General features: G+C 41.4%; 3 protein-coding genes across 3 annotated transcripts in view; 1 reads left to right on the forward strand and 2 right to left on the reverse strand.

Annotated features, from left to right (window-relative positions):
* The window catches only part of LOC133441584 (calsyntenin-2-like), a 422,755-nt gene extending 404,156 nt beyond the window's left edge, over positions 1-18,599 (forward strand). Inside the window, exons 15-17 of the mRNA XM_061719022.1 lie at positions 817-940; positions 8,562-8,746; positions 14,352-18,599. Of these exons, the coding sequence (XP_061575006.1) occupies positions 817-940; positions 8,562-8,746; positions 14,352-14,579 (537 nt within the window). The 3' untranslated portion in view covers positions 14,580-18,599. The remainder of the gene's footprint in view (positions 1-816; positions 941-8,561; positions 8,747-14,351) is intronic.
* A 22,028-nt stretch (positions 18,600-40,627) lies between these two features.
* spsb4a (splA/ryanodine receptor domain and SOCS box containing 4a) lies at positions 40,628-92,880 on the reverse strand. The gene is made up of 3 exons (XM_061720253.1): positions 92,662-92,880; positions 65,603-66,484; positions 40,628-41,817 (listed from the first exon to the last, which is right to left on the reverse strand). The coding sequence occupies exons 2-3, from the start codon at positions 66,303-66,305 to the stop codon at positions 41,690-41,692; spliced, it is 831 nt and encodes a 276-aa protein (XP_061576237.1). The 5' UTR covers positions 66,306-66,484; positions 92,662-92,880; the 3' UTR covers positions 40,628-41,689.
* Positions 92,881-103,963: 11,083 nt separating this feature from the next.
* On the reverse strand, positions 103,964-129,499 carry LOC133441585 (solute carrier family 25 member 36-A). The gene is made up of 7 exons (XM_061719023.1): positions 129,122-129,499; positions 125,172-125,336; positions 123,118-123,195; positions 112,369-112,469; positions 110,658-110,724; positions 107,094-107,383; positions 103,964-106,649 (listed from the first exon to the last, which is right to left on the reverse strand). Exons 1-7 carry the CDS (start codon positions 129,160-129,162, stop codon positions 106,456-106,458), a joined length of 936 nt encoding a protein of 311 aa, XP_061575007.1. The 5' UTR covers positions 129,163-129,499; the 3' UTR covers positions 103,964-106,455.
* Between the last annotated feature and the right edge of the window lie 14,680 nt (positions 129,500-144,179).

The following is a 144,179-nucleotide window of genomic DNA, read 5'->3' on the forward strand; positions in this document are numbered from 1 at the left end:
TTGTTATTTTTTGAGGCTTTATGAGGGATTAGACACAGTCAGACCAAAAATCATATCGTTAAATTAACTCTGGCAAAAATAATTGCTGATGACAATAAGATCATAATTTGAATATCTGGATCAGACTTATTCATGTTAATGCAATTTTACATAGTATGTAGCTTTTATTCAGCTTACATATAGAAGACGACAAATGCTGACCATCAACTCCATCACTGGTTTTCAAGTTTATAAATGTAAATGCATAATGAAATGTATAGCTACATTTCCATTACCCTTGAAATTGAAATTACAAATAGAAAATATGCCAAATAGAAACAAATCAATTTCCCAAGAGCTCCCATATATAGCGAAGAAGTTTTTCCACCGTCTTTAGGTGGTATTTCTGTCAATTTGAAAAAGCAATATTTCAGAGATTTTTTTTCTGTTGGAACAGGCTCCCTTGGGTCTGAAGCAGCAGGTGCAGCAGGAGGCGCTAACTCGCATAACTCATCAAAAGTTGTGCAATCATCTTAAAGTTTTGAATCCACTACGCCCCTGAGAAATCACAGACAATGACCTGATGAAAAATCTCTCAGGCGTGGTCAGCTCTTCATATAAGGGACTTGTCTTGAGACAATTTGTTGCAGCCGTCCACGTCTCTGGTCTCTCAGAAAGGGCGCCTACTACAATAAATATCACTTCTTCAGAAAGATTTGAGAAATTAGCTTTCTAAAACAATCAAACATGGTCCACTGGGGCATTGAAAACGTAATCTTTTTTAAGGATACTAAGATAAATCCAGGTTGAATTTGTCCTCCTCTGTCCTCAACACAGGTGAGCGTCCTGCACACTTCAGAGGCACGAGAACACGTCAGTCACATGGTCGCCCCACCTCAGTACATGCAGATTGTGCACCACCCATCTATGATCAACGACCTTTACCCCAACCATGTCTCAGGTAAGGAAGCCCAGTTTGGATGGTTCACTATTTCACCATGTGGAAACAGAAGAAAGAGGGAATTATTTGTATTATTTGTATCTAAGGTGAATACATAACCTCAATAATGCCTTATATTATTCAACTATTATGAATATTATAAAATGAAAATGTAAATAAAATAGGTTGTAGTGCAATGGGGGAGATTACTGAAATGCAGCAGTACATAAAAAGGTTTTCAACCTTAACTTCAAGCAACTGAGAGTTTCAGCAGCACTGATGCATTCTGGGATTTCATTTCCACAGGTGAGGAGCATAAAAGCTGAACGTTGCCTCATCATCTTTGGCTCTAACTCTAGGTGCATAAAGTAGGTTTGTCCCTGACGACCTGAGGGTTCTGGTTGGTTCATCATGTACCAGGAGATCTGAGATGTATTTTGGTCCGAGACCATTCAGAGATTTATAAACCAACAGCAGGATTTTAACATCTATTCTGTGACAGACAGAAAATCAGTGTAAAGATGTAAGAACTGGAGTTATATGGTCCAGTCCCTTGGTCTTAGTGAGGACTTGGGCAGCAGCGTTCTGAACTAACTGCAGGTGCTTGATGGATTTTGTTAGAGAGACCTGTGAAAACAGCATTACTGAAGTTCAGTCTACTGAAGATAAAAGTATGGTCAAGTTTTTCCTCCTGAGACATCAGTCCTTTAATCCTTGATATGGTCTTGTGATGGATCAAGCAGTGAAGGACATTCAAGCACAGGTTAAAAGTCCAGAAAGGTTGTTTTTTTTTACTCAACCCAGGAGCATCACAGAAAGTAACCAATGATCAACAAGAAAATGGGCCGATTAAAGAGGTCAAAGTAACAGAAAATATTAAAAAAAGAGAAAAATCTAACTGGTTTTCAGCTGGTTCGCAAGTTGAATGAGTCGTGAACCAGCACCAGTACTGGAACCGGTTTGGTGGAAAAAGGGTATTAGTGTCAGGAAGTTATAAATCTGTTGAAAAACAGCTTTATCTTTGATTTTACTAAGAAAGGGGAGGTTTGATACGGGCCTACATGTGTTCATAAGAGACCTGTCTAGCAGATGCAATGTCTAGCAGATTTGAGGACATACAATGTGCAAAAACCCTGTTGGCAGAGTATCAAGGCAGCAAGTGGTTGATTTCAGGTGATGTGTGATGCCATCCAGGTCATCCATGGTTTCTCTCAGTGGACACAGAGGCAGCACATAGCCTGCGTCTAGCATACGAGCACTGATTGTCTGATTTTCTGAATTTGGTCAGTAAAAAAAGAGGCAAACTCATTGCTCATTCTCATTGCACGGTTGGATATAAGTTCAGGGTCTACCTACTGTACCCAGGGGATATTATATCTGCTCGGTCGCTTTTTATAAATGTCATAATGAACCTGTAATTTAGTTTCCCGCCACCTGTGTTCAGCTTTTCAGCTCTTTTTCAGCTCTATTCCATGCAGAATTTCTCCATGGAGGGTTCTTTTGAGCAGTGATTATTTTACCTTGGTGGGAGCAGTGGTATCTATAATACTAATAATCTTACCACAGAATTTATTCAAAAATGTGTTAACTGAAGGTGGGTGGAGGAGGGGGGAGAAGGAAACATTTCTGGGGTATTTTCACCTATGTTCTGTTTCTTGACGATCTCTGTCTGGTAGCTTCTGTTGAGAAGCTTCTATCTTCTGCTATGAAAGCAGACATTATGGCAATTTGCCTTGCTGGAGCACACAGGTGTATGTGACAACAATGACAAAGAGGGGAGCCACCAGCAATGTTGTTACAGAAGCAATTATTGCAGCCCATTAATCTGGAAAAGGTTATAAAACCATTTTAAAACAATTTGCAAGAACCATATTCTAGACGGTATGGGCCTTGGTTAGCGTTTTAAAGTTAATGACAGTACAATTAGAAAAACAAGTGTGGGCTGTATGGAGAGGCTGCCAGGGGGAGCTTTCTTCTCCACAAAGGCAGAGAAAACTGTGCTGCTTGAAAATCTGCATATGTATAGAAGAAGACTTCTGGACCATTTGACAGACAAGACCAACATGGAGATGCATTGGTCACAATGCAGAGCCGCATCTGCTGAAAATGACAGAACACATCAACACAAAATCCTCTCACTAACTATCAAGCACGGTAGTGGTTAGATTATGATTTGGTGTGTTTTGCGGCCGCAGGACCAGGATGACGAGTAAGAATCTACAAATCACAGTGAGCTTCATAATATACGGTAGATCGAAAGTTCAAATTACAAGTTCATGTGTAACTGAGTTCATATTCGTTTGAGGTAAATAAACATGAGTTTAATATTTATTTTTAAAAAAAGAAAGAAAAATCTACACTAATAAAGGTTGAAATGTTGAAAATCAGACTCAAGAGCCAATGTTTTGGGAAAAAAAATGTCAGATTTCCATCCCCGGGTAAACATGGTAAGATCCACTCGTGCTATGAAACACTCCTGCTGGAACACTTCTTTTCCTCTGCCCTCCATGCATAAGATGGATGTGAAGTAAAGAGCTCATGGTAAAGAGGAGAGTCCACGGGTATTTATATACCACATGAGATTTAATTATTCATCAGACTTTAATGGATTCTATTTAGAGTCTACGAGAGTTGGGTAGGCAGTGCAGCGAGGGATGAAGGATGGGGTGTGTGTGGAAAGGAGGTCAGAAGATCATAGTGGGTGGGTGGATACCACAAAGCAAAATATGACCCAAAAAAATCTAAACAACATTTTAAGTTGTACTGTGAGCTGTGATTTGGGTTTTCCATGTGGCAATGTTTCAGAAGTTACATTGTATGTAGAATATAAACGAAGGCAAACATGGGCGTCAGATACAAACATTTTCAGTTACTCGGAGGGCCACATGAGGCTTCACTCGGAGGAAGATCAAAGCCTGTGGATTTAGTGTGAAAATGTACAAACTAGACTGAAGCAAATTATCATTTGAAGATTCCTCTATAAGCCTCAGCCTTACACGCACGCACGCACGCACACACACACACACACACACACACACTCGTATAGGGACACACATCAGGAAGGAGTCATGAAAAAGAGGGCAGACAGAGAAGTCATTCTATTTCTGTCAGAGATCAGAGCAGACAAAATAAGCACTTTAGTTCAAGAGACTTCCCTCTGTGTGGTTAAGTTACACAAACAATATCACATCACTATATTAGATACAGCAGGAAGACTAAATCATTCAGCAATCTTGGCTATCTGTCTGTGGTGGAGGTGCGGCAGGACAGAACAAGCCAACCTTCCAGTTGTGACATATACCACACCTTATATCTTACTTACGCGTTAACGTGAAAGTACATCAAATTGTAATATGACTGAGGGCCATCATACCTCTGAGCTGTTTAATAAATGTATACATTTTTCAAAGAAAATGTCATTTAGTAACATCTTTGTTAATGATATCTGTTGAAATTCTGTCCGCTACTCATTATTCTGCCATTATGTAGAGTCTCTCTCTGTGATCAGCATGCTCGCGCTCCTTTTGTGAATTATTCCAAATAGAGAAGCTATTAGGCCTCAAACATGCACTTCTTCCATACAGCCCTGGGTGTGAATCCAAAATAGAAGGTTGTGGAACCAAATTCAGCAAAAAATTGAAATATTATGCAAAGTAATCACTTTTTATCTTTGCAAAAGTTCCCATCAGAGGTAATTTACCGAAAATGAATCCATAGCTTAAAGGGGTTATGTACAACCCAGGAAAACCAGGGGGAATTACGCCTCAGCCGGAGCAACTCACACCAAAACAAGCTATTCAGAAAGCTCACAGATCTTCTTACTGCGAGGGAAACAGGCCAGAATGGATGAACATCCATCTCTTTATGGGAAACTTGAATTGAATTATGTGGTTTATTCATGTAGGAAAAAAATAGCTTCATAACTCAGACAATCACATTAACATGCAACCATTGTCATCTGAGCTTTCAAAGGAACTCCACTGCACGCAGATGGAGAGAGGCTGCGCAAACATCCATGTACCTTTATTGCTTTATAGGTCAATGCCTGATTTCTGTTGTATCAAGGATTAAAATGTTTAAATAAATGAATGAATCCAGGGATTAGCATTTAGTCTGTGATCAAGGAAAAGTCACTCTGATGCAAGACAGATGCATGACAACCAAACACTCAGGCTCCACTGCTCAGTCTCCCAACCCCAGCAGGGACACATAACTATGACCTGCAAGTGAAGAGCTGTTCCTGCTCAATCCTTTGGTGTTGTACTTTGGTGAGTTTATTGAGCAGCAGAAAGTCAAGAGACTGCAATTTCTTTTATTTTGCACTGCTAGGTTTAATGTGCGACTCTGAGGATGTGTTGGCATCAGCTCGTCCTTTATCTTGCGTTTCATGTCTGCCTGGATTGGCTTGTACCTGCTGGCCATGCGGGTATTCGTCACACCATGAAGTGATTCAATTTCATTTCAGTGAACCAGCTCCGTTTTATTCCAAAAATGTAAATAGATCCAGAATATATCGCAGCCAACACAACTCAAATATAACAAATAAATAAATATAGTTAAGACAGAGGAATTCTTACTTTGAGTTACATCACCCGTCCTGAACTGCAGGTACTAATTGATGCAGTTTTGCAGAGGAATATCTGTGTTTATTACTGCCGAATGTGAGCTTTCAGCTGCGGTGGTTGCTGAGAACTGTTCTTGTGATGTTCTCTATATTTGCAGTCGGAGACAGACTTGGATGTCAGGCCAGTTGAACTGTGTCTATGAGGCTGCGTTGTTTTAAAGTAACAGCAATTTATTTTTATTTTAAAATGTCAGTTTCAAATGATTTAACGAAATATCTAATAACCTTTAGGAAGTGCCATCTAGCACATGTGGCTACCCGGCCCTGGTATCAGCAGAACCCACTCAAAGTAGCGTTTGACTCCCACCCTGCTCAGTTCTTCTCCCAACTGCTTATGGCTTTATGTCGCTATGTGACCCATCGATAAAGACAGGTATAAAACTAGCTTGCAGAGATCCAGTGGACACCATGGCAGAGGCAATTAACAGACTCAAAAAACATGACAGAGAAAAACAAGAGCGTAACTGAGCAAGAGACCAAACAAGAGTAAATCTTGGACTGTGTTGAAACAGCAACTTAACTTCCACACCTATGGTGGGAGCCTCCACAGTGAGAATTGTGTACGTTCTTTTACACTTTAAGCTGTGCAGAAAGAAGTCTGACATTGTTTTTTATGAATGTAAGACTGGACCCTCTGTGTTGATGGTACCTGTACATGTATGGAGACAGGGATTCACCCACATGGTTGTGCACATTTCACTGATATCATCCTGTATGGCCTTTATCTTGTTTGGCACTTAAACCTAATATCAAGCACCCCCCAAAAAAAAAAAAAAAAAAAAAAAAACTGAAACAAGAACTCATCTGACCACAGAACAAATGTCCACTGTTTATTTGTCCATCTGGGATGTGCTTGTGTCTCTGAGGTCTCTGCGCGGGCGGGAGCTCCTGAGGCTCCTGTCATGAATGTTACAGCTTAGGCTGCATTTCTGGATGCAACATTGAACTGTGTTGCGTGACAATGGTCTGTCAAGGTCCATGTGGCTTTATTTAGCACAGGAGCACGATGGTTTCTGAGCACACAAAGATCGCACTGCATCAGCAGTACTTCTTCAGATCATTATTTCCAACTATTCAAAGTGAAATAACAAGTTCAAGTTCTTGTTCCATTATAAAAAAAAATCTCTGTTTCATTTGAAATGGGCTCGTGTATTATATTATAACGTTTCATAAATCACATTCTCAATTCACAAAGACTTTGAACTCAAATGGTCCTTCAGTTCTGGATATTTTCATTATACAGAATCACTTTATCTGTCTTTTTCCTCCGTGTTCACGACCCAGCTGCTGTTTCAGCGTAAAGTCTGCTCATCGTTTCCCTCTCACAGCCCTCAGACACTACTGGAGTTGAGGTTGATGAGAGCAGTCAGGGTAAACCAGAGCAGTAAAGCTACATATTAAACTGTGATGGGAGATAACAGGTGCTAAATAGCAACAACGAGCGGAGAGGGACTGCCAGTTGGATTGTGCCTTATTGAATAATCAGTACATTCATTTTGCTCATCATTTAAGCCACAATTAACAGACAACAGAAATAATACTTGTGCTGCTTAGTTTCTAATTGGATATCTTGAAAGAAGGCCTGCTGACTATTGACTATTGACTATTGACGGAGAGACTAATGCACGCCTTCATAACTAGCAGGATAGACTACTGTAATGCTCTTCTTACTGGTCTACCCAAGAATACCATCAATCAGCTGCAACTGGTTCAAAAGCTGCAGCGCGAGTTCTGACTCAGACCAGAAGGAGATTCACACATTAGACCCATTTTAAGATCCTTACACTGGCTACCTGTTAGTTTTCGTGTTGATTTTAAAGTTCTTTTATTAGGTTATAAAGCGCTACATGGTTCTTCCTTTTTAGCCGTTCCACAGAGTAGAACTAAAACATTTGGTGATGCTGCTTTTAGCCACGATGCTCCAAAACTGTGGAACAGCCGGAGGATCTGAGAGGAGCTGGAAATGTGGACACTTTTAAACGTAGACTAAAAACTCATCTCTTTGGTCTGGCTTTTATGTAGCATCAAATTTTATAGTTTTATTCTGTTTAACACTTTTTAGAGGTATTTGTTTTATTTATTTATCTATTTCTTGTAATGTTTTTATTATTGTTATATTTTATTGTTGTGGACTGATTTTTTTAGCCTTAATTCTTGAACTTTTATCATTATTTCATTTTAATTAACTATATTGTATGTCAGTGTGCATTGGTCTCCCAGTTTTTATTTTATTTTTATTTTTATTATGCTTGTTTTTAAGTCAAAATGTTTGTATTTCATGTACTTGGATGGAAGGTGCTATATAAATAAAATTTGATTAATGGATGGATGGATTGGTTGGTTGGTTGGTTGGTTGGTTGGTTGATTGATTGATTGATTGATTGATTGATTGATTGATTGAAAGTCAGGCTTAAATCGGTTCATCTGTACGAGTTTGCTATTGATGCACATGGCTTTTTGAAACAAAATACTAAAAGTGCTCTTAAGCAGCATCAAAGCTATATAAAGCAGCACAAAACACAGGGAAAAGATGGAAAATATGACATTTTCCCAGTTTTGTCCTCTTTCTTTTTAATGATACGACCCCGGAGTTATTCCAGGCAGGTCTTCTCTGCCGTGCGTGGGCCTGCTCCATCACCCTCTCAATGGTTCCGTCCAATTACTCCATTTGCTCTTTGACCTATTCAAGGAGCAAGAAGTATGCATTCTTGGATGGCTTCGGATGTCTGATTTCAAGGGGTGGGGGTTAGTCCTACACCCCCGTATTTATGTGTAAGCCTGATAAACTGCTTGAATAGAGCCTAAACGCCAAAGCCAAATATGTGTTACAATTAAAGTGTTTCAAACTTACTGCATGAATTGTCTGACTGAACTGTGGTTCAGGATACCTCAAGCTCAGGGTCTGCTGTCTTATTATGCATTTAAGTGACCCTTATAAGAGGCGCAGGGGCGGTGGAAGAGCAACACAGCTGCAGTCCTGGTCCCTCACCAGTCTGTCTTCTCTCACCTTGCTTCCAGGTGTACCGAGCGCTGCCACGGTGGTCATTGTGATGTGCATCGCCGCCCTGGTGGTGGTGGTAGTGCTGGGCATATACCGCATCCATGTGACCCACCAGCAGGAGGGGAAGCTGGAGGAATCCACTAAAGAAGCAGATGGGAGCTGGGACGCCTCAGCTCTGACAATCACGGTCAACCCGATGGAGGTGAGGAAATGAGGAGGGAAGTCGGGAAGGAATTAGGAGGTATATGCCAGAACCCAGATGTTCTGTGAATTTGTCATTACTTAAAGGGGACCTATTATGAAAAACACATTTTCTCTTGCTTTAACATGTATAAAGTGGTCTCCCCTCAGCCTGCCAACTCAGAGAAGGAGGAAAGCAACCAAATTCTGCAGTGTCTGTACAGCCGCCCGGATGAGCCGTCCAGTGTGATGTGGCTTCTACAGCTGTTCAGATTCTGCTCCTGTCGTTACGTAACGACAGGAGCGATGCGTGAAACCACGCCCACAACTAACTCCGCCGGCCGGAGCTTCCGCCATTTTTTCTTAGCGGTGTATCGCGTCATTCAGGCAGCCAATCAGCACAGTACCTCATTATCATAGCTGCCCGCCCACTCAGAATCCCGCATAGATAATGAGGTTAGAGAATGAGAAGATAAAGACATGGCTCAGAGGCTGAATTTCTAATTTATTTAGCAAAAACAATCAAAAGCTTATTTTTAAGAGATTCAAGGCCTGTTTAAAATAGGTATTAGATGCCATAATAGGTCCCCTTTAAGACTATCTCCACCTTAATGGTACAGAATATAGTTGTGTGAACAAGAAGAATACACTCTTTCACATTTGCGGTTTTACTTTAGACATAATGTAAAAGTCTTTAAGTGACTGAATACAACCACAAATGAATAGCAACACATTCACACCAAGGGATTATTTATTTAACAAGTGGAACCACCTTTAGTAACTTCTGTGCTTTATGACATTTTTAGTCTCTGAAATTGCTGCCCAGATTTTATTTTTTATTTTTTTTTTACATTTTAGTTCATTGAAGTTTTCACATTTATGTACTGTTCCTGAAGTCTCACCATATTATTTTGGTCTGAACCTTGATTAAAGGTATCTTTAAATTAACTCACCTATTGAAACAAGATACTTAAGTGCTCTTAAAGAAGTCATTGGATGCAAAATTAACTTTTGTATAATGAACATGTGTGTTCACATGCATCCTTTAATGATAAAATCCATCAAGAGTTTTTTTTTTCTTCAAAATTTTTATTTGAAAATGTCCTTTCTGAAATCAGGCTGTTTTGAGATTCCTGTCAAAATGACATAGTTCTGCCAAAGCCCCTCCCATGAGAGTTGATTGACGAGGACGTCCACCATTGATCGATGCCGGTTCCAGAGCAGAATGTCTCACAAGCGATCAAGGTCTTCTGTTTTTATATGTTACGATGAACCCGACAGTCATTAACGGGAAATGCACCAAAACGGGTTCATTTATGAGGAGCTGATTCTGACAGTAAAAGAGCTAGTGACTTTTCATTAAGACCATAAAGAATCTCACAAATTTATGGTAAATTGGTATCCATTGACCCCTTTAAGCAGCGTTGCCACTTTTTCAGCAGTAAAAAGTAAAGAAAAGTGTTCTTGGTCAATTCCATCACTTCAGGGTGCCCAGGTCCCTGCCTGCGAAAAAAGAACATGGTTCCAGAAATATTGTTGTTTATTCGAATGCAGCTTTGCAAACCAGAGCTGAGTTCTTTTTAAAGACAAGCGGCTTTGCCGTGGCAACCATGACAATGGTTGCCAATGTCTGCTTTTGTCATGGCAACCTTGTTCAGTCTTTCTCCTGTTGTACTGATATAGACTTTCATTTCGAACACTCTGGCCAAGGCCTGTAGAGTCAGTGATGTAGCTCTGGGTGATCTTTGCTCAATCAGACCCTGGGATGAACTTCCTGGAACATTAATTTATGGAAGATGAGATGCATTGATTGTTTTCCACTAGTTATCTTTCTCCTTTTAGAACGATGACTACATTTTTTAGGAAATGACCGCATAATTCCTCCCATATTGATGGTCAGCAGTAGTTCCATCTCAGATTATTACTGATGCCTATCCTCATTGGCATTGTTTTAACACACACCCTGATTCTTTTTGACCAACAAATTGCAAAAGCCTCTGATTTCATGGAAGCGCCCTCACTTGCTGATGATCTGATAATCAAGTGTATTTGAATATCAGATCCGGGCTGCCATTTAAACTCCTGTTTAAAGCAATAAGAGTTTACTTTATATGGATTAATTTAGTTAATAAATGCTGACACGGTGCAATATGTCAGTCGTTGCTGTTCATTTGATTTTGATGCCTGGTAAGGACTAAATTACGTTTTTATTATCATGTTGCATGTGTTGTTAGGATTGGATGTGGTATAAATGCTAATTCAGGCAAAACCACCTGCCATGGCGAAAAGTGTGGGAAACAAGACTGCTTATGTGGCCATGTTTGAGATAGTTTTTTTAACAGCTTAGTTAGAATTAATAAGGCTCTTTCTTTTTCTTTTCACATTACAAGTGTGGAATTTGTGCCATCCGTGTTTTGCACTAATTTAACGCCTGAAAATGTTCATTTGGATTTGAGGAATTGCTTTTTCTAAGTGAGAATGAGAAACTGAACCTTCGCTTGTCTTCCTGCTCTCGGCAAAGCGGGCGCTTTTCTTCTCTCGCTCCCTCCATATCTGCCCTGCTGCCTTGTCATTCTATTGGAGCCTCTCTTTTCATATCCTCCGAAAATTTCTAAAATCATGGAATTGGGTAACTGGTCTCTCAACGCAATTCACCAAATGTTCTCGTCAAGAAGACAGAGCAGAGGGTGAGACCTCTTGTGGGACGTTTGCTGCTGGATACACGATGGACTCCTGGAAGAAGTGGAGGATTGCGCGTCTGTCCATACTGTCGGTCGAGGATGTTGAAAATACCTACATAATTGGATTTCTGATGACAGAATTTCTGCTTTTTGGAGCTGGCGGTTACCTGACATATTGACAAATTCGGGAAACTTAGACAGCCAACCTGGCCCTTTCAGAGCTGCATGATGTGAATGAAGGGATCAGGTGTGCGACCAACACTCAAACGTTGGGCGAGCAAAATCGCAAACTGGATGCGATTCTTGAACAGAATCCCAGGCTAGTTTTGGACTTCATTGGCAGGAAGGAAAAGACCTTGGAGAAGTTGGCAGAAATTGACCACAAATTCAGCTGTTTTGAAATCGCCATGGACATGAACCAGAGACCAGACAGAAAATGACTGGAGTCAGCCTGACCCAAATACAATTGACCTTTTGTCAGCCTTGTGATTGGTCCCTGACCGACTAATCAGAAAAATCATTCTCCGTTGATTCATCCGGGTCAGAATATCCGGTTGGACAAAACAGCCGTCTCTCTCGTTCACATCAATGGAAAAAGCGTACTTTTGACTTGCCTTGTATTGAAATTTAAATCACGGGATTATTTTTTTAAAACTTTGCATTAGTAAAAGCAACACTTGGGAACACACTGCACACAGTGTAATGTGGTTTCAGCATACTTTTTATCCCCAAACTGGCAGAAATCTGATCCGTGCTGCCAAAACAAAGTCGACTCAGCAGTAGGCTACAACCCGTAGCTACGTTTATTTATTTATCTTAAAATGGTTAAGCGGTTGTAAAAGTGACACCTGCCACCCAGAGAGAATCACAGGAATGTCAGCATTTCATCCCTTTTCCAAAACCAAGGGTAAATTATGAAAAATGTCTGCTTTGGATCAAGTTATATTCCACCGTAAAACTCAGTTTTTTAAACTCACTACATGGTACCAGAAGTGTTACTTTTTATTTATATCTAGTTGCTGTTGATTTTCTTTGGTACATTAATTAGAAATAAAGTAATGTAAAACCCCATTTTAACAATGGAAGTGGACGAGAGAGAAGACGGGTTTGTCCGACCTAGCAACGGGGGCGGGGCTTGACAAAGAGTCAATTGTTGATTCTCCAATCTGACCTTGGCAGAGCGGCTTGGCAGGCCGCTCTAGTCACAATCTCCCTGGATGAATGAAAACAAGACGCTCTGCCCCTGCTAGCCCTCCCCTTCCCCTCATGACACCTGTATCAGAACTAAACCCAACCAGCTGATAACATCAAGGACAATGGCTGAGGAGTAGATCTGCGGCGTAGTTCACAGACTTACTTACTCACACAAACACGCACCTACACACATGCACATAAGGATGAATGCACTTCCCTCATTATTCAACGCCGTCCCTGGCTCTCCCCGTACCAGCCCTTCTAACGCCGCCACCAGGCTGGAGAGCCGCACCATGAAGGCTGCAGTGCTCACTTGGATGTGTGTATATACAGGACTGTCTCAGAAAATTAGAATATTGTGATTTTCTGTAATGCAATTACAAAAACAAAAATGTCATACATTCTGGATTCATTACAAATCAACTGAAATAGTGCAAGCCTTTTATCATTTTAATATTGCTGATCATGGCTTACAGCTTAAGAAAACTCAAATATCCTATCTAAAAAAATTAGAATATTCTGGGAATCTTAATCTCAAACTGTAAACCATAATCAGCAATATTAAAATAATAAAAGGCTTGCAATATTTCAGTTGATTTGTAATGAATTCAGAATGTATGACATTTTTGTTTTTTTAATTGCATTACAGAAAATAAAGAACTTTATCACAATATTCTAATTTTCTGAGACAGTCCTGTATACTACCTATGTTCCTAAACAAAGAATGCTGGAAAGAAGGAGATTTGCATCATTAATCAGAAGACTAAAAGAAGAAAAAAAAATAGATAAGCAATTTCTTTTGATCTGGCCATCAGCTCAAATATCCCATCAAAAAAAAAATGTTAAAACTGGCATTTGGAATTGATGTCCACAAAAACAGGGAAATAATGTCCGTCATCCATCTTCACCAAGCATGTGTAAGTCCCAAGGTCTGAGTCTTCTTTTCAAGCCTTTGAACTTGCTTCCTGTTTGCACACTGCATTGTTGTGACATATGCAAGCATGCCAGACAAGTTTGGCAGACCTTTTCAGGGCTGTGAAAGAAGCACTTCTGCACTCCGGATGTAAAGCTGAATCCCTTTTCTGGTGGTAACTTGTAGAGGACACTTCATAGTGCTCCTGGAACAGCGACCCCTGGCTCCAAGAAGAGAACCCCCTTCTTCAATCAGCACTTAACTTGGACCACGTCCTCACCAATCTACACCACTTAAAGGGGACCTATTATGAAAAAAACACATTTTTTCTTGCTTTAACATATATAAAGTGGTCTCCCCTCAGCCTGCCAACTCAGAGAAGGAGGAAAGCAACCAAATTCTGCAGTGTCTGTACAGCCGCCCGGATGAGCCGTCCAGTGTGATGTGGCTTCTACGAGCCGTTCAGATTCTGTAACGACAATGCGATTTACAGAGGTTGGCCTCCAATGCGTGAAAGCACGCCCACAACTAACTCCACCGGCCGGAGCTTCCTCCATTTTTTCGTAGCGGAGTATCGTGTCGTTCAGGCAGCCAATCAGCACAGTGCCTCATCATCATAGCCCCGCCCACTCAGAATCCAGCATAGAGAAGGAGGTTAGAGAATGGGAAGATAAAGACATGGCTCAGAGGCTGAATTTCTAATTTATTTAGCAAAAACCATCAAAAGCTTGTTTTTAAGACATTCAAGGCCTGTTTAAAATAGGTATTAGATGCCATAATAGGTTCCCTTTAATAAATATGCACGTTTTTGACTCACATATATATTTATTTTACCACAGAACCTGGAGGAGCCCCAGCATGGAGAAGAGGAGGCCAGTGAGGAGGAGGAGGATGAGGATGATGATGAAGAGGAGGATGAGGATGATGATGAAGAGGATGAGGAGGATGACATCACCAGTGCTGAGTCAGATGACAGCGAGGAAGAAGTGGATGTTCAGCTACCAGCAAGGATGCAGCGCTCAAGCAAGAAGGGCCAGAGCTGGGACAAAACAACAATACGTTATTAAAACACACACACACACACACACACACACACACTACTACCCCGACTCTCTCTCTCTCCTTCTCTCTCTCTCTCACTCGCTCACTCACTGACTCACTCACTCCTCTCTCTCTTTCACTCTCTCTCTCTCTCTGTCTCTCGCTCACTCTCTCACCCACACACACACACACACACACACACACACACACGTACATTCTGCAAAACATCCTTACTGAATCCTTAAATCAGATGGTTAAAACAGAACAAAAGACTTTTTGATGTTGATGCTCTAAATGTAAGGTAATGTTGTCCCCTACTGGAAGATTCCACTATAACATCAACACATACAGGAGTGGTTTCATCGTAGCTTTGTCAGAAAGCTTCTTGTTTTATACAGATGAGAAAAATAATGCCACTAACACGGCTCGCCAATCGTCACTCTTGAAGGAGCAGTTTTCCAAATTGACGTCATGCCCTTAGAGACGTTATATCTCTCCCTCACTTCAGTTCACACTGTTACTACAGTGAAATCAACTTCTGTGAAACCCGTTCTGTCCGTCCTGCACCATACATTCAAGTTAATGTGTGTAACTTCACAGTGAGATTTCTGATGTCCCACATCAAAAATGCAAACAACCTTTATTTAAGAGAAATACGTTACAAAAGTAAAGAAAATGAGACTATTTTTGGTTTGTATACTTATTATTTATCTGTCTTTATCTAGCCAATGTGGCAAAGCCAGGTGATTTTACAGAAAAAAAGCATATTTTCAATGATACTCATAAAGAAACAAACAAAAAAAAGGTGAAGCGGTGTGCTGTTGCAGGCGTTATGTTTAAGTAGCCGCAGGGTCTGTGTCTCCTTGTACATTTTTATACGCAACCTTCGTGTAAATATTGAGTATAATATGTGCCCCTAATCGCCCCCCAAACATCCTTCCCCATGATGTCTACCCAGAAACCTTCCTCTCCACCTGTACACAACACACATTCCCTCTACATGTGTATGTGTGCATCGTGAACCCTTAGCCTGCAGGTGTCCCTCTCCAAAACAGCACCCTCGAGTCACGTGTGTGTGTTTCTAGCTCAGCGTTCACATCATTCCGGCTGACCGGGCTTCGTCTGGGTGGGTGTGCCACTGTCTCCACAGCAACTGGGTCAAATAAGGTGTTTTCGTAGAGGAAAAGTGGGTGATACTAGGCCAAATCAAAAAGAAAACAGCATGCTTGTTACTATTGGTGCTCATATGTTACATGAAGAGGTCTAAACTCCTCGCTCCTGCATGAGTTGTGAGACGGTCAAAAAAATCCCAATATCCGATAAAATCAACAGGCCAGATCCAACACTGATGTTTTAAAATGGGGAGAACTTTACGAAAGAAAATGAAATATTACAAACCGCCACGGAGTCCAGAGCAGGTTGGGTTCAGGACTTTTGCCACTGAATGAACCATTTACTTTGGCTGAAAAGCCTCACGTGAAGAGAGAGATAAGACCCGAGGTTTCTTTGCTCTGGTCTTCCTGAAGCAGAGAGAACTACAAGCTCGATGAAGCGCTTCAGGTTAGGTTCCACTTCTGGGTTTGGGCTGAGATTGTGCAACCCCAGTGACAGCTGGGATCTGTGCTGTGGAGCAGCAGCGGAGCTTCAGCTTCAGGTTCAATTCTCCGTTCTAGGTGTCACAAGGAAGTTCACTTGTTACTGCAACACCTTAACATAATACCTGCGCAGGAAATATAACCTGCAGAGTAGGTTATGTTGAAGATGTACAAGAACCTCCCCCTGACCTATCAGATCTCAAAGAAAAATTAAAAAAATAAGAGACACTGAAGCATTAACAGTCAAGGAATCCCTTCTCTCATCTCTCTCTGTCAAAGTCAGAAAATATCTGAACCATTTGACTTTTTCTGAGAAGCATTTTCATGACAAATATCTCGACTGAAGGAAATTAAGCATAACACACACTGATTACTTTGAAGTTTATTTCTTTTTTTACTTAAATAACTGGAATTAATAGCAAATTTTCTTTTTAGTGTTAATTAATTAAAATTATCATTAAACTATGAAAGATCTCCTCGCCGTTTTCTTAATGAGCATATGAGCTTGCAGCATATTGTACTCATCAAGCTGCATTAACTTACGTCTGCAGTCATATCCCCAATGATCAAGATTAATTTTTAGTTTAAATAAATCAATTTGCAACAAAAAATATTTTTTTATGGAGTTAAGCTTGGGTAACAGAAAATCCACTCACATCTGTATAAAACTGCCTCTGACTGCACTGAATGTTTGTTTGATTTAATGTAAAACATTTACAACAGCCATTATTGCACTGAAAGAATAAAACTGAAACCTATTGGGAGGAAAAACACCTGCACAACATACATTTAATAAAACACACACTCATAAATTGTCAGTTCCATTTATGCTTTGATAAAGTGACACATCTACCAGTAGCACATACTGTACACACGGTTGGCGTGAGTGACCATTTTTTGTCAGGTTTCTTCCCTGATTTGGCTGCAGCATTTGTGTTGCTGTTAACATGAATTGTACCATAACCAACAATAATATTTTGTACTTTAAGTTATAAAGTAATCACTCCAGAGCCATGATTGTAATTGGTCATCGACGCCAACGCTGTCCTTGTATGGATTAATATGAATGTGCACAGATCCAGAACCGAAAAAACCTAGGTTGATTTAACAAGTTGATAACCAGCTTCATGCCATCTTAGCGCAATCGTGATCAAGAGTTAAGTCAAAAGAAACCCTGGCTGAGTTGAACCTGCTTGGTCATCTAGTACTCTGGTGATCCTGTGCAAACTCGGGACACCCCAGTACAAAATCTGTAGGTTTCTTCATTTCTATGAGGAGTTGAAGCATGTTTGAACTCATTGTGGTTTTACAACTTAGGACTTGAATGTTGTGGCTCAGTCTTGCCTTCTACATGGGCCTTAATTCCAGCTGCTGATAATCATTTTCAACTAAAAAAAAAAGACAGAAAAAGAAATGTTCATGTCCTCCGTGATGGCACGAGTCTTTGATAACTAGCTGATCATGGAATTAATATCTGAATGACCAAACATGTTTTATCAAAACTGGAGGACATAGAGACAGGGTTTAGATGAGAATCTGTGTTGGACGCTGGACAAATTCCACTGTTGTTCTGTATTTGTTTAAAGTCTGTGTGTACGGTCAATTTCTGCAAATGCTTTGGCCATATAAACTGTATATAGTATATTGTTCCCAAAAAATAACTATTAAAGCAGATTTGAGGCGTTTTCTTGGCCTTGTTTGACCTTATTACTTACCAATGACCATCATAATTTTACCAAATATTTGAGCTAAATCGATTAATGAAAATGTACCAGTAACAGAAGCCCAGCGGATGATTCAGGCCGACTGTCATGGAAGACTTTGTGGGGGCGGGAACACTTTCATTAGCCCACAAGCTGTGAAGTTACCTCCTGTAACTGTAAGAGAAGAAGACACAGCATGACATTGTCACATTTCACATAATTAGAAAAATCTGTCAAAAATGTTTTCCCACCGAGGTGAAAGGGCATTAGTCTCTAACCATGACCCTCAGCCAAGAATCCACAAATGCTGAAGTGTTATTTTGAGGAAGCAGTTGTATGTACATATGTACTGTCTGACAAATAAATAAAAAAGTAAATGGCCTGTAACGTGGCGAGCCGCTGACAGCTGTTCTGTGGGTTTGGCTGGGAGAATGAAGTGTACGTGCATACTGTAGCTCTGTCATATGTTCATGTAAAGATCTCATGTGTTAAGACGTTTGCTCATCTGCTGTGGCACCCGGTCTTGTGACATCACCTCCCTCCCTGCACCCATCGTTTGAAATCTTTGGTGGACTTTTCATCAGCCCGAGCCCTAATGTTGTCCTGATGCTTGTTTTAGAAGAGGGTGATGAAATTAACATCTGAACCTTGTATAATGTGCAAAAGAATTTCTATTATTTATTTTTATTTTATTTATTTTTTTCCTTTTTCTGGACTCTTTGGTCTGTTTTTCTTTGGAATGGTCACTACAGCACTTTCTGTAAATTGGCCAATAAAAACTTGTTTTGGAAACGAACTGTGAGGTTGTTTTTGTGTGATGGTGTGAGATTGAATGCGCTTCTACCTGGTGTTTTTGCTCATTTAATTTTAAGACGTTTCATCTTATTACAAAATGATTTACTCCACTCAGCAAATGATAAATGTTTGCAATCTGATTTGAATTATGCTATGTTAACATTTCCACCCTGATCGGAAATATAGCTAAAACCAGTTGAGTTGAGTATATGTTGTCGAAGGCTTACACGCATACTTTGAAAGTACAACAAAAATAGAAAAGCGTTTTATAATTTGAGTCCTATTTATCTACCTCACTGAAAGAATTTCTCTGAAAGCATCCTATCAATTAAATGTTCTTATCCATTGTCTTATTAACTTTTGTTCTCCCATAACGGACATTTTTCAAATGATCAGGCATCTGGGCAGCTGTTGTGGAACACTGAAGAAGCTATGTTGCTGCTTTCTTTTTCTTTTGATACAAGGATAAATCTGTGTTTAATGTCAGTGCTTTCTAACCAGAGCTTTTATCATGCTCCAGCTAAAAGGAGCCTGAGGAAAATGGGCCTGCACTGTTGTTGACGTAATTGCTGTACAATGAGCAGTTAGTATAATAGGAACAGGTGCTCTCCGTGGTGCTGAAATCCTGCTCTGCACAGATGGCTCAGCCTTTTCTCCAAATGGAAAAATTTCACTACGGCTATTTGTTTTGTCTCCTTCTTTTGGTAAGAGTCTTAGGGTTGTTACACCTACCTTGGGCACATTTTGTTGCTGAGAAAAAAACAATACCAAGTAGTCTGAAGTGCCATCTGTTTAAGGGACAAAGTGCTGGCCTGTGATTATGAGAGGAACAACATAAGAGTTTTCTACTTATAACTAACAGTTTAGGGTTTTTTGCCTGTTTAACACAACCACAACTTCTAACTCAAAGGTTTATCTTGCTTTCCTGTTTAACTTGAAGAAATTCCAGAGACATAAACGTTCTGCCACATTATAGGAATTATCATCTGAAGTGATGAAGTAGTGATGAAGTCATACAAAGTTCTCAAAAGAGAAAACAAGTGTGAGGATAAAGCTGTGTACATGTGATGAATGTTGGGTGAAAAGGCTAATTATTGCACTAGAGTCTTATGTAGCCACTACAAAGGAAATCAACATTCTAATGCAGCCAGTATTGAATAGGAGCCATGTTTTCTTTTCTTTTCTTTTCTGGTTCCTAACATCCATCCACAAAGTCCTTTCAAACTTATCACCAGGTATCGACAGCATCTTTTTCTTTCAGCATCTTGTTGAAGGAGAAAAGCATGAATTGTTTAATAAATGTGAGGATGGCTGGGAGACAAGTATGTTTTATTCCTGCTGATAAATGCTGGAAAGTCCTGTTTTACAGTGTAAAGTTCTTTACTGTAATTCGTGATTGTAGGTGTCATTATTGTGGTTTCATCATATCATTTTTAATTAACAAATGACAACATTTACATGCAGTGAAACTGTGCTTAAAGTGTTTTTTTTTTCTTTTTCTCGTTTGTAATAAGGTAACTGATTTTGAAGCAAATCAAATGCTTATTCTGAAGGGCTCCACCAATTATCCCCTTCTTTTGGTAATTTTGACCATCTCTGTCAGACCAGTTAGTTCAGGTGTAACCCTGCCTCTCGTCTGTGATGAGCTGGGATCGGCTCCAGCAGACCCCCGGGGAAACGGTAAAGCAGGTATAGAAAAATGGATGGATGGATGGATCTCTTTTTTTCAAACTTTTTTTTTTGTTGAGTTTCAGGAGGCTATGATTGATGGAATGTCTTCATCTAGTGGAGAAAAAATGTACTGCAAGTTACAAAGCATCACTTTCAAGGCTCTGGTAGGTTTTACATTTTTGGCAGTTCTGACTGATGCTTTTAAGACTTTACTTGCAGGGTACTAAAGTATTGATGATCTAAATTTTTCATTTTGTCCTTGAGCCAATCAGAATTCCCCATGTTTTTTTAGGAGTGGGTAAAACCTTTTCCCCACCCCACCACCCAACACCCAAGAGGTCTTGAACCCTCCAGTGAAATGGTCACCTTTCGTCTTTCACCAGAGTTGTTAACACAGCAGATGTGGGCAGATGATGAAGCTAATGCTGTTTGCATGGTGGTCGTCAAATTCAAAGCTGCAAAGTCAGAGATATCCTGCATGTGGGGGTTGATGCACAAGTATAAATAATTAAATTGGACTTGCATTAAACAGAAACAGACTACCCTTATTCCAACATGGATTATTCATTGTGTCTCTTTACAGGCCAAACTATTAAGAATGCATGAAGGTTAAAACTAAAAGGAAAACATGGTTAAAACATAGCACAGCCATGTAAATTAATCCGTGGATCAAACAGAGGAAGAGCAGAGCTGCTTTCCTCCAGCAAAACCGCGATATTTCAAAATAATTGCACACAGTGGTGGATGATGTACAAAAAGTTTGAGAAGTCCAACCAAAGAGCCGTCACACAGTGTGAGGCTAATGCAGAATAGCTTCTTTTTTTTTTTTACCTTGTCTGCACACATATTAATGGTTGATACCATGCCGGTGAAAACCTAAGGCATGTGCATTATTACTATATTTAATATATATATATATATACGCATACATACGCATACACATACATACACATACAAACCCAGTGAGTTGTTTTTTGTTTTTTTTTTCGGGGGGGGCGTTATCCACTGCTAACCCAGGAAGCAAGAGCACACGGAGGCAACACGTCGAGCACTGGAAATCTGCAACAAAAACCACAAACGAAACACAAAACAGACACGGAGCCGACCAAAACACGAGCAGCAATCAACCCAAATCTGGAGATCTGATCACAGTCTAAGCTAAGCTACCGCGATTAACTAACCCCAAAACTACAGAGCAAGCATGCAGGTGAACAAGCATGTGTATATGTCTATGTGTGTGTGTGTGCGTGTATGTATATGATTGTGTGTGTGTGTGTGTGTGTGTGTGTGTGTGTGTGTGTGTGGCTATGTGTGTGTGTGTGTGTGCATGTATGAATATATGTATATGTTTGTGTGTGCGTGAGTGTGTGTGTGTGTGTGTGTGTGTGTGTATATGTCTATGTGGCTATGTGTACGTATGTGTGTGGGTATGAGTTTGCGTGTGTGTGTGTGTGTGTGTGTGTGTGTGTGTGTGTGTGTGTAATAATCCTATCAACACTCCACCTGAAGTGTATCTATAGTGGGGGGGGGGGGGCCACCCCGCCACCCGCGAGACCAGAGGCCGACAAGGAAGAACCCGGAACCCAGGCCACCGGCCACCCCACAGAGGGCAAGAAGAGGGCGGGAGGAAATCCACTGCCGGCGAGGCCCGCCCCCCCCCCCCGGCCGGCGGCCGAGGGGGCCCGCGGGCGGGAGAGACAGAGCCGCCCCGGCCGCCGACGCGGGCAGGTGCACCCGCCCCCACGAAAGCGGCCCTCCAGGACCAGAGGGGCGCCCTGCCGCAGAGGCAGCGGGGGGGACCGGAGACGGGCCCGGAGAGAGGGAACCCCCCAACAGGGTGACACCCGCGTGGGCCCGACAACAGAGGGCTCCAGACCCAGGCATCCCATTCATTCATCCATTCATCTATCCGGTATCTATAATAATGATATAATATACTAACAACGATAATGATGATAACAATAATAATGATAATAATAATAATAATAATAATAATAATAATATTAATAACCATCTTTGTATAGTAATAATATCAATAAATTATTAAGTTTTGTTGTCCTGCCAATGGAGGCCCAAATCCTCCATGGCAGGACCCTTCCACACCGCATTCTCACCGTCAAGGACGCACATTAACGCACCGTTTCCCCCTCCCCGGGGGGGTCCAGGCACCCCAGGCTGCGCGGTGAGCCCTGCCAGGCCCGGGCGTCGCGACCCACCTATCCCAGGCCGGCGAGGGAACGCGGGTGATGTGGGCCCCCCTCCCGGCCCTGATGTTGAGTGCATGTAATTAATGCAATAAAAACAGGGAGGGGGAGGTCAGAGTATCATACTGACAATGACCCCCCCCCCCCCCCCTCCTTCAGAACTAAGTATCCTTGTTAAATGTATTTATTAAATGTTGAATGTGCAGTGTCTACAGTGTTATTAAAACGCGTGGCCCGGCACTCCCCGCGGGACAATGTCCCCCACGCCCCGGACCCCCCACCCCTTCGCCTATGTGCATATGAGTCATGTAAGGGGGGGAAGGAGGGGGAGCGGAGGCCCGAAGCCCGGAGGCAGGACCAGCAGAGCCGGCCCTGGAAGGAAGCCCACGCTCCCCCACCGGCCATCCGAGTTGATGGGGGGCCGGCCCTCCGAGCCGGGCCAGGGCCCCACCGTACCTCCACGGGCGCCCCCAGCGCCGTCGGAGCCCCCAGGCGGAGGGGGAAATGGTCCAACATCCCTCCATTCAAACTGACGACATAAGACATAGACACCTGGGAATGGTGCCACCCCGCCGCCCGTGCACCCCCCGGCCAGGGGAGGCCCGATCCCCGGACTCAGGCCCCACCCCCCCAAAGGTCACGGAGTCCCCACAGACGCAGACAGCAGCAATGCCCCCCCATCGCAGACAGCCACCCCCCACCCAGATTGGGCCGGGTCCTTCGAGCGGGACCCCCATGCCCACAGCCCAGCCCCCCCCCCAGGAAAACCGGAGACGCCCTAGCCACAGTGTGTATGTTTTGTACGTATTCCATTTACTGATTCCAAAGCCAACTCTAGAAATCCCAACCATAAGTTTTCTGCCAATATTTTTACACCCTTACAAGTCTATTCCTAAATGGCTTCTTTGCATTCCTTGGAATCACCTGCCACCTGGCTTAAAGTCAAAAGAACCAACCTTAACTCTTAGATCAGCTGCAGCTGACTGTTTTAATGTGCATGCATGTCAATTGCAAGCACAAACATGTGTCCTTGGCCACATTCAAATACACCATCGGGTTACCCAGCAGTTGCTTAATAGTTGATCATCACCCCCATTTTTGTTCAAGTTTTCTCTTTTGCTAATTTGCAATCATGGGCTGAGAAATATAACGCCACAAATGTTATTCCATACACATCTACCTCCATTTCCGCATTCACAGGAGAACCACTGACCTCCGTCCTGCCTCTTGGCTCAAGGTGTGTATAAAGTAACAGATCATGGTTATTTGCTGAGTTTGTGAAATATTGTCAGAAAGTATTCCTCCATTTTCTCTGAATCATTTGCACATTTTTGTTTTTTGTCCAGTTGTGAAAATGTTTCCTGAACTGAAAGTCTGAGAAACCATTTACTGGATTGTTAAGCACCACACCCAACGTTCCCAGCTTCATTAAGGTCTTCCACTTAATATCGTCTTTAGAAGTCATCATGTAGTCATAGCGAGCAGATTCTTACGGACACAGAGCGAGTTGTAACAGGTCTTGCTGCTGTTAAATTCCTTTTCTTTTATAAAGAAGATTAAGTCAACATGGATAGAAGAACTGAAGTTCACAGTTCAGCGTTGTTCTTGGAGCTTCTTTAGACCGAAAGGAGGGATATTTCAGAAGCTCAAGGGCTCGAGGGTAATCCCAACTAACAACATGGAGGATCGTTGTTGATATACGCACCATGACAACCACTGAGGTCACACACCACCCTGTGAGGTGTAGCACTCATGAAAACTGGTGAGTTGTCATTAGTTTCTGAGAATCTTGAAGGAATTGGCTCCAAACACAATATCCAAGTGCAATCCAACATCCTCAGGCCCAACCTGAGGACAGAACACCCGAACCCAAACTGAGCAACGCTGTATGTAGAAGTCAGTGCAGCTGCTTTATTAGGGTAACTAAGCAACCAGTCCACTGATGCATGACAAGGAGAGCCAGTTCTTCGGGTCAAGTCTCAGTGATCCATCTCAGTGATAAGGGGCGCTCTCTTGAGGGCATTAATGTTCACAATCTGGATGAAGAAAACAAAAGGTTTGAGAGATGAGTGAACACAGCCACGGATGTTAGACAGAATCAACCCACTCTGAACAGGAGATCAATCAATCAATCAATCAATCAATCTTTATTTCTAAAGCCCTTTACAACACACATGGTGACCAAAGTGCTTTCCATTAAAATCCACATTAAAACAAAACAATTTAAAAACAACATAATAAAACCATTAAAATTAAATTTAGAATATATCACATCAATACTATGTATTAAAAGCCAGTCTAAATAACCAGGTTTTCAGTCTGGATTTAAAAACTCCAAAGTCAGTGATGGTGCGCATTTCTGGGGGCACCTTATTCCAGAGCCTGGGTCCAGCAACGGAGAAGGCCCGATCACCCCAGAGTTTAGTCCTGGTCCTGGGGACTTCCAACAGGAGCTGATTTGAGGGCCGTAGGCCTCTAGTGGAGTTATGAACTCGCACTTGTTCACATAAATAAACAGGGGCAAGCCTATTGAGGGCTTTAAAAACAAAGATTAACATTTTAAAATCAATTCTAAAAGAAACAGGAAGCCAGTGAAGAGCAAATAAAACCGGAGTGATGTGTTCGCGACGTCGAGTATTAGTTAAAAAACGTGCAGCGGCATTCTGAACAAGCTGAAGACGGCTAAGAGAAGACTTGGAGACACCAACATACAAAGCATTGCAATAGTCAATTCTTGAGCTTATAAAAGCATGAATGGTTTTTTCCAAGTCTGCACGATTTAAGAATGGCTTTACTTTTGTTAAAACCCGTAACAGATAAAAATTGGTCCTGACCACGCTGTCAATTTGCTTGTCAAATTTTAAGCTGCTATCAAAAATAACTCCAAGATTCCTCACAGATGTTTTTACTTTAAAAGATAGATCACCAGAGTGTGGTGAATCACCAAAGAAAATACATTCTGTTTTACCTTCATTTAAGTGCAGAAAATTTCGCCCCAACCACATTTTAATTTCTGCAGGAGAGGGGGCCTCAGTGGTCGCACATTCAACAGTTACAATGAAAGTTTCATTCACACTTGGAATTTCAACCGCTCAGGAACTGATGCCCCATCAACGATTCATAAATCTGAAGCGCCAACCAGTCAGGCCGGACCTGAAACATCTTCATAAATACATCATAGTCCCTCCTTCAAGTCTGTTGTGATCTCCATCAACAGCTGCTGAATGCTGCACAACACAAAACTCACCTGCTTGTCAAAATCCAAATTACCATGGCAACTCAGCAAACCGAATCTGCTAATGAAGACGGCATCTGCCGCCTCCTCTTTATCCGAAAGTGCTGAATAGTCCTTTTGTGAACACATACACATCAACTTCTTCTTTAAATCTTTAAAAAAAACTCTCCAACCGACAGGGATTACACATGGTTTGTTCCGTCCAACAGTTCCAGGCCCTCACACTCCAGTGGCCGGCACCAGCACACCATTTCACAGTCAAGTACACTCTAATCCACTTTGCTCTAATTATGAGACCACCAGAAGAGTACTGTCTGGAAAATGAGTTGTGCCTCTCAGAAACAAGGATAATCACATAAAGTAGCTCAACCCAGCAGGCTTACATGAATTAAAGGGGAATTCAACATTTTTATTATGGTTTAGGGTCCGGTCATCTCCATGAGAAATACTACTTATCCTGCAAGGGCTTTGTCCTTTTCTTGGAGCTGTCATTTTACAGCAGCATCTACTACATGTGACATGCGAGTCCTGTTTGCTTTTGTGTTTGGAGCCCAGGTGTCTTTCTCCATATAAAATATTCACGTTTAATTGCAGCAAACATAGTTCAGGCGTGACTTATAATGGCTGTGTTCACTTAGGTGACATCCTGCTGTTGGGCATGCTGATTAACCGTTACAGTTTATTGGGATGTTTAATGGTAACTGAGCCATCATTAATGTTGCCGACTCCAGCTGAGGCTTTTCATGCCGTGATAAAACGTTTGCTGCGATAAAAGTCTGCTCCAGCTGAGTGTCGTGTCTCTTTTATACATCACAAAGGCAGAAGGGACTCCTGTAAAGGAGGCCATTTTTCTTACAACGCCCCCGTAGAGAGCGGTAACTGTCCTCTCTCCACCTCTTAGATTAAGCTGAAACGTTTCCTTTTTGAAACAAAGGGAAGCTTATGGTTAGGGATGGCTCAGGTCTCCCGAACATCCCTTTGGTTGTGCTGCTATGGGCCCGAACTGCTGGGGAACTTCCTTGATGAGCGGAGCGCTTTCCTCTCTCTCCTCTCCTTTATTATGTACTGTATATTTCTGTATATTTCTATTCCAATTACCATCCTGTTTCTCTTGTGTCTCACAAGCATACAGCCCTGGACTAATCCCTCTGTCTTAGTTGGTCTTACTTACTTGTCATTTCAGATCGCTAACAGGTCACGGCAGGGACACGGCCTTCATGAATCTGGCTCTGCAGGACGTTTTTTCCTGTCCTCACCAGAGGTGGACAGAGTACTCGACCCCAGTACTTGAGTAAGAGTACAAATACTACTGGTCAAAATTTACTCCGTTACAAGTAAAAGTAGCTCAGTCAAAATATTACTCGAGTAAGAGTAGAAAAGTACTTGCTTTTAAAGGTACTTAAGTATCCAAAAGTAAATGCTTTTAAATTTACTTTAAGTAAAAGTAAGAGTAAGAGTAAGAGTAAATTTCTTCAGTAAATTACTATATTTGTTCTAAATTAATTTAAGGATCTTTTAACTCTTGTTTCTGAGAATTAACTCTTTGAAACCAGCTGCACTGATGTGCTGCTTTTAGAACCACAATGTTATATAAAACCTGCAGAAACACCAAAAACAAATCAAATGAATGGGATCATAAGAGGACAGCAGATGATGCAGAGTTTATTAACAATCATGAACTTAAACTAAATGAACCTGCACCATCCAACTAAGTCTGGATCCCCCTCAAAGACCACTACTTTACAAAAAACTACATCTCTGCTTTCAATAACTCAATGTTGAAGTCACTTAACTTTACAGGAAGGACATGTACCAGTACAATATAGCAATATAGAGCGTAACAAACTGTCTCCCCATGTCTGTCTGAGAGCGTGCACTGTGATAGGTCTCCTCCTTTGACAAAAACAGCTTGTGTCCAATAGGATTTTAGGGAAGAAGAAAAAAGAGCAGACCTGAAAGTAACGAGTACTTTTCAGCCTTCCTAGAAATGTACTCGAGTAAAAGTAAAAATATTTGTCTTGGAAATGTATTCAAGTAAGAGTAATAAGTACCAAAGAAATCTAATACTCAAGTAAAGTACAAATCCTCTGGATATGTACTTAAGTACAGTACTCAAGTAAATTTACTCCGTTACTGTCCACCACTGGTCCTCACCTTGTGCATGCTCAACACAACCATGACCCCGTGCTCTTTCCTCCACCCCAGGTTCCAATCTGATGTGAAGAAGGCCCTAGAGTTGACTCCGCTCTGTAAATCTGTGAATCTAGTTGTGAAGACTTTGTTGAAAAAATGCTTTTGTTGTGAATATTTGGGGTATTTTGATGAAAGCATGTTATAGACATGTCATATCTCTGTAGATTGTGTTAACATTTGAAAAAAGCATTTTCAATATATGATATCTCGTTCAAAAGCCAGGCTTTGAGACTGAGTGAGATTAACTGATAATAACCTCATTATTAAAACAGTCAAATTATGTCTAATATGACTAATTATGTCTTGCCGCTTTTAATGTTGATGTAAAGCACTTTGAATTACCTTGTGTTGAATTGTGCTATATAAATAAACTTGCCTTGCCTTGCCTTGCCAAATAATGTTACCTTTATTTGTAGAAAAAATCTTTTTTCTTTCAATCCCCATCTTTATACCTGCAAAAACCCCATTTAAAAGCAGCTCCTTTCATTGACAATAAATCTTTCAGTCCTACGAATACTGTTCGATGACGCCCGTCCATGTAGTAGTGAAAGCAGACGGCCAACAGGCGGCAGCAGCGGTGCAGGAAATAGAAATCCATGACACCCTTTCTCATTCTCAAGTCAACGCCACGTGTGGTATTTGTTTTTTATAGACCACTGTTTTTTCTTTTTTAAATTGTTGCTATTCTATCTATTGTTAGTGAGTAGGTCATCATTTTGTAGATGGCTCATATACAGAGCCGTGATAAAGGTGGTCACAACCGCATTTGGCAAAAATGTCAAGTTTCACCATCCAACAGAATCCAGAGAGCAGGTTTCGTTTTTCTGGGACTTTTCACACTATAAAAAGAAAGAAAAAACGAGAGAGCGAGAACACATCACGTTCAGGATGAGGCTTTGAAGGTCACAAGCCCAGATCCCTGCCTGCTATTGGCTGCTCTCATATTTACATAAGGGGCAGCAGGCACGATGCTGAGGAAATAGAACAGGCCAGTGGGCACAGATGACTTTGTAAAGTGAACTCTGACGTCGTAGAGCGAGCGCACGGACGTGGAGGATTTAAATAAAAACCTCTGGCACGCTGTCAAAGACAACAGCGGCTGCCGCGTTTGCTCTGAAGGAACGACCATGGAGGTCGTCTTCGGGACCAAATGTTTTCACGAATCCACCTGTACACACACACGTGAAGCCACTGAATTTAAATACACAAACATGACCACTTTGCTTTATTGCCTCCAGGCCGTGGCCAGTAATTAACCCGAGCATGTGTGAGTGAGCGCTTGCAGATACCTTATCACTAATTTTAGATGTACTCTTTCAGTAAGGTGGTTTGATTTTGCCTAATAGGCATCGGGTGACATTTGGAAAGGTTGAGATAGCAGGCAGGAGGTCCAGCTGGAACCCAGAGAACAAATTAACAAGCTCCAACCATGAGAACTTTGCACTAGCTTGTTTCACTCTCCTCCACTTCAACACACACACTCTTTGAAGTCACACAGATGAACAAAACAGATGCGCGGAAGGAAAGAGGGATGATGTTAAGCAAAGACAGGATAAAAAGAGATGGTAAACAGGTTGATGAACCGGCACCGTGCTTATGTTGCAGAGCTCTCCTGCTGTGACAAAAGTGTGTCATTCATCCGCTCACGTAAGTAAAGACTTCAAATCTCAGATCCAGACCAGTGCTGCTGAAATGAGAAATTCAGACTGTTTGCGTGTGTTCATTAATCTGCTGATGAAAAAACATGAAGAGCCCCTAAGTTTTTGTCCTGATACCCTCACCTCATCGGATGTCACTGAAAAAAAAATAAAGGTCAAAATAGCTAGTCTTTCTTCACTTGCTCCATCATCCCCTTCCTTCATTTTTCTTTTCACCTCACAGGTTCCTGTCCATTATTAATCCTCTCTGTCTCCTCGTGGTGTCCTCTGGTTATCAGCTCGGTGTTCCAGCTGGAGGAACACGCTCCAGGAAGCTTGTGAAGAGGGTACGGAGCTCTGAGAGCTGACGCTACCGTCACTGAGGCTGAGCCGCTGCACGCACTCCACTTCCAGCTGAAGCAAACACACTGAAGCTATTACACATGGAAAAAATCCACCATAATTCATTCTCAAGCATATGTTTTCATAAGTATCTTCCTTGAGAAGAAGCCATTTTACAGTGTGATGTTTTTTGTCATACCAGTGTATCAGTGAGATGTGTAGACTGACCTGAAGAGATCTGTTTACACCACACACCCTGCAAATATGTCTGAGCTGAGGCAGTTCTGGGAAAGGGAATGGGCAAAATTCCTCCTAAGCATTGTGCAGGTGTGATCCAGAGCTGCCGAAAGCACTTCCTGGAAGGCATTGGAGGCTTGACCAGCTATCAGCTGCAATCGTTTATTTACTTTTTGAATTATTGTAACTGTCAAAAGATCAGGCGTGCAATTTGATTAGCTTCTGCCTCTTTATATACACAAACAAAGCACACCAGTGGATCAGAATAGATCTAGAGTAAATTTGACTGTGCATGATGTCACCTCAAAGGGATGTTCAAAGGAAATGAGAAGTGAGACAGTAATGCTGAAACCACGTATATGTAAGCTTCTTTAACAACCAGCAGTGAGCGGACAAGGCTTTCAATCCGTCAGGCTAATTTATCGGAGCATCTCCACTGCTGCTCCGAAGGTGAAGTAAAAGATTCAGATTCCAGTTTAGTAGCAAACGATGCCACCTGTTTCAAGGTGAATGAGAAAACAAGGCGTCGGTGCCAGAACTGTGCTGTCGACGTTTCAGATCCTTTCACTCGCCACATTGAGTGGAGACACGTGGAATTACAGTGGAAGTCACAACGTCAATCGGTCCTCCGATAAGGTTGGCCAGAACCTGTGCTACCACTTGAAAAGTTAAACTATACACAAAGACTATGCTAACAAAGCAAAGAAACTCATCCATATTTCAGTTTTATGCTACATGAAGTCATCCCTCTTATGTTGAGAGATACGTGTAACCACTGATGCCAGTGAGGGATACATGTGAATCAGTCAAACCCAATATTCCTTGGGTTGCTTGTTGTCACGAGAAGTTCAACAGAGGCCACACCCAACGCTCAATCTCATGCTCCATAGAGAAGTCAACATCCATCAGTCTCAACTATTACAGAGCATGTGGGCACCAACGAACCAAAACTGCAGGACAAAGAATAAGAAAGCTCAAGGAAGCATGTTCCTGGGCAATATTGTGAGGTTACCAAGTGTCTACTCCCCCACTTTTTTGATGAGGTTAAGCTTAGCAGAAATCAGCAGAATATGACAGCTCCACATCTTTTGTAATAAAAGAAATCTTTTCAGATGGGCTCACTTCTGCCCGGGCCATGCAGCCTCAGGCCTCGTGTCCATGGCAGCGCTCACTGCATTCCTGCAAAGCCACAGCCTCATGGCATCCCAAATGTCCCAGTCATCATTCCACACCTTCGCCCATGCTACTTCCTGCCATTGAACACCTTCCTAAACTGAGACGTGGCTATCTAAAAGAAATGTTTTAAAGGCTTAAGCACAGTATACTTGTAGGTCATCTCAATATACACAAAGATAAGAGCCACACCTCCGTCTTGAAGCACTTCATCCAGTTCCATACATCTATTTTTTTTACCTTCAAAGAAAATGTCAGTGGACCCAGTTAGAAAAAAGGTCACACACACTTTTCCAAAGGTCTTGAAGGTATAGTTACAAATGTTGTAGATGTTGCCAACTTTAATCTCTGCTGCATATTTTCTGAAGCAATCTGTTACCGTCATAAGAAATACCAAATGATCCCAAGTGCATATGAGAATTATAAATTAAATACTAATTTTAATCGCAAAATAGATATAGAAATTAAAGTAGAAATAGATCAGGTAATGATTGAAAGAGTATATGAAGTTAAGTTTCTGGGTGTATTAATTGATTACAGACTTTGCTGGAAATCCCATACTAAATATGTGTGTTCCAAACTAGCAAGGACAATAGGGATACTGGGTAAAGCCAGACATATACTGGATAAGAAGCCATTTGCACACTCTGTACTATGCACTTATTGAACCTTATTTATCATATTGTGTAGAAGTGTGGGGTAATAATTATAAAAGCACTTTAAAAAAGATTTGCACTTTACAAAAACGAGCAGTGAGGTTAATAAACGGAGCGGGATACCTAGATCATACGAATAATTTGTTTTTAAATTCTTATTTGCAGATTTGTTTCCAGATTTGGTGAAATTCAAAACGGCACAGACCATGTTTAAAGCCTGGAATAATAGTTTACCTGGAAACATCCAAACGTTATTTAGGAAAACAGATAGTATTCATGATTTACGGAATAAACACACTTTTAAACAGACAATGGCTCATACTACATTGAAAAAGATGTGCATTTCAGTGTATGGTATAACACTCTGGAACAATCTTGATGAAAGTGTGAAGGTCTGCAAGAACATCAGGCTATTCAAATGCTGCTATAAGCAGATTCTCATACTGAACTACCAACAGTGGATGTTATAATGACCATGATTTTTTATTTTATTATTTTTTCATTGTCTTTTTTTCTTCTGTGCTTGATGCTTTTCTTTCTTTTTTAGCTACTTTTATTATGGTGATTGTTTTTGTTTTTTTTCATTGACTTTTTTTTCTTCTCTACTGTGCTTGATGCCTTTCGTTTTAGCTACTTTTATTATTGACTCACTTGTCTTTTAATTACTTTTATATTGACATACTTTTATATGTCAAGAAGAAGGGTATATACTGTATATATGTATTATTGTTATTATTATTATTATTATTATTGTTATTGCTACTATTATTCTTTTATATATCGGATATTCTTATATTGCAAGAAGGGGCCGGACTAGATTAGCATTTGCTTCTTCCTGTCCCTTCTTGAACAAAACTGGTTGTGCTTTATTATTGTTGTTGATGTATGGTGTGTTTTTTTTTATTGTTTTGTTCAAGATGAATAAAGATCAAATCAAATCATCAAATCAAATCATAGCCTTTTTTCAAAGGCTGACAGAATTTTATGAAGTCTTGAAAAAATGTCTGTGACATTTGAGATCCAACACAAGCAGCCGGGTTTAGGGGGTGGAGTCAGACACCTCCCTCATCCACAGTGTGCCTCCTATACATCAGCGTTGCATCATTTTACCACCCAATAAAACAGAATGTGAGGTTGTGGAGATAAAGACCTTGCCAATCTGACCAGATGTGTGTTTTTCCTAACATGACCCCTTTAAGATCTCCTAATTAATAGCACTCCATTGCTACAACAAAATAATTCTACCAGGCTTTTTCTCTTATAATTAGTATATCATCATAATTTTATCATTTTTAATTCTCATTTTAAAAATATGAAGATAATATATCTTGTATTAGACGTATCTTAACTTCCTGTAGTGACCCATCCAGCACTATCTATCCTTCACAGCAACATAGCACCTCAAGCTCAGTGTTCACATTCCCAGCTGTAAAACTTCCACATCTGGAAGGCAATATTCCTCCCCTGAAGCCCTCCAACACACTCTGGGTTTCATCTCTTTACAACTTACTCACACACTAACAGCTACTGTCCTCTGTAGACCTTTTTATCTGCGTAATTGTCCAAACAATCACTATGACAACTTCAACTCCCTCAAAATTCAGCAGCACAACTTTTAGATGAAAATAATTTGATCATGTAACTGCAGGATTAAAGTAAGTTCACTGACTTTCACTTCAGCACAAAAATAACCCTTAAAGTCCTTCTGCTGCCCTATAAAACGCACATTTGTTTGGCCCCGCAGCACTTCTCCTCACCGGCTATGACCCTTACAGGTCATCAGGTGCAGGCCTTTCAGCTCCTCCCAGACTTCAGTCCGAGTCTGCTGACAGGACTTTCAGTCATCCAGGTCCCACTCTCTGGAACAAGCTGTCTGCTGACCCGAGGTCCATTCTAGCTTTGCCTGCGTTCAAAATCAAGCTTAATACATTTCTTGTGTATAAGTATGTGAAGAGTGGGATTCTCCAGTTTATTCTACTGGTTATTACTGCTGTAAGGTACATTATGAACATAGGGTTTGTGCATTAGTGTCACACATAATATCTAACTTAAAGTGATTAGTGTGTGAGGATAAGTGTATCTTTGTCTGTGTATCACATGGAGCTTCCACTCACAAGCAGCATGGCTAAACCTGCTCATCTGGGTGCAGTGCAGGATTCTAAACCTGCCTTCATGGGAATGTTGGCTCTTGCAACTTTGGAAAAGGTTTTTGCAGGCCAGCCGCACCCTCCAGCACTCAGATAACACAACAAAGTCTGCTGGAACCTCATCCAAGATACTTCCTACAACCCCCAGGTCCATTGCTAACATCCAGGACCATTGCTAACATCCAGTTCTAATGCTAACATCCAGGTCTAATACTAACATCCAGGTCTAATACTAACATCCAGGTCTAATACTAACATCCAGGTCTAATGCTAACATCCAGGTCTAATGCTAACATCCAGGTCTAATGCTAACATCCAGGTCTAATGCTAACATCCAGGTCTAATGCTAACATCCAGGTCTAATGCTAACATTCAGGTCTATTGCTAACATCCAGGTTTAATGCTAACATCCAGGTATATTGCTAACATTCAGGTCTAATGCTAACATCCAGGTCTAATGCTAACATCCAGGTCCATTGCTAACACCCAGGTCTAATGCTAACATCCAGGTCTATTGCTAACATCCAGGTCCATTGCTAACACCCAGGTCTATTGCTAACATCCAGGTCTATTGCTAACATCCAGGTCCATTGCTAACATCCAGGTCTATTGCTAACATCCAGGTCCATTGCTAACACCCAGGTCTATTGCTAACATCCAGGTCTATTGCTAACATCCAGGTCCATTGCTAACATCCAGGTCTATTGCTAACATCCAGGTCCATTGCTAACATCTAGGTCTATTGCTAACATCCAGGTTTAATGCTAACATCCAGGTTTAATGCTAACATCCAGGTCTATTGCTAACATCTAGGTCTATTGCTAACATCCAGGTTTAATGCTAACATCCAGGTTTAATGCTAACATCCAGGTCTATTGCTAACATCCAGGTTTAATTCTAACATCCAGGTCTATTGCTAACATCCAGGTTTAATTCTAACATCCAGGTATATTGCTAACATCCAGGTCTAATGCTAACATCCAGGTCTAATGCTAACAACCAGGTCTATTGCTAACATCCAGGTCTATTGCTAACATCCAGGTCTATTGCTAACACCCAGGTCTATTGCTAACATCCAGGTCTAATGCTAACATCCAGGTCTATTGCTAACACCCAGGTCTATTGCTAACATCCAGGTCTAATGCTAACATCCAGGTCTATTGCTAACAACCAGGTCTATTGCTAACATCCAGGTCTATTGCTAACACCCAGGTCTAATGCTAACATCCAGGTCTATTGCTAACATCCAGGTCTATTGCTAACATCCAGGTCTAATGCTAACATCCAGGTCTATTGCTAACATCCAGGTCTATTGCTAACCCCCAGGTCTATTGCTAACATCCAGGTCTAATGCTAACATCCAGGTCTAATGCTAACATCCAGGTCTAATGCTAACATCCAGGTCTAATGCTAACATCCAGGTCCATTGCTAACCCCCAGGTCCATTGCTAACATCCAGGTCTATTGCTATTGCTAACACCCAGGTCCATTGCTAACATCCAGGTCTATTGCTATTGCTAACACCCAGGTCCATTGCTAACATCCAGGTCTATTGCTAACACCCAGGTCTAATGCTAACATCCAGGTCTAATGCTAACATCCAGGTCCATTGCTAACATCCAGGTCTATTGCTAACATCCAGGTCTATTGCTAACATCCAGGTCTATTGCTAACATCCAGGTCTAATGCTAACATCCACGTCTAATGCTAATATCCAGGTCTAATGCTAACATCCAGGTCTAATGCTAACATCCAGGTCTATTGCTAACATCCAGGTCTATTGCTAACATTCAGGTCTAATGCTAACATCCAGGTCTATTGCTAACATCCAGGTCTAATGCTAACATCCAGGTCTATTGCTAACATCCAGGTCTATTGCTAATAACCAGGTCTAATGCTAACATCCAAGTCTAATGCTAACATCCAGGTATATTGCTAACATCTAGGTCTAATGCTAACATCCAGGTCTAATGCTAACATCCAAGTCTAATGCTAATATCCAGGTCTAATGCTAACATACAGGTCCATTGCTAACAACCAGGTCTAATGCTAACATCCAGGTCTATTGCTAACAACCAGGTCTATTGCTAACATCCAGGTCTAATGCTAACATCCAGGTCCATTGCTAACAACCAGGTCTATTGCTAACATCCAGGTCCATTGCTAACATCCAGGTCCATTGCTAACATCCAGGTCCATTGCTAACATCCAGGTCTATTGCTAACACCCAGGTCTATTGCTAACATCCAGGTCTATTGCTAACATCCAGGTCTAATGCTAACATCCAGGTCCATTGCTAACAACCAGGTCTATTGCTAACATCCAGGTCCATTGCTAACATCCAGGTCCATTGCTAACATCCAGGTCCATTGCTAACATCCAGGTCTATTGCTAACATCCAGGTCTATTGCTAACACCCAGGTCTATTGCTAACATCCAGGTCTATTGCTAACATCCAGGTCTATTGCTAACATCCAGGTCTATTGCTAACATCCAGGTCCATTGCTAACATCCAGGTCTATTGCTAACATCCAGGTCTAATGCTAACACCCAGGTCTAATGCTAACATCCAGGTATAATGCTAACATCCAGGTCCATTGCTAACATCCAGGTGCCAGACACATGTTCTTTCTCCAGACCATCTGGACTGTTAGGAGAGCACAGAGGACCTGTTGGCGGTGACCTGGGTAGTCATGAGGAATTTAAATGTACTTCATTTGAAATAACAGCCCAAACGTGGTAGTTTTTTATTTGCTTGTTTTTGTCCCTTTTAAAACAAACATTAACAGCTGTACCTGGATGTCACTTCAAAAACGTTCATAAAATGATTGCTGGAGTGCACGTCTCTCACAACGTAACTGGGATAGCCTATGTCTTGTATCAATTCACTGCAGCTCCTTTGAATCATTTCAAAGGAGCTGCAGTGACTTGGATATTAAATGTTTAACAGCTTGTTGTTGTTTTCAGTACAGTTCAGAAAATATGAACTATTCATTTAATACTGTATATTTATACTGTACCCTGATAGTTTTCTTTAGTTGATTTTTAAATCTAAACTTTACAAGGGGGCATGGTGTAAGATGTAAAGAAACGCTTCAACTCTGTATCATAGCGATTTTGCTCACAAAGCAGGGCAGAGTACAGATGAACTTCATGACCCTCGAGTCCCTTGAAGGAAAATGCTGGATTTGTTTTACAACACAACCCCTAATTTCCCTTGTAATGGAGTGTAAAATAATGTCATGCACACAGCGTAGCAAAGATAAAGCACATTCAGCTCCAACAAATAGGCGCAGACCATTTTATAAGTGTCACACAACACTGTTTAAGGCCTTATGAGTTGACATGTTTTCCTTCTCTGGGCTCAGTTGTGCCGTTCCTTCCCGTGCGTGCAGTGTTTGTGCCAGGAATAACGTTACGCAGCGATTACAGAAGAAAAGTCAGTCTGATACTCATCAGGCCTGACCTTTTATTCCAGCGATTGTTGCCTCAGAGGAACAGCTTGCACTCATTTTGACATGCTGGAGCTGAATGTTTTGCCAGTGGGTGTGGCATTTCAATCCGAGGACCACATCATCACCTCCACACAGCCTGATGCAGGTCTTTCTGTCCCCGTTACAGGACGGTCCTTCAGGTAAAGCTGCTTTGCTGTCAGATCCTTTCTCCCGTCTGTACTGACAGGAGCAGGATCCATTGTCTCAGTTGTCCAGAAGTAGTATGAAAGTTTCACAAACTCAATTACAAAACTGATACAAAACACTGTTTCTGTGGAATGATGCATGGTACTTCAACTATGTGACATCCACTCACGTAGAATTTTGAATTCCAGTAATAACCCATCTTCCAGCTGCATTTTTCCTTGAATATGACTTCCAGTAGAGCTTCCTTTCTGTAAAGTTGTCAGGCACTTTTAACAATCTGAGCATGTCAGAGCGTTAACTCAGCGTTAAACCAGGACTAATTCACTTCTGATACCACATTGCAGTCGTGCAACAGTCACCTGTCATGGTGTTCTTGCTCAATATAAAAAAACTGCTCATGTTACAATCTGATGTTCTGCTGACGCCCCCCTTAACACAACCATCTCAATTTATCCATTTTATCAATTTATTCTGTCCTTCTGTTAGAGTCTTTGCTTCAGGGTAGCATTTTATCATCAGTTACAGTAGTTCATGCAAATGTTTTTCTTTCCATATCCATCAAAGCGATCTTCTCCCAGTCTATATACCTACCCAGACGCTCAGAACCTCTTCATCCATCCGCCTCACCGTCCCTTCTGCTGCCCTTACTACCGCAGGGGCCAGGGCATTCAGTGGCTCTGGCCCCAATGATGAAAATATCCCCCCCTCGATCTTTGCAACATTGATTCAATTACTCACTTTAAATCTCAACTCCAAACTCATCCGGCCAGGCTTTCCTACTCTCTCCTAGTGGGCGAGCCTGAACAGATGTCTGATCACATGAGATACAACTATTGTCCACACTTAAATCCATGATGAACATATTCAACAAATTATATATATATATATATATATATCTTTATTTTGTCTTTCTGATTCTGACAAGAGGAACTTTAACTTGTTTAAAAGTACAATGCAAAAATAAAGTTCATATAATTTTGCATGCATTTTGAAGTAAATGAGTAAAGTACTCCAGCTGTATGTTGCATAGCAACACCGCCTCAACATGAGAACTGATGGGCTCAGAACTCAAGCTGGCTGGGAGAAAACCAAGAGTATAAAACCATCATCAAAGAAGAAAGTGGCTGCATCAGGACTTTTTTTTCTTAATGTTTATCAATATCGTATTTTTCAAATGACACTTTTCTTGCTTGAATCAATCACAATGATCAGGACTGCATCTCCAGCCCCTGGGATGGGTTTGTGGGGGTGGGGCGGTGGCATGGAAGTCCATCCATTTCTGACATTTTTTTACGACACTATAAAATAATCATTTTTAAGTATATCCTTAATTTTCTGACAATGACCCTTTATATACCAGCTCCTCCTCACTAATGGCCACAGACGTAAGCCTAATTTAATTATATTCAGTTATTTTCTTTTAAATGCAAGTGAGCAGGGAGCGTGTTTGTAGCTTTGATGTTGCTGCTAAATATGCATTGAAGACTGACCGACCAATCCTTATCTATGACTCCCACACATCCACAAGTAGGTCAAAAAAGTCACCATTTTCGTCCTCTGAAGATATCTCCATGTGTGGCCTGAAGAAATAGAAAATGTAAGCTTAGACATGACTTGCCAAGCAGGAGCAGACAGAGCTTTTTCCTCCATAAATTATGGATTCCTGTTGAAACAGGCCTCCAACCAAGTCTGTCCATCTCCATATATCCATATGCAGGGCATGGATGCACGCATGGGGGGGTGACGACAAAGAAGCAAGATGGCTTCACTCTATAACAGAGGCTTCTCATAGCCTAAAATCACCTGGAGTTAAAGCAGGTGGGACTAAGGATAAACCTGCGTGATGGAGTGGGTTTATTAGCCAAGAAAACTGAGCAGACCTGCAGAATGTCAGCAAAGCAAATACATATGGATCTGAAAAGTCACGATTAAACTAGTTTTCATCTCCAACCTTTGGGTTTGTTCAGTAAGGGCTCAAAGGTCAATCCGTGCATTATTAAATGGATCTATATGTCGAGGTTGATGCTCTGCATTTGGGAATCAGCTGAAAACTCCAGCTTCAAACACTTCTTTTTTTTTTCTCAGCAGCAAAATCCAGCTCTCATTTTATTCTTGAGCTTTGATGTTAAAGTGTTAAACTAGATTCTGAGTCATGCATTATTCAAGTCTGTCTCAACGTATTTTAACATCTCAAGCATTAAATGCACACATCAGCTGTCTGGCATTAGTGGCTTTTATCTGCCCTGTGGACGCAGCTAAGAGCAGAGGGAGAGCGGGCTCTAAGGGCCTTCATGGTGCAGTACCACCAACAGAATGGCTCTTCTGCTGGAACTGCCAGGCAGAGCAAACTTTGATCGCACGATGAGCTTTTTCCTGGTGTTTAAAGCCGGTTCTGGATGTGGAATCTGGTTTGGCGCAAGATCTGGACTCATCTGGAAAGAAAGAGAAAACAAAAAGCAAGATGGCTCTGCCAGCTGCAGCACGAACCTCACGTATCGGCAGTTGGCGACAGTTAACGCGCCCACCATTTTCTGAGCCAGTCTAGCTCAACTGATGCAAGCCAGCAACATCCCTTAAAGTCGCATGTTTGTGCAATTAATAAGCCAACGAAGAAATAAAAATAAAAAACTAAAAACTACATTGAAGCAAAGGACATGAAGATGTAAAGCACACATGGAAGCGCTCCAGCTGGTCAGCACCTCAGACTAACCACTGCTCTGGTGCAGAAACCATTAGCATCTTAAACCCATTTACAAACGCTGCTCAGATCTTCCCAGGTGAACAAGGAAGTACAGCAGCTGCTCTGGAGCTGATCTTGGGGGGAAAAAACAAAACACACACGGGCTGTTTTAGACAAGTTTATTCTTATTCACATTAAAAAGATTTTCATGGCAACACAAGATACGTCTCCAACAGACGACTCCAAAAAAAATAGACGAGGATAAAAGATTTAAAAAGTAAATCAGGAATAAAAAATACATATAAAAGCAGCTTGTTAAACTTTGGGGGAGGAAGGAGGCGTCCTCTGATGTGGTGGAAGTGTGTGTTTTTTGAGTGTGTGTGTTGCAGGGCAGGCACATTAGCAGTCGGAGACAGCTTCACCTCCAGATGTGTCCGCGAGGAGCCAGCGAGCCGCAGGAAAGCAGCGTGATCCTACCGGCTCACCAGCCTGATGATGGTTTCATTCAAACTGAATGAGAGAGGAATCGATACAAACACAGAAGCTTGTAGGAGATCTGATTTCAGACATTAACAGCAGACCAAGATCTGGTTTTCTAACTCGTCACCGAGTCGTGGACCTGCAACAGTATTTGTTTTCTTTCCTTGTTTAAACCATCTACGCGGTGCAGTGTGTTCACACCTACAGAAAAAGGTGCTTCCTCTCCATCTCTCTCCCGCCGCTGGGCTTACAGGGACTGCTGCGTGTCCACAGAGCCTGCTGTGTTGGTGGGAATACAAATATAAATACCAACATGGTTCAGAGGAGGCTTCCGAAGAAGTGCACGACAGATGACTGTAAACTTGCCCGAGGACACCAGCGTGTAAGGCCTTCCAACAGAGGACATGTGCTTCCACTCAGAAAAGGTTTGAAAAGCAGTTTCCAGTTAATCTCATCTCACACACACTTCAGTTTACACATCACTTCTAATCATTTCTAAGAAAAGCTCAGCAAAAATCATCATTTAAAAAAAAAAAAAAAGAAAAAAAGAAGCTGAAAACCATAAAAACTTCCAAACAAAGAAAAACCCCAAAAGATGTAAACAACCCTCTTTGCGGCGCCTACATAAGCAGCCGTTGGTAGTCAGAGTCACCCGCCACATCGGCAGATGTCTGGTGGGCACGGTCAAGTTCAGCTGGGAGGCAACAAACGTGTGTCAGCGTCGTCCGTCCGGGTCGGTGTGTGCCGTCACTGGTACTGGAGGTAGTTCTTCAGAGTCTGCGGCAGCGGGAGTGTGTTGATGTGGTGGATGCGCTCCCTGCCCAGAGCCAGTCGAGCTACCCGCCTGCACAGATCCATGAGGGGGAGCGGCTCCGCTGTGAGAGAACACAGGAGACACACGGTTACGGTCCGGACAGGTACAAACGGGCAGTGGTGGACAGTAATGGAGTAAATTTACTTGAGTACTGTACTTAAGTACATATCCAGAGGATTTGTACTTTACTTGAGTATTAGATTTCTTTGGTACTTATTACTCTTACTTGAATACATTTCCAAGACAAATATTTTTACTTTTACTCGAGTAAATTTCTAGGAAGGCTGAAAAGTACTGGTTACTTTCAGGTCTGCTCTTTTTTCTAAAATCCTATTGGACACAAGCTGTTTTTGTCAAAGGAGGAGACCTATCACAGTGCACGCTCTCCACTGGGATGTACGTAAAGCGGAAATACGTCAAGCCTCCTCAAAACGATACCGCCAAAGTAGCCTGCGTTTGTCAAGACAGGCGCACAGACGAACAAGACAGACATGGGGAGACAGTTTGTTATGCTCTATATTGCTATATTGTACTGGTACATGTCCTTCCTGTAAAGTTAAGTGACTTCAACATTGAGTTATTGAAAGCAGAGATGTAGTTTTTTGTAAAGCAGTGGTCTTTGAGGGGGATCCAGACTTAGTTGGATGGTGCAGGTTCATTTGGTTTCAGTTCATGATTGTTAATAAACTCTGCATCATCTGCTGTCCTCTTATGATCCCATTCATTTGATTTGTTTTTGGTGTTTCTGCAAGTTTTATATAACATTGTGGTTCTAAAAGCAGCACATCAGTGCAGCTGGTTTCAAAGAGTTAATTCTCAGAAACAAGAGTTAAAAGATCCTTAAATTAATTTAGAACAAATATAGTAATTTACGGATGTGGAAAATAAGAAATTTACTCTTACTCTTACTTTTACTAGTAAATTTAAAAGCATTTACTTTTGGATACTTAAGTACCTTTAAAAGCAAGTACTTTTCTACTCTTACTCGAGTAATATTTTGACTGAGCTACTTTTACTTGTAATGGAGTAAATTTTGACCAGTAGTATTTGTACTCTTACTCAAGTACTGGGGTCGAGTACTTTGTCCACCTCTGCAAACGGGGCACCAGGTTGATCGCAGCCTAAATGGAGCGTTTACAATACCTCACCTATTCACACACACACTCAGGGTGACCTCTAATTTCCATCGTTCAGACACCACCATCCATTTACACAAAGAGCGGCGTAATTGGTACCCTCTGAGGGCTGAGTTGAAGGTGTTATTATAGCTCTTCCTCACAGGGTTTAAAATGGAGCTGGAAGTGGAAGCCTTAATAACCTGACTTAGCAGGAGGGAGGGAACCCGCTGATACGGTCTCATCACAGCAACACCTGCCTGCACAAGTAGCGCTTTATGGGATGTTAATGAGTATCTGCTGAATATGCAGTCAACCGGCCGTTCTGAACATTGAAGTTCATGAGGCCACTTCAGTCATTCAAATAAACAACTGCAAAAGGGAAGATTGTTTGATACAAGTATTCACATAACAACAACGTAGGGCTGGGCGATATATCGAGATTTTAATATATATCGATATATTTTCAAACGCGATATGGTACGAGACAATATCGTTTATATCGATTTTTATTTGATTTTGATATAGCTTATTTTGTGACAAATTGACTTGAATGTTTTATTTGAGATTTGCACAAATGTTTTGTTATTTGCACAACTGTCAACCTCAGTGGAAAAGTCTGCCTGTTACTGTCTACATTGTATTAATTGTACAGTGTATTTTAATTTAATTGTTATGCAGGAAAGGGATATTTGTTTTATTTTATTCAAGAAGCATTTTTATTCTATATATGCAGGCAGTTTATTTTTATTTCATTTGTTTTATACATTTTGATATTGTGCAGACGTCTGTTAATAAAGGTACCTGTGTGACATTTGGCACGAGGCTTTGTATTAAAACTGACTGTTTTTTTAAGGGTTTGCCTCAGAAAAAAAATGAAGCTAACAGAGATGCTATGCTATAATGCTTTGGGGGAAACCCCAATTATGGCACAGAAAAAATAGAGATATATATCGAGTATCGCCATTCAGCTAGAAAATATCGAGATATGACTTTTGGTCCATATCGCCCAGCCCTACAACAACGCATTTGTCACAAAGATCTAATAAAGCATCTGTTTTATGTAGATTAGACGCTTTGGTTTGCTTGTCTGCAGAAACAAAAGTGTCTGGGACTTCCTTTGCACGATTCCAGATGGCCTGGCCACACACACACACGCCTTAATTGCGTTACACACCACATTTGGGATCACGCATTTTGGTGTGTTTGGATTTTTCCAGGTGAAAAGGAAGCAGAGGCAAAAAAGCTAAAGATTTACAACATCATCAACTGATTTGTATGACAGACTTGTGAACCCCCACTTAAGTTACAACATCTGATTAGGGCTATGACGATTAGTCCATGTTCTCAACAAAAATCCACAATAAAAATTGTCGACAAAAAAAATAAAAAAATCAAAACATCAAGGCATCGTCTTCCTTTCCACACATCCGCACATGGCCAATAGAGTACAGCGCAGGGTAAACGATATGGCGGCAGCAGATGCAAAGTTCATTGAAACATATAGTGTCCATCTTCCTGGTCTTTTATTTTTAATTAGCACATCAAAATGAGAGCAATTTAATAATGATTAAAGTCATAATCCAATTAGTCGACTAATTGATTCAAATGTCGATGACTAACCGACTGTGAAAATAGTCGTTAGTGGCAGCCCTCCATCTGACGCCCCAGTTCACCTCCTCCCAATCCTTTCTATCCTTTTATCCCATCTACATCAGCAGCGTGCTTGTTGTCAGGACACGTGCTCACGGACGGGAATGTTGATCTTAAACATGATCCAATAACGCTCTGCAGAACAAATCACTGTTGAAACTGAGCAGCAATATTTACAAGATCCACACGTGTGACTCGTAGAACATGCCAACTTCCCTCCCACCAGTTTAAAAGGCGAGTGATGTCTGGATGTCAGGGGGCTCTTAACTGCTGCCTCTTTACGGACGTCAAGCTGCTCCACCTGGAGCAGCGACCGATGGAGCACAACTCCTGCTGCTCCGAGTCCACTCACACGCCTCCAGCACAAGGAGTCGCTCAAAAACACACTACTGACACGAACTGGGGAGAAAACTTTCCTTGTTTATGTGAGCCACCAGGGACTAGTTGACTTTTATAGACATAAAAAAAAAAGAAAAAAAAAAGGCACCATTAGCCTTGAAGCTATAATTTATTGACAGCACAAACACGGGGCTAAAGCCCTAAAATCATAAATAAATCAAAGCATCAAGGTCAAAAAAGTGGGAAAGACATGGTGTAGGAGGTTTGAGAAAAGAAAAGAAAAAGAAAAAAAAGACAAAATAATGGGTACACGGATGCACGCAACACTGGAACAAACAAGCCTCTTCGCTGACTCCACAGTCTATTTAAAAAGCTCCGTATTACCAGAAACAGTCGGCGTAAGACGAACTGAATGGAGCGCGTGACATCAACTCTGTACACTGTTCCTGGAAACAGGCTGGGCCCGACAAAAGACCTCCGGGATTCCTCCCAATATAAACCGCTGTCCTTATATGACCACTGGACGGCAATCCCGGCAAGAGGGAAACAGGAACTGGTCTGAAGACGGGACCGACGGAGATTAGAGTCAAATTACTTACAACATGACTGCAGAGGTGCTTTGGTTATTCAAAAAGAAAAGTCTTCTGAAGTTAAATTTGATCGCATGTTTGACTCTGTTATGTCCTCTGCACACCACCACACCATCTGAATTTCACAGGGAATCTTTTTAATAACCGACTCAGCCTTCGCTGGAGACGATGGCACCTTCCAAAACTTTAGACAGAACGAGAAGGTTGGACCAAATTGGACACAATTGCCGCTTTTGCACTAGGACTTACTTGGCCCGACTCGGCTCGGCGCGGCTTTACACGGTTCCACCGTGTGTTTTCGCACTGCCAGGGGAGAAGCGGGCAGCTTTGGGTGAAGCTGCTGTGACGTACTCGATTGCGCAACACCTTTGTTCACGTCAGCGCTGATCAGAAATCAGCTGGAGCCGGAGCGGCTGAGAGTAAAACAGCCCGTCTACATCGCTTTTTTAATTTTTTCTCGACAGTCACCAGGTTTATGAACATCTGCACCTCAGAGTTGGATCACCAAACAGACGTTTTGTGCTTTATAATAAAATCGCCGCGAGCCGCGGGTCGCCTCCATGGATGTATTATAAAACCGCCTCGCTCTGACTCCCGCTTCCTGATTCAAACGTCTGACGGCCCCGCCCCCCGACCAATCAGAGGCGCGGAGGGTGGTGACGTCCCCGCCCCCCGACCAATCAGTGGCGAGGAGGGTGGTGACCTCAGAAATAGTCCCTTCTCAGCCCGCTAATGCCGCTTTTGCACTAGGACTTACTTGGCCCGACTCGGCTCGGCGCGGCTTTACACGGTTCCACTGTGTGTTTTCGCACTGCCAGGGGAGAAGCGGGCAGGTTTGGGTGAAGCTGCTGTGACATACTCGATTGCGCAACACCTTTGTTCATGTCAGCGCGGATGAGAAATCAGCTGGAGCCGGGAGCGGCTGAGAGTAAAACAGCCCGTCTACATCGCTTTTTTAATTTTTTCTCGACAGCCACCAGGTTTATGAACATCTGCACCTCAGAGTTGGATCACCAAACAGACATTTTGTGCTTTACAATAAAATCGCCGCGAGCCGCGGGTCGCCTCGCTCTGACTCCCGCTTCCTGATTCAAACGTCTGACGGCCCCGCCCCCGACCAATCAGTGGCGAGGAGGGTGGTGACGTCCCCGCCCCCCGACCAATCAGTGGCGAGGAGGTGGTGACGTCAGAAATAGTCCCTTCTCAGCCCGCAAAGAACCTGGCTGAAATGGTTACAGAAAAAAAGTACCGACTTGGAGCGGCTCTACACGTCTCAGCCCTAATGCGAAAGCGCAAAACGGGTAGAACCGAGCTGAGGTGGTACCAGTGCAAAAGCGGCATTTTAAACCTGGCTGAAATGGTTACAGAAAAAAGTACCGACTTGGAGCGGCTCTACACGTCTCAGCCCTAGTGCGAAAGCGCAAAACGGGGCCATAGCGGGTAGAACCGGGGAGAAGTGAGACTAATGCAAAAGCGCCAAATGTTAAGCCTGAGTCTTTGGTAAAGGACTGACGGAGGCATTTTCTCAAGAGGCTGGGACATTTCCATGGCTTGTTAGATGGACCACTGAAAGCAGTATTAAAGCGAAATTAAGAAATCCATAATCAGAGTGCAGAAATCTGTGCATTTAATGAAAAGTCTGTTTGAATACACCCAGGGGACATGTGGCACAGCGTCTATTTCCTAATAGCTACAACAACACGCCCAAACAAGACAAGCCGAGTGAGCTGAATACAGATGCAGAACGGTGATGTGCGTTATGAGGCTCTGGAGGAACACTTGACAGAACGATCACATCACTTCAACATCTTATTACTCTCCGTCTGCAAAGGCAAGCTCACCGGATTACAAAGTAAGACTTGCACAACCCGGCAGATGGATGACATCCCACTTCAGTCCTCACCCTGGAACAGGCTCGCCTGTGCTCTAAAGCTACACACAGTGCATGTGGCGCTGCTGCAGAATTAAGGTGCTTTGTTGGGCCTAACAGCCCCCATCAATCAGTTCACCATCACCCAAACAGCAAAGACATAAAAGACAGTTGCTACAGGAACGAGAGCCTCACACAACCAGCGACAGCACTGTCCTGTGAGTGTACGGCCACAGCAGCGCACGTCATCCGGGGGGGCTGCTGCCTTACATTAAGAATCAACTTTATTCGCCAGGTTTGTGAAAACGAACGACGAATTTGTTTCTCAAGGTTCAAAAAAAGAAAAAAAAAATACATAAAAAGTCACAGGAATCAAAAAATGTGGATACTATACGAGACAGAACCGATATTTACCACCATGAAAAGATGGTGGTGAAGAGATCACAGTCTGATACTACTGAAAGTTCAGCACAGTGACGTCACGTTGTCACTCCACTGACACACTCCTCACAGCTCCGATGTTTAAAAAACTAAAACATAAAAAACTAAACATGAATTGTACAGAAATATTCTACCTTTTGCTTTACTTTCATAAAGACTTTTTTACTGGAGTTTTATTTTAACCAACAATTTCCTTCTCCAGCATTCCCATCAATCGGGTTACTGAATGTACCAGTAACCTGAAGAAAATGAGATATAAATATCGATATGGGAGTAAAAACCTGCAACTTGCAAGTAAAGCTGCCACAGAAAATACACGCGTCACTCTGGAGCACCGTCCGGAGGGAAGCAATGACTCCAGAGACTGAAACCCAGCTAATCAGGGCTGACACAAGCTGGTCTCCATGGTAAAGGTTGCCTATGGCGACAGATAGTCCTGTCAGACATGGTTGATGAGCACCGACCTGAGGTACACGGTGTCTGTACATACTCCGTCAACTGGTATAATTGACCAACAGCACTTGTGAGTGGTCTTTGATGTGGTTAAAAAAAAAAAAAAAAAAAAAAGAGTTCAGTCGTGCGGAAATGTGAGCGTAAGCATTGAACATGGAGTATGTACACCCCCACATGGAAATCTGACAGTTTGACACGTCTCTGCCGTCTTAACGTCTGCCATTAGCGATCATCTACATTATCAGTACATTTAAAAAGTATCCTCTTTAGGCCATTAGATGTGTACCGTGCTGGTGACCCCGAGCCCCCACTCCTTTTTAGAGCAGCCTGCATGTCTTTCTTCACATATGAGGACCCATAGATTTAGAATAGATACTTGCCAGTTTCTCAGCTGAATGGTGGAACTCCTTGACCTTCATCTTTCCCCTTTTTCAAGTTCATCATGCTGCTGTGAATATGTGCCCTTCACCCCTCTTCACAAGGCGTCACAGTTTTTGAACTAGCGAAAGACGAGTTTGTGTGAATTATTGCATTACGAAAGAGGAGATGGAGTGTGGGAAAGTTTGCTTAAAGAAGAGTGAACGCCTGATGCGCCGGCGGCCCGGAGGGCTGCAGGCCGGCTGGAAAGCGCACACGCCAACCTAACACTTCATTGAGAACGGAGTTGAGGACGGGTATATGAGGCCTGAGATGGCAGCGAGTCAGCTAGTCTGCCTTCACTCTGGTGAGACGGCCTGTGCTTCAACGTTCACACCTACAGCTCCATGGATGTGTGGGTTTGCAAGCACCGAACAGACATTAGCTAAATATAAGAGACAATACAACCCAGTTCTGTCCAAATTAGAGCCGAAGGGGGAGGCAGGTCCATCTATTGTATACGCTCCAATTTACTATTTTCTTTCTGCTGTCATCCTCGGCTATGAGAGGCACTGAGGTAACATCCATGTACAGGCTCCTGGTTTTGCTTATCTTATATATTAGCATAAGACTTTGGCAGCTGTCTGACCCACATGTAACAACTACAGGGGTGTGTGTGCGTTGTGTGTGTGTTTACATAAAATAGCTCAAAAAGGTGTGGACACTTCCAGGGCAAAAATATTGTTCACCAAAGAGGAATGGGCAGGATAAGATCTGCTGTGTTGGAAATAAAGGGCAGAATAGTGAAATAGGGCAGAACAATGACGTTGACTCATACGTAAATTAGGGTTGCAGCTATCGAATTATTCGATTATTCTATCGAGTAATCGAATAAAACCTGAAGCCCAATTATAAATAAACAATAGAAAATAGGACAGAAAGAGGGGCACGGTGGCGCAGCTGGTAGTGCAGCCGCCTCACAGCTAGAAGGTCCTGGGTTGTTGGTGCTGAGTGCGTGTTCCCCATGACTTCAGCACCCACACCCTGGGTTGGCGAAAGGACGTTTGTGTGTGGAGTTTGCATGTTCTCCCCGCAAATGCAAAAGTCCTGGGCTACACATGCCCCCTCTGGCCAGCCAGGGCACCAGATGGGGTGGGGAGGATCTGGCCGGAATAACGTGATCCTTCCACGTGCTACGTCCGGCCAGAGAAACCCCACCCTGTCTGGTGAAAAGAAGGAGACCTGAGCTCAGTGCAGGCCCTCCTAGGGTTGGTAGAGGGAGCAATGCCCAGGACTGACTTAGGAGAGGTGGGTGATAAAAATGGAGGGGAGGGGGAAGAAAAAAAAAAAAAAAAAAAAAAAAACAGGGATAAATATACAAATTAAAAGAAGGAAAAGAATAAGAATCGACTTTATAAAAGAAAAAAAGAATATAAGAAAGAATTGACATTTATTTACACATTATGCAAAGTAGTAAACTGTTTTCCCAATAAAACAACTTCAAACTTAACATTTCCTGAGACATGAAATTAAATAAAAAATAAATAAAACAGTTTCCCCCTCATATTTCATTTATTTTAATTTAATCTTTTAAGAATCTAAAATAGAAAAACATTCTTAAACATCTTTTCCTCTCATTACTTTTGCCTTACTCTGTTTGCTCATTGTCCCGGCCGGCGTCAAAATTGTTCACACACACATTACGCCGTCTTCTTCCGCTTCATAGAGAACGCATACGTGTAAGCACTAAAAATAATCCGGGCGAACCTTGAGCTTTACATTTATTTCTTAATGAAACGAGGCTTCAGGGCAGAGGAAATTCTTCTATCATTTTCTGTAATCGAGTTACTCGAGGAATCGTTGCAGCCCTAATGTAAATGCAGTGTCCAAATTCCACTCTGAGTCCAAATATGAGCAGAAATATAGTGCTTGTTGAGTTATTTAGAAATGACTTCCTATTATGTGACAGCAACAAACAAGCGTACCCTCAGTTTAGTCTCTACATCCTTCTCCACTGGAGGAACTGAGACCAACCTGCCACAGTCAGAGGAGCACTTGAATACTGAAACGCAGGAAGGCAGAGGGGGTGGGGGGGCAGCTCACGAACAATGCACACGTGCAAACTGTCAGGAAAACATTTTTTACATGTTTCTGAAGGAAAGTTGGCCTTAAGCTTTTTGTTTTATTCACTATATACAAGCTAAAATTATGGCTATAATGCACTAAGAATACCCTCGCATAAACCCAGACCAGCTGCAACACTACATAGTTTTGGCTGTCCCCGTCACACAAACTTTGATCAAGCTCTGTCTTTACCTACACTTTCAGCTCAAAGATAACATGACCCCAAAAGTGGCAGTATGTCCTGTCCTGGTAAAAGTGATACAATACATCTGAATCTCTCAAACACAATTACAAATTCAGATCAGTCACAAATTCCCTTTTTTGGTACACTCAAAAAACTGTAGAAACTATGATAAAAACACCTACTACTCAACTGGCCTCACTGACGACTCCTGTACCTGGATGTAGGTAAGGATGTAGACAACCAGCCTTACAAGTGAAACTCTTATTTATCACCCAACAATAAAATTCTGACCACGTAAGCTACTACTGCTGCTTCTACTGAAAGTAAAAGCTGTTAAATAAAGGAGAGCGAGCTAGATGAAAAATGTGAGGACTCATTTTAGCCCTACAACTTGGTGATCAGTCCAAAAGCCTCGTTTCAGCTGCCATCATATTAGTTATTCATTCAACTATTATGCAAGTAGTAGCAAGCAAAGAGAGTCTCGTGTTTGTGTCTCAGGCCTCACCTTTACTGGCAGTATTTGAAGTAGAAAAGTTGCAAAACGTCACACTTTTCAAGCAGCATTGCAGTTGCACCCAATCAGATATAGTTTACCGTATTTTCGCGACCATAAGGCGCAACTTTTTTTTTTTTTTTTTTTTTTTTTTAAATGTGCCGGGCGCCTTAAGAAACGGTGCGCCGTGTCTATTACCTGAATTACGGTAATGTAAGGCCGGCCATGAGAACGGTAAAGGGAGAAGGGGGCGGGTGAAGCTGAATGAGACCATCCACTGAGCTGTTTAATGCGAAACAGAAGATGAAAACTTTTAAGGATTTGATTGATGTGTAAAGTGAAATAAAATACAATCAAACTAAGTTTTGCTCCCGCTCTATTTAAATAAGCACACTTGTTCTGCAGCGCGCGTGTGTTTTGCATGTCGGAACCGTCCACTTTCCCCGGTTAAAGCAGCGGCTGCAGCAGCGCGGTGATGGTCGCTGCTGCAGCCGACTTCCTGGTTCCCAAAGCGGTCCGATCGACCTGGTTCCCGGCCGCTTTAAGAGCAGAGATTTCTGGGGTCTCTCTCAGGTCTGATCAGCTTCCCCCTCCGAAATTTGCAGCCAAATCTGTCGGTTACAAACCCGGTACCGGATCCCGACATGCGCGGGTGTGTATTCGCGGCGCGACACACAGTTACTGGTTTATGTGGTGCTGGCCGGGCGCAGCTGATGGACAGAAACCTATGGGGATTTTTAAAAGAAAAACTTTGCATAAGACGTTTCCAGCCGGAGTCATTATAAGGACGAATGGAAAGGGGGGGCTGGATGAAGGGATGATGATGATCAGGTGGCTGAGACAGGTCTGGAAATTCGGACTGGAGCTCCTGTCGGATACAAACCCCGGTACCGGCTCCCCGACAGCGCGTGTGTGAGCGGGTCCAGCGCGAGGGAGCAGAGCGGGGAGCGGACCCGGTCCAGCGCGGAGCGGGTCCAGCGCGGAGCGGGACCCGGGACGCGGGACCCGGGACGCGGGACGCGGGACCCGGGACGCGGGACCCGGGACGCTCAGGAGCCGCCAGGCTCCCGCCGCGGGTTTGCCGGGTGGCTTCGGTCCCAGCCGGTCCGAACAGGTCACATTCCCGGTTAAAGCCGCTGTGACGCGCGCTGCTCCACCCCGCTGGGGAGAGACGGGCTCTGCGCGGTGGAGGATCCGCACAACGGGGTATGAAAAGTTTATTTACTGTTGTGCAGAAAGTGTCTGACACCGAGGAAATTCGGACTGGCGCAGCTGAATTAGCGGAGCTCTTTAATGCAGAAACAGAGGTTTTGCTCCCGCTCTATTTTTTTAAATAAGAACTTGTGTGCTTGTGTGTGCGTTCTGCATGTGTGTGCGTTCTGCAGCGGGTGTGTGTGTTTTCCGGCCGGCGTGTTTTGCGGCACGCGTGTGTGCAGCTCTGCTCTGTAGACTGCGCCTTTTGGGTCGGTGCGCCATATGTATGTTTTAAATCTAAAAATGACACACAAAAATGAGGGTGCGCCTTTCCACACGGTGCGCCGAATGGTCGCGAAAATACGGTATTCAAAAGGATATTCCTAGAGTATCCAAATGTAGATCTGGAGGACGGGCCTTCTGCTACCAGGCACCGTTACTATGGAACCAACTTCCAATCTGGGTTAAGGAGGCTGACACTACCTCCACCTTTAAAACCAAACTTAAAACCTTTCTGTTTAGTTAAGCCTATTATATAGTTAGTGTAAACTCTAGTGTTTAGGGCCAGTAGTCATAGCTGCAGCTGCAGGACCAGACTAGAGCAGCTGGTCTGAAACAGAGCTCCATCCTAGATATGCTGCTATAGAGCTACGCTGCAGGGGGACACCAACATGATCCACGTCACCCCTCTTTCTCTTTCCTTTCTCAGTTATTAATTAGAAGTATCTTATCACCATAATTGTCCTCCATTGTTCTTGTAGTTTATTGTGCTGGTCTGCCCCCTCCCTTTTTCCTCTTATGTGCATGTTTGCAGGCCAGAGCTTCAGGAGCTGCATGCTGACCTGCAGTCCACCCCTCTGATCATCCCACTGCTTGCTTCCACCTGTGTGGATGTCTGGTAGATGCCTGCTGACATCCTGACCTGCAGTCCCGCCCCCACCGACTGCCTCAGTGTCTGCTGTCTACATCTGCTTATATAGTCATCCCTGTAGTGAACCAGTTAGCCAGTGTGTCTGTGTCTCTCCTTTCTCTGTTCTTCATTCTCTCTGTCTGTTTTCCCTTTTCCTGCTCTACTCAGCTGGCCTCCAGCAGGATGGCCCCCCCCTTATGATCCAGGTTTCTTCCCTCCTAAAAGGGAAAGTTTTTCCTTGCCACTGTTCAGCTTAAGGTTTTTCTCCCACTAGGGGAGTTTTTTTTACCTGCCATTGTTTGTTATGTTTATGTAATAATTGCTCGGGGGTCATGTTCTGCTCTCTGGAAAGATCCTAGAGACAACTTCTGTTGTAATAGACACTACATAAATACAATTGAATTTAAATGGTTGTCAATCAAATGTATTTTTGTGGTTTCATATACTGCAAGTTACAGCAACTACTACCTAAGATCATATTAACCGTAGGGCCTGCCTTAGATACTGATATCCAGATATCCATTTGTTAGGTGGACATTTTGTTTTCAATGTGGGTATCAAGATATTGGCCGGGTTTCCCAGATCCAACCTCTCTTAAGGATTTAAGAGAGGTTCAAAGAAGGTTTGAACTAAGAGAGAACCCTAAGATACGGGTGTTTCCCAGATGACTTCTTAACACCGTTCTTTAGTTTCGCTCTTTCAGAAGCTCTTTGGAGCAGCTGTCCGGTTCTGAAACCAAATCAATCGATGCCAGGCAAATCGATCACCGATCACTATCAGCGCATTTTCACACGCAGCACTGCTACCTAACGCACTAATTCCCTGCTGCCTGTGCGTTATAATGAAAAATTAAGATGATAAATATAATTCAATGACCCTTTTTCATCCAAACGGTGCGTTACTCCGTTATTTCTGGATACAGTGAGGTTTTTTTTCCCCACACGCAGAAACCGGGAGCAAACGTGGTGGGCGTGTGTGTGCGTTCAAAAACATGAGCCAAGAGAAGGCGAGTTTCGCAAATCGCAACGTGGAATTACAGCAATCCCTGGTTTTTCGCAGGGGTTATGTTCCAAAAAGAACCCGTGATAAGTGAAATTCTTTTTACAATTATAGAGGGCTTCAGATTGCAGAGATCATCCCCGCCACGCACGTATTCCTGCTCTTCTGATGCTGCTGCATCCCGCAGGTGGGTTTTTTCAAGAGAAGAAAATAGTTATGGGTCGTTGTCTTCGCTCTTTTTTCTTCTGGGCAAAAAGATTCTTTAATATAAACCGACACCATTGATTATATTTGAGACTGTAATGAACGATTCATCAAAGGATGCTGTTCTTCAGCTGCTGCTTCCCTGTCATCACATAGGTGCGCTCGGGCTCGGCAGGAGGATCGGTGTACTGGCTTCCCGGACAGCGCGGTCCGACAGCACGTCCAGGGGACTGAAGTGCTGACGCACGAATGCGTTCATAAAAACAGTTCTGCTTCGCGCACGGTGACGCGGTTGATTTGCAGCGAGAACATGCTGTATAGCAGCCAAATCATCAAATAAATGATATACATGATGATCGTTTTATTTGTGCGTAATGCATAAAGCATATACAGGAACACACTTGTTATTCCTTATTTTTCTTTTTTTTTTCCCCCTTTGCTGTCACCAATAAATGCTAAACAATATAAATCTAAAGTATAAAATAGATCAAAACTTGTGCGGGGTGCATTGTTTTAATATCTCATTGCTTGGTGTAATATTGTTTTGCCTGACGCGGCTGGATCTGTGAGTCTTTGTTCACTAAGATGGTTGTAAAGACTGGGTCAGCAGCAGGGCTTGAAATTAACTTTTTGACCTACTAGCCAAGTGGCTAGTAGGTCAAAAAAGTTACTCGCCAAACAGATTTTTTACTCGCCAAAACCAAAAAGTTGCTTCACTAGAGTATTTCGTCATCACTACTTATATAGCAGTCATAGTAGTACCATATAACAGTCATCCCGTTCTTCTCAATCAAATGTGCTGTGTAAAAGGACCTTTCAACTATTCTGGAAGAACAGTATAAATCCCTATGCAGCAGTAAGAAGACGCATGAAGTACATTAGATTCAAATATACAAACTATTTGCCCCCTCCCCCTCCTCCTCCCCCTCCTCCTCCTCCTCCTCCTCCTCACCTCACACACATTTGTGATAGGCTATATGAATTTATTGAGGTTAAAAATAAATCATATGCAGTAGTACGATATCAATGCAAGTCATGTAATAGTATTTTTATTGAAAAACAGGGTTTTTAAAATAAAATAAGTCCCGTCAATTGACTCGCGAGCGTAACTTCAAAAAATAAATAAATAAATATTGCAGAAGCTTGCGCGTAACCTTCGGCGTAAGATACGCAGCGACGCGTACTCTACGCCGTAGGCTCTGCGTCGGTGCGACGCGGAACCATAAATCAACGCACACGTGGATTTCGGCGCCGCAGCTCCGCTTCCTCCCGGCTCCCGGCACCGAGTACTACTCCGCGGTACTGCGGTAACAGTCCTGGGGCCTCATCTATAAAGCTTGCTTGCGCAGAAAAAGTGCCTGAAAGTTGCGGAAGCCACCATCTACGCAAAGCCCCCGCTCCAAACCCACTACTCCACGCCGAAGAGGAAAAAAGCAAGTGTTCTGATTAAAATAAGGAAAGTTGGACTACCAACAAGTAACAATTGCGTTCATAAGGATAAAGTTTAAAAAAAATAAAATAAATTAAAGAAATTGTCTCTTCTCCCTGTGTGTGTCCGCCTGTCATGCACGGGTACTTGGGCGCATGTTGTTTACTTTTAAGCCGGAATTATGGTTCTGTGTCACACCAACGCAGAGCCTACGCCGTAGGGTTTGGCGTAGGGTGCGCGTCGCCGCGAACCCTACCCCGTAGGCTCTGCGTCGGTGCGACGCGGAACCATCAACGCACACGTGGATGTCGGCGCCGCAGCTCCGCTTCCTCCCGGCTCCCGGCACCGGGGCTCGGCGTGTCCCTCCGCGGTACTCCCGCGGAGTCCCGCAGCCCCAGTGAGTATTTTCACCGGACATTTTGACCGGAGAGATTATAAAATACCGGACTTCGGCATATTTTACCGGTTATGTTATGTTCCCTCGTTTACTTTTCTTCTTCTGACCCGTTAGCGGCGCTTTACCGCTGAGCATTACCGCCACCCTCTGGATTGGAGTGGTATAATTTTTCTAGGTCGCCAAGTGGCGAGACAGCCAAAAATATGTCTCGCCACAGCAAAATCTAGGTCGCAAATGGCGAGTGGCGACTGCTAATTTCAAGCCCTGGTCAGCAGCATCTTTCATTTCCTTCTTAATGAAAGAGATACTTAAGCTAAGAGCGACTCTGGGAAACGCGATTTTCTTTCACAGGCTCCTTAAGAAGGTTTGAAAGAAGTCTTTCGCTGTTAAGAACTACTTAACTGATCTGGGAAACCCGGCCATTTACTTTTCTTCCTTTTGCAAACAGCAAGTGGCAGAACCCCCCCTCACTGTGAATGTCTTTTACAGAAATGCTTCAGTTCATCTTTGCTGTTAAGAGAATGACAGAATGCCTCAGACCTCAGGCTCATGCCAACTTGTCACAAGATCAAATTTATTACTCGAAAAGACGTTTTTTTCCCCCTGACCTACAGGTTATCTTCCATCTGGCACACTTCTGTTGTGAACTCCTGGGTAGGCTGTGCAATATGGCCTCAAAGATGAAGTCAAGCTTCTTGCCTGTAAATGGACTGGTGGCGTGAAACACTGCCACGACTAATGTCTGTCCCCAAGGTCGTCTCATCAGCGTGTGGGATACCGCAGGAAGATAATGCTGCTAGTGTTGCCAGCAGATTTCAAGGGCTGCGCTGTCTTGTGCATACCACCGTGGGTCCCACACACTTCTTCAACTTGTTTAAGGTGCTGGAATAAATCAGTCTGCTACTTTTAGTTCCCACAGGCTGCAGATGAACTTCACCACAGAAAGTGGATTTACCACAGTTGGAACGACCCCCACTCAGCTGTGCGTTTCTTTTGGAGCTGAAATAAATTGACCGTGCTGCTGCCTTCAGCTGCAGATAATTATAGATGAACTCTTCAACTATAAAACAAATAAATGAATAAATAAAGTGTTACCAGGCCTATTTTAAGAATATCTTTTCAACACCACATGCAGCTATTCTATACATTAATGACTTATGCAAAATCTCAAAAGTACTACAATTTGTTCCGTTTGCTGATGGTACAAGTATTTTCTGTGAAGGAGAATTGGGGGGGGTGCACAGTGTATGTATGTGGGTGTGAATGTCTATCTGGGTGTAAATTCACAACTAAATTTAGCATTAAACTAATAGATTTTACTTTATATGTAGATGTGTTCGTTTGGGTTTTTGGTCATAGAACAACAGAGGCTGTGGTGGTGTCATACCATAATAATGCAAATTAAAAGGAGAAAGTTGATTTTCATACAGCGCCATAAATTATATATTAGCAATAAATAAAAATCAATGCATGCCACTACCCTACCTCACCCGCTCTGTGTTATGAACCACACTCAAAAGGTGTGTACGGACCACATGTGTTTGATCACATGCATGTGGACCACCGTTCATTGCTGCAACATTTTGCCACGTCACACGTTTCTCATCCAGATTCCCAAAATCAAACAGTAAATGATTTGTTTTAATCTCCTGCTAAACCCCTGGGGCTCATAGAATGCTATGTTTTGTTTGTTGCTTTTTTTTGGGATAGCCCTTGTGAGTTTCACAACACGACTGCACAAGCAAATGCTTCCCCACAAAAATCAGTGACCCCCATCGCCAAGTATTCATACAATGTGTGCTTGAGTCTTGGTTATTTACATTAAACTTTCTTCTGTATAACAAAAGATCAGCTAAACGTTCACCGGTGCAAGGTCTTTGGTTAACTTGCAGCGGGAATCTGTGCCGTGTATGTCACCTACAGCTCTGGCGGGAAAAGAAATCCATCACATTTGTGTGGGACAAGCCCCTGGCCAACAAGCTGGTGAGGAAGCTTCCAGTTCAACAATTAACCACCCACACATAAAAAGGCAGCTTAACTGTTTCCACAGCAGCCTGGCACCACAACTGGGTCAAAGAAAGGATTAGTCTTGAAAGGAAAGAGGAAGAAAAGAGACAGTAAAATGGAGCAGGTGGAGGATATAAGGCACAATCAGAGCGGGAGTCAAATAGGGGTCATTTGCAGGGGGAGCTGGGCTCTCTGGTGCCTCTTGTTCAGGTGTAAATCAGCCTGGTCGGCTGGTTTCCATTACACTGGCCGCAGTCACTGTGGTGTTCAAGTCCTGTTGTGAAAGAGAAATAAATATGGCTTTCCTGGCATGATCCACCAGCCCCGGTGTTACGTAAAGGCCAAACAAGGCAGTTGTTGGAATGCTGATAAAAATCATGTCTCAGTTTTACTGGAGAATGAAGGCAAAAGCAGTGAAGTCTCACTCCTTTGTTAAGAGGAAAGTGCATTAATGTGCAGTGTCAAGGAAAAACAGAGAAAGGCTTAGGGATTCTCCTCTCCTCTCACCTCCACAGAGCAAAGGATGAGAAATAAAGGATGCTTCACAGAGGGATGGCGGAGGGGAGAAACATGAATCGACAAGAGGAATACTTAAAAGACCAAGCACAGAGATAGAGAATAAGAAATCTTCACACATACAGAGTCTTCACCGCAACACACCTTGATTAGCCACATTTCAAGTATCTAAATATCAATCTCATGCAGTCTAAATATTCACAAGCTCTTCTGACCAACTATGTTTCCATAACTAAATGAAATACACTTTAAAAAGGCAGATAGGTCTAATATAAAGACAATATTCATATAGGCCTGTGTATCATTAATAGTACAACACGAAACAAATAGTGGGAAAAAAGGTGATGCAAGTTCATACTAGAAACTTGGCACCATGGCGCATTTCAGTCATATTTTCCATTTCCAGCTTTCATTCGTGCAGTAAAAACCAGATTCACTCAACTAGACATTCATTTGTTACACTTGACCAAGCTTACAAGACCCCACTGACTAAATGACTGACCTGAACAGCTCCTTTTACGTGCTGTATAAGCTTCTACTTTTAATCTACAAGAAAGTTTCAAGCTACATTCACACTTAAGAGTTGTTGAAAATCTGTTTTTAAAACAGAACTATCCGTATCCATGTAGGCATGTCAAGATCTCTAATGACCGCCCATACCCTCTCAAAGAATATTCCTGTGATGGTTTGCCACCTGGTGCACATATGCAATTACAGTGTGATTAAATTCAGCGATTAACCGCACAAAAACTGATAAAAAAGGGGCAAAGTCAGTAGTGCCTGTTTTTTTTTTGTCTGCATCCTTCTTCACACTGTTAATGTTCATCTGTGTGCAACGGCCATATGATGCAAACTTGGCAAATCAGGGAAAGATAAATAGCAGTGGTAGAGCAAGACACTAGCTGAACACGTGCAACAACATTACTCTTTATAGACACCTTTGTTTAAAACGTTTGTTTGAGGGCTGAACACTTTAAAATGCAACTGGACTTGTGTGGAAGTACCGTAGCCTCCGACGCTGCCTGTTCAGTAATGCCAGTTTAATACTCTACATGAAAACATTCTGACGGCGTTATAAGTACTTAATTTCAAATAGTTTAATCAGTCCTACTAAAAGCCTGAGTGGCACAGACTTTAGACAAGGTAAAATACCGTTATAACAAGTGTTGAATGAAAGATCTCTTTTCCGTCCATCTACACTGTATATTTTTTTCAGGTCGAGGTTTGCAAAGATTATTTCAGGAAGAGCTTAAAAGAATTCCTGTCCCCAAATTCCCCCTGGATCGAGCTCTGGATTCTTGATTCTTTTTTCTTTCCTTCAGTCATCCTGTCACAGATGTGCTGATGCGTCCGGGATCATTGTTCAGTTACATGACTCAGTTCCAGCCAAGCTTTAGCAATTGGCCAGAAGGCCTCGTGTTTGCCTCTGGAATACACAGGTCTACGGAAATGCTCACATCTGGCTCAGTTACTACATGGTGCGCACACCTACAGTTTATAACACACGTGATACACACCTGATTACCACCAAAATGTAAAACCACAATTCAAGACTCCTTTCATTGTCACGTGGTTATAAAAGCATGATAAAATAACCAATAAACTAAAAACTAAAATATTCCCATCTGAAATGTAATGAATTTAGCAAAGCAAAGACAGAGACCTACCAGTTAAATTTACTCAAGTCCATTGTACATCAATGCAACGTGGGCCGTAACTCAAACATGCACACCGTCACAACTAGGGATGCCCCGATACCGCTACTGGTATCGGTATCGGGGCCGATACTGCCCTCATATACTCGTACTCGCAAAAATTCTCCGATACCACGCACCGATACTTCATTGTTGTTGTAGTTACTGGTTAGGGTCACTAGGGGGAGATGTTGAGCCGCCCCGCGGCTCCCCGGGTCAGTCTGCAGCTGTTCCATGTTTCAATAAATTATATCTTCCTTAATTATACAAACTGGACAAACCTTATTCACAGGGAACTTTATTAAACACTCCACGTAACTCACAGTTCAACATAAACAATCCCATTGTTACATTCCGGTTAGCCGCGTTAGCCGATTAGCCGCGTTAGCCGGTTAGCCGCACCGACAGCCCCCAGTCTTGCTTCTGTTGTCTTTTATTTTGAAATATGTCCACCCTGCTGACATCCCGCTTGCATTAATTGTCGCTATCTTGCTGAAACGGCACTCTCGGCCAGTCTCACTCACGGGCACCACTCTATATAACCGGACTGTAAGAATGGGATTGTTTATGTTCTTCTTCTTCTCCGTTTTATTGGCGGATCGCAACCAACTTTAAGGTGCATACCGCCACCTACTGTACAAGAGTGTGTAAAATCATTTCATTTAGCCTGTTTTTTAAATTTCTATTTGATTGTTTATGTTGTTTCACACGAACGGCTTCAGGTGAAGCACTGCGCAGTTGATGTACCTGCGATGAGACTAAAGCGCGGAGGAAAGCCCCGCTGGCCGAGTTTTGTTTAAAATTGAATTTCTGTTGCAAATAAAACCTGTCTTCCAATTCATTGCATTTTTAGCCTAGTTATTTTTGTGGTAGAAATATTGGATCGGTACTCTGTATCGGCGAGTACACAAATTAAAATACTCGTACTCGGTGTGAAAAAAATGGTATCGGAACATACCTAGTCACAACTGTCAGCGTTTTGTAGAGCTGCTGCTGAAGCAGTTAGAAAAATCGAAATCAAGCACAACTAAGCATAGAGTTCCTGGAGTAAAGGAGAGGGAAAACTGTAGGAGTCACCAACAAAAGCTCTGATACGGTACCATTGCGTTTTTGTGGTGCAGGACTGTGACTAACAGGGCGGGACCACAGAGGTTAACATGGCAACAGCTGACCAGCATTCAGCTGGTCTAAATAACTGGCTGACTAAATAAATAGAGCAGAGCACGACAACGAGTAGACCTACCCTGTTGGTGTGGTAACAAAAGAGGGCCTAAAACAGTTTGTCCCTCAGTTAAACAGGTTGATTACAGTCTAGGTGATACAGTCCCATTCATGGCATGGGCTTCTCTTTCACAGTGATGGGCCTGTTCTTGAATGATGTTTTAGACAACGACGTTCTCATTCTTAGAAGAGCTTTACCGTGTTAGATGGTGTTTCTGCACTGATGGGACCACTTGGGATTTTCTTGGAAGTTCTACTTTTATGAAAGTGATGGTATACATTACTTGAGCAGATTACATTTATTTTACTATTCATACATTTTATCCATCAAGAACACACGCAAGCAGGCTAAAAAAAAGTATAATAGGTTGAGGACAGTTTTTCCCCATTGCAGGTACGGTTTTGATAGGTTTAGTATTAAAACAAGTTGCAGGCTTTCAATGTAAATATTAAAAGGAAGTCAGTGGTCCACAGAAATTTGATTTTTGGGAAGCAAATTGGAGTTGTGGATTGGGTGGAAAAAAAAATTAATCACATAGGTCCAAGTGAGGAGACGCATTTGAAATTGCTTTTACAAAATGTACATTAACCTGTCAACCCCTAGGGATTTGGGAGGTGAATTTCGCCTGAACAGGCCTATCCAAATTAAATCAACAATATCTCCACAATTATAAGGACAATATGCATAATTTTGGTCTCCATGGATAGCTAAGACCTCACAGCATACATTTCCAGTGTCAGAAAAATTGTAAATGTTCACATGCCCGAGTAAATTGTGATAAACCAAAGAAAAAAAATGCCATTTTTATCCTTGTCTAATTTTTTTTTTTTCCCCCACAGTGGAAAACACCATGATAATGCATCTATGCATAAAGATACCAATGCCTGTAGTCAGCAACTCCTTGACTACAACTGTACCAAGTTACATGAGAATAGCTTAAAGCACATAGATTTTATGTGTTTTTTTACATATTAGAAGGGATGCTGGCTATAAAATACTTTGATGATTTTGTAAATGTAAAATCTCAATCCAAACATCCCTGCGCTCTGTGCGTCTCGCTCTATGCGCTGGGCTACTGTGTGTCACTGATCCAAGATGGCTGCCACGCTCCAGAGTTTACGTTCAACAGTAGAGGCCTGATGGATGAAGTCTCGTTGAGTGTAATATATCGTTTGAAAGCTCGCGACAGGTAAAATGTCAACAAAGTTTACGTAAATTGCCAAAAGCCACGAGGAGGAGTCGAAAGAATGGCCGCGACCGGCAGGATATGAAATGCCAGTGGATGAAGCAGTTTCAGTACTATGAAGGATTAAACTGTGAATTCTGGTCAAAGAATGGTGTGGATAGACTGAAAATGACAAAGAAACGGTAAGGAAATAAAAAAATATACTGCTTTTGGTCGGAATAGTTTTGGGATTTGCTCACGTAGTGTGTGATGAACATGCAATCTGATGTGCTGGCTGTGAAATGTGAATTTTGGCTTTCGGTTTGTTTTGAGATCGGCATGAAGTGGTCGGCCCAGAAAAGATTATGTTCGGTATCATCTGAAAGTGTAGTTTTTCTAGTTTGATATGATACCCACTACGTTGGGGTGGAGAAAATGGATCTTGTGTTCTGTTGCATTTTGTTGCGGGTGTTGCTCGTGTTGGGGGCGCCATTTTTGTTGCATACGTATTTTTAAGTTTAAGTCCGTCGGGGGGGAAAGGTTAAGAATCCAAAATACGTTTAAACTTAATTTAAAAATGAAGAAAAAAGGGGGTACCTTTCACTGAATACAGATTATGATTTTAAATATCCTGCATCAGTAGACGAAAGTAACCAAAACCACTTCCAGTCTATATATAAATATTGTTCATGAGTGGCATATTTTGATACCTATATTTCTGAAAAAGAAAGTCTAATATGATATAAGAGACTAGACTGTTTTTTTGTTTTCTTTTTCACCCCCAGTAAGGGGTTTTATTGCAAATCTCTCCGCTTTTGTCTGCCAGACTGAGTTCATTAATAGCAGTTGTATTGCCTTTTTTAACGTATCATCATACATTTCCTTTTAAAAGCGGTTGCTCTCTTGGTGAAACATACGCAACACAGTCTCCATTTCTCCACAAGTAAACGTGTGACTGGCCTCATGGTCGGCCTAAGTAAACCATGAACGCGTATGTAATAGGATTAGTTACACCTGGCTTGACATAATCGTGCCTTCTCATCCTGGCTGGGTATTCATAAAACCAAATAAACCAGGATGAACTCAGACTATATTAAGCCTCACTTTCTTTAACTCTACTTCCATACAAACAGCCTGGAGAACTCCTCCACCATCTGTAGTCTGCAAGCACACAGGTACGATGGCCACAACTCAGTTCAGAGACTCCTCTGGAGTCAAAGAAATTAAACTTCCTAAAACTAAACATGCATAGAAAAATCTTTTTGTATGTCATATGTTCTCCAAAGATTTTAAGTAAACAGACAGGCTCATGGATCAGTTTAATTTTCTGATAACCAATCCCCATATTTGTAAATATCGGGACCAATATCCGATCCGAATATGGGGTTGGTGCACCCTGAATGTTGGCAAGAGGTAGAGGGCCAGGTAAGGGCTTCTAGCAATCGAGGGCAATGAACAATTGGGAAAAAAAAAAAAAAGGATATTGCACAGAAAAAGCAGGAGGGCATGTAGAGCAAGCCAACTTCCACTAATATTTATAATGGGGGGAAAAAAAACAACAAAACAAACATAACTAACAGAACCAGAGGAATCTTTTTATTTTTTCTCCGGTTAATTAAGTTTGAGGATCAACTTCGCTGAAAACCTGGAAGTGGTTATCACTCATATTTCCCCTTTTTCCTTAACCAGATCAGTGGAAAAATGGACGGCAACGCAGCAATTCTATACCTCTTGAAGAAAACTTGCAAATTCACAGTTCTGCAAGGAAAGCTTTCATCAGTCCTGCAACAGCCCTGCCATTTGGCAACTGCAGAGAGCCGGTAGCAGCTACAGGTATCTGCACACTATCCACAGCATGACAACATGAACATGTACTTGTTACAGTGGTATTGATAGCCATTTATTTTTCCAGGTGCATCGTCTGGTAAAGATAACCAGTCATATAAGTCATAAGGTTCTAAATGGCCACACCTTCACAAGCTTGGTACGGGCTGCCAAAATGACGCGGTTGCCTGAAGGAGAAAATGTTCCTTCAAAATAACCGCAATTTGCACACGGTCAGCCATAACCTGTGACTGAGGTCAGGAAACACGTTTTCATCACTCTAGAAAAGAGCCTCCATGCTGCTTTTCAGCTACATTAAAAAAAGACCACACATTATGACTACAGCCCAATATTTAGTAGGTTCTCCTCATTCTGCCAAACAGCTCATCTGGGGCTTTCCTAAATGGGCTTGGGGGCCAAAGGTTCACAGGTTCTTCCTTTTTAACAACAAAAAACACCTTCATGTTGCTACTAACCTCTGGCCCTTTGAGTCTTAATTATAATCCTACTGAACATCTATAAAATTGCAGGGTGGAGGAGGCAGACATTACCTGAGACAGAAAAAAGCCATTTGTGGAGTAAAAGTGATCCCAGCAACTGTTCACAGATGTATAACTCATCTAAAGCCACTGATTTTGTGTGTGTGTCTGTCAATGTTTTACTTACGATCTAGTCCATTGACGTAGCGAATTGAAACTTCACAGTGCCCCCACACAGCACTGACGATGGGATACAGTTTTTTGCCCTTTAGTCCCCTGAAAGCCACTCCCAGATACTGTCCATCCACCATAAAGCTTAACGTTCCTTCATCCATATCCAGTATGACTGTCAGGCAGTCTGGAAGTACAAACGACTCATCCGGCTCCAGGAAAGACGGATAAGAAGGCGCTGTGGAAGGTCTGTTCTTCCCATCATGGTAGAGTCTGTTCCGACCCAGGTCCCAGCCCCAGGACTCGGAGTCTGAGCCCACCAGGGCTGTGTAGCCCACCGAGTGCAAAGATGCTTCAGCAGTAGCCACGCCCACAACGGCGTGGGTACCTCTTTGTCTGGCTGGCCAGTGGATCCTCCATACATGGAGGCCTCTGGTGTAGCCTAGTTTCCCTCGGATACAGTCTGTGCTCTGCGCTACAGGATGTCGGTGAAATGTGACTTTGTCGTCCTCTTTGACAAAAACATTGAGTGAACGGTCGTCAGGGTTCCAGGCATGGCGTAGTTGTGTCTCAAGACTGGCGGATGGCATGTCCAGCAGTAAGTCTAGTCTGGGAGGCCGACAGAAATCCGGACCCCGTAGTTCCCGGCGCACTGGGCGGTAGGAGGGCTCTCCACGCACATCCACTGACTTGATGCTGCCCGAGATCTTCTGGCCCATGGCTTGTTGGGTCCAAGGGAGGAAGGGACAGAGGGGAGGGAAATGAATGGACCAAGGGTGGCAATGCGGACCCAAGATGGTCCTGACGTTACCTCATGGGCGCAATGGCAACTCCAAAAGTCCCAGGTGGAAAATAGCTGGGGGTAACGCACCGTCTTCAGCCTGATGGAACCTCGCTCCTAAAAATACAAAGAAAACAGCATTAGACAAATAAATGTTTGCATTTTTCCATTTACTTTAATTATTTTTTTTTCCCCTTTTCTATATGGTCCAGTGTTCTGCAGCTGGGACCTAACCTACATTGATCAGACTCTCGCCCCCACCCCTGCATGGACCTTACCAGGGACGCTGATGAATACAACTCCCCCTCTATTAGAAAACACCCTACGGTATATCTTAGAAAAGCGAACCACGACCAAGCGCTTTTGTTTTCCCCAAACATTCAAGTTTCTTGCTGCAACAACGTACCAGTTGAGGGAATAATTTCCAGAGTACAGTCTAGGTATGAGACCCATAACAAAAAAAGATAACGACTATGGTTATTTTCCCATAGTGGTTCACCCTACCAGCAATGTGCTTGACTGCAGCTAACAGATACCGCTGTAACAGATACAGCTATCATGTAGTATTTAGAGAATAAATGTTTTTGAAAACAGGAATCCATGTACACCTCTCCATTACTCAGAAATTCAATGGTTTCTTCCACGATGGAGGATTTGCTGAAACATGTTGCAGACTTCTAAAGTCTTGCAGTGTATACTCCCTTTTAGTCAGCACAATGATCCTGCTCACCAAGATTTCTAAAAATGATCAAATGTTTCTTCAAATGCTTTTGATTTTAAGATATGAAAAACTGACATTTTAGGCCGTGCAAACCTCAGTGAATTGAAGAAACTCTAAAGAATGAGCAAACTTTCTTCTTAACAGTGTAAGAAACTGGAAACCACATGAAGGGAGTGGGGAGCTGGTCACAATCCAAAATGCTCAGAATTAAAGTCAGGAGTGGAACTGATTAAAACTCTGTTGAAAAACAGAGCAATAGAGCTCCGGACCCTAAGTGACCCGTTTTGTTTACAGCACCATTTTGGCAGGAAAGAGAACCACTCCTGCAAGTCAAAAGTCGCAGTGTAATCATGAACTTCAGAACATCTGAGTTTTCCGCACATTTAAACTCAAAAGATAAAGAAAACTATGTTGCTAAACTTGAAAGACTCATTACTGACTCTTAAAAGCATTGAAACTGCAACAGAGCTGCCAGACCTCCAATATCCCAACACCCACAACAACCTGATCAACTTTCCATCGTTCTCCTCCAGGGATTCTCTGAAAAAAAATGACAAAAGCCTGGAGGGGTATAAATGAACATTACGTCCTGGATTTGTGAACAACATTAGCTTTGGACTCTGTTAGCAGAGGATTATGTTATCATGACTCGAAGGTTAAGTGGCAGTTCATTCATTTGATTAACGAACGCGCCAAGTAAAGGCACAACACCAACACAGTCCATGTAGACTAATGTCATCGGCATTACAATCAAACGTGTGAAGATGGATTTTCACCGGATACATTTTTGCAAGTCATTCACAAAGACTAAATGACCCCTCATATGAAGGCATGGCTAGTGGTCAGAAAGGATGGTGTTGTGGTTGGAGCCCGCGGCAACTGCACAGCTGGATTCGGCGGGAGCTTCTCTCGTTTGTCAGCGTTTTATGGCATAAATCTGTTTATCTCGCCTCTCTGCATTTAAAAAAAAATTTAGGATTCTAATACAAAGCTATCAGTTCCCGTTTTTCAATTATTCTGTCATCCCTGTGCACAACAGCTATTGGGCATCACTTCTATCGATTATTGGTGCAAAAACGTTTCAGCTTAACTGCCAAAATGGCGTTGTTTACATTTTAGAGTGTTGCATGCTGGGAATTCTGACGTTACAACCCGAAGCTCTATACATTCACACATGTGGATACTGACGTAATGCCCAAGACCTGTTCACAGTATTGAATTTGAACGAATGAACCGCTTCCTAAAAAAATACTTTTATATGCAATAAATATTGAAATCTGAAACATAACTTGACTTTTCCCATTTCATCCCTCCTCATGAACTCATGTTATTTCTCTTATTATCGTTACCTCACTGACAAGTTCAGAACTTCACAAATTCCATTCAGTTGTTGAACATGTTGCTTGTGTTAAACACGTATAAACAACAACTCAGTGGCCAAATGAGTGATTACATTCCACTCGTCTTTGATGCATTGTGTCAGATGATAAATGAAACCATCACTTCTGAAAAAAGCTCCAGCGTGTGTCATCTGTGATGGTGAAAATGGAGTCTGTCAGTCATAATGACTTCCACTCATGATGCAGTGTTTTGCAAATGCGTGTGAGTGAGTTGTTTGTGAATACTTCTGCTTTATTGCTGAGCTGGGCCCATTTATCATCTCATGAGGTATTGCATTTATTTATATTGCTTCACCTCCATTTCTCAATTTCAAAATATTCAATTCGTGGCATTTAAACAAAAAGCAGAAATGCAAAAATACCATGTCAAATTTATGTTCCACAAGTGGGGGAACATAAAAGGACTTGCATACGTGTTTGTGGGTGTGTGTTAAACAGCATAAGACCTCATTTACAGGTCTCTTTAAACTCAGTTCAATTCAATAATGCTTTATTAATCCCAGAAAGCAAACTGTATATTGCAGTTGTAGATGAGGCCCATCTGAGCCAGCCAGTGAGAACAGCCAGTCAGAATGAAGATCATGGATAAAGAATGAAGATTAGCACATTTTCACCCTTGAGAACAACTTAAACCCCCCAAAATGTTATCAAAACACCAAATCATCAAGTAAAAACTGCCTAGTCCAAAAATGACATTGAGAGAGTGCTTGATACCATTGTCCAATAGCTTATTTCTGAAGATAAATATTGTAACTGTTTAAAATCGATAAACAGCAATTTTCATTAAATTTCACATATTTATAATAAAATTGTATTTCTTATCTTTTACATAAACTTGAATATTTCTAGTCTCCAGTATTGTTTTGTTTTTGTGCAGCAAAATTAAAAAAGTTGCCAAACTACAACTGTCTAAAGCAGTCCTAAACAGCTTCCAAATTTGTGTGTAATTTTTGAATGCTCACAAATAGCTGTGGCCACAAACCTCAGAAATAAAATTGTTCCAACAAAATCAATGTTCATGGTTTATTTACAGTCATAAACACTTACTTTTAGGCGTACGCCAAGTCTTTCATAATTCAATGGCTTAAAATAATAAAATATAAAAAAAATTTTGATCAAGAATAAAAATAAACATTGTTGCATAATACTGAGAGAAAAAAAAGTGGCGGCAAAAATAAAAGCTGATGACACCCTATGACAGGCCCTACAGTTTAGCATCTAGAGTGGGGTGGGAAATCCTGTCCCTCGAGGGCTGCTCTCCTGCATGTTTTTGATGTTTACCTGCTTCAACACACCTGATTCAAACCAATAGATTAACTACTCAGTCATTTGTATCAGGGTTTGCCGAAAAAAAGGGAAACATTTAAACCCTGCAGGACAGCGGCCCCCCAAGGACAGGAATTGCCCACCCCTGGTCTAGAGCTTCTGTCAAGAAATACACGCTGGTCTACCGACCTCTGGTCCTGAAGAGACTGAGAAGGAGAACAGCAGCGGACATTGTGGAGAGGTTTTATCAATTTTTGGAGAGCAATTTCTGAGATATTTGAGCTTTAGTCCCACAAAAAAAACCCAAAACCACACATACCAAGCGTGTTTGTGGCTACGAGACAACTCATTCTTTGCTCTCTGTAACACATGCGTGGCCGAGCACTGCCTCAATGTGGGCTCTCACACTCACTCACGCACACACGCAAACTCCCAATAATAGACAAACAGTGCAGTCGAAAAATAAGTTGTGTAAAGTGGATGAAAAGCAGACAAAAATTTGTTTCTTTAAACATTTTTCTAAATATTGTTCAGCTTTTATATTGACTGATGTCATGAAAAGATATATTTACATAACATAAAATTAACATTAGGAATATTATTTAAGCCCATGTATACAATAAAATTGTACTGGGTTTACAACCCGTCTGAAACATGATTTATTATTTGAGAAAAAAAATAGATATTCAAATTTTGAATGTCGATAGAATCGGCCGACAAAGTATCACAATTTGCCATATTGATATTTTTGCCAACCCGTATTTCTAGCTGTGGTGGTGTCCAAACAAAGTGTTTAAATCAGGCATTTAATTGAAGTTTTTGATAAAGCAAATTGATACCAAAAAGTTAATGATTGTTGATACCATCCCCAGTGAAAGGTTGAAGAAACGGTGGCTTTAAATATAACAACCAATTAAATCTGTATATTAGGAGATGGAAGGCAAGCAGGTGTAGGGGAGGAACATGGAGGAGGAAGGATGACATAGGAAAATAGCATTGAAAGAAGGAAAAGGTTAAATGTGGGTGATGGAGGAAGCCTGGTAAGAAGAAGAAAAAGTGCACGAGTAAAGTGATAATATGTGGCATGTGGAGAGCGAAAGCCTTTTTTCATATTGAGAGCTGAATATAGCAGGATTATCCAGTAACAGATTCAGCTGCTGCACACCAAATGCGATCTCTGCTTCATTTCCCTTCATGTCTGAAGTTTTCTTCACCACTTTAACCCCCCATACTGATATCTCTGTGGTTCCTCTCAGCTCTGGGCATAGGACACACAAACAAGAGCTGACGATAATGTCAACTGGACCAGAAAAGGCAGCACAAATGGTTATCTTGGGAGACGGTGGCATCAACGTGAACCAACTCCCACACCAATGCACACAAAGAGATGCAAAAACGTAATACTTAAGGGCTTACGGGTAACATAGATTATTAATGCAGGGACTCTGAAGCAGCACCAACTTCAACATGTAAATGCTGAAATGTGTAAACTGGCATTCAAACGTCAAGTATGCGATCAAGTTAATACCACCGTGACTCAAATGTAAAGTGTTCCAGTTTGCAGTCTCAACATGCAGCACGGCAGCTCTGCCATTTCAGATTCACAGCAAATAAACAAATGCAATGAAAAATTGTGTTCCTTTTTTCAATTGAATGTACAAACTTCTGAGTAAATCTAATACTGATGTAGAATGGATGTAGTCAGCAACAACTTGTTAAAGACTTGGGTTTAAGAACACAACATTTCATCTTTCTATAATGATTGGAATTCAATAGTAATATAAATTGTATTAGATTTGCATTAAAGCCGTTTGCTTTTTCAGTTAGCACTTTATGCTGCACTTGTGTCCACCTCCTCCGCCCATCCCACTCCTCCTCCTCCCTTGACAATCTCCACCTCTGTTAGGGATTTCTGATGCATGACAGCAACAGCTCTGAAGTGACGCTTTATTGCTTTAATTAATTTTCAAAACATGACGGCAGCAAATGTGGATGACGAAGGGTGATGAGCCTGTTTTTCTCTCCTTATCAGTGTTCGAGTGCAAGCAAATCAACACTGAAACCATCTCATAGGGCCTGAAATTAATTTTGTCAATATTCGAGAGGGATGCCCCCCTTACCTTCTTAGTATGTTGGTGCCAACTCTAATCCTAGTTGAAATTATGAGGCTGAGTGGAATAGTCACCTTTATGAATAGACAGTCTTCCTATGCCAGAAACATGAAAAATTTAGCCTACAGTGAAAACGCTAAATTATTTAAGAAATTACCCATATCATAAAAAATGTATAGTCATGTGGGAAAAAATAAACACACACAGACACTCTGCAAATTGCAAGTTTTTCCTCAATTAGAGTATGATCTCTCATGGTAGGTTAGCATAAAGCAAAATTTCCATCGCGTATACTGCAATTACACTTCAAATTAGTTAGTTAATTTCTCAATTTAAACATAAAATGTACATTTTATAAAATTATTTTCCCATAATACATCAAAATAAATGAAACTATTCCAACATCTGAAATATTTCTGTATTATTTCTACATGTGCATATTCTAAACTGATTTTGGAAGAACTGAAAAAGCGCTGGAGCCATACCAGTTACATTTAATTATACTAAAGTAAAAAAGTACTTTTCTTCCAGAAACCACCCAACTTTTTCAACAGGAGGAAAATTCATGGAGTTCAGCTCCTTCATATATAGGAGACTCCATTTGAAAACAACCTCATAACCCAACCCAGATTGGCTGGCAGCAACACCTATCCATCACTGACGTCTTTCCTCTTTGGCATTATGTTAATACAGCTAAATGTTCCAGACCAGCCAAAACCCCCAAAACTGTCTGAAAGTTCATTACTAGTACTTATTATTAGTCATGATATAGCACAGGTCATGAAAAGTAGACCATTTAAACCTGTTGTTGGGGACCAGATGATTTTACTTTGTTCTGATGGAAAAAACCTTGAAAATATGTGTGTACTTCCTTTTTCATGCGAGAGCATTTCAAACTGAATTGTGAGACTCCGAGTTGCAATTTAAAAACAGTCTACAAATTGAACATTGTGAGATCCTCCCCGACAAGCAGACCCCCTGATAAAACTGTAACACTCACTGTATGGGATGAACCTGACCAAAATCTTGCCAGTAGAGACACGAAAAGAAGCACAAATAAGGGGTCAGAATACAGAAGTGGCCTGTGTGAAGGGAAGAGACGTCTTACCATGAAAGCATTTCTATGAAAAGTCAGGCGGTTCTCACACAGCAATGTGAACCTAATCCCCGCGGTCAAGTAGAATAGTGGGAATACTTGCTCCTCAGTCTGCCATCTAAAATGAGGTCAGAACACAGTCACCAGCCAGACGGGTGTGGAACCGGTAGACACTGACAAATAGAGTACATTTGTGTACGTCCGCATGTTCCTGCTTGTGACGTAAGGATGGGGAAAAACACATTGGCTCCAGTTCGCAGCTAAGACAGGAAAGCAGCTGCTGCAGGGAGGAAGGGAGGGAGAATAACAGAGAGGGAGAGTTCACCATAGAGTGCTCTCCAAGTCTTACCCAAGCAGTGCAAAAACCACCCACTCAGACACACTGGCTGTGCTCCTCCACCAGAGAAGACTGTGTGGGCGCACACAGACATACACGGCATCAGAAATTATAGTTGAAGCTAAAGTTGGGGCTGATCTGGTCCAATATTGTGTCAGACTTTGTTACTGATATCATTGACTGAAAGTGTACCAAGCTGGTGTCACTGATCCACAACGCTCAGGCCACGGAAACTAGTGGCACTTTCCCACTAGTACCTACTCAGTTTCATCTCAGTTTTCGTCTCAGCTCGGCTCAACTCGGCCTGGTTTCTTTTCCATAACAATTCAGCACCTGGAGCAGAAGTAGGCGGGTTGGAGCGAAGCTGCTGTGACGAAGACAACACTAAAGATGTAGAACACGGAGCAGATGATAAATGTGCTGCTGGCTCTGTGACTTGTGTTCGATAAAGTAAAAAAATGAGTGAGAAGCTTCAAGCAGCAACGCTTTTTATTTAATTTTGTCTCGGCGCTGCTGAAAAGTCCGTTGGTAGCCGCGAGCAGCTATGAAGTGACAGAGCTCCTGGTGGATCTTGCCGTTCCGTTCTTTATCGCCCGTCTAGATCCCTTTTTAATTCTCTTCTCAGCCACCAGGTTTATGAACATCTGCACCTCAGAGTTGGATCATGAAACAGACTTTTGCTCTGCCATTGCTGGTCGAATAAAATTAACCAGAATCTGCCTCGGAGTTGCTCTTTCGCTGATGTTCACATCCTCACTCAGACGTCTAACTCCAACCCCCCGACCAATCGGTGGCCTGAAGTGTGATGACGTCAGATACAGCCCGACTCAGCTGCTTAGAACTAGGGATGTTAACCATTAATCGATTTTCGATTAATTGCCGTTATGAAATTACCCGATTAAAATTAACGATTACAATTAATCTATTTATCTATTTATTTTTTTCGTTTAATTTCACCAGCTGGTATTACGCCCGGACCACATTTAATGCGACACAACGCGCTGCGCAGCGCACATAAAGTTAGAAGAAAGAGACGGATATGTTTGGTTTTAGTAATATCATGCTTGGCAAATGAGTCTGCAATGGCCCAGACGGGAGACACATGTAGCTCAGTGCTTAACTTTTATTTTTAATCCACTCTATATTCTTCTGGTTGTTCTCCGATATGCTCCCCTAAAGCCTGAATTATGGTTCCGCCTTAAATTGACGCAGAGCCGCCGCCGTAGCCTACGGCGTAGGCTCTGCGTTGTTGTAACGCGGAACCATAAATCAGCCTTCACCCGGTACATACATAGGTTTCTCTAAACATCTGTCCCCGCTACAGTTTTAACTAAAAGAAAATGTGCTCCAATACAGCAGGTCTCATAATTTTATTTTGAACACTGCCAAAACTCTAACTTAAAACGTAACTAGAACTTAAAATTTGCTTGACACAAATGACACTATTATGGCTGCTGCTACTACTGATAGCCTTGAAGTGCACTTTATATTATATTCCTTGTGGTACAAAAATGTCTTTTTGTTACTTTTGTATCAAATAAATATTTGATTAAGGAATACATTAAAATGTCCTTTGTATTTTATATAAGCAAAAAAAATTATGTTTGTATCTCAGATGGGGGAAAAACGCCGCTTATCAACTAATCGATGATCGATCGATAAGGTTATCAACTGTCAATTAAGGAAATAATCGATAATTTGCATCCCTACTTAGAACCTCGGCAGAGTAGCTACAGGAAAAGCATCTACTCGGCACGTTAGACCCGTAGTGGAAAAGCACCACACCGAGAGGAGCCGAGCCGGGCTGAGTAGGTACTAGTGGGAAAGCGCCATAGGAGGCAGCAACTTAAAATGTGTAAATGTCGCTAGAAAACTGCCTGCTGATATAAGCCAGAATTTTAGCAAACTTTCAGACAAGGGGATTATCGATAAGCGGCTCAATTTCATCAAGCGAGATATTCATTAGTCATGGAAAATGTCAAATTTCCCAGTCATAGGTTATACATTATAGACTGCTGTAGTGGAGCTTCACAACAGAAGATGCTATATTTTGGAGCTAATGCACATATTTACTTGGCAATTTTTAAATCAAAATAGAAAACTGTCATCCACTAAGGAACTGTATGCATGCATTTTTACAGTCCTTCTATCCCACACACAAAAGGAGGATGTCTGGATACGTAAGTGAGATGGGCGGGTGTGAAGAGGAGAAAAAATAAAAAAAAACACATTGGAGGTGGACTGGAAACAAAGGACAGGGACCCAGCTATCGACCTCCAGAAACACCAACTTTAGGTCAGACCAGCACAACAAACTACAAGAAACACTGGTGCACGATTATATTTATCAGATGCTTCTAGTCAATAACTGTGGATTGAGCTGAAGAAAGGAACGAAGAGGGCAAAGAGGCTGATGGGAACTGCTCAGTGGATCATGTTGGGAGTCTCCCTGCAGCGTAGCTCTATAGCTGCATATCTAGGATGAAGCTCTGTTTCAGACCAGCTGATCTGGTCTGGTCCTGCAGCTACGACTACTGGCCCTAACACACTAGAGTTACACTAACTAGAGGCTTTACTAAACAGAAACGTTTTAAGTTTGGTTTTAAAGGTGGAGGTGGTTTCAGCCTCCTTAAACCAGATTGGAAGTTGGTTCCATAGTGACGGTTCCTGATAGCAGAAGACCGTCCTCCAAATCTACATTTGGTTACTCTAGGAACTATGAGTAAAACTTCACTCTCAGAACGGAGAGCTCTGTTAGGAACATAAGATACTTGCAAAACAACAAAAGGTTTTTGTTTCTTGCTATATGATGCCAACTACAATTTTATATGGCATTTCCTCCATGTTTAGGTGCACAACAATAACCAAGTCTGTGACATAGGATCCACAGGATAAAACCGTAAACTCAAAGCCTGTACTGAATATCAGCTGCTTTTAGGTTGGGACCTGTTGAAAAATTTAGCAGTCACCTAGGATTAGTTTCTGTCCATACAGGCATGTTCAAACCAGTCTGATCGGGTTTCAGCCGCTGGCTCAGAGAAAGAGGTTGATCATTTTCATCATCAAATCCCCAACAATACATTTCCATCAGCAGTAGGATACATTATCAACAATGCCTCCCTCACTGAGGTCACTCTGCTGAATGAAAAACTATCCCACCATTTCATCCAACAAGCCTTCCTTAGGCATGTTTTCAAAGTTGAGAGAGTGAGAACAACAAAGTCAGTCCCATAGCATGGAAGGACTAACCAGAAGTAGACGTGGTTGACAATTAAACGTTTAATCCAGCTAAGTGCAGGCATCTTGAGAAATATGCATCTAGCAGGGAAAAGGGGTACACAATCGAAAGCCTATACACATCTCTCTTTTCAGATGGGAGGGGCATCATCATTGTGCAACAAACTATGCAAAAAGATTTTGTTTTATGGATCACCTCATGCCAGTTAATTCACAGGAGCCAAGGAAATGGTGCTATTAATCTGATAAACGAGAGCTGGCAGAGCATGTGAACGAGCTCAAACACCAACAACTCCACAGCAAATGCAGTAGCAATGGGCAAACAATGCAATGTATTATTTGTGAAGTGAGCAGTTTAGTGTCAGAGGTTTTACCTGTATTACCTGCAAACCAGGATTAAGTATCTTGAAAGAGGCAGACAACAGGTTTGTGCAGCTTTTATGTTCGGACATTTTTGTAAGATAGTAAACTGAAACGCATGTTTGCATCTTAATAAATGGATCTAATTTTAGAACGATAGCAGGCTGCAGCAGAGGGCCTCTCCTGAACAGAGAGGCCTAAAGAAAGCTGATCCAGACATGGATAGTGTGTGGTCTGAGGGAACAGCGGGCCTTCTTTCCTCCGCTCCTCCACCCAACACACACAGCTCCAATAACAGTCAATGACCTGGTGCAGAAGGCTGGCTAGAAAACCAACGCCAAAAGCATGTCAACAACAAATATTCATCCGCACAAAAACATAAGGGCTTATGACAACAACACGTCCTCCTCATTTAAGAAACATTAACTCTTTCATACAATGGGAAAGAAGCAAAAGTTGTTTATCATTATCTGTAAAGCATGTTTAACCACCACAGTGGAGCAACTTGCCGTACATAGGCTACCGTGCACAAAAAAGCACTGATAGAACATAACTGTCACATGCATTAAAAAAAATGTATATATAAAACAAAATAGCATCCCCAGTTGTATGACAAACTAATGCCCTCTTTCTCCTTGGCCAGCGATCGCACAGGGCCACCTTTCTGAAGAACTGCACAGGTGTTGAGCATCTGTTGTACCACCAATGAAGCTCCGCTGTGCCCTTGTCATTTATTATCCATTTCGTTAAACAGAACAGTTGTTTTGAAACTACCGTGGCACAATTCCAATTTGGATCACAACCATTTTGAACAACTATTTAACATGCTTCCCAGGACGCTAGTTGCTCATAGGTATATTAAATAAAAATATTGACAACATTGGCTGGGAAAGAAAATGAGGTCCAAAAATACCAAAAACAAATGGATTTCTAGTGCGTGCCTGGCCAATACTGCTCACATAATCTGACAGCAAGTTGTGTAAACAACTTTGTCCACATGCCAAAAAAAAAAAAAAGTGATTTTCAAGTACAGTATCTCTTCCTCTTTATGGCTCATATTTCAATTTGAGTGACTTTTTTTGTGACTGATCAGCAGACATTAGTTTCCAGCTTCCGTAACACCATTTTCCTGTTAAGATAAATTATGTGCATCCTTTTGTATTTATGTAGCATTTACTGATTGGTTAAAAAGCATGCCACACTGCTTAAACCTTTCCAGAGTTCCATCTGCCTCCGAGCGACGCTTGTTTATTTCACTCAATTTTAGTGATAGATTATTGTGATTTAAAAACAAAAAGATTTCAGCGATGTTCTTGGACTGTGTAAATGTCAATGTGTTTGTCAGAATATATGAATCAAACTTTACCTGAGCTCCGAGAAATAAACCACTGAAAGCCTCGACTTTATATAATATTAGAAATTAAAATCATATTTTCGCATTTTTATTACATTTGTATTTTCAAAATAAATGTCTGTGAAAGTCCCAATATAAAAAGAGAATATTTGCAGATCTTTAGTTTCTCATGCTTCAACCCCGGAATGTCGTTTCAGTCAAAATTAAATAAATACTTCAATTATGAAATATTCAATCAATTAAATCAAGAAATAAGACAATTACATTAATACAACATTAAAGCAAAACTTTTTTTTGTAAATGACAACCTACTTATTTCACATTGACTCTTATTTCAGGCCAGAATTTTAGCAAACTTTCAGACAAGGGGATTATCGATAAGCGGCTCAATTTCATTATACCAAAGATCAAGCGAGATTTATTAGTCATGGAAAATGTCAAATTTCCCAGTCATAAGTCATAGTCATAGATACTGTCATCCACTAAGGAACTGTATGCATGCATTTATACAGTCCTTCTATCCCACATACCTTCCTCACTATTCAAACTGAATCATTTTTAAAATCTTTAAATAAGCAGCACTGTTGGTATGAGACTCCAAACCTTGGATGTCTGGATACAAGAGTAAGTGAGATGGGCTCTTATTTCAGGGATGCTCTCATTTCATTTTCTTATATTCAAATGAGGGGCGTGGTTTTATATGCGGGTGTGGCCAGTCGTGAACTTCAGTGGATCCTCATGAGGGGCAGGAAAGAAAACAGAAAACGGTAAAAAAAAAAAAAAAAACAACAAAGAGGACTTGTACTTCAACTAGATGTTGAGAGTAAAAGCATCTTGGACGTATTGGGAGGTGATGGACTGGCAGCGCAGCACCCACCTACACCAGCCTCACCAAGCCCCAGAATCCCTTACCACGACCACTGTTACCAACTCAGGTTATGCTGACTGCAGGCCAGTGCAGCGCCACTATTTTATAATTATCAATTATGGGCCGGTGCAGGATCAACCAGCGGCTGACAGATGCGCGATTCATTTACGGTATAGATGCGGAGCGGTGGTGAAGCTCTCCTGCTCTGGCTGGAGCTGGGAGCGGCTGCTGCATGAAGACTGGCCACCTGAGATGGCCTTGGGACAGTGAGACCACCACAGCAGGACCCGCTGATGCTGGCTGGGAAGAATGATGCATGTTTTCACGTTTAATAAGTCTTTAATATTACCTGAAAAAGGTCACTGGATTTGTTGCCCGACGGGTCTGAAAAAAATCGCTAAATGTAGCGTCAACACGGTCCACGACTTTGACGTTAGTTCCCGATTAGTCAGTTTAAACAACCAATCCAACATATTTTAAATAATTTATTCATTATTATCAGACCCCTCTAAAAGATTTTTGGTCTGCTTGGTTGTTTGTTTCCAAAAGATGATTGGCAGCTAATCTAATAACTTTTTCCTGGTATGTTTCAGGTATCCAATTACTGTGTAGTTGGATGTGAAATTACAACTTTTAAAATAATAGATTACTTGTTGCATTACTATACATGTATATCTTTTTTCATTAATTCACAAGATTCAGAAAATGGATGACTATAAAGTCTAATTCGGAAATATAGGAGAAGGGGTAGGATTAAATCAATTGCTTCTTCCTACCCCTTTTCAGACATGCCAAATGTGATTTATGTGTGTGCATGTATATATATATATATAGATAGATGTGTTTGTACATTGGGTATGGACATCTTTTATAGATTTATTTTGTGTATATTCATATAAAAACAGATTCATTTATATACAAGGGGTTCTACATGTTCAAATTACTTAATTTACTTAATTTACTACATAATTTGCAATTAGAGGGATCAAATTGCCTCGCTCTTTGAAGCATTTGTCAAGAAAGAAAGTCAATCACAAGCATTTATCAACAATCATTTTTGGCCATGCTCAAAAATGATTGACAGGTTCTGCATGTGGGTCAAAGTATCTATAAGGATGGCTCTGATGACATGGAACTCAACTTGGAGGCATGTAGGCAGATCAGAAGTGTTGTGTCATATAAATTAACTTAATCTGCCACAGTTATGCTTGTGGCCTTAACCCCCCCCCAAAAAAAATAAATCATTAGCTTCATTCAAACACGCTGTAACTTTAACATGATAATAAATGGGCTGCTGCACTCAAGGACTTAGGTTTATTTAAAATTAAAATCAAATTTGCAAAAGAGAGAGCACAGAAAGACGGTTTGGAAAGTGTCTCTCCATTTTTGTGCTGCTTTGATCACACCCATATTCTCCCAGAGCTGCAGAAACTTTGAGTTTCAAACTCATGTTTGTCTTGCATACCAGAGTTGGCAGCAGAACAACAAGCCTCTTTAAAAAACACCTCATCAGAAAAGGTTGATACTTTTGAGAAATCTAACGCCATTATTTCTAAATTCCAAAACATTTGTCATTCTTCCTCGACACATTTACCCATAATAACTGTCTGACCTGCATAGATCTGCACACATTTAGAAGATTACGTCACATAGATAAAGCATGACAGCCATCAGAAACAGAATTATGAAATTCCTGGTGCTGAATGTGAAACAATTTTTTTTTCTTTAACAATTGAAAATAGAAATTTAAGCTTGACTCATTCCCTCATTGCAGGTGCAACCATTTTTGTTTTTAAACTGTGGGAATATATTTTAAAATGACTCATTCAGGTGTGACCTGCACTTTTACAGTTTTATTTTAGGTTATGAGTCCTGTGCTGTTTTTAGTGCATCTTATGATCCACACCAAGTATTAAAGTCTACACTGCACATTTATTGCACTTTCAATAAGTGAACTGGTCTGGACAACAAGCAGCATTAAGCCCAACAGAGACAGCCATAAATATGTTTGTGAGAAAGCCACATGTGTTAAAGTCCCTCAATAACTTGTTGCTAATGTACATGGCATTTGCTGTCTGTTACTCAATTCCCGCCTGTCAGGAGTCCGCACATTCAACACCAGCTACCACTACTCCTCCATGCCATTTTCAGAGCACCACTCAAGATGAAAAATTAAGTGTTACTCTCAGACTTCATTAAAAAAGACACGCGAGGAGGAAGACACAGGACCTGCTGTTAGTTGTCTCAGACAAGAAGCAGAAAAACTGTCCTACTTTAAGAGGACTAGGTAGATCCTAGTGATGAAGTGACCCGAGGACATGATACTGCAACCCATTTTAAAAACCACACACCACAGCCATCATTAGCGCATTGCATGTTATAGGTGATATTTGTTGCATTTTGTCCTTGTAATAGCAAATTTACATACAAATTTGCAGTCAACTATGCATTGGGTATTTTTAATTTTATGGATATTTTGAACACAAAGTTGAAGCCTGTGTGAGAGTAAGTGTGTGATGTCATCTGAGCTCAGCAAGTACTTACTGCTTAGCCAACAATATGAGGAGCTGTCAGAATTGAGGTTGAAACAGTGATAAGATGAGTACAGTGCTCTTGGTGTGGTGTGCATGGCAAACAGAAAAAAAAAACAGTTAGGGGACAGATGTCTCAGGGAAGTTGGGGGCTACGGAGATCCTAACAAAACAAAAACCTTAGTCTCCAGCCCTGACAAACAGCCTCCTGAAAGCAGGTCCCAATGCAGCATCAGGTTTTATAACACCAACTTGGATAGTGTCAGCATGATGCCCACACCAGGTCCAACAGCTCAGTTTGTATTACCTGCTACACCTGCTCTTATTTGCAAAGTTCTCAGTTTGTGAGAAACGGGAGAGAGAAGCCCCTGCAACCTTTTGCCATCTTGGGACTGTTAGCGCCAATGACGAACGCTCAGTACTCAAAGTACACACAAGCTCACACGACCGTTTGCTTCTCGCTCTCCAAACCAACATTACATGATGACTTAACAGGGACCCATTATGAAAAACACATTTTCTCTTGCTTTAACATATGTAAAGTGGTCTCCCCTCAGCCTGCCAACTCAGAGGAGGAGGAAAGCAACCAAATTCTGCAGTGTCTGTAGAGCCCACCCGGATGAGCCATCCAGTGTGATGTGGATTCTACGAACCGTTCAGATTCGGTGCATTTTCGTTACGTAACCAAAATACAAACCACGCCCACAACTATAAAACCGTGTAACTGCATGAGAGCGTCCGACTATCGCGTAGCATCGGACGCTCTCTGTCCATCTCCCTCCAGCAAGCTGCCACTTTATTGAGGTTTTTGTAGTGAAATGAGGAGGTATCATAGAGATAACTTTTCATTTCAACCAACTTGATCAGCCGTTCCTCATCCGTGACTGTTTCCTACAGCGCTTTCAACCGGCTTTCAACGCGAGCGACAGGAAGAGAATAGAAGCAGGGCATCCGACAAATGTTCAGCTCAAAACGGCGCGCCGCTGCGGCCAGTTAGGACAGTCCAATAGAAAATAAAGCAATGGAATTGATTTTGACGCTGGCGCTCGCTTGGGACACGGTTTAAAGCCTGAATTATGGTTCTGCATTAAATCGACGCAGAGCCTACGGCGTAGGTTACGCGGCGACGCGCACCGTACGGTGTGCGTCGCCGCGTACCCTACACCGTAGGCTCTGCGTTGGTGTAACGCGGAACCATAAATCAGCCTTAATAGTGTACGCAGCCGGCTGCTCTTCTGCCCAGAGCGAGACTTTGTGCCGCCCTCTGCTACATGTCATTTAGGCAGCCAATCACCACAGTGCCTCATTATCATAGCCTCCCGCCCCCTCAGAATCCTGCTTAGATAATGAGGTTAGAAACGGTAAAGATAAAAACATGGCCCAGAGGCTGAATTTCTAATTTAGAAAAAACAATCAAAAGCTTGTTTTTAAGACATTCAAGGCCTGTTTAAAATAGACATTAAATGCCATAATAGGTCTCCTTTAAGTGTTGAGGTAATAACGCTTATTATAAAGTGTTATTACCACAATGTTATAGTCAGTGATATATTATGAGTAAATGTTTTAAATTGACGAACATTTAAAAGTTTGCTGGAAAAATATATGAGTCTTTGAAAATCTTTTCCCTGATGCATTTGTCTTTATAGCCAAGTGTGTCGGCACCATTCAGGTGGAATTATTGCAACCATTATGAGATAATGACTACAGAACAACCGTTTTCTCACAGTATGTTCATGTACATAAGCTGTGCACCTGCTACACCCCGTTGATGTTTCACTACACCCAGAACAGGCTTCACGTGTGACTGCTTTTTAATACTCTGACAGACAAATCATTGCAAAAATGGGTCATCCAAGGTAAGATGATTCCCAGCAGTTATGTGTATGAGGAGTTTGCCCCCACGCTGACTCCATGGTTTGGGTACACTGGTTTGCATGGCCGATTGTTTTGGCAGGAACATGGATCAGGATGAGGGGGGGTTACGCCGTATATCGGGCAGATAGTCAAATTCTTCACTGCACCGGCTTTTGCCAAAGACATTCATGTGGGTTGCATTATAAAAACGAGTCAATGGGATCTCTGTGTCACTTCCTTTAAGGCTGGAAATTACAGGATCATGCAATGTTACACTGAGTACAAAGGGCATTTGGGAATACATTCAGGAAATTACTGTCAAGAGTCATTTTCATTCAAAGTAGTTTGCAGCTGAGTGCAGCAAACAATGCAAACCTTCAGTGTACCAGTATAGAAACATGTGGGTGGAGGCTTGTTCCAGGAGAGGCACTTTATACCACATCCTTCTCAGACAAGAAAGATGAACTACAACAGAAATCTCTCTCTCTCTTTCTTTAGCATTCTCTGTTGGGAGGAATATCCATCATCTGGTGAAGAGCTCAGTGAAAATCCACTCTTCAGCAGCGTCAGGCCTGACATGGGAAGTAACCAATTCTATTTTACCCGTGTGTGCGCACACGCGCACACACGCACACGCACACACGGAATATAATTAATGGGATTAGCTCAATATTGGTAAATGCATTACAGAAATCCCTTTGAAAGAAATAAAAAGGTCTCATGCCCCGACTTATTAATGCCAACGGTGCTGTCCTGCAATGTTATTACCTGTATTATGTTATTGTAGGTAGTTAAAGCTTATTGTCCTTCTAGTGGTACAACTTTGCAGGCAAATAGCATAACATGGCCCATCCGCTGGCCAGTGACATAACTGGCCCCAGCAGAAAATAACTGCACAATGAAGACAAGAAGATAAAACAAGCACTTCTCAAAACATTTGTTCCCACTCGCCTACACTCGGGGAGCATCATTCAGACTGCCTTGAAGACAAACTAAAACTTAAATGACAGTGAAAGAAGCTCAATTTACTGTGAGCCTATGAGGAGACTAGACGCTTACACAGTGCAAACACAAAAGGCCCTGCTGGCCTTTTAAAATGACCCGCTGGCCCGTAAAGCGCAGGCCTGGCCCTGCTCAGCAACGGATTGCTCTTAATGGGATTTCAGAACATTAACATTCTACCGAGTCAGCGTCAGACACGCTGGCTGCCATCCCACATGTGCTGAAACAGCCTGGGCCCCGACTACACGTGCAAATTAAATGGGGATGCACAATATTAATCAGAGATAAACTATTGGTCTAATTGGGGTGAAATATGACTTAGTTGGAGCAGTAAAGGAAATCTGATGAAGTAATGATATTTGTGAAGCTGCTTGCTGGCCGGTCGCAGCTTTTAATACACTGCTGTTTGCAAAGGATGTGCAAAATGGATTAAGAGATGATTAAAGACGACGGCAGGTTTTAACACAGCCGGTCTTACATCTTGCCTGAAGGATTGTCATCGCAGCAAAGCTGTTAAGAACATGAAGCAGCAGCAGCATGTAGCACTATGGGTAAAAGCACAAGCATCCACGTTCCGATTCAGCAGAAACTTCCAGAGATGTGAAAAAACTCAAAATGAAGTCAAGGAGTTTTTATGCAATTTATGTCTGTCCACACACACACACACACACACACACACACACACACACACACACACACACACACACACACACACACACACACACACACACACACACACACACACACACACACACACACACACACACACACACACACACACACACACACACACACACACACACACACACACACACACACACACACACACCAGTATTGTATTATTAGGTATAAAATGAGGAGATGAGAAAGTATGAATTGACTGTTTTATTGCAGGTGGAGGCAATGTGCAATATTTCCCACTCTGGAGACGACTTACCCTGCGTTCACACTGAAAGCTTCACAGGCGTCATAGGCTGCCATTCATTTTCTATGAAAACGCGCGTCGGGAGCAGCCGGAGCTGCGCGTCAATTTGAAGTTGAAAAATCTGAACTTTATGCAAATGAGCAGCGGCGACGCCGAGGCAACGTCCAATCACAGACCAGGATTCCCGAAACGAGAACCCTCAATGCAGATTGTACTTTCATGTTCATACATGAAAACACTCATTCACATGCATACATGAGCATAGCTGTGCACTAACAAACTTATTTTATCAGGAATTAATATATTTCATCCAGCAAACTGACATTTTTGCTGATTTGACTGCCGTTTTTACCTGAACTGCTCATGTGAAACACGTAACTGATGGGTGAGGAGCTTGATGGTCCCAACGATTTTATTTGACGCATTGATGCAACGCAAAATAATTAAAAACTGTGCTTATTAATCACAAAACACAGGTTAAACATCATGACCAAATCCGCTCTGAACCGGTGTGTCAGTGATCAGCGCAGACAGACTGCAGCGAAGCCTGAATTATGGTTACGCGTTAAATCGACGGCGTAGGGTTCGCGGCGACTCGCACCGTACAGTGTGTGAGGCGCGTACCCTACGCCGTCGGTTCTCCGTTGATGTGACGCGGAATCATAAATCAGCTTAGTCTGATTTATGGTTCACCGGGAGCATGGGCTCTGGCGGTTGATATTGATCCATGGACCAAACTTGTTAAGGAGCATCAAACTCACGCTTATCTACGCGGAAATAACGCTAAAATATAAAGAAGGCGTCCCAAAGTGTGATCTATGGTGAAATAGGAAACTGAAGATGTGCACGCTATACGAGTAGGCTGTTCACACTGTTCCCTCCAGTTCTGCAGTGCAGCTTTAGCCCCGCCCACTGCAGCTTTAGCCCCGCCCACTGCAGGCGTCGACAGTACATGCAGCTTTCAGTGTGAACGCACCAAGCAGCGAGATGCTGGCGTCAGGAGATTTGACGCTTTCAGTGTGAGCTCAGGGTTACAAAGAGTAACTGTAGCTTACTAGCTTCAGCTTTCTTGTGGCAATACATTTTTGTACAACACATGTGCACCAACACAGACAACAGTAGACATGTCATTCTCTTAAAGTTGATACACATTGTACTATAAACCTTAGTTTTCCTGGGGAAAAAGGAATTTAATTTTAAAATAAAAATGAATTATGAAAGCTTTGTGAAAGCTTAAGCGATAGCATGTGCAACGCGTGAGGAAACTCTTGTGAGTGAAGCTCTACTCTTCACACTAGAACTCTAAATGTCACTCGTGAAGCTGACTGACACGATTGTCATCCTGCATAAGGCTGTGGAGGTGACTGTATAGTTTGGTATAACTCCGACGGACATTCATCAGTGAAATAATTACGACGCAGCAGCGCAGTGTGTACCGCGGCTCCAAGCGGCCAACGGCGTGTTTAAACCTGATGTCTTATAGAACAGAAAGTGGTTGAAGACCAAGGCTTATGAATTCATTAACCTAATGTACTAACTTATTTTTAGGTCTCTGTTACAGCCGAGTTAGCGGCGTTGCTCCTGTTCTTTCTCTACCTTAGCGGCAGCCAACTTTTAAAACTCATGTGAGAAACTTTCAAATGTCTTTATTGTCTTATCAGTTTTGTTGTGTTGAAATTATTTTGTAACATTCCTCCTCGGGGTATCTCCTTTCCACACACTTTGCAAACTGCAAATTTGTTGTCCCAATTCAGACATTGTAAAACTCCCGTACCGGCGACGCCATTTTCAGTGTTGATGTTTTGTAGAGACAGCCACGCCCCCTTAGGAGACCTGGGTCTGAGATGTGGGAACGCACATGCAGGCTTGTTGTAAATGTCAATCGGATTGGCCCGCTTTGAACTGTTATTTTGAGAACTCCGATCAAAACCGATAGGGACATTATCGGCCGATACCAATCGGTTGTCGATCGATCGGTGCATCACACACGCACATTTTAGAGATGCACCGATATGTGTGTGTGTGTGTGTGTGTGTGTGTGTGTGTGTGTGTGTGTGTGTGTGTGTGTATATATATATACACACATACACACACTTTTTTTTTATCACTGCATTTTAGATTTAAAAAAAATCCAATAATATCCAAGTCCTCGCAGATATAGTTTCCCAATAACTTAAGGCTTTAACATCAAATTTTGGTATCAAGTCAGACTTATCACATATCGGTCAACAATGTGTGTAAATCATCCACTAGACAAATTACTACTGCAAAATAAAAAACATGTACCCATTAACAAATACCACAGGGATTTGGGCAAATATTATACCTCATTACAAAATGTACAGTGATTATTGCAATATGTGCTTGAATGGTGTGCTAAAATAAGATCAAACACAATGGGACTTAGACATTTATTCATTCTGTTTCTGTCCAGAATTACGCAACACTAAAAATTATAGTGACCGCCTTACATTCTCTCTCAAAGTAAAACACCAGGTATCTTGTGAAGTTGTTTTAAATTCAATTATGGAGTCTTGTTTTAAAGTTTTTTTCAATAAATGTATTTCCCGTTTCCAATGCATATTGCTTATAGTTCTCTGGGATTCATGATTCCCTTTTACAACCCTCCCACTCTAAATCAACGTGCCCGTGATTTTAGAAACACACCGTGAATAATGAACTTTGCCAGTTTCACAGTTAATTACGGTAGTTTATGTCTGGCTGAGGGTAGGTGTAACCTTCAACTTAATGTAGCAGTTGTAGCTGGCGAGCTGTTACCAGCTTATGACTCTTTCCCACTTGGGGTCTAACTGTGCCGAGTAGACACTTTTCTGTAACTACTCTGCCGAGGTTCTAAGGTATCTGACGTCATCACACTACATCCCACCGATTGGTCAGGGGGTTGACCAATTAAATGTCTGAGTCAGGATGTGGACATCAGTTGAAGAGCGACTCTGACGGCGACTTCTTGTTCATTTTATTCGGTAGGCAATGGCAACGCAAAAGTCTGTTTCATGATCCAACTCTGAGGTGCAGATGTTCATAAACCTGGTGGCTGAGGAGAGAATTCAAAGGGCTCTGTATGGGAAGCTTTGTCAGTCCATAGCTGCTCACAGCAGTTCAGCAGTGCTCAGTCAAGCTAAAAAATATTAAAAAGCCTTGCCGCTTGAAGCCTTCTCTCACTCTAATTTTTTAACTTGATATCGAACACAAGCCACAGACCCAGCAGCAGATATATCCTCTCCTCCAGGTTCTACATCTTTGATGTGGTTTGTTTCACACAATCAAGTACAGGACTGTCTCAGAAAATTAGAATATTGTGATAAAGTCCTTTATTTTCTGTAATGCAAAAATGTCATACATTCTGGATTCATTACAAATCAACTGAAATATTGCAAGCCTTTTATTATTTTAATATTGCTGATCATGGCTTACAGCTTAAGAAAACTCAAATATCCTTTCTCAAAAAATTAGAATATTCTGGGAATCTTAAACTGTAAGCCATAACCAACAATATTAAAATAATAAAAGGCTTGCAATATTTAAGTTGATTTGTAATGAATCCAGAATGTATGACTTTTTTGGATTACAGAAAAGAAAAGGACTTTATCACAATATTCACATTTTCTGAGACAGTCCTGTACATCACCATGACTTCACTCGAACCCTGCCTACTTCTGATCCAGGTACTGGATTGTAGTGGAAAAGAAACTAGGCCAAGTTGATATGAGTCGAGCAGGTACTAGTGGAAAAGAGCCATTAGTGACTCCGTTGCTATATTTAGCCAGTTTTTAGACCCCTCTAGTGACTTGGGAGGGGGAAAAAAAGAGAGAAAGTGACTATCAACAAACCAGACGACTTTTTTCAGGTGTCATCGAAGACTTTTGAAGGCTTTAACTTGAAGGTTTGTATTGTTTTCACTCTTTTCAGTAAGCAGCCTGTGCTGTCCTTGCACCAAAACACTCTCCGGTGAGTCCACCAGCAGCAACCGTTCTCAGCTGCACTCACAACAGGAGATATTCACCTCCCCACATCCTGACTGCAGATAAATTATACATCCACAAATCCAAAGCTGGCACTGCACTGGCCTATAGTCAGGACAAAGGAGGAGGGTTGCAATGGTGCCCAATAAGAAGAAAAGAAAAGAAAGTTCATTCGTAGTTCTAGACACATTTAGTATGTTTTTTTACTCCCTTTTTATCTCTCCTACAGTTATATACAAATTGTAATGCCAATAGCTGCTTGGAAGCACTGGCCAAGTAGGAGCCAGGAGTTGGCAACTCTGGCTGGAGTAAACAGAGCAAACTTCAAGCAGGTCCTCTGTATTCAAGAAATGTCACAGTGGACAGTGAACGCAGCGCTAAAGCTGCTATTACTTTGGGAGGGATTGAGGAACATATTGCATTGGGACTCAGTTTATATATTTTTTAATATACATTTTGTAAATTTATATTTAAAAAAAAATGCTGAAAATACCGATGTATGCAAAAAAGCACAGTGCAAACTACCACAGTTTTAATGTTAATGATATGTTGCCTTTTTAAATACATTATCTTAAGTTGCATGTCACTAGCCAGCGTTGTTGGCCACAATATTCAAGTAATTTTGTCTATTCATGGACTACACAGTTGACATTCAAGGGTAGCTCTCTGCAACAAGCCTTTAGCAGTTACTGAGAAAAATAAATAGAAAAAACTGCTGGTTTAATACTGTGGACTTGGTCACATTTATTTCACCGATCAGGTGAGCCCATGTCCTGAGAGCCACGAGGTAGTGGAGGAGAAGTGTCATACAAGGACTGTGATGAGCAGGGGAAATAAGTGTTTAATAGTGTTTGTAACTCTGACTAAGACGGCTAACCAGAAAAACCTGCTTACGTGCTGAAAGATTATGGTTTTTGTTTAAGACACAACCCACAACTGACAAACTAAAGCCAGCCTAACCACCACATCAGGAAGCTATGTTCTCCATCTCCCCATCTGCTGTGGTCCTCCCACACAACTCTTTCATATCACTTGATCTGGACAGTAGCCTGCCAATGCCCAGCAGGACAAAACAGATGGTGTGGTTTTAAGACAAAAGCACTTGGCCTCCAATAACAGGCACACCTCCTGAAAACAAACGGGCACTGAATGGAGATCAACAGGGCCTGCAGCTGACGGGACATCAGCCTACCTAGTTGGCCTCACCTGGTATCAGGGGCGTCAATTGGGTATGGCAAGGTATGGCAGCCGCCACACCTATTATTCTATTACTTCATACATATAGAATAACTACAAATGCAAATCAGAACAACATGATTGATTTCACTAGTTATTATTCACTGCAAAAACTCAAAATCTTAACAAGAATATTTGTCTTATTTCTTGTTAAAATGTCTCATTTTTAGTAAAAAAAAAAATCTCATTACATTTAAAACAAGAGTCATCACCAGAAAAATAACTTATTTGACCATTTTCACCTGTTTCAAGTAGATTTTCACTTAAAATAAGTGGAAAAATCTGCCAGTGGAACAAGATTTTTTTGCTTGTAATGAGAAGATAAATCTTGCTCCACTGGCAGATTTTTCTACTTATTTTAAGTGAAAATGTACTTGAAACAGGTGAAAATGGTCAAATAAGTTATTTTTCTGGTGATGACTCTTGTTTTAAATGTAATGGAATTTTTTTTACTAAAAATGAGACATTTTAACTAGAAATAAGACAAATATTCCTGGTAAGATTTTGAGTTTTTGCAGTGAGCGAGACTGCATTTGAAAAAGTTCCAATTTTCTTGACCACACAGATAAGCTACATAGCAGACTTCTGTGATGAGTATTTGCTGGACGTGTTGATTGATACTCTAGTTAAGTTCTGTGACTCGTAACCTTGCCATACCTTAGCTTTGACTGAATTGACGCCACTGCCTGGTATCAAGTCAGTCTTGGATTAATCACAGCAAATGTTGGAGAAGAAAAACAAAAAAACAAAAAAAAGCATGCATCTGCGTGCCAAGTTTATCCCTCCAAACCTTTGCATGGGCAAGTACAACCAGCACTCTCCCTGTACACAAACCTTTACGCATCAGTGGGGCCGGAATAATTGGTCTGGTCTGACTGATTCTGGGAGGCCGACTTGGACTAAATGCTTTGATTTATTCCCCCCTGAATGAAGAAAAACAACAAAACCAAAATATCCAATAGTTTATTGACGTCACCGGGACACGTTGCGTAACTTTGTGCAGCTTGATTCAGTTAATGTGGCACTGATTTCCTCCTAACGCTGGGCATATGAGGTGGCTCCTAGAGTTAAGGCTGATTTATGGTTCCGCGTTTCACCGACGCAGAGCCTACGCCGTAGGTACGCGGTGACACGCAAAGTACGGCGTAGGCTCTGCGTCGATTTAACGCGGAATAAATGGATGGATGCAATAGTTTCTGCTCAAACACGAGGAGAGTCTAAATATACTCCGAAAACACACTGAAACGGGGCGAGGAAGCACTAAAAACGGGATTATCCAGCAAAACCTTCATCCAAGTTGGATTTGAAAGAGCTTTCTCAAAGACAAAGTTTAATAAGAATAAATGGATGGATGCAATAGTTTCTGCTCAAACACGAGGAGAGTCTAATGCTGCGTTCCATTTACCTCGGAAGTCGGAACTCGGTACTGCGAATGACGTCACAGCCGAGTTATCAGCGTTCCAGTTACAAAGTAGGTAAATAAGTTTGTAGTTTGCATATACCACATGAAAAATGTAAATTACACTATAGCAGCATATATATGCCGAACAATACGACTGATTTAGTGTGACCAAAACTAGAATGAAGTGCTACGAATTTTTACAGAGCTCTCTTCTACTGTTTACAACCGGGGCAGCCATCTCGGAATGTGAACTCGGGGGTGGTGAAGACTCTCCCACTTTCCCAGTGGGAAATCCCACTTCGAGGGGCATTCCAGTTGAAAAATCCAATTGGGAACTGGGAAATCCCCACTTCCGAGGACAAATGGAACGCGGCATAAATACACTCCGAAAACACACTGAAACGGGGCGAGGAAGCACTAAAAACGGGATTATCCAGCAAAACCTCCACCCAAGTTGGATGTGAAAGAGCTTTCTCAAAGACAAAGTTTAAGTTTGAGTGTTTTCCTGTTCTCCCCGAAGAACAAACGAGAATTGAGCGCAGTTTGCGTTTGTTTTACAGCTGTTTTGGGTTTGTTTTTTCCCTATTTAAGCGAGCAGAGAAGTGAACTCACCAGAGGAAGCCTCTCCCGTGCGCATCCAGGAGGGTTGGTGAAGAGCGAGCAGCCCGGAGCAGAGTTTCTCTCCTGCGGGGAAACAAGCCGCTCTCTCCCGGTGAAAGTGTTACCAAACAGCCACGCAGACGCAGGGAAGCGTGTCCGGGGGGGAGTGCAGAGGCTCTCCTCGGCGTCGGGCTGTCCTCTTTGTTCCGCGGATCCCTGCACGGTTCATGTGTCCCCGACCGCCGCTGATTGGCTGCAGGCTCGGGATCAAGGAAAGGTGACTTCTGTCCGCACACACGTGGTAACACCGCTGCTTCCGGTACGGGGGCCAAAATAAAATAAACGACACTTTCCTTGAATGTAGCAAAAGTAAAAATCGTTTTTGAATTAAACTTGTAGTAAACATTTGTATCATCACACAAATGTTTTGTTCTGGAAATTAATTATTACTAAAATTGACTGACTTAGTTGAATTTAAAACGGCACAGATAATATACAAAGCAAAGAATAATTCACTCCCCTGCAACATACAAAAACTGTTTAAGGATAGAGATGAATATGAGTTAAGGGGGGAACATAATCTCAAACAACCAACAGTTAAAACAACACTTAAAAGTATGTGTATTTCAGTTACAGGGGTTAAGTTGTGGAATAGCTTGCCAGATAATCTTAAACAAAGTAAAAACATCATACAGTTCAAAAATAGTTTAAAACACATCATGATTAGTAAATACCAACAAGATTAAAGGATAAGACACAAGAGAGAGAATTATGGAATTATGCACGTAATAATTACTGATCTTTTTGTCCTTGTTTTAATCAGGACTATTTACTATTTACTTTTCCTTTTTTTTCTTTTCTTACTGGTTCTTTGTTGTTACATATATTTTTCTTTCGTGTTTGCTTCTTTTTTGGGTGGAAATGCTAGAAAGCATTTGTTATAGAAAGTTTAAATAATAATAATGTGAAGGTTAAAGGGTAGGCATTTATAAGCTCCGAGCTTCAGCCTACTCCTTTTCGATCCAAATGATTACACAACATGTTATGAATGAGTGTACCATACTGAGCATGTGATCGAAATAAATAAAAATAAAAAAATGGTGTTTGATGAGTTTTACAATAACGTTTTTTTTTTTTATTGTTTTACACCGTAAGGAGTAGGAATTGGCGATATTTTACCGTTCACGATATACCATCCATCCATCCATTATCTATACCCGCTTTATCCTTTGCAGGGTCACGGGGGTCTGCTGGAGCCTATCCCAGCTCATTTCAGGTGAGAGGCAGGGGTTACACCCTGGACAGGTCACCAGTCTATCGCAGGGCCACATATAAACACACAACCATGCACACTCACACGGGCAATTTAGAATCACCAATTAACCTAATATGCATGTTTTTGGACTGTGGGAGGAAGCCGGAGTACCTGGAGAGAACCCACGCAAGTACGGGGAGAACATGCAAACTCCACACAGAAAGGCCCCTGCCGGGCCTGGGAGTCGAACCGGGGACCTTCTTGCTGTGAGGCAACAGTGCTAGCCACTAAGCCACCGTGCTGCCCGACACGGCAGCACGATATACCGTCAAAAAAATTCCCCACGGTAAGAATTTGTCATCTCGCGGTAAAAACGATAAATTCCCGTTGATGACGTCTTTGTGTAAAGCCTGAATTATGGTTCTGCGTTAAATCGCCGCAGGGCCTACGGCGTAGGTTACGCGGCGCGCCGCAACGTACGGTGCGTGTTGCCGCGTAACCTACGCCGTCGGCTCTGCGTTGATTTAACGCAGAACCATAAATCAGCCTTAACAAACATGGCGGAAGGCGGATCTGAGAGCGAGAAGTTCGTTGTTAAACGAGGCTCCAGCTCCATTATCTGGAACTGGTTTGGATTTAAAAAGAGTAGCAAACATGAAACATCATCTATTATATGCAGAGTCTGCAAAAAAACAGTGAGTGCAAAGGATGGCATTACAAGTAATTTATTATATATTATTATATATAACATATTATTATATATAACAGCTGCTGCTGAGGTCTCCACCAGAGTGGTGTAATAATTGGTGTAGTTTAGTAGCATTTAGTATTCTTTTAGAGCAGTGTTTTGGCTCCAAAGACTGAATGTGGTGATAGATTTATAGTTAAAAAGGTGGAGTTGAATTGGTATTTTTTTGATCGTCATCTTTATTCTTATTGGGATAAATGCCAGAAATTATCGTGATAAATGATTTAGTCCATACCGCCCATCCCTAGTAAGAAGCATTTTCACGGTACCCGAGATGAATGGCGTGCTTTTATTTTGAAGGAGTGTAGTCTTCCTGCGGGGTTTCTCTCGGGCGCTGCTCGCCCTGCACGGGCTCACAGCGGCATGTAACTTTTTAACTTCGTGACTTCCCTCATCAGATTAACAATCCTGTTGTTCTCGGGTCACAATTACCGGTACCCGCCAATGTGTTAACCCCCCCAAAAAAATCCTTTAAACTATTTTTTTTTTTTTTAAATGTAACTTCACAAGAGGAAGAGATGTCAGTTCTGCCCTCAAAAGAAGGACTTGGCAGCTGCTGTGGTAAATGTTTGACTCGCCATGTGTTTCAATAAATTTGTATAATAGTACAACATACAGTAGATGTTTTGTATTACTCTTACTTCTCTTTTCTTTTTTTTTGACTGCTATATTATGTTGAAGAGGCTCCGAGGCGTGAGCAATATTTTTGTTTTCCTCGTGAGATTATTTTTTTCCTCTGCAGCTACAAATAAGAGTTAATATTTTTTCCTCAACAAACTAGTTTTATCTGAAGATTGGGGTTAATTGCACCACAGAGAGCTGGCCAGCAACTGCGTTTAGCTGGAGAAGTGGGGAATAAAACCCGTGTTTTGATCCGACCCGGTCTGTGTGAGTGTTTGTGGTTTACTGTGTGGAAGGTGTTTGGTCGTTACAGCCGCGATCCAAGCGAGCCGACGACTCTTTCACTCTTTTACTCTGTTATATCAGATACTCGGCCTCCGTGGTTCTGCCTCCGAGCAGGAAAGCGCTGAAAAGTTATACCATTAGCGATCTTTTCCCCACGTCTGTTGTGTGTGGAGCTGCTGCAGCAGCAACGCAGCAACGGGTTACCAGCTTCTAGTGAGCTCTGCGCTCCACGCCCCGCCCATTTTCGTCTCGACTACGAATCGGGAAGGAGGGGGAAGTAACGTATGCCGTAAAGCAGTCAAAGCCGTAAAAATGTGTAGTTTTTTAGTGTGGCAGGGTTCCTACCATGCTCCTCAAAGTTACATAGTGCCAGTGAAGGCGATACAGACCCCTCAGACCATGACAGAGGTGTTATTAAACAAGTTGATGTACCATCACAATGACTCTGGAAATATGATATTAAGGTGGAAAAGTTACATAGTGCCGCTTTAAGCATTCACGCAAATTTTAGTGATGAATGACGTTGTTTCTTCAAGCAAGATGAAATTTGGTGTTTAAAATTCAATTAAGGTGCTTAAAATGGACCGGTCATTTTGACCCGGAGGACACGGGGTGTATTCAGAAAATGAGGACAATAGGAGGGTTAATTATATCACACGTGAAACTCTAAATTACGATCGGATTTCCTGGTGACTAAGTGACCCTTATAAAGACAGGTTTTGTTTTGTTTCTTTATTTTGATCCTTCCTTTTACATTCGAATTGGAAAAGCAGTTTAAAGATAGACAGATAGATATACTTTATTAATAGACTCAGGGTCCATTTAAAGTAGACATTAAACGGAAATTAAAAGAATCTACTGGATCATGGTGGTAATTAAATGCTGTTTATGTGAGGTTGTTTATGCACAATACTTAGACACACTGCAGTGGGATGACTTTTATCATAGTTTTACACACAAAACATAGGATTGAGAGAGGAGATGCAAACATTTGCATGTGACTATTCTATGCTCAAACACATTGTATATCAGATGTGAAGATGGACAAACAGGTTGAGTCAGTAACAGAGGCCTGGCGGAAATTAGACTCCCTGCGTGAAATGAACCACCATTGCCGAGTAGATGGCCTTAAATCAATTCCAGACCCAGAAAACTGAAATTCACAGTCTTAATGCAACAAATACCAGTCGCTGAAACACACCGCTGGCTTTCTCAGCTCCTTTCCGGTAGTAATTGAGAGAATCGTTCAACACTTTTGATAAACTCACCTCACTTTTCAGTTTTTGCTGACAGTTGGCAAAAAAGGATCAATGCGGCTCTCGTTCCTGTGCATTAAATATGAAGCTGCAACCCAGCAGATGGTTGGCTTAGTTTAAGACTATTAGAAGGAGACAAAGTTACATGTGTCTGTAAGATGTCAGCACAAGCAGTAAAATGTCTGCTGCCGTGTTGGAGGGCTGATCCGAGTGAGGCAGAGACAGCTTGGGCTGAACATGACTCACAGCTCCCATGCTGTGCGTACGCGTGCGGTGAATTTCTGCTGTTGTGTAAGGGCAAGCCTCGCACACATCTATTGTCTGCATTTGAGGCTGTGACATATTGCGTGCCTGCTTGCTTTTCAAGAGTGACTTCAGAGAAACATGCCAAGGCTGTTTTCACGGGCCCACACAACCGCTCCAAGTCCTCTAAGAGACTTTTAACATCAGATGTTTTCCTTCCCTGTCTTTCATTACGTCTTCCCTCGCTCACTTCACCCCTGTGTCTGTCTCCCCCTCATCTTCATCTTCAGCGTTACTCCTGCTTTCCCTTCCCGGAATAGTCCTCACATGTCACATCTTTGTACTTTTCCTCCCCAGACCTGCTAAGGAGTTGATAATAAGCAAATGTTTTGACAGTCAAACGGTGTCACTGATTCGCCACGAGGATTTCTGCCTGCTGAAAAAAAAAAAAAAAAGACAAGGGAGAGCTTTGTTTAAACTTGTCTGAACTTTCTCTCGCTTCGCATTTATGTATCAGCGGATGTGGGTGTATCTTCATCCCAGCCCGTCTGTTTTTCTATTTCACTCCAGATAAAAAAACAAAAACCAGACAGGCAGCAGTCAAGTGACCGACATGCAGCTTTCTATATCTGGTCTAAGTGTAGCAAACCTTCACTTCAATGCCAGATCCATAATGTGGGTCAATCATTTCAAAGCTGAAAAATTTAACATTTAAAACCCTTAACAATGTCAAAAGTTATAAAAAGTCCACGAATTTCACATTTGATCAGTGAGTCTCAACATCCCAGATTGAAAAAGCCAGGACATCATAGATAACAAACATGCAGAAGCGAAGCTGCCAGCTGAGGGTTGTGCTGACCTGGCAGAGCCGGCCCTCAGGACGGAGGCTTGTGTTCAGTGGATCATTACTCGCTGCGTGCTACTGGAGTCAAGTGGGAGGCTGAGTACTCGTTTTACTTCCTCTCAATGTGAGAGTTTGTGCTGCTGTGTAGCTGCTCTCCTTCCCCTCCGCGGCTCACGTTTACATGATTCCTGGCTTCTGCTGCTGGCACCAGCTTTGTCAGGGACTGTTCATGTTGTGTTCATGTTTTTACTTGCTCGATTGTGCACCATACTCTTCATGGAGGCTCTGCTCGTCTTCTTGCCTGTATCTACCTTCAGTTAAAATTGTTGAAATTTCATGAATTAGTAGACTATAGTATTCTGCAAATTATGTTTAAAGCTCATAAAAAAACTTTACCAATCAACATTCAGAAAAGATTTGAAAAAAGAGAAAGCAAGTATAACTTAAAAGGAACAGAGATTTTTAAAAAATCAAGATGCAGGACAAAAATTGATGAAACGTTGTGTTTCTGTGAAAGGAATCAGTTTATTGAACAATCTGAATAAAGAAAACAAAGAATCCAAATCAAACATTACATTCAAAAGAACAATTAAAGCCTGTATGTTAAGTAAATATAATGAAATATGTTGGTTAAGTTTGACATACCCATAGACGGCGGTAATTTTCTTTAATTTTAGTTTTTTTATTTACTTAGTTGTTGGTTTTTTTTATTTGTAATTTATGTCATTTGTGAATTTATTTCTTGGGAAAAGGAGCAGATTAGATAAGATAAGATTCTTCTTCTTTCTGCTCCCTTTTCATTCAGAATTTATGAACATTTGTATTTGTATTTGTATTGAATTGTTTTATTTTTTTTGAATGAAATAAATAATAAAATGAAATGAAATTAAATGTATCTACCTTCGATCCAACCATACAGCAGTGGTTGGATTAGTCCCAGTATGTCCAGTCTTGTGCATGTCCGCCGTGTACCAGAGATGTGTTTTTCCATCATGATAGCACCAGTCTAAGGTGGTATCTGAAGCAAACGCTTAGCTGCTCATGAATTATAGTTCTTCACCTCGAGCTGTTACACACTGCAAGTGATGTCTGAAGCTCCTATAAAAAGGATCTGTAGCTGAATGAAACGGAGCCGGTGCAAAAGGCACCATGGACGTAGAGTGAAGATTTAGTGAAGGAAATACACGGACAGACATGATTTCTTTAGGCTAAAACATTAGTTCTGATGTTTGTTAACAGAATGTGTTAACAACCATTACTTTTTAAGATTTTCCAAACGGCTCCTACGGTTTCCAGCCAAACATAAAGTGATATCAACTCTTTTTATCAGCTAACAATAACTTTAAAAAGGATTTTGCACCTGTCACTCGTTCGTTAACATTCCTGGTTTCAGTTAAATAAAAAGATGAGCTTTAGGAGACTAGGTTAGGCTTTTAAACATTCGAATCATTGTGTTTTACCTTGTGATGTCACAAGGTGAAAACAGAAACATACCTTAAAGCATTAGGTTTATTGCAACAGCCTGTGATAAAAGAACCATTAAGGTTGTTAGGAAGTAGCTGTTACACAGGTACAGTGGTTGTCAACTAAAGATCCCACAGTTTTGAGCCAAACTCAGAGTTGGTCAGTGTTTCTTGGCCTGTTTTTCATAACATTTCGTCCTTTGTACGATCCCACCAATTTTTAAGAATAAACCTTTGCAGTGACCCTTTTAGGCAGAAGTGTATTCTTTTCTCAGGATCTCTGAGATGAGAGGTTGCTAAGTGTGCAACAGAGCAATATGATGGAAAAAACAACTCGAAACCAAATGAATGGGACTGATACCCGGACCTTTGTCTCTGCGTCCTTTGCAGTCATGTTTACATGCTGTTTGTCAGGATGAGGTCAGACCAAACGAACAAGTCTCCCCGGAGCTGATGATACACATATTCTCATGCCCCCTTTCGGGCTGACACACAGAAAATGATCATGTATATTTTGGATTTAAAAGGACCAGGGACATTTAGAAAATGTGCAGTGTTGACCGATCAGGAAAGATTAAACCCATCTGATATATATTTATGTAATATATTGTACATACGGCTGGAAATGACCCTCAAACTCCAAAAATCAGCCAAAACTATTTTCATGGCTTTCAAAAAGGTCTTGAAAATGGAAAAACTGCCTTTTCCTACCAATGATCCGTCTGAAAACGGGGCACGTTTGATCAAAAAGGGAGATTATTTGCAATAAAAATGTTGTTTTGACTTCCATATAGAGGTTCCAGAGAGTGATCAACACCCCCCACCCCCAAGGACACATGCACATCCCGCTGCCTCAGCAGAGCAGTCCATCACCGGAGACAGCACCCGTCCTGCCCAGCACCCGCTCCACCTGCTCCACCCGCTCCCCTCTGGCAGATGCCACGGGTGCTCCAGATCCAAAACTAACACTCAACAACAGTTTCTTCCCGTCACCTTCCTAAACTCTACAAATACCTCCCTCTACAACCTCGTACCGTCCTCATGCATCAAGCATGTCGAGCCATGTGCAATAACTGTATTGGGAAAATGTGTGCAACACTGTCTCTTTTAGCATCTCTCTTATCTTTTTCATTCTTACATATTTATCTTTATCTTTTACTTACTTTACTTTTATTTTTTTGCACTTTATCTGTATCAGGACCAGCACCTTCGTCGAAGCCCCTGTAATTTCGTTGTGCCTAAAGCTTGTCAGCGTGTACAATTACAATAAAGAATCTTATTTTTATTCTCATTCTAAACCCACCCTCCCTTCCTCTCCTTGCTTTCTTTTCCTTTCGTGTTGCTCTTTGCCTCTCTTACCCATCTATATTTCTTAAGTTAACTTATTTTTATATTATCTTTATTTTTATACATTTGTTTTTTTATTTTTCATACTTATAATTTATCTTTATCGTTTATTTAGTCTGAGTTCATGTTGTCCAACTTTGAACTGTTGTAGCACCTGAATTTCCCCTCTGGGGAACAAATAAAGGACTATCTTATCTTAATTAATATCAAAAAATGCAAAAATGATTGGTTCCATTAGATGATACAATTGTGTGGAAAAGGAACGATGGATAATCTACATGATGTTTTTATAAAGATAGGAGCAGAGATGTGCCTGTATGTCTGAGCAGGGTACCTGTCATAGCACTCAAGCAACTCCATTATTATTATTATTATTAATAATATTTTTTTTCTTGCTGTTATTTCACAGTGTGTCCCCTGCGCTCAGTTTACACGTCTGGAACAAGCAGGACCCCGAGGCACTTTCATCTATTCCAAGAACACTGTTGTTGCTGGAGGACTGTTTCAGGAACACACTCCCCCTTCAGTCTGAAACTAAATGGATACATATGGAGCGTGAGTCAGACCGGCTCCGGCAGACCAATGTGATGGTGATGTGCTGCTGTTCACACCGGCAAGTGAGTTGGGATTAGATAAGTGTTTTCCTCTGTTCAAATCAAGGCCATCATTCACGTGGATTTTTTTTATTTTTCATTGTTGTTCTCAGTCAACTATGTGTGTTCAATGGTCATTTTTGTGTGTAAATGACATGTCAAGAAGACCTCCCCACCACTTTCTCTCGTTTGTACCACAGCTTTGGACTGAAGAATGAAGCAGCAGCAGGATGTCACCTCTCAGCCTCTGCCTCAGTGAGCAGAGAGCTGGAGGAAGTGACAATCAGGGGATGGGCTGGTCCACAGCGCCGCCTGCTGGCTCAAAACCAAAGTACAGCAGCTCACCTGAAGGCAAACATCTGGGCTGAGACAATGAACCTGATGTGGTTCTGACCTGGAGTGTCTCCTGTGATTCATCTTGGCAAGATATACCTCTGGAGACACCTTTATTAGTCTATCAGCAGACATTGCTGTGAAGACAGCGAAGTCGGTCCTAGTGGGAGATCCAACCAACCCAGGAGCCTTTGAGCCTGGGGGGGTAGAGCACCCACGGGTGACTGGGACGTGGATAGAGCACCCACAGGTGACTGGGACGTGGATAGAGCACCCACGGGTGACTCGGAGGTGTTTTCTGAGAGTTGGAAGATGAATGTGGAGGGAAAGCATATACAGGACTGTCTCAGAAAATTAGAATATTGTAATAAAGTCCTTTATTTTCTGTAATGCAAAAATGTCATACATTCTGGATTCATTACAAATCAACTGAAATATTGCAAGCCTTTTATTATTTTAATATTGCTGATTATGGCTTACAGCTTAAGAAAACTCAAATATCCTATCTCAAAAAATTTTAATATTCTGGGAATCTTAATCTTAAACCGTAAACCATAATCAGCAATATTAAAATAATAAAAGGCTTGCAATATTTCAGTTGATTTGTAATGAATCCAGAATGTATGACATTTTTGTTTTTTTAATTGCATTACAGAAAATAAAGAACTTTATCACAATATTCTAATTTTCTGAGACCGTCCTGTAAGCTATTATTCAAAGCAAAGGTAATGGACACATATATAGAAGCAGAATAAGCAAACAAAGAAGAATATACACATGTATGCGTGTGGGTGTGTACCGGTATGAACATATGCATGTATAGTATGTAGGATTTGATGTATAGACGCAATACACATGCATGAGATGAAATGACCACTTAAATTGGTTTTGTCGGTTTCTATAGCATCTTTTCACTCTCTGTTTTCAGAGCTATCATTATTATCATTATTATTACTATTATAATTATTAGTTATTACAGTTATTATTATTATTGTTATTATTCTTATTATTTTGTGTAACCTCATGATACTTCATTTGTTCTTTTTGCATATTCTATTATGTTAAAAGGTGGGCAAGTTAAGCTTTATGCTCAAGCCCAGACCTTTTCAGTCAAAATAATCACCATGTTGACCAAAGAAAAACCTGTAAATGTTTATTATCTTGCTTATTGATTTTCATGCTTATAATTGACCGAAATAAAGATTAACTAACTAAAAAAAAAAAAAAAAAGTTAAAATGTGGGTTAAAAGCAAATCTTCTCTATTGTTGACCCTTCCTGCCCTCACTGTAAAGGTCAACCAGCAGATTATATCCACATGTTCTGGTCCTGCCTATTCCTCGATGCTTCAAAAAGTCATCAACCCCAATCCTGTGTGCCCTATTTGGACTCACTGAAACGCACTCCCTTAAAGGCAAAGCTTATGTTATTATAGCTTTTTCCTCCTTGATTGCCAGACATTTCATCCTTCTCGCCTGGAAAGAACAAGCTCCACCTAACTTCAAGAGGTGGATTAAAGATGTCATGCATTTTTTGAAGCTGGAGAAAATCAGATACACCCTTAAAGGCTCCACGCAAAACTTTAGTGAAATTTGGGCTCCCTTTTTGGAGTAATATGAGAGTTTACAAACACCACTGAATGAATTTTTCTTAATTTAATTTTTTTACACTGGAATATTGTGCTATATTGTATATGCTCCTTCTGTAATCCTGGGTTATACAAAAACCTCAATGGACAATCATTTTTATGTACATCTGGACTCAAAGGGACAATGGGGATTGTTGGGAGGGATCTTGTATACCGGTACTTGTATTTGAATATTACAGCCATACTATGCTTGCATTCTCTATAACCTGTAACGCTGTAAACATATGTATATTGCTAAATGTAAAACCAATAAAAATTTCTAAAAGAAAAAAAATGTGGGGGAAAAGAAGACTAAATAAAATATACAGATAGCTCAGAATGTTTCATTTACTGTTTGTGAATAAAAAAAAGTGTGCGTGGCTTTTAAAAACTAAAGCATCAGAAAACAGATTTTGGGACAAGTGTGTAAAGTGAGGAAGATGGCTGTAGCCCCTCGCTGCTCCAACAAGCACCTACTTACAGTACAGGATCAACCCAAGACAAGGACTTCATTTTGATCTAAGCTACAGAGAATTCAGGTATTAAAGCAGCTACTTACAGTTACAAGGCAACTGCACCAAAGTGGAGGCCTTTGTGGTAGTTCCTGCCCCCATAAATGCGAATAAAGAGGAAAAACACCATCTCCATTTCATTTTTTTCGCAGACACATTAAGTAAAAAAAAAAAGAGGCCAGAATCTACTTGCACATCTTTCATTTTATTGACATTTTCATTTACAAAAACAAGTATGAGAGAATGCATAGAGTGAGCCACACCCACAGTCGGCTCATTACTGACATTTGAGGGGGGCGGTATGCAAAGGGAAGCAGGAAAAGGCAACAATTTGTTTAAAATGAGTTAAAAAAGAAGAAAAAGAAACACAGTTCACAGGTGTTCAACTGAGTGCATATATACTCCTACGGTTTCTTACACAAACAACTGAATGACCTCACACACAAATACACACATGCTCACCGCCACACACCGCAGCTGTGTGGATGTGAAAGGATAAAAAGGACAGCATGAAGAACAAATCCTGACACACACACTCTTACCAATAAAGAGATGATTACACGGGTCAGTTCAGTCTGACCCAACCCGCCCGGGTGATATTATCGTCACAGGACCCGGTGTCATGGCGGGAATACAACGAGGGAAAATCAAAAGTGACTGCATTAACAGGCACAATAACATTTTGTTTCACTCTGCTTGCATATGTTATTATCTGGGTGAGGACATCCTTCCATGTGACGGAGTACACAAGCAGTTAATACAATTTGAATGCAGAGCCCGAGCTAGCATCCTTTATTTGTGCAGTAAAACTGAATTAAAACTGCCTTCATGTTGAGCATCGTGTCAGTAGTTTCATCTAAGAGTTGAGAGCCACACACTGGGCGTTTCTGCAAAGGAAGTGAGCTCATTAGGTCAAAAATGCTCTCACCCACCAAGCAGAGCATTCTTTGGAAAAGTTATCGATGCCTGCCTATCGGATGGTTTGTGTTGCCGGCTAAGCTGTGCTCTTCAACTCTGAAGCTTATGAGAAAATGCACATTTCTGGGACATGTAATGACGATAAATAAACAAAACAACAGGTAAAACACTGTCACTGCAGTTTGCGCCGATCGGAAAGGCGACGCAACTTGTTAAAAAGTGTTTTCAAAGCAGACGGTAAATATCTTTCTCCTCCTCCGACAAATCACTGGACATCATGCCACAGTAAACTAAAAATATTCAATTTTCTAACCTTCTGGTTTTTCTTCTCCTTAACTGAAGAATGAAAATGATTTTTTTTAATTCCCTGTGCGTGCCTGTATGCAATGACTGTGCGTTAATGTACACGTTTCTGGTTCGTTTCTTCACTTTCTTGCTGAACCGGTTACCAGTTTATCAGTGTAAACTCAAGAGGATTGTCCTTGCCTGGTGTACAAGCCCAGATTCACCATCTGAGGGGGGGGGGAAACAACAACAAAACAACCCAAAACAAGAAAATGAGATGAACCTTGTGGAGGAAGAGGATTAAAAAAGGGCTTTGGGAACAAAACCTTGTCTGAGTTCCAGGTACCAGATGACCTCTTCTTCTCCAGAGGAAACGCACTACATGTTAGCGTTTTGCCAAAAGTGGGCTGAGACTACAACACAATCAGGTTACCTAGGTAATATATTATCTTCATATATATATATATATATTTATCGAAAGCCTGTTTTGTTAAAATTTGTTAATATTTATTTTACACACACACACAACACGGGCAAATGTTTAATTCCTTCCTGTCAGAAAGCCCCCCCTCTTGCTTTTTTACACTCCAGCAGTTGGAGAACTGGATAATGTTCTGCTTTTAATCGATTCATTTCTAAACCCCTGGAACCTCCCACATGGGGTGGAGATGCACGTACGTTCATGTATGTAAAAACTGCTGCGTTATCGGAGATGGTGAGAACATTTGGCTGCGTGTGTCCTTGTCGTTTCTGCTCTCCTGATTGTTACAGGTGGGCAGGGGGCCCCGCGCATCTGCTCGCAGCTGCTGTGCATTCTGGTCCGTGGGATCTTTTCACACAAGGCACATCGTCTTTTAACTCTCCCAAAGCTGGTTTTTCTGTTTATCCTGCTTAGACAAGGCTCAAGTACTGATTCCCCACTCGGTCTTGCTGAATCCAGACCATCAATCCCGCCACGGCATACGGAGCTACTGACTCCTACATGTTTTTTCTCTGGGCTTTACACGGTGTGGGGATGCGGGGATACTGTGCTACTTTAGGTATGTTTTAAACATGATCATCAGGACGACACCACAGCCGGCTGTTGAAGAAGTACCCATCTGTTCAGAGATTTGAGACGTGGAATTACTTTAATTCTCTTCACTGACAGTTATGTTGGAGGCAAGAGTTTACTGTAACCGAGCTAAGCACAGACGCATTTATGTCCAAAAAGGAGAAATGAAGGGATCCAATGAAACTGGAAACAGGGCAACCACTCCTCCTCCTCCAAATCAATTTGAGAATCTTTTAACCTCGCCTTGGCGGCACACCCTTCTGTTACAGACAAACCTCTAATTCTTAAACAAAACACTGGAGTCACTGCGGTGCCGTCTTTGTCCTTTGCTGGCGAACGGGTTGTTAGCTGGCGTGCAGGTGGCTCTGGTTTTCAATCCATTTCTGAACGGGGTTGCAGGTTGTTTGAGTGTGGGGGGCGGGGGTTAACCGTTCAGGAGGTAGACCACCAACTCGTAGGTGCACATCATGATGGCGGTGTTGGGAATCTGACGTATCAGGTGAGTCGTGAGGCCCCGGTACAGAGCGCGGTAGCCCTCCTCTTTGGGCACAGTTGTTAGAGTCTGGAAGAAGGACCGGTACTTGGTGCCCTCTTCTCGTAGCCTGGTGCGGATCACCTCTGGAGTCAAGAACAAACGGGACAGTTAGAAATAAGCACAAAGAAGGAGAGAAAAGGAAAAAGAAAAAAAAAAAAAAAAAAAAAAAAAAATCAGGTTTTTACCAACATGGTATTAACCATTAATATATATGCAGACAAAGTAAAAGAAAAAAAAAATGTATATATATATAATTAATAAATATATGATATATTAAAAATGCATTATTTATTTATATATATATATATATATATATATATATATACACACACACACACACACACACACACACACACATATATATATACATAGATATAGATATATATATATATATATATATATATATCTGCCATAGGTTTTTACCAACATGGTATTAAACATTAATATATATGCAGACAAAAATAAAAAAATAAATAAGCACAAAGGAACCGAACAAGAACAGCTTCCAGCTGATAGCAGGTACCAACCATGAGGATAAGCAATAGATGTGGCACAAGTTTTGGAGGTTGCAGCAGCGAGCATCATCCCGACGAAGTCTGAAGCATCTTTTGACACTTCCTCCTCCTCATCCATGTTCTGCGGTGCCTTGTACTCCAAGAGGCGCCGTTTAATATTTTCATAGATCACAAAGTGGATCACAGTCTCTGAGATACCAGCGTAAGACGCCGACATTCCCCTGTAGAAGCCTCGCAAGCCATCTGCTTGGTACACTCGCCGCACACACTGAAACGCATTCATCCTCTGCTCCCCTCGATTCCTGGGGAAAGATGGAGACAAACACGTATTACAATCTCTTCATGCAGGTACTCAGGACCCACTGCCCTGCATGGTTTGGGATGTTTCCATGCTCAGATTAGTGGGCCACTGTAAGGTACTTCTATTATAAAAGAGGAAAAACAACAATGGACGAGTGGCTCAAGATAACGCACATTACACATGAGATCATGTACATTTCCTATCGGGAGAAAGTGTCTTTCAATTGAAAGATGGCCAGTTACATTATTATTCAAATGCTTTCAATCATTCAGTGTCTTTACCAGGAAAAACAAACAAACTGACAACCAGGTTAAGACAGTACTTGTAAAAGAAACTATCAAACAATCTTCAGCCTTAATGCAAACAAGGCCTTAATCGCAGTAAACGATTAGACCAAGATATCAGTGTGCCGGTCATTGTCGCACTACTGTTGAAGTCATGTTAATGCCTTGATCGCAATATAATACTCTATTGCTCTTACTTTTTAACAACTTGTGCTTTTTATTATTTTACCTCTTTTCTTAGAATTTTATTTTATTTGTTATTTAAGCATACTCTTAAATTAAATACTTTTTTTTTTTGAACACCGCGCAAAGTTATGGGTAAGCCCTGAATGCAGGCATTGTGACGTAGAATTGTCAAATTGGTTTAATTCACCGTAATACAAATACTGTATTTCACCTGGTCTTTGCACGTTTTGACCGTAGAGAAACGTAATTCTCGTCAGTTGTGTGAAATAAGACCTGGAAACAGGCATCGTGGCATAGAATTGTCAAATTGGTTTAATTCACTGCACGAATTGTTACAGATTACTTTTGTAATACTGTATTTGACCCGGTCTTTGTACGTTTCGACCGTATAGAAACGTAATTCTTGCCATTTTAAGAATGAGATGTGTACCTGCTGTACTCTACTGCCCTTACTTTTTAACAACTTGTGCTATTCATTATTTTACCTCTTTTTCATTTTATTTGTTATTTACTGTTTAATTGTGTAAAGCACTTTGAATTACCTTGTGTTGAATTGTGCTATACAAATAAACTTGCCTTGCCTATCACAATGTACAAAACACAGTTAAATGACACTAAAAATGAGAAGCTTAACCTCAAATTATCAACAGCAAAGTCAAAAGAAGTCAAATTTTTTCACTAAATTAGAAAAATATTAAAAGCCATATTTGTCATGACACCGATGAACTCTAGTGATTTTGCAGTAAGTCCTGCAGGGAGCGCTGGAACAGCTTTTATGTTCATTTCTGCATACCTGCCAGGAAAGGTGATTAAGACAATTAGGATACTGCTTATGTAAGATTTGCACTGGACTAAAATGACCTCTGGACCTGCAGTAATTCTGACATCTGTATTTAGTTCCGTGTATTCCTGCTGGAAGAGTGAAGTCTGACGTTGATCCCGGAAATGACATCAAGTCCTCGCATTTTATTAAACACTTCACATTTTAATATTGCTTTTAAAACATCTGAGCAGACTCTCAAGAGTTAGATTTCAGTGGCTACACGTCACATTTTGAGAAGTGACAAAAAACGGATGATGGCGTATTGGCCTATGTTTTAAGTTGCCATGGTAACAGTCAACTTAACGGCAAGACGTAACCGGAGCTTTTTGTTGACGCCCTAAAGGTTTTGTGCCGTCAGAAAGGCTTTGACATTGATGAAAGATTAAAGGTTTTTTACTGCGTGATGCAGCGACGTGTCCCAAAACGCACAAGAACGCGTGTTTTTTATAAGTCTCTGTGTGAAGCTTCATGTTGATTCATTTCTATAAGTTTACATCTAAAAATATCAGATCATCCCACTATATGGGGTGGATATAGGTGAAAGCTGGAATCATGTCACACTTTCAGAATCAGAATCAGAATACTTTATTGTCAGTGTACATGGGTACAGTGAGATTTGAAGCAGCATCACCTCTCCAGTGCAAGACAAATAACAGTAACAGTAGTGCAAACAATAAGAAATATAAGAAATGTAAATAATATAAAAAAGGTTAAGGTGACCTTTTTTATATTATTTATATTTCTTATATTTGTACCGTAATTGCCACAATTATGGCTGGAAGAGGCAGAAGAGGCTACAAAGTTTATTTTTGTAACAAGATTCCAGCCTGCACATCACTAATGGCACTTTTACACTAGTACCTACTCAGCCCGACTCGACTTGCCTTTGCGCTTTCCCACTAGGGGTCCAACTGTGCCGAGTAGATACTTTTTCTGTAACTCTGCTGGGGTTCTAATGGCCCTTTTCCACTAGTACCACCTCAGCTCGCTTATACCCGCCACGCCCCCGTCTTGCGCTTTTCCACTACGGGCTAAGGCGGGTAAAGGCGTGCCAAGCAGATACTTTTTCTGTAACCATTATTCTGCTGACTCGCGGCTTCTTGTTCATTTTATTCGACAGGCAATGGCAACGCAAAAGTTTGTTTCATGATCCAACTCTGAGGTGCAGATGTTCATAAACCTGGTGCTGAGGAGAGAATTAAAAAGGGATCTAGACGGGCGATAAGGAACGACCAGATCTACCAGGAGCTCTGTCTCTTATAGCTGCTCGCGGCTCCAGCTGACTTTTCAGCAGCGCCGAGACAAATAAACAAAAAAAAAAAGCGCCGCCGCTTGAAGCTTCTCTCACTCTCATTTTTTAACTTGATATTGAACACAAGCCACAGACCCAGCAGCACATCTATCATCTCCTCCAGGTTCTACATCTTTAGTGTTGTCTTCTTCGTTTAAATCACACAATCAAATCCGTCACAGCAGCTTCGCTCCAACCCACCTACTTCTGATCTGGGATTGAAAAGAAACGAGCAAGGCAAGTCGAGTAGGTACTAGTCTCAAAGCGCCATAATAACAGACAATGCTCTTTACAATGTCAAATATTCTAAAACCCACCACGAATATTAATCAAGAGTATGGTCTTATTTAGATAATAATAATAATACTGGTGTTTGTGTCACGGTAGGGCTGTTTGTCTTTAGTATAGTTGTCATTTTGGAGTAATTGCATAAACATAGAAGCCACCAAAGTTAGAAAAACCTTTTCCTTGTGTAGACTATACTAGTGTGACATGTATTATTTCATATTTTTTCCTGGGGAATGGAGCGATGCTGATGTCCATCACCCAATGAGAGTATGCAAAAACATACAACGTCTAAAACCTTCAAATCTGGGCCTCCTAAAGCGGCTGAGCATGAAGGACGGGGCGGGAGGTTCAACCACAGACCAGATGTTTATACACATATGTGACACCACAGTGTCATGTTTACCTTGCATCCAGCTGCAGACGCGTCTTTATAAGCCATATGGGATTTGTTGCTGTGATGGCTGTGAAACCTGAGGAGAAGGAAAAACAACAGGATTACACATCTCCAACAGAAACGCAGCGATGAGCTATGTTTCGAGCTGTCACTGGTGATAATAGGCTTTTATTAAGATGTGTCTATGTTGGCAACAGAAAAGGTTAAAACATTTTTTGATGAAACATTTCAATTTACAAAGGCAATGAAAATTGAGCAAATAGGAGAAAACATAATTTGCAAAAAACTGGATACAGTAAATCTAATCTAACGACCTGATGATAAACCTCACAAGAGGAGAAGATGACAGAAATATGGAAGCTGAAAGAGAAGAACCAGGTATAAAAGAAGCAGAGATCTGTGGAGAGTACTCACGCTGACCCCAGTAACTCCTCACAGATGAAGCTAGAGACCCCTGGTGGTGTGGGGGTCTCATGCCCTCGCGAGAGGAGAGCTATAAAAGCCTAAAACAGACACAGGCTTGTGTGTAGCAAAATGACCGGCATGCAACCATTGAACTCCCCATTCCCAACATTATTCCACAGGAGTTTATCCACCCAGATTAACAAGTGCATGTGAAATTATCAAATGATCAGGCCTCACACCCCAAAACAAGGAGGGAAACACCATCAACTATTACCAAAAAAGAAAGGGAGGAAAATAAAAATAAAAAGGATGTTCAAGAATAGATCTGAGGTGCATAAGTGGCAGAACGACTAAAATGCACCTCGTTGACCAAGTACAACACTCATCACCTTTAGTTACTTCCATTTCCAGCTTTGCTATTAAATGGACACCAAAAAAACTTTCTTATTATTAATTCCTGGAGTTTGCATTCCTAATATCTTGTATAAAAGTGACAAATATCCTCAATAGCATAAAACTACATACATTTTGGTTAAGGATCACAAATGCAAGCGACACTACAAGGCTCGGAGGCCGTTGCAGGAGACAGCAGTGAGCTCTGCTGTGTGTGCAGATGAGATTACCTGTGAGAATGCCAACCCCTCATCACCTGTCACTTCCCCTCTGGCAACGTACACTAAAGAATAACGCCGACTGTGACTGTACGGAGATCTACTGACAAATACTGACCTTGACTGAGCTGTTGAAAGCCCTAAGTCATGGCGTGCTAAAAAAGGTGGCGCTGCCTTGAACCGTGAACACACTAGCAGAGTCCAGCGGTTCAGCAGCGCTCTGTCCGACGGCCCATATCGTACTGGGTTTTCACTTTTAAGTAGTGTTACAGACAACAAAACTGTCATTAAATGTGTGACTTTTAATCAAATCGGTTCCAAGGCCGATAAAATAAAGTGCCTTTGGGGAAAAGGTGATAAAAAACAGGACAGGACAAGCATGTTTCTGAATATACTGCGTCTATAGGTTGTCAGTCATTGCTGTATGTAGGTCATCATAAATCTACAAACTAGTTCTACCACTTTTCAATATGGAGAAAAGGTCGACAGCAGCAAAACACCTCCAACGTTACTTAAGCCTGAGCTCATAACACCATATCACGTGACAGCGTACCAGCTCTGAACCAGACAAGGTCCATGTACTGAAAGAAAAGACAACAAAAAAACAAAAAAGCCCACACACACACACACACACTTTGTTAAAGCATTTGACCTATGGCAGCACACAGGGGTGCATGTCAGTCTGCTCCCCGGTCTATGGTTACCTGCCATTCCAGCCGACACCATATGGACTTGTGTGGAGTCTGGTTCTAACACGCCGTTTAGTTTCTCTTTGGCAGTGGAGTAAGCAGCAAAGTAGATCGCTCTGTTGGGAGAAAATCAAATCAATAAATAATCAGCTCCGGCACCGTTATACCTGGGCAGAGGTGGACAGAGTACTCAACCCCAGTACTTGAGTAAGAGTACAAATACTACTGGTCAAAATGTACTCCGTTACAAGTAAAAGTAGCTCAGTCAAAATATTACTCGAGTAAGAGTAGAAAAGTACTTGCTTTTAAAGGTACTTAAGTATCCAAAAGTAAATGCTTTTAAATTTACTTTAAGTAAGAGTAAGAGTAAGAGTACATTTCTTATTTTCCACATCAGTAAATTACTATATTTTTTCTAAATTAATTTAAGGATCTTTTAACTCTTGTTTCTGAAAATTAACTCTTTGAAACCAGCTGCACTGATGTGCTGCTTTTAGAACCACAATGTTATATAAAACCTGCAGAAACACCAAAAACTAATCAAATGAACGGGATCATAAGAGGACAGCAGATGATGCAGAGTTTATTAACAATCATGAACTGAAACCTGCACCATCCAACTAAGTCTGGATGTCCCTCAAAGACCACTGCTTTACAAAAAACTACATCTCTGCTTTGTCTCTGCTATGTCTTGACTTGTTGCGGCTCTGTCTTGACAAACGCAGGCTACTTTGGCGGTATCGTTTTGAGGAGGCTTGACGTATTTCCGCTTTACGTACATCCCAGTGGAGAGCGTGCACTGTGATAGGTCTCCTCCTTTGACAAAAACAGCTTGTGTCCAATAGGATTTTAGGGAAGAAGAAAAAAGAGCAGACCTGAAAGTAACGAGTACTTTTCAGCCTTCCTAGAAATTTACTCGAGTAAAAGTAAAAATATGTGTCTTGGAAATGTATTCAAGTAAGAGTAATAAGTACCAAAGAAATCTAATACTCAAGTAAAGTACAAATCCTCTGGATATGTACTTAAGTACAGTACTCAAGTAAATTTACTCCGTTACTGTCCACCACTGTACCTGGGTGGCGTGAAACAAGTCACGTGGCATGTTCTGTCTTTGCTATTTTGTCTCAGTTACTGCCTTCGGTAGCTGTACAGCTTATCAATAAAAAATTAGCAATTAAAACTGCCCCTAATGCAGGGCTCCAGACTAACTTTTTTCACTAGGAGCACAGTAGCCCCTAACTGAAAATTTTTAGGGGCACAATCAGAAATTTTAGGAGCGCACATCGTTTATCGACACGCTAACCAAATTTTTACATTTCTACTACATTTCAGTGTATTAGTAATACGTATTTCATAATAGATTAATGAATTCAGGGATTAAAGCAAAAAAAATATTTTTGACTGAAAAAATTTTTTCAGGCCAGTTCATATTCCCCCTCCATCTATGCGCTGCAGCACACTTTAAGAATGGCCCCTTTTTTGCTGTGCGGTCGTTTCCCAAAGGTTTCAAGTAAAAAAGTTAAATGCTGTATTAGCCCTTCTGTTTTCTGTTTCTGGTCTATCACCATTTGATTCGATCCGATCCGATATTAATGTGGGTTAGTGTTATTAAAAATGTTTTTTGAGCTGTTGCCTGAATTATACGACTGTAAAACAACTAGTGAAATAATAATTTCACAATAATTATTGTGAAATAACTAAAAAATAAATAACTCAAATGGGTCTTTCAATATCCATTTAAAGTGCAAAAAAGAAGGAAATATCAACAGCTCATGCAGTAAACAAATAATTTTAGCCTGTCTAATTTATTCTGTCACCAGACACACAGCTTGCCCTGAAGCATCAGGGATTTTTCAGGTATGTCATGACAAACTGTGTGTCCAATAACAGAAGAAACCAAACAAGCTATGAACTTCATTGAACTTATATAACATTTTGAAATTTAAGCTGAAATATCCAAAACACTGAACACTGGTTTTGCACGGGTGGGGGTGTGTATGAGTGTGTATATGTGTATGAGTGTGTCCTTGTCTGTGTGTAACGTGCCTGGCGATTCAATCTGCAAGTTTTGCCCGCACACAGTTGACTGGACACGAAAAGATACATGCGAAAAAAGATCATGTACTTTAACGGCGACGTCTGTAGGTGTAATAATCATAATTTTGTATTACAGTACGACGCGCTCTCCTCACGTGGAGCGCGAGAGCGGGGTCTGTTTCTTAACGCAGCTGGTTGTCTGTGTGAGCGGACGTTAACGCAGCATTAACGCAGGCTCAAACAGCAAGTAATTTCCAGCATTAACAGTGCTGCTCAGCCCGCCGTCTGTACGGAGTAAACTTTGGTTCTGTATTTTCTGCGCTGGTTTCTCAGGCGGCCGCTTCCACATGTTTGTTTTCTTCACGAGGGCAGCGGGGGCGGGCGGGGGAAAGAAGCGCAGTGTCCCCGGCTCTTACCCTTTTTTCAGCATTTTTTCAAAAGAAAACTTAATTTAGTTCGAGTTTTAAAAACCAGCGCTTTGTTAACGCTACCGCTGCTCTTTGACGCCGTGTTCATTGTTTGATAGTTTCACACCACGCACATATGTGAATTAAATGACGTGACTACTGGTCCCCCAGTCTCTGACAAGTCGGTCTTACCTGAGGGACGGGGGCGAACCCGCCCTCCTCTGGTTCTGATTGGATAATACCAAGGCTCTGGCTAGATTTATTGGTTTACAACAGTGTCAGTTTAATGTCCAACATGATTTAATTGGATAGTCTAACGGCTGATTTATGGTTCCGCGTTACACCAACGCAGAGCCTACGGCGTTGATGTAACACTGGCAAATTTACTGGTCGCACGTGTGCGAGTGGACATGAAATTCAGTCGCACATACTCAAATTTTGGTCGCAAAATGCGAGCATTTGGTCGCAGTCTGGAGCCCTGCCCTAATGTTAGGCTCAGTTTAATGAAATTTTAATATTAATAGCCAGGAGCAAAACTAACAGTGTCTGCAGATAAGTTTGTCAGTAAATACACTGTTAAGTAAAGGAAGCACCCAATTTATTTTCCGTTATTATTTTTTTTTCCTTAATTAAAACAATGCCCACACTTGTGTGTAAATGAGGGATAGTGCTGCTTTTGTCATTTCTTAGCAACAGCACAGTTGTGGCTCATGTGTACAAATATTTGCATACCTGGTCACATTGCTAATGATGCTCATCCCTCACATAAAATCAAAGTGTTTGTGCATTCATCTTTAAAACGACGTCACAACCCCGGAGGCCTCTTGCCCTCCACACTGCAGCATCAACATTCAGTCAAGCAAGACTCAAACTAAACACTTCACATATGCTCAGCTCCGGCAGCTGCCGGCTGCAGCATTAGCAGCGGCAGCACGGGACCATTAACGGCTACTTTGCTCCTCCATTATAACCGAGAGGAGTGTGGCAACGTCCGCCGCGCTCCTGCTGTCGTTGTCCTGTTTTCACAGAGCCGGTGCAGAAACTACTGAGGAAGCCGTGAGCATGAATGGACTTTAATGACCTCGAGTCCCTAATGCTTCTTTGTTACCAAGCAACCATGTGGCCATTTCAGAACGCCAATGTTTTTCTCAATCTTATAGTCATATTAAAAATAACTACACTGAACAAAGTGTAGTGTGTAAAGCTATTTTCAAAAAAAAATACGGTATACCCATTTCAAACAGTGTAACAATCATTTCATTAAACCTTAATTTAAATAAAAACAACTTTACAGCATGTTCTCACTTTCAATCCAGGAAAACAAAAACCTGGTGAAAATGTGGCCACAAGAGGAACATTTATGGCAAATTGAAGCAATGGATAACATGAATGGCAAAGAAAACCCTGGTAAAAACAAAATCGAAAACAGTGACGTGACATGTTCCAGAGCGCAGCAGATTTTAATTATGGTTTGAAACTGATCTCAAAAAAGGTCAAGTATCTTAAGGCCCAGTCCCAATACACCCACTACCCCTACTTTTCAGCACTACCCCTACATTTTGCGCGTTCCCATGAGGGTAGTGGTGTCCCAATTCCTCTTTTCATCTAGGGGGAGTGGGGAAAACGAGGGCTAGTGGATATGAATCTACCCCTACAGAGGGAGGGTTTTCAGATGCTCACTAGCTGACCGAGGGCTAGAAAAATTTCCCAGAATGCTTTACGTCATCATTTGCAGACTGAATCAAAAAAAAAAAAAAAACATGGCAGCCATTTCTTATTTTTTAGTGAATAAAAATCAATATTTTGAGTTAGTTTCTGCATAAAAATGCGTTTTGATTACATTTATAGCGAGAAATATATATTTTACTTTCATAATATTCACTCAGTGAATGTACATAATCACTCGCTTGCCCGTTGTTGCGAAGTCTTTTTCACTTTCACTTTTTTACGGCGTAGGTTACGCAGCGACGCGACGCCATACCCTAAAATACCCATAAATCGTGCCGATTTAACGCGGAACCATAAATCAGCTCCCGAGCTGGCAGGCTGTTTTCATCCCGAAATTTTCGGAGCAAATTTCTTAACAGGCGTTATTTGGATAAACTGAGCCCAGGTTGGGGATCTTAACGGTTACTTTTACGCCTGAAAAAATATTAAAACTTAATAAAGTGGCATATTAACAGCGCTACAGCGGAAATTAAAACAGCTTCTAGCTTGCTTTAAATAAAGATGTGATGAGGACACATTGGCATTCATAGCCTTGATTACATTCAGCTTCAAAAAACAATAAGGAATAAAAAGGTGCTCACATCCTACTGTCAGAGTTGGACATCCACCAAAATGCATTTTTAACCGAGAAATCTTGGAAAGATGAAAAGTTCTAAAAGTCTATTTGAAAAATACAGACCAGGACCAGACACGGTCAATGCCTATAAGTATAATCCTTCATACTTCTGGCTTTACAGAAAGAATAGCACCTTCATATGAGAAATGAAATATTTTCTGAATGTTACTGGATAGAAACCTTCCTGTTAACACCAGTGTTTGTTGTGAAGGATTCACGATATGCAAAGGCAGAACAGAATGATAAATGATCCAGAATGAACGAACAGGCTCAAAACCTTATAATTATTTGACTGGGTTTTTTCTACGCATGTGTATTGATGGCGAACTTTCTTGGACGGTTCTGATTGGCCTTAAATTACTGATATAGCTTCGGTGAGAACTACCATCCCTCACATCGACACATACGAACTTTGGATTTTGCATTACTGCGATGCATGTGCACGACAAGGGATCATTTCACAGCATGTGAATCTTTATGTAGGACGAGGGGAGACACGCCAGAACAAGCTTTGGTTTTCAGAACAGTCAAATTAGAAGGCCTTACAGAAGAGAATAACAAGTCAAAGACAGGAAACAAAAAAGGCCACCCACACCAAGAACAACAAGAAGAATTATAACAATACTGCCGAGAGATGTTTTATACCCCCAGCCCTCCAAAACTATCACTTACTGATGTGAGCTGTCACACACAAACAAGAAACAAAAAAGAACAAAACAAAAAAAGTGCAAGCCCACAAATCTCTAGAGAGGAGAGGTGTCCAGAGACTTTAACACTCTGTTATTTGAGCTGTTTACTTCAGAGGCCACATTCTAGTCATGCCTCCATGTGCCTCGACATCAGTACCGACCAGACACCAGAGATGCCATCAGGGCCAGAGAACGCTCAGCAGGGACTGGACATTAAAAACAAGTAGCTAATCATCAACACTGAGCTCTTTCATAGAAAGTGTTTATTTGACCATCAATTAGCTGACATTAGAGAGTCTTATATATCTTTAATCTATTATTATCATTATTATTATTGAAATGAACCACAGTGAAGGGTGTGGAGCTCCGCTTTTGAGCTGATTATCTTTAAGCACCCTGAAGGAGAGAGCATGACGCTGGCTGCGTTGTGATTGGCCGTCAACTATCTTTACTGCTCATCAGATTGCATAAAGATGTACAATTCACTTCTGTCCTTGTCATTATGGCGGGGGTGTGGACAACTGGGCCTGCAGTAAAGAAAAACAGCAGATGCTCTCTGCCTGAAGCTCTGGTGTATGGGTGAGTGGTGAAGTGGACAGATGTGCAACAGGTCATTATTTCTGGTACCAGTGGTGCAGAAATACACATTTCTTATGACGGGAATCTAAATCTAAAGCTGATTTAATGATTAATCCCTATGACATTAAACAAGAGAATGTCATACATGTCATGTACCGCAACTATTTTGTGGAATTGGGAGGAAAAACAAACCGTCAACGTCATTACAATCTGTAAACACTAAACGGTTATAAAAGGCACAAAAATATCACGACAAAAGCTATGCAGAGACTTGGCCTGATGTAGCCACAGCAAGTCTGCAGGAAGCAACAGATCTATTTTAAGAAGATACTTAAATGACAGTTCAGAACGAGAGAAAATGACCATCCAGATCATCATCAGTAACAAGCGCAACAGTGTGATGGTATGGGCTTGTATCAGGGCTCCCAGCAAAGCCATTTACACATCTTTGGTGGCTGCATTAATGATGAAATGTTTCCCGTGAGGTTTTAGAGCAACATTTGCTGCTTTCAAGGTGAATTATTTTTTTAAATTATTATTATTACTACTACTACTACTACTACTACAGGGACAGTGTGGACCTATTCAGAAATTAAGTTGATAGGACAAAAAAAAAAAACTACACAAAGGGGTTCATAATGTCGGATGAATGTCAAGTTAATGTAAGAATGGGTATTTTTCTTTTTTTTTACACCATCTAATCATCCCAACGTGTGTTTTTTTTCCAACAAGCATTTCAGAAACAAAATATCAGTTGTGCATGCTGTGTTGTACTACGAACTGAAACAGCTGTTACATTTCCAGAGTGGTTTAGATTTAGAATGCTCTTCCTCTGATAAAAAAAACAGCTAAAACCTGCTGACATGCACTTTTTTTAGTGCAACATAAAAAGAAAAGTTAAGCGAGTGGCAGGCATCCACGAGGTCCAGATCTGAGCGGCACTGATGGGAAAGCCACAGCTGTGAGCGGTAATAAACATCAATGAATCCAATAGTTGAGGTCCAGTTCTGTTCTCAGCAAACTGTCAGTACATTTTCATTTTACCAGGAACTCCCTACAGATAAAATCTCTATTTCAAGTGAGCCTGGCCAAAAGGCACTTCGGTACAGACCGCAAAACAATAAAAAATACTTGCATACGATTAAGATGTCATAACATAATTTAGGTGCTCCAATACAAAAGTAAAACATTAAAAAACTTAAGAGAATACTATTAAGACGTCATAAAATAAATTCAAGAATGGTTTAATAATAGCAGTTTGATCCCTTCAGTTTAACAGTTTGTCAGTAAAGTTTTACATTTGTTGGGGGAAATGAAGTGCTGACGCCGGGGTAAATTTTGCAGATGACTCTGTAACAAAGGTGCAGCATGGGAAAAAGCTTTTTTACCAGGTTCTGAGTGGATTTTGGGGACTCTGAAGAGGAGCCGATATGATGAGCGGGACTTGTACCTACACCTGGCTGGAGACATGCCCTAAACGGCCTCAGAAGTAAATAAAAACCAGTCACGTTGCCTCATTTGTCTCAGTGAAAGCCTCGGGAGCAGCGCACTGTAATTGACATTACAATAAAATAAAGACTACATCACTGAATAACATTCAACTGGACAAAAACCTAGATGTCCCACAGTTCTAATTTGTTGTTTTTTTTAACTTGCTGCCACCAGAAAAACTAAAGATGGTTAGGGTGTGCAGCTTGCCCGAGCGATCGCATCTGTTCGTGTACGTTTCTTGGTTCAGTACTGCACCACCTGTAAGTGTGATACCGGCGGCCTCCACTTGGGGGCAGAGTGCAACCTGAGTTGAGAAAGTACAGACAAAAAATATACAACGAGCAAACTGTTGGAAAGGGAAGTTATCGTTTTTTAAATTGAAATGTATTGAGCAAAATAAAACTTGTAAGAAGTAGAACCACAAAACTAGAAAGTGAACTACATGATAAACACTAAATTAATTCCAAATGTCTACTTCAGCTCGGGGGACAATATGGGTCGGGAGTTATTGCTTCGCCTCCCAGCAAAAATAATTGCTTGTTGGAGGAGACTGATTAGAAATTCTCAACTTTTTTTTATTCCTCTAAAAGGATCCCACAAAGAGAACGGTGTAAATTAAAATGTTCAAACACGCTACAAACAAATTTTCAGTAAAATTCTCACAACTAGTTTTCATGTCTGGATTAGGGATGCCCCGATACCGATACTGGTATCGGGGCCGATACTGCTCTCATATACTCATACTCGTACTTGCAAAAATTCTCCGATACCACGCACCGATACTTCATTGTTGTTGTAGTTACTGGTTAGCGCCGCTAGGGGGACGGTTGAGTATTACCCTTACTCACAGGGAACTTTATTAAACACTCCACGTAACTCACAGTACAACATAAACAATCCCATTGTTACATTCCGGTTAGCCGCGCCGACAGCCCGCAGTCTGCCTTGCTTCTGTCGTCGTCCCTTATTTTGAAATGTGTCCACATTGCTGACGTCCCGGTGCATTAATTGTCTCTATATTCTCTGAAACAGCACTGCCAGTCTCACTCACGGGCACCACTCTATATAACCGGACTGTAAGAATGGGATTGTTTATGTTCTTCTTCTTCTTCTTCTGTTTTATTGGCGGATCGCAACCAACTTTAAGGTGCATACCGGCATCTACTGTACAAGAGTGTGTAACATCATTTCATTTAGCCTGTTTTTTAAATTATATTTGATTGTTTAAGTTGTTTCACACGGACGGCTTCAGGTGAAGCACCACACATGCTCAGTTGATGTACCTGCGAAGGGACTAAAGCGCAGAGGAAAGCCCCGCTTGCCGAGTTTTGTTTGAAATTGAATTTCTGTTGCAAATAAAACCTGTCTTCCATTGCATTTTTCATTGCATTTTTAGCCTAGTTATTTTTGTGGTAGAAGTATTGGATCGGTACTCTGTATCGGCGAGTACACAAATTAAAATACTCGTACTCAGTGTGAAAAAAATGGTATCGGGACATCCCTAGTCTGGATTAAACTGGTTGAACTGGTTTTGTTGCGATCACTGCAGAGTGTATCAGAGACGCAATTTGCCATTTGGATCGTTGTCTGTTTCTCAAGCTTTACCGATGCGGGACATAGACGACATGAACCACAGACACCACAGTAATCCCTCGCGATAACGCGGTTCACTTTTCACAGTCTCACTGCTTCACGGATTTGCATTGTGTTCTGCATTCTGATTGTCTAAACCACATGTGTCAAACTGAATCCCAGAAGGGCCGGTGTACTGCATGTTTTAGATGTTTCACTGCTTTAACACACCTGATTCTAATTAATCATCGTCACCAGCTTGTCATCCAGGGCTGCACAATTCTGTCAAAGACACAGTCACTTGTATCATGGTGCAATGAAGCAGGGAAACATCTAAAATCTGCAGGGACACCGGCCCTCGAGGACTGGAGTCCGACACCCCTGGCCTAAACAGTCACCCCGCTTCTTCACTTCCTGTATGTCAATAAAGTTGGTCGCTTAGCAACTGCTTAGAATGGCCAATGAGCTTCAGCGAGCAGCTCAAGAATGTGAACCTTTGATGAATCGTTCATTACAGTTCTCAAATATGATGGATAGATGGTGGCATGTCGGTTTATAAGAATCTTTTTGCCCAGAAGAAAAAAAGAGCGACAACAACTGCCCATAACTATGTTCTTCTCTCGAAAAAACACACCTGCTCCACGGGCGGAGTCAGGATGCAGCAGCACCGTAAGAAGAGCAGCGAATCACAACTTGTCCTACTGTACTTATTGTTTTTTTTTTTCATAATCATTTTTTATTTTCTCCTGTTCAAATCTAGTTAATCGGGTCGGAGTGGGGCGGTGCTGATCTCCACAATTTGAAGCCTAGAATAATAATTGTGGCAGCCATGATGCGTACACATGCGCGCTGGTAACTGCAAATACACTCCAGCCCTGAGAGCTAAACTGGAACAGCTCAGTGCTAACGAGGTGAAAGCAGGCGTACAGCCACCGATAGTGCTGCTCAGACTTGCTCTGGTTGGTAAATCGATTGCCCCAACATGCTTGCATGCATGTATGCATGCATGCATGCATGCATGTATGTATATATGTATATATATATATATATTGGGGAAAAAGGGAGTCCAGTAGGACGACCGGCTCAAGCTACGACCAGAACGTGACTAAAATGTACATGCCAACATAGTTTGTAACGAACCTTTTTAACTCATTATGGACTTCTTTTTTTCTCCTTTCCGGTAATTTTCCCCCTCGGTTTTTGGAAGTTTCACCATATCAGGCGATTTTTTTGTAAGACATTATTTTCTTGATAACTTTTGAGGTCAACAATACACCAATAGCAAATTTACTACCTTTCAAATCAGAGAACAAACTGCTATAAAAACATCAAAGATTTATTTATTTGTTTATTTACTTTTAGGTTTTTGTCCAAATCTTTAATTGCCTGAGTCCTTAATAAAAGTACCAAATATTAAAACCATAAACCTTTAAATGTAAATTTCCTTACATGGCATCACTGCTTTAATGGGAAAAAAAGAGATGTTGAAAAGCCGGGGATGTTATTTAATCTTTTCAAAGGATTACCAAACATTAATAACATTGACAAAGAAGAATGTTTAGTAGCATCACAGTCTTTTACTTTATAGTCCAGGTCCTTTAAATTCCCAAGAAAAGGTTGACTATGAGAGTGAGAGAAAGCTTACCTGGAAGGAGCCACGCCCACCAAGTTTGGCCCCAAGCCCCTGAAAAGAGAGCGGGGTCCCTCCTTCTCCAATATTAACCTGAATACAAAATACACAAAAAGTACATGAGTCTAGCACCACATCAGTGCTGCAGAGTGCATACATCTGTCAGATGTAATTGTCCATCTTATAATAAAAGACATTTAGAGTTAAGATTTAAGTCTTTGACTTTTTGAGCAATTCAGTTCTTTTTTTTTTTTTAAAGCTGAAACTTTTTCTCTGTGACTAAAAGGTTGTCTTATCAGCCACGTAATCAATTTAAACTATAATAGGCCCGTATCAAGGCCCAAGGTCTGGTGTCAATATGGAGAATTGTTGTTTCTAAAAATATCGGGGGAGTGTTGGGCTATATTCAAATCCCTAAAACAAGAATACAAAAACATTTGGGTGAACATTACAGTACAAGTCAGCTGTATTTGGCACTACAAGGTCAAGAAGACACATGACATACAAGTAAAGATTTCTCAGTAAGACTTGACAGAAGCAGGAAATGGATCCACACATTGTGTTGTGCTGCAGTGTTTTTGTACACGTGTAAGTTGCTTTCTAAGCACACAGTGAGATTCAGCCTAGAGCCCCTCTAACATAAGATAGTAAATGATACAGTGAATCATGATCAGTGTTGGGTGTAACGCGTTACTGTAACGAGATTACATTCGCCAGTAACGCAGTAATGTAACGCGTTACAGTTGTAATTTGGGTAATCCCGTTATAGTTACTCTAAGACAAGAAAAAATACGTTATGTTACTTTAAGCTTTTCAACTACATGTAGAATGGGAGAACAGAAAAGAAAATTAAACTTGCCTTTCATGCGTCTTCACGCGTTGCGCTGCAACACTTGTCTGACTTGAGGCTGATTTATGGTTCCGCGTTAAATCGACACAGTGCCTACGGCGTAGGGTATGCGGCGACACACACCGTACGGTGCGTGTCGCCGCATACCCTACGCCGTAAGTTCTGCGTTGGTGTAACGCAGAACCATAAATCAGCCTTTAACGTGATCTTACGGGATTTTACGGGATTTGACGGGACTTCTGGTGCTGATCTGGGCACTGCAGTAATAAAGTTCCAACTACAGGACTGTCTCAGAAAATTAGAATATTGTGATAAAGTTCTTTATTTTCTTTTAGGCAAATTAAAAAAAACTAAAATGTCATACATTCTGGATTCATTACAAATCAACTGAAATATTGCAAGCCTTTATATTATTTTATAATTGATGATTATGGCTTACAGTTTAAGATTAAGATTCCCAGAATATTCACATTTTTTTAGATAGGATATTTGAGTTTTCTTAAGTTGTAAACCATGATCAGCAATATTAAAATAATAAAAGGCTTGCAATATTTCAGTTGATTTTTAATTAATCCAGAATGTATGACATTTTTGTTTTTGTAATTGCATTACAGAAAATCACAATATTCAAATTTTCTGAGACAGTCCTGTACATGTTGTTCATTGGCAATGGAGTTATGGAGCAGCTCAGGTGATATTGCGGAGTAATCCAAAAGTAATATAACTAGTAATATAACTAGTTACTTTCAGCAACCAGTAACTAAGTAGTGTAAGGGATTACTTTTTTTTAAAGTAACTAGTAATATGTAATGGATTACTTTTTTTGAGTAACTACCCCAACACTGATCATGATAGTTCATCAGTCTAAGAAAATCTTGAAAATTAAAAGAAGACAAAAGGACATGTTATTTCTCTCTCTCCTAAAAAGGACTGCTGGGCGCTCCGGTGAAGTTTTACAATTGGATTTCAGGGAGTCTGTCATTGCCAGCAGAACAATGGCAACTCTACAGCCCCGGGCTGGTGCAGACCGAGTAAAGACCCTCAACTCTGGCTGAGCCTGAACCCAAGGCCACGCGCACCGCCTGCTCAACTTACTTTCCTTGAGCTTAATTAATGGTGATAGGCCCTACTTCAAAAGCAAGGACAATATTATGTTACGATATATGCAAAATACACACTATGTATATATCTCACACCAAAACGGTAGTCAGGTACCCACTTGAGACAATGTAGGGGGCCCGGTGGGGACATGCGGGCCACACTGGCCCCATTCACAGTACTGAGCTGAACCTCAGATACATAGAAGGTGATGGTGGACGACTGGAGACGAGTCTTCACGACTTCCAGAGGACACGTCAATATAGCGCCCACCGTTCCCCCACATCTGGCACAAAGAGAGAGGAAAAAGGTGATGTTAAGGTAGAAAACCACATTTGGGTCTTAGTTGACGAAACAAGATTGACATTATGTCCATTTAAAAACTAAATAAATAAAAGGGCGTGTCGTGCATTGTATAAGTGAATTAGGCAACGGCATGGCTGATGGAATCCTGCAGATCCCTGGCATGTAGACAGGAAAATAGCACAGTCTGGGAGCAGAGAGACAGTCAGGAATTCTTTGTGTTTAGAGGGGAATAACAGCAAGCTATTGTTCAGTGTCGCACTAGATTCTGAGTAGATTCATGCCATTTTTTTATAAAACAATCCTCTTAACAATTTTAAAAACTTTTGAAGGCATGAGAACAGTAGCACAACAAGCTCTGGCTGGATCTCAAAAGTAATCAACAGTACACTAAAAACCAAATACATTATTTACAAAACCATTTAGAAAGAGATTTCCCGGACAAGAAAAGCAAACCTCAGTCTTTTGAGTGGGTAGAAAAATAAAAGGTTCCAATTTTTAATTTGCTTAGTTATAATGTAATGATGATAATTACACACTTTTCTAAGTTACACATTTTTTTCCTGAATCAACAGTAGTTTATCTAAACAGATGAGGTTTAAACTTTTAACAAGGTTATACATATATTGAAAATAAAAATAAATAAGTAAATACTCAACTTCTGATCAGCATAGGTAAGGTAAAACAAACATGGGACAATATGACTATCCTATAGACAGGGTACCCCGTCATCATCTAAAAAGGTACCTGGGGTGGCATGAGCCCAGAATATACTTCTCTTTAAAACTAACCTGCACGTGTGATAAATAATACAAGCAGAACCGGCACAAGAACTCTACAGTGGTCAGGAGCTCAGATGCCAAATGCAGCACAAAAGCACCATCGACTTGAGCAACGTAAGGCCACTAGCAGGAGTTCCGAGGAGATCTTTTTCAGGGCCGGATTGTTGACGCATGTCTCCATAACCAGGAACGGCCCTGAAAAAGTGGGCTTCAGGAACCTTTCCAGGGCCAAAAAGTACCTTTCTGTAGTAGGAGAGATACTGACGTTGGCCAACAGGAGCCTTCTGATGGGGCTTCTGCTAATCAAGAGTTTTAAATTATGTTCAGCACTCTAAGATTAAGATGTGAACACAACTCAACCTGTTGGACCAGAAACATTTTGCTGCGAGTAGATTTGATGAAGTTGGAAAAAATTTGAAAAACCATAGATGGGCCAACAAGTCTGTTTGGGCTTTGTTGGCTTATTATGCCAACAAAAACACAAGTGACATCCCCCTTGTTACGCGTTTCTTCTTCTCTTTCTACTTTTGCTACATTCTTCTTTTTCATCTCCTTTCATGCTGCTGGCTGTTTGCGAAAAATGTGCAGCATCACCACCTCGTGGTTAGGTGTGATATGTGTCCGGTCAACGGTTCTGGTTTGGTGCTACAGTGAAATGGCGACATGCCAGCTGAAGGGGCTGAGAAGACACCAGACCCTGTTAGAGGTTCCTGTCTGGCGGGTTTACCCTGAATCCCCACAAATGTAAACACACCTATAATGAGCCTCGTGGGACTAGCAGGTTGTCCTAGTAGGTCGACACTGGACTGGGTGGGGCCACAATGTTAGATATCAAAAGCAGGAGCAGTTATCTCAGTTAGGGTTAATTTTCAATCTGTACCAAAGTCCTGTGAAAACAGCCTTTAACAGAGTTCAAATAACAAACGAAGATGCCGTCAGAGTATGTACCTCAGGAAATATCAAATACTAGAACTGTCAGAGCATGCGTGGATAAGTTTAGGTTTGAGTTTTGTTCGTAACATGCAGAACATGTATTATCTCTTCTTATATCTTTAATCTGAGTTGAGGCAACCAACAACACATGTAATTAGTGATGCACCGATTGTTCGGTAACCGAAATTGTTCGGCCGAAAATGGCAAAAAAAACGGTGTTCGGTGGATTAAGTGGGAAAAAAACCGAACAATTAATAACGGCGTTGTAATATAAGGAAATAGACTGGCCGCTCCCGTACCGGTTGCGCACCACAAACATAAATCGTTGGCCAACCAAAAAGTAACCACATAAGATAAGAATTTGACCTAACATTCACCAGGAGGTGGAACCAAAACAACATAATGCTGGGAAATTAAAAAATGTTCCGTTTTTATGTTCAATCAATATTTTCTACCTTGTAATTTTGTAAAAGATTTTTTTCTTTGAAAAGCATGCCTAGATCAAATTTATTTGATTTATGAAATGGTGAAAAAATTGGCAAAATAAATGAAAAACTGCGAAGAACCATGTTCGGTATTGTTTGGTATTCGGCCAAGTGTTTATTATTATTTTTGGTTTCGGCCACAAATTTTCATTTCGGTGCATCACTACATGAAATCATTTAATGGTACAAATGCGCAGTATTTATATCCTTTTATAACTAAAAGTATCCTAAGTTTTGTTCAAAAATATACAAATCCCCAATCCTCATGTTAGTGTAGACAGGCAAAATGCTAAATGCTGTATGTGTTGTAATAATGAGACTGCTAGTTTAATTTCCTCATATCTTAATTCCTACGAGGTAGAGTCAGCATGATTTTTTTTATTTACTTGCAAATCTCAAGTCTAATAAAAGTTGTAGACGAACAGTTGTTATGACTTTAAATCAAAACAAAACACAGACACTTTTATAGATCGACTGAATGGCAGGGTGAACAGAAAAGCCTAGAGTGCACAGGATGTCCCAGCTCTGATGTTGCATCAGGTATTCAAAGCAAACAATCGTCTGTTGCTTCCAAACTGCGTTTGACCTTTACAGGCACCTGTTTTGATGTACATAAGATTAATTAACAATAACAATACTAAGAATACTCAATTAAAGAAAAGAAAGGACTGTAAAAACTCAATGCAGCTGAGCTTTTTATATTAAAACATGAGTAAAACTCAAAGGAAACCCGCTGCAGCCGCCAGAGCAGAGCGCACATTTTCATGTGGTTTAGTGTCATTGAAATGTCAACTGTTAAAGCTGATTTATGGTTCCGCGTTAAATCGACGCAGAGCATACGCCGTAAGGTACGCGGCGACGCGCTCCGTACGCAGAGCCTACGCCGTAACTACGGCGTCGATTTAACGCGGAACCATAATTCAGGCTTTACGTAAAGCCTGAATTATGGTCCCGGCCACAATCTTAAACCTGCACGTGTATAACTAATAAAAGGACCCGTAAAAACGCGCAGCCCCACACACACACGCCGGACACCTGCGTTAAGATCCATGGTTAAGCCCCGAGTGTTGACCTAAGCTAAGTTAGCCTAGCCGCTGCGCGCTCCCGCGGCGCTAGTTATGCCGCGTTCCATTTGTCCTCGGAAGTCGGAATTTCCAAGTTCCGAGTCGGAATTTTCAACTGGAACGCCCCTCGAAGTGGGATTTCCTACTCGGAAACTCGGAGAAGCTTCACCACCCCCGAGTTAACATTACAAGATGGCTGCCCCGGCTGTAAACAGTAAGTAGAAGAGAGCTCTGTAATAATTCGTAGCACTTCTGTCTAGTTTTGGTCACACTAAATCAGTCGTATACAAGTATTGTTCGGTATATATATGTGGAAATGCTGCTATAGTGTAATTTACATTTTTCATGTGGTATATGCGAACTACAAACTTGTTTTCCGACTTTGTAACTGGAACGCTGATTACTCGGCTATGATGCCATTCCCAGTTCCGAGTTCCGAGTTCCGAGGTAAATGGAACGCAGCATTAGCCTAGCCTGCGCGCTCCCGCGGCAGCAGATACTCACCCTCCTGCAAACAGATGAACCAAGGTGTCTCTTTGGCTCATTGTGTCTCATATTCGGGCACCGTCCGCGGGCACCACACGGGGCGGTACTGGGGGTGGGGGTGGCGGCCCCTGCACACCGAGGAGAGCCTCGTCCCCTCCGGGAGAGCGTGTTTGGGGCTGGAGGTCAGCTGCGTGCGGCGGCTACTGGCGGGGCCGGCAGGTCCTCGGGGGGGAAATGACTCAAACTCTCGTCCCCTGAGACGGTGCTTCAGCAGGTGCGGGTCTGTATCACGGCAGGGTAAGTCCGGTTTTGCAGCGGGGACTGACTGGAGGGTCCGCGGCTCCTCACGCTTGTTTGGCCACACTGAGCTCGGCGGCTCAGGTTGCAATGTTTATCATCGAGTGAGAGAGCGGAAAACAGACGCGCTGATTGGCTGATGGCTGCTAAGCCCCGCCCCCATCACTACTGCTCCACGTGATCCACGGGCTTTTATTTTGAAGGCCAGTGGAACCGAGACCACCCCGAGAGAGTGGAGCTCGAGAAGAAATGTAACGAAAACAGTCGGGGGACGTGAATAGTTTGTTATTTTTACTCGTTTTTGGTTTTGGGCAGCTTTTCGAAAGGCAACATTGACATCTGTCACCGCAGTAGCCCCGAACAGCGGAGTCACATAACCTTTATAAGAGTATTTTTCCATGCAGATAGTTATGAAACTTTTTGACACCAAGACTGTTTAATAATGTCCGTCGTTGAACTCCTACTACTATGGACTAGTCTGGGAAGGAAGATATATATATATATATATATATATATATATATATATATATACAGTGGTGGATGGTAACGGAGTAAAGGTAACTTGAGTACTGTACTTAAGTACATATCCAGAGGATTTGTACTTTACTTGAGTATTAGATTTCTTTGGTACTTATTACTCTTACTTGAATACATTTCCAAGACAAATATTTTTACTTTTACTCAAGTAAATTTCTAGGAAGGCTGAAAAGTACTCGTTACTTTCAGGTCTGCTCTTTTTTCTTCTTCCCTAAATCCTATTGGACACAAGCTGTTTTTGTCAAAGGAGGAGACCTATCACAGTGCACGCTCTCCACTGGGATGTACGTAAAGCGGAAATACGTCAAGCCTCCTCAAAACGATACCGCCAAAGTAGCCTGCGTTTGTCAAGACAGAGTCAAGACATAGAAGCAACAATGGCTACGCCTGCGTCAGGAGAAGAAAGACAATCCGCTGAGTCGTCTGAGTCTGATAATGAGCCGGACTCGGAGCAGGGACTTTCACAAAATCCTTGGCCGGATCTTAACTCAATGTTTGAGTTCGACCGAGTAAAAAACGAGGGCACAGACAAACCACAGACATTTATTTTCAAATGTTTATTGTGTCTGCCGAAGCAGAACTACCTCTCTGCTTTCAACAACTCAACATTGAATTTTCAGAAACAAGAGTTAAAAGATCCTTAAATTAATTTAGAAAAAATATAGTAATTTACTGATGTGGAAAATAAGAAATTTACTCTTACTCTTACTCTTACTTTTACTTAAAGTAAATTTAAAAGCATTTACTTTTGGATACTTAAGTACCTTTAAAAGCAAGTACTTTTCTACTCTTACTCGAGTAATATTTTGACTGAGCTACTTTTACTTGTAACGGAGTACATTTTGACCAGTAGTATTTGTACTCTTACTCAAGTACTGGGGTCGAGTACTCTGTCAACCTCTGTATATATATATATATATATATATATATATATATATATATATATATATATATATATATATATATATATATATATATATATATATATATATATATATATATATATATATATATATATATATATATATAAATAATGGATGGATTTATGCGGTTGTCCCCGCACTATTGTTCATGCCCTTTAATTTGACCAGCTGTACAGTGTTTACATTTACAAGACTAGGAGGTAGTGAGGTACTATTCAAAATTAAGTTGCTTACTGACTGTTCAGTATTAGAAACAAAGCCGTGCACTGTCCTGGTTTATATAAAACATGTTATTAATGTTCATGCACTTTAATTTGTCCAGCTGTACAGTGTTTACATTTACAAGCCTAGGTGAGGCTCTATACAAATGCACTTTCTTTGTACATTATATGAAGTTTTGGCATTGAATAAATGCATAACTACAGACGTTTTCCTTTTTATGGGGATTTTTCTTATTTTTCAGTCACATATATTGTGATATATCGTTGATGAGATTTCTTACAATATACCAAATATTGTAGATATCGTGTATCGTGATATTATCGTTATCGTGGGCCACATTTCGCCACAGTATTGAATCGTGAGTTACCCTTATCTAATCTTCCACCACCTCCTCCAGTTGTCGAACATATAGCATAGAGAGCAATGATTCGCCTGGTAACTACCACAGGAAGTGGCAGACACACTGTTGTATACTCATACTACTAGTATTACTACTAATGATGATAATATTAATTGTATTGATCATTATAATAAGACTAAACTTTACTTTTATATCTATCTAAATAAATGCTTCCTTTACCTATAGCAAACTAAAATATTTACAACAGTAATGTAAAGAGCAAAAGCAGTGTCACAAAGTTGCATACCTACTGTTACTCTGTCTTTTTCGTCCTCATTTCTTCCATCCACTGTTCAAGTGGCATGGCAACATTTTGAGGACAGTGTAAGTGGCTGTGTTATTATACAACGGTATACAAATCTAACAGGAGAAACTTAAGTAATCAAAAGACAAAGAGACAAACTTCAAAACTAGCATTTTTTTTAGAATGTTTTCAGTGACAAATGTTTGTTACATACACTAAATAATCTCATAACACTCACTTTTGCATTAGGGTCAATCTGATAACCTCTGTGCTGAATGTAAAGGTCCAAGACGGCCTTGATGGTGCCTATCCCTTCTTTGGCAGGAAGTGGCTTTTTCTTTAGTTGGAATAATATTTTTTTAAATATGCTATAATTATACTACGTTATGACCAGTGCTTTAAGTGGAAAAAAAGGTGCCAGTACTCCCCCTATTGACATACTGTCTATCATAGACATATGATAGATATGTAATGTATATGAGTGATATGTATACAATGTGTCTCTCTGTCAGTCTATTGTTTTATTGTACAGAAAATACAAAGAACAAGGCCCTGGAGAGCTCACTGGGTTGAGCAGGCATCATTTGTAGAGGCTAGAGTCCTCGTGCAGGCAGCACAGGTTCGAGTACCGGCCTGGCGCTCTATACTGCAATGCCCCCCCCCCCTATTTACCCCTTTCCTATCTACCTACTTTCTCAATAAAGGCCACTAGTGCCACAAAAACCTTTAAAAGAAATGACAAAGAACAAATTCAAAGTGTCACCTGATTTTCCAGTTGACAACTCCCTTCCAGGTGGCCGAGACCCGCCATTGCTGAAAATAAAAGTAACGCTGCAAACAGAAACAAACGCCGCTGCAAATAAAATAAACGGTTAGCAAATAAAAGAAACGCTACAAACAAAAAGAAACGCAGCTGCAAATAAAAGAAATGCTGCAAATATAAAGAAACCCAGCTGCAAATAAAATAAAAAAACAACGGAAATAAAAAAGCCACAACGGAAGTGAATTACCGGGGACTATTTTTGCTGATGCACCGGTGTTGCACATTAAAAATTACACGTAGCGACGTTGAACACTAACCTTTTCACTTATTTTCTCGTTCGTTGTTCTTCTTATTCCTCGCTCTTCTTATTTCTTCCTTTTCACTTACGTCCTCTTCGTCTTCTTCTTCTCCTCTCACGTAAAAAACACCGGTGCATAGGCAAAAATAGTCCCCGGTAATTCACTTCCGTTGTGACTTTTTTATTTGCGTCGTTTTTTTTTATTTGCAGTGGCGTTTCTTTTATTTGCAGCGGCGTTTGTTTTTATTTTCAGCGTTTATTTTATTTTCAGCGTTTATTTTATTTGCAAAGCGTTTATTTTATTTGCAGCCGCGTTTCTTTTTATTTGCAGCGTTTCTTTAATTTTCCGCGATGGCGGATCTCGGCCACCGTAACACAGCCTTGATCTTGTAACGCTCTTTCTCTGTCTTTTGGCGCTTTTACACTAGTACCTACTCAGCGCGACTCGACTCGTCACGCCTCGTCTCACCTCCACTCACCTTGTCCTCATTTGTTTTTAGACATCCAGATGAGAAGTGGGCGGGTTGGGGTGAATAGATACAGAAAAAGTATCTACTCGGCACGCCTCCACCCGCCGCGACCCGTAGTGGAAAAGTGCAAAACGGGGGGCGTGGCGAGTCGAGTTGCGCTGAGTAGGTACTAGTGTAAAAGCGGCATTTGTCACCTCTGCCACCACCATTTCCTTCCTCTCCTTGCAGAAGAAGAGGTTCTAAACCAGGTTGATGCTATGATGAACATGTTTATTAAACCTCAAGCAAGTAATTTTTCAACCTCACCCGGGAAACCTCACCTGGCCCGGACACGGAAAGGATTAACAGATTGATAGGGTTTTTTCGATTCCGTGGGTGGTGGTGCATGGGCTTTCTTAGTTGGTGGAGCGATTTGTCTGGTTAATTCCGATAACGAACGAGACTCCGGCATGCTAACTAGTTACACGGCCCTGTGCGGTCAAGGGACAAGTTCAGCCACATGAGATTGAGCAATAACAGGTCTGTGATGCCCTTAGATGTCCGGGGCTGCACGCGCGCCACACTGAGTTGATTATCGTTTGTCTACCCTTTAGAGGTGTGGGCAACCCACTGGACCCCACTCGTGATAGGGACTGCCTTTTGTACACACCACCCGTCACTACTTCTGATTGGATGATTTAGTGAGGTCGCTAATGCTGAGCAGTTAGCAAAGAACAGGTATTGGCCGGGTTTCCCAGATCAGTTAAGTAGTTCTTAACAGCGAAAGACTTCTTTCAAACCTTCTTAAGGAGCCTGTGAAAGAAAATCGCGTTTCCCAGAGTCGCTCTTAGCTTAAGTATCTCTTTCATTAAGAAGGAAATGAAAGATGCTGCTGACCCAGTCTTTACAACCATCTTAGTGAACAAAGACTCACAGATCCAGCCGCGTCAGGCAAAACAATATTACACCAAGCAATGAGATATTAAAACAATGCACCCCGCACAAGTTTTGATCTATTTTATACTTTTATATTGTTTAGCATTTATTGGTGACAGCAAAGGGGGGAAAAAAAAGAAAAATAAGGAATAACAAGTGTGTTCCTGTATATGCTTTATGCATTACGCACAAATAAAACGATCATCATGAATATCATTTATTTGATGATTTGGCTGCTATACAGCATGTTCTCGCTGCAAATCAACCGCGTCACCGTGCGCGAAGCAGAACTGTTTATATGAACGCATTCGTGCGTCAGCACTTCAGTCCCCTGGACATGCTGTCGGACCGCGCTGTCCAGGCAGCCGGGACACCGATCCTCCTGCGCCGCGCCCGAGCGCATCTATGTGATGACAGGGAAGCAGCAGCTGATCAACGGGATCCTTTGATGAATCGTTCATTACAGTCTCAAATATAATCAATGGTGTCGGTTTATATTAAAGAATCTTTTTGCCCAGAAGAAAAAAGAGCGAAGACAACGACCCATAACTATTTTCTTCTCTTGAAAAAACCCACCTGCGGGATGCAGCAGCATCAGAAGAGCAGGAATACGTGCGTGGCGGGGATGATCTCTGCAATCTGAAGCCCTCTATAATTGTAAAAAGAATTTCACTTATCACGGGTTCTTTTTGGAACATAACCCCTGCGAAAAACCAGGGATTGCTGTAATTCCACGTTGCGATTTGCGAAACTCGCCTTCTCTTGGCTCATGTTTTTGAACGCACACACACGCCCACCACGTTTCCTCCCGGTTTCTGCGTGTGGGGAAAAAAAGCCTCACTGTAGCCAGAAATAACGGAGTAACGCACCGTTTGGATGAAAAAGGGTCATTGAATTATATTTATCATCTTAATTTTTCATTATAACGCACAGGCAGCAGTGAATTAGTGCGTTAGGTAGCAGTGCTGCGTGTGAAAATGCGCTGATAGTGATCGGTGATCGATTTACCTGGCATCGATTGATTTGGTTTCAGAACCGGACAGCTGCTCCAAAGAGCTTCTCAAAGAGCGAAACTAAAGGACGGTGTTAAGAAGTCATCTGGGAAACACCCGTATCTTAGGGTTCTCTCTTAGTTCAAACCTTCTTTGAACCTCTCTTAAATCCTTAAGAGAGGTTGGATCTGGGAAACCCGGCCATTATGTTTCCCCTAATTGATATTCTCAGATTTTTGGCAGAAAATCATTTGACTTTACAGGGAAAAATAGATGCTTTTGATAGCATGTCTGATGGAGGAAGTGACCTAATCCTCTCCTTGCTGGATTATACAATGAAAAAGAACCCAACTAATGTAGTAAAAACAACGTCACATATACCTGCTATGACATGCAAAATATGCTCAAAACTACTATGAACAGTCTGGTGAAAGAAGCCATCATTAAGGAAGTTGGTGACTCCTTTTACACACGGAAAGTGGATGGAACCCGTCATCCTACTAGGCGTGAAATTATATCCATTGTGATTAAATTTGTAAACAAATCATATGATGTCACAGAGCATCTTGTAACCAGAGCAATAGATGGCAAATGCGATGCAGAAACATTAACAGATGCCATCCTGGCAGAACTACGTCAAATGGAGCTAGATATATCAAATATTTTCAGTCAAATGATGCTGCTGCTCTGATATCTGGGAAACATGGAGGTGTGCAAAAGCTCCTACAAGAGATTTGCCCTTGAGCTACCCTATATACACTGTCTAAATCATCAGCTAGATGTAGTGATTGTGCATGCCACGTAAGCAGAGACTGATATAGTGGACTTTTTTCATGTGTGTAATGCCCTCTAAGAATTCTGCCAGAGATTGATAGTGTGCTATCCTATGGAGAAGAGTGGGGGCTGTGGGCCTGCTGCGTGAGATTGCTGAGCCCAGTTTCTTATTCATTGCCAAGTTGGTGCACATGGTTCTTACCTTGTTGGATCCCCAAACAAGCTTCTCCAAAGAGAAGGCAGAGACCTGTTGACAGGTTTGCATATCATGGCTTGTCCAAAAGCTTGTGTGCAGAAGATGGGTTGTGAGAAGTTTCATAAGGTGTGGGACATGGCTACAACCAGCACTCTATCACTGAGAACTGCAATCCTTAAACTAAGATGTAAAGAAAAAATGAAAATGAGTATGTGGTCATGGGAACTACAAGACACAAGGATGATGAAAAAACAAGACTTAAGAAACTATATTACAGCAATATTGATTCAGTGGTTGGAGAGATGGATCACACCAACGCAACTCAATATTGGCTCGAGCATTTGTTGCAATGAGGCCCGACAGTGCAACATTTCTTAAGGAAAATGCTATTCGGCCTATTATGGACCTATCACAATCACCTGTAACTGAGCCAGTGTATGAAGTTGCCAAGCAGTTTTTCAGTTCACAAAACAATCACAGAAAACAGATGAAGACTGGACTCTACAAGACCACCTGTCAAAGCTATTCTGAAGGTAAGCTAACATGCTTTGATTGTGATGCTAGCCTTGGCTTTATGATTTCTGAGTGATATTGTGAAGGATTTTTGGGACTTTTTTGTTAGTAGATGATTTTATGATTAATTTGCAGTTGCTAAATTTGCTTTGTGCAGAGAAGGAATGAGAGATGTGGCGTATAGGCTACTGAAGGCCTTTTTGCAGCATTAGTTAAAAATAAAAGAGTACCTTTTAAAAAAAAATTGAACCTTAAGTTTGAACTGATGCCCAATGAGTTGTTGGAATTGGGATTACATAGTTAATTACTTCACCTTAGCCTCTGTTAATTACTTCACATTTAAGAGTATTGTATCTATATACATGGTAATGTTTTCCTTTGGTAGGTTGTGTTCCCTGTTGTTACTACAATGCCCCCCTATAGGATTTAGTCTGGAGCCGACTCTGGTTATTTACCCTTATTTTCAAACATCTTTCTCTCTGACTTGGTAATTGTATAAACACATTTCTGCCTGAATCTTATTTTAAGATATTAAATCCAAAAGTGATGAAAAGTGGTGCTTGGCACTGACACCTGTAACTGGAAATTGGTTGAAAAAAGATGCATTGATTAGTTGGGATATAAGAGATGTAAATAATGACATGTGATTAATGAATAATTATGAAAACAATATGCAAATAGTTAAGACTGGATGGATACCAAGAGTGTGATGCAGGTGGCAATGACTGGTAAAAGATGGAAGTGACGCTTCGTGATCAGATGACATTGGCCAGTCTCTCTAGGCCTTTACTTGTTAAACATACTGTATGGAAAAGAACACAGTATGTCAGATGTGTGATAAATACACACATCCACGTACCTGTTTCTTCAGTATAACTAATGTTTTATAGTTCCATGTTTTGTCCTAGTTCTATACAAATTTGTAACTTTTGTATAAAAACTATGGAGCAACACTTTTAGTAAAATTGATCATTTAAATAATAAGATAAAATATTAATGCTTTGGTCCATACCAACCTTGACCGATTTAGAATCAATCCATTTTGGTAAACGTGATCCCGAACGTGATTTGTGTTTTTACCATGAACAACTGTGGTTGTGGAAGGAAAGAAGAGAGTGACATCTCTGAAGGCAGAGACTAAGTTTACACAGAAAATGAGGTTTTCTAATTAAGTTAGCGGAATAAAATCCATACGCCACTTAATTTCTAACAATTATAGATGCCTTTTAACTGGTCTAAATCATGTGCCACCGTATCTCATGTAATCACGTTGCTTCCTGACTGCGTGTGGGGCAAAGGGGCATGAGAGTACGTCTGCTGGAGTTACTATTTCAGTTTGTTTGGTTTATTATGACAGCAGCTGTACTGTTACACAATCTTCATCAGTTCTTAGTGTAGATGCAACTGACAGAGCTCTTTATGAAATACCAATGAGAATTGTGGATAATTAAAACAAGTAGTCCTCTACAAATTATTGCATTATAGTACTTTTTCATTATATAAGCTAAATCTTAATATAATAGTAACCCTTAAGAAAAAACACATTCAGTTGATCAAAATTGTTTTCATCAGCTTCTGATATCTAACATATCTCATTTGGCTACAACCCGTAGTTTTTTTCTTCATCTTTTAAGTAAAGTGGCAACATAAGCATGCTAACATGTTCACGTTGTTTTCATTTGTTACTATGTTTACCAGTCTAGTTTGTTTAATTAACAGACTAACATTTGGTAATAACACTAAACAAATGGCAAAGTTGGTGATAATGGATAGCTTTTTATCAATAAAAGAAAAGAAGACCTCTATTCAGAAAAAGGGACCTCCGGAATCTGTGCATGCTTGGAGCACACAGGGGTGGGTACGAAACTCACCAGGGAGATTCGGGAAGGGAAAGGAGACCTCACTGTGCTATAGCTGGGCCTCACTAATGCGTATGGATCTAGTCCACAAACTCTTATTGAGCTTACACTCCAAAGACATTATGTCATGTCTTTACTATGAAATAAATAAAATACACAACACAACATGCCTTCACTGCCACCATATGCATTTAAAAAAAGTCCAACTTGTCATTTTTGTGAAAAAAAAAAAAAAAAACTTGTGAAAAATAGATTTATGCTTGCATCACTGCCACTACATGGGTGCAAATGTTTATCCCTAACTTAAATGTTAACTTGAGCTGACTTTATCCTTTTCTAAAGCGTTAATATTTTTTAATCTAATACTATTTTCCCCAAAACTCAGATATTTTCTTGGAAAATCTTGACGAAAAAAAAAAGGATTGAACAACGGAGGTTATGGTCACTGAGTCTTTATTAATGACTTGCCTTTCCCCATGTTCACTGGTTAGCGTGTAAGCCAATGATCAGCCAGGCTACCCAATGTCCTGTGAATATACTTTCTCAAACACTCAGTGTACAACCTCTACTCTAGCACTGCTTCAAAAACAGTAATGTTTTTTTAAAACCGTGATTCTGTCCGTGTGGGTGCCTATTACTGTGCTTATAACATTTTCCCTGCTCCCACAGCCGGTTTCTTCCTTGGGAAATTGATTGAAAATTGTCCTAGACACTTTTAGTTACAGTAAAGGTTTCAGTGATGAGTAGGTTTTTTAAACTGTAAATTTGTAAGATTCTAAAATCTTGGGATCTTCTTCAGTGGAAGGATTGTGTTTTGCATAAACCATTTACCTGGTTCATTGTTATATTTATAAAAGCTAGGTTATATATTTTATGCCATATCCCTTACCTTGTAGTTACATCTGTAAACCAGAATTTGGCTTGTATTATCAGTTACTCTGAGTCTGCAGTTGAGAAAACATAAATACTTGATCCAAACAGGACAGTTATAGATTTTCCATTTTTTGCATTAGAGAAAATGCACCTTATACACTGGCCAATCTGTTTGTGAGTGTTTGTTTCTGGGGAAAATATATTTTTGTTGTGTTTGTCTTGGCTTTTCATGCAGGCCTACATCTTGGTGTCTACCATCTGTCTAGAAATAGTACATTAAAATGTTAGTCTGAACTTTGAGAGCAAACATTCTTCTGTGGCATTTGGTTGGCCTCTGAGTGCAAACAGTCTCTTCCAAAATTTAGCTGCCAAAGCATGTTTTGTCCCCAGAGGGGAAAAAAACAGCTACCTTAGAGATTGACAGTATGAGTAACATGAAAAAATACTGGGTTTACATGTGGTTTCTCAGTAATGCTTAATATCACAGCTGGCAAATGCTTGAAATAAGATAATGTACTGTTATACACACATTTTACTTTTCTATTGTTAAACCTTTCTTGCACCTTGACAGGTTTCTTTTTTAAATCTATTGAATAAATAGTGTGACCAGCTAATAAAAAATAAAGAAAGTTGATGTCTATTTCCTTTTGCCTTTTTCTGTGAAATAAGTTGTATAAGAACAGCATTGTGTCTCAACTATCATAAATGTGTTGTAGCAGTAGAAGAGGAGAATGACCTTCTGAGTCAAACACTGACAATTATCTTCATACTATATTAGGAGAAGCTATTTAGCTGTGTGACAACCATATTAGGGCGCTCCCTTATAAAGAAAATTGATTTGGGGAATCCCTCACTGTGAGGCAATTTCTGGGGACTTACTGTATCCATGACATGAATATTACCTTATAAGATTCATTTGAATAAACTAAATAAATATTCAAAAATATTTACTGACTGATGCATTTAGCAACATTTTTTATCAGTCTTTTTCTCTGTCGTCTTTTTGCAGTTAAGAATCAGTGACCAACAGATCACTTTGGTGAAGTAATGCACTCAAACTTAATAAAATAGGTGAATTTTTTTGTTTGTTTTGTTTTTCACTTATTTTTATTGACTGTGTTAGTTTCAAACTCTTTGAATAAATGCACCATGCTTGTTACAAGTGCATCATTACTCTTTTGGAACCATTTCTGGATCACCTTTGGTTGGTCAACACAACATCAATGATTAACCACTGTTTAACCATCTCAGCTGCTGAACTTTTAACATTGTTGTCAAGAGGAAGTCACGAACCTAGTGGAGTCTGTTACGGTAATTAAATATAAAACTGTCACCGGTATCACGTTACTGAATACAATGCACGTGACAGTGGAGTAGTTAGTTCTTACAGTGGTAGCTACTGTACGTCGTCACATGTTCTGTGGCATCTTTAAGCTCCGATCATTCTCCAAGACAGCTACAGCTTTCCACACTGACAGTAGCCATTAATGTCCTTCTGTGGATCCACCTGATGTCATACGTAGATCGATACTCCACACATGCAAGATGAACTCTGTTGGTGGATTGTGTATAGCTGAATAAGAAAATGTCAAGGGGAAAAAACTGAGGGAAAGAAAGAAAAAAAGGGGCATCAGTGTTGCAGACTGCAATCCTGAAGTGAAGCCACAGTCAGCCAGATGGTGCCAAGCCAAAAACAGAAAAGGTTGTGATGGTATGGAAAGATGAAAAAGAGGAAAAACAAATAACAGTTATTCCTATATTTGCTTTTACTTTTATTTCTTTGCAGACACTATGGACTCAAGATATTTCACGTTTGGTGTAAAGTTAATTTCAATTGCTAATTTGCTGTAATTTTTGTTTTTTATTCCTGGTATCCATCCCAAAAAATGGTAATGTGGTATTGAGTGCTAGTAGGGAGGTAAAAAGGAAAAAAATGATGATGCTTTTGTAATGCCCGCTCCTTCCACGCTACCCCGGTCAGCATACAACTCCCACGATTCCACAGTTTTCCTCATCATGCAGTACGCCTTTGCCCTCATCTTCACCCTCATTTGTTTCACCTGTTATGCTGACTAATTATAACTTGCACAGTCCCAGCTCATTGGGTAGTGTTGTTTGGTCCACATTACTGGTGAGTTTCAGCCTACACCAACCTACCGGTGTCCGTGCGTACGTCTTCACAATGAGTTTTTATTAGTATCAGTATTAAACCCTGCTTTCGTCATGTCTGCGCTTCTGTCCACCTTATGCTTTAAAACCTGACAGAATACTACATCAACTTTGGCCACAGCAGGTGTCCCTTTTCCAGGTGATGGTTCTCCTTCCACCTTGACCACCTTAGCCTCTGAACAGCTGTCCCTCCTTGCTCAGCTCACCACAGTTGCCACATCACTGGGGCAGTGAGTGAGCAGGCAGGAGTCAATGATGTGAGAACTGTTGAGCCACCTGTGACTTCAACACCCCCCACAGCCTCTGTCGCTGCAACCAGCTGACCACCTTCCTGCCTCCTTCTCCTCGGTTGCAGCTCCTGTAGTTGTCATCTCCTCTGTGAGACTCCCAGAAGTTTTTACCAGAGATCCTTCTGGTTGTGCTGGTTTTCTCCTGCAGTGGGAACTTTTCTTAGCCTACATCCAGGACTGCAGATTGGAGAGAAGATGGCCACAGTCATCTCTCTTGGAGGTAGGGCGTGCGAGTGGGCTATGGCAGTGTGGAACCAGGAAGGTTTCCATTTCTTCACCTTGTTCCAATCAATCTTAATCATCCTCCTGAGGAAGGCTCCTTTGTTTAGAATGGGGTCTCGGTCGGCGGCTGACTACTCCTTGGAGTTCCGTACTGTGGTGGCTGGGAGCAGATGGAATGATCCAGTATTCATCTCGATCTACCGAGAGGGACTGAGATCTGAGATTAAAACTGAGCTAGCTTGTAAAGATCTCTCCATCTGGCTGGATAACCTCCACGGTGAGTGTCATAAAACCTCTAGTCTACTTACAGCCGGACCTGATCCTGTCAAAGAGCCCATGCAAGTAGAACACACAAGGCTTTCGGCATCAACCCTGGATGGAGTGTGGCTTGTCTGTATTAAGGTGGGGGAGTCATCATCTGCCTGTCTGCCTTCATGTCTCTCGGACTAAGGGGGAAAATAGAGGTCGACTGATCGCCGACATCCCAGGTGAGAGTTACCCTGCCTGTCTACTGTTATGAGTAATCATTATTTCCAGCAGTTGTGCGTGCTGGAAAGGTTTCCTTCAGTCTCAGCCGGAGTTTACTCCGTGGCAGTGGGCGACCTCATCTCACCTGGACTGGCTTGTCAGCTCCACCTACCTTTCCAGTCGCTTCCGGCACCGATTGTAGTCCAACTCCTCAGCGGTGCCATGAACCACTTCATTGGTCCTGTGGAGCAACCTCTTGTCCTTGGGTTACCATGGCTCACTCGAAATACTCCTTAACCACTAGGGGAGGACACCTGGCATCTCCTCTACTTGGCATCTCCTCTACTGTCGTCCAACACTCACACCATGGCTTTAACATGCACCTATACATTGGTTGAGAACCCCTCCACTGCTGCTGGTCCCTGAATTCCCAGGGACTATCAAGACCTTGTGGCGGGGTTTACTAAGGTGTGAGCCACTCGCCTGCTGCCTCATCTTCTGTGAGATGTGCCATAATCCCCCCATATGTTAGTCTGGTCCTCAGGTCTCTGCACAGGCTTTCTGTTGCTCAGAGAATCCACTTTAAGCTTTGCTTGTGTAATTCTCTTCATAGCTTAATGGCAAAGTATATCTCTGACATGTTAGAGCCATATAAAACCAACTCGGACTCAAATCCAGGCTGGAAACAGTTCTATTTAACTGAAATGATTTTATCTGCACTCTTCATTTTTTTTTTTTTTTTTTTTTTAAATAATACCGGGTACTCAGACGTACCAGCAATAACAGGGCATAAGACTATAAGCCAGTTTTCTCATCATTGTATGAAGCTTTTTTTTTTTTAAACATATATATGAGGGCGATCGCTGCAAGTCTGAAATGAGAGAAACACAGGAAAACACACAACGTGCACACAAGCCTTTGGAAACTGCAAGTGAGAGAAAACAAACAGAAATGGGAACAGGCAGAGACACAAACGGCAGCCATTTTAGGTCTCTAAAACTGAATCAAGACTAGGCTACTGTGATTAACTGTCCCCCAAAATTGTGGGGTGAGCATGTAGGTGAGTGAGCAGGTGTGTATGTCTGTGTAACTGTGTGCGTGCAAAGTGAAAACAAGGCTTTACCTGAACTGCAACTAGAGTGGAGGAAGGAGGGCACAACCACGCCACCCGAGACACCAGAAGCCGACAAGGAAGAAACCTGATCTCAGGCCACCAGCAGCTACACGGAGGACCTTCATTTTTAATTGGTTGTTGTTGTGTGGTGTTTTCTTTTTTAAATGTAGATGTAAAACACTTTCAATTGCCTTGTGTATGAATTGTGCTTTACAAATGAACTTGTCTTGCTTGCCTTATTTGTGCCCAAGAAGGATGGTGGACTCCCTGCATTGAATACCGGGAGCCGAATACCATAATGGTCAAATACTACTTCCCGCTCCCTCTGGTGCCTAGCGCCCTGACCAGTTACATGGGGGTACCATTTTCACTAAACTGGACCTCCGTAGTGCCTACAACCTTGTGTGCTTCCAAGAAGGAGACAAATGGAAGACCGCATTCAGCATCCATGCAGCCCACTTTGATTACTGCATATGGACTGTTCAATGCCCATTCGTTTTTTTATAGTTTCATTAATGAAGTGTTATTCAACATGCT

The sequence above is a fragment of the Cololabis saira genome, chromosome 4, assembly GCF_033807715.1.
Source record: "Cololabis saira isolate AMF1-May2022 chromosome 4, fColSai1.1, whole genome shotgun sequence".
Lineage (NCBI taxonomy): Eukaryota > Metazoa > Chordata > Actinopteri > Beloniformes > Belonidae > Cololabis > Cololabis saira.

What these genes read in the sequence shown, in the direction of transcription:
- LOC133441585 (XM_061719023.1), bottom strand. Translation starts at nt 129,162, where the DNA reads ATGAGCCAAAGAGACACCTTGGTTCATCTGTTTGCAGGAGG. An exon ending in GGCCCCCTACATTGTCTCAA is followed by an intron (nt 123,196 to 125,171) that starts GTGGGTACCTGA and finishes TTTTGTATTCAG; the next exon opens with GTTAATATTGGAGAAGGAGG. An exon ending in CGTCTGCAGCTGGATGCAAG is followed by an intron (nt 107,384 to 110,657) that starts GTAAACATGACA and finishes ATCTTTCCCCAG; the next exon opens with GAATCGAGGGGAGCAGAGGA.
- spsb4a (XM_061720253.1), bottom strand. Translation starts at nt 66,305, where the DNA reads ATGGGCCAGAAGATCTCGGGCAGCATCAAGTCAGTGGATGTGCGTGGA. An exon ending in CTACGTCAATGGACTAGATC is followed by an intron (nt 41,818 to 65,602) that starts GTAAGTAAAACA and finishes GTTCTCTCACAG; the next exon opens with CGGAGCCGCTCCCCCTCATG.